This window comes from Tamandua tetradactyla, chromosome 21 (genome assembly GCF_023851605.1).
Source record: "Tamandua tetradactyla isolate mTamTet1 chromosome 21, mTamTet1.pri, whole genome shotgun sequence".
NCBI classification, from domain to species: domain Eukaryota; kingdom Metazoa; phylum Chordata; class Mammalia; order Pilosa; family Myrmecophagidae; genus Tamandua; species Tamandua tetradactyla.
The window spans coordinates 31,981,778-32,103,673 of NC_135347.1; the positions used below are offsets into that span (position 1 = coordinate 31,981,778).

General features: G+C 37.1%; 1 long non-coding RNA gene and 2 pseudogenes across 2 annotated transcripts; 1 reads left to right on the forward strand and 2 right to left on the reverse strand.

The window, feature by feature from the left end:
• Window positions 1-42,800: 42,800 nt before the first annotated feature.
• LOC143665326 (uncharacterized) lies at window positions 42,801-119,628 on the reverse strand. Of its 2 annotated transcripts, none has more exons than XR_013166877.1 (4): window positions 119,567-119,628; window positions 109,406-109,597; window positions 86,856-87,289; window positions 42,801-43,207 (listed from the first exon to the last, which is right to left on the reverse strand). It is a non-coding gene; the product is annotated as an uncharacterized LOC143665326 (long non-coding RNA). The 2 variants fall into 2 exon arrangements; XR_013166878.1 differs by lacking the exon at window positions 119,567-119,628 and adding an exon at window positions 110,865-111,036.
• LOC143665851 (U2 spliceosomal RNA) lies at window positions 75,267-75,425 on the forward strand (annotated as a pseudogene).
• On the reverse strand, window positions 94,073-95,978 carry LOC143665765 (eIF5-mimic protein 2 pseudogene; annotated as a pseudogene).
• Window positions 119,629-121,896: the final 2,268 nt, after the last annotated feature.

A 121,896-nucleotide genomic window follows, 5' to 3' on the forward strand; every position in this document is an offset into this window, starting at 1 on the left:
GGAGCAAGAAATAATCTATCACTCAACTGATTTTGCTGTACTGTCTAGAGAAACTATTCTCTTAGATTATTATTCCATTCATATATAACACATTAAAGAATCACCAAAAGAATTCTAAATCTAAGCATGTGTCTGTTGAAGAAGGGACTATCACAGTCTGTTCAGAATTCACATTCTTTTTTTCCATAAACTTACATATGTCCTGGAGTAGGACTGATGAAAGGAAGGCTGATCAGTTAACAGTAGGTTTTAATAAATACAATTCACTTGCTAGATTACTATTTTATAAAACATGTATAATTTATGGACCTGCCTCAAAGAGCATATGACCTCAAAGAGCATATGACTTTTCAAAGGAAACCAGCAGAATACAGCATGTACAGAATTGTAAGTACGTGTTACATTTAGTATCAGATCAGATAAAATTATGAAGTATGCAATATATGTCATCTCCCTTGTTTTTTCCATTTTGATATTTAGCCTCTCCTCAATATCAATACCAATTTTCTTTAAAGACTCTTTCCCTTAGGAGAAAAATTATATCTATAAATCCTAATACCTGTGCATAAGTTTGTTCCAAGTAACATTCTTGAAAGGAATACTCACATTTTAATGAAGATTTGGGAAAAAAAGAGCACAAAGGAATGAAACTGTCATAATAGTATGGTAGGATTGAGCTCCTGTTTGAGGAAAGTATTTAAGAATTTAAGCTAATCTGATCCTTACTGGATTTTCTAAGTAACTTTATATAAGAAATCAACTAACTATAATCTTCACACAGCCTGACCTGTCTGTATTAACCAATAACGTTTGCATCTGCTATTTATTACATAGCTTCAAGTAGAATACTTCCCTGAGAATAAAGCCTTTCCCATCAACTAGCCTTTGAAAATACCACCAAAGACAAACTACTACTCAGGTTGATGTCCCTTTGTCTAAATAATTAGGTTCTTAGAATTCTAATTCATAACAGTAGCTTGGACAACTATAAAATACAGTTGAGAAATATATCTATTTTATTGAACCCAGTCCTTGACAATGCCACTCAGACTCAAATCTTAATCCACCCACTTGTCCCAGCTGGCAGCTAGGATACAAGTAAAACAAATGTATACATAAATAAATAAATAAGTAGTGACATGTTCATTTCTTTCAATCCAAAGGCTCATCAAAGGTTGGTGAAAACTTGATGCAATGGCATTATAAGCTTTCTATGCATAAAATCTTAATCAAGAAAAACATGGTGTTCCAAGTTTTTTGTCACATAAAACTGTAATTTATTATTTCTCACATTTCTGTGAGTTGGCTGGAACAGCCAGACAGCTTTTGCATCGGATCTCTCATTTGTTGCATTCAGAAAGGACCTGGGACTAAAGTAACCTAAAGTCTCTGTTGTACTGAATGTCCTTTTTGGCTCATTCATATGGCTAACAATTGCTACTAGATGTAGGCTGAGAGCTCAGCTGAAGCTGTTAGCCAGAAATGACACACATGGCCTCTATATGTCACTTAGGCTTTTCATAGTATGATGGCTTCATTACAAGAGAAAATGTTGCAAGGGACCAGAAATGGCAATTGTCAATCTTAAGGCATAGCCCCTCAAAATGGCATGGCATCATCCGTGCCATGTTCTGTTGTCAGAGCTGTCACAGAGCCTACCCCGCTTTAAGGGGAGGAGCTATAGACTTCACTTCTCCATGAAGAAGTTCCGAAGGACTTGTGAAAAACTTTGAGCTGTCAAACATGTTCACTCATTCACTGGAAATGTAAAGAACAGCAGAGAGATTGTTTAAACTCCTTTTTTTTTTAGCAATTACTAGATAATCAAACCAAAAGACACATATTTTAGAAAAAGAAATTGTCTCTAAATGACTTCAAATGAAGTTCATCTGGCCCCTCAGGAATTACAAAAGTCTGTTTATGATTATTACTTTGTAAGTTATGGAGCTCTCTTCAACAGAAGCAAGCACCTTGATAATTAAAGTGAGATTCTAAGGTAACAATAAAAACAAAAATATAAGAGCTTAATGGTTAAAGTAACAAGATTCCAAATTGTAAAGAAAGAAAAAGTGAATGAGTCTTTCATAAAAGGGCAACAAAGATAAATTTTAATTAATGTATCAGATACTAGTTGTTCTTCCTTCAAAATAAATTTTACATAGAAAGATAAAAATTTCCCCAAAGATATTCCAATTAAACACAAAACATTTGTAAACAAAATGGCACTGTGGTAGAGACAGGCTACTTGTCAATCCCATTTTCTCTTTCTGGGTGTTTTACTTTTCTAGCTGCTAAAACACATACCACACAATGGGTTGGTTTAATAAATGGGAGTTTATTGGTTCACAATTATGAGGCTGGAAGTCTAAAATCTAGGAATAAGCAAGACAATGCTTTCTCCTTAAAGACTGTGGCATTCCAGGGTTTGGCTGCTGGTGATCCTTGGTGCTTGGTTTTTCCGTCACATGGCAATGTATGTGAAAGCATCTTCTTCTTTCTCTTCTGGTTCATTGGCTTCCAGTTTTTGGCTGATCCCTGTGGCCTGTCATTCTGTGTCCAATTTCCTTTACTTACAAGGACTTCAGCCATATTACATTAAGGCCCATTCTTTTTTGGCTTGAGCACACCTTAATAACATCTTCAAAGGTCCTATTTGCCAATGGATTCACACCCAAAGAACTGGAATTGGGACCTGACGCTGCTTTTTGTAGGGGACATGAACCAATCCCCAACACTAGGCTTCAGAAAGACTACACGTATCCCCACTTCTCGTGCAGTTAGTTTGGGACTATATGATTTGTTTCTGACCAATAGAATGTGTGCAGAACTGATGTACACCACTTCCAGAATGACCAATAAAACTACCTTTATGAATCTGCATGCTTTCTCTCTTTGCTTTTTAGCTAAGCAAATGGGGGAGATTCAGTGGAGTACTTACAAAAGTCTCTAAGGGTCAACAGACACATGTTACCTTCTGGTAGAAATTTTCCCTGACTACATTTGACATAGGCAAGGAAGAGGATCCTTTGTTGTATTAAGAAATTTGCTTGTTACAGTCACTAGTATTAGATACACTGATTAATATAGGAAGTATCTCATCCCCATCCTAAAAGAGACAGTGTAACCATCTTCTTTGGAAGGTTTTATATATTTTAGAATCTCAAAATTGACAAACCCCATGATGTCATCTCCTAACCTAGTCCTCTTATGCCAGTGACTACGCAATACCACCTGTGAATAAAACACTTATAAACACCTGATCATAGCAGCTCAGAGAAATATACATTGTAGAAAGCAGGAAATGTTGCCATGACGACAAGATCCTAATTCCATTTCAAAAGGATCACCAACTCCTGTATGAAAAATAAACTTCTCTTCCAAGCAAGGTTTTAAAAATGCTACATAGAGGAAAGAAAGTATTGAATACCTCACTCCAAATAACTGGTTCTATCCTTAGATATCAACTGCGACCAATAATAAAAGCCACTTTGGCTTCTTCACATGTCCCTAAAATGTGAGTGCCAATAACAGAATTAAACTTCCAGATAACATATCATTTCCTCTGTCAGGGAATAAAGTAGCTTTTGCTCGAATGGTAACAATCATGAAAGCTGAGTAGTCTCCTCAAAATGAAATGCTTTGATCTAATAAACTAACCCTAAGAATAAATCTTCAATCCTAAAAGTCTTCATGCTTTAAGTAACTACTTGCACACTCTTCGAGATTATGTACTACCAAATTCTTTGAGAACGTGTGATAGTAGTATTATAGATATAAATCCTTTTAGAATTGTAAATAGCCCTATAGACCAGTTAGTTCAAATTCTTCATATTATAAATTAGGAAATTGAAATTCAGTAATAGTGATCCAACCAAAGCCACAAGTATAATTAGTACTATTTTGTACTACTATAAAAAAGTATTTTCATACTATTACATTGTTAATATTATTTTCATACTGAACAGTATTTTCTATTAAAATAAATGAAGTACCAAAACTTTCAGCAATTACTTTAGAATGCTTGCATGATTTACAATGTAATATCTAGGAATTTTTTTAATCTTTTGCCAAGATTATATTTCAGCATGTTTTTAAAGTATAGATTTTCAACTATAAGGAGTTTACCAAAGGATAAATTGGTCTCATTGAACTGTTTCAAATTTTCCCTGTTCCATACTAGTTTTGAAAAATTGATACTGTACGACTTCATCAAACTTTTAATTGTAAAAAGTTATCTTAAATAATGAGAAAAGCCTATTATTATATATCTAATTATAAATATGGCATGATTTTGCACATACAGATTTATTATTCCAGTTGTGTACATTAGCTGAGTAACCCAACATTAAAATCATACTCTAATGAATAGATAAGGATGAGACTTAATTAAACTATTGAAGTACCTGGAATATAATTTATGTATCTATTTCATAAATAGCAATTACATTAATGTTATGTTAATAATGCTTCTAAACTGGCTGAAAACAATTAGTTTACCTAATTGGGTAGACATATCATTGAAATCTTACTTATTATTAATTTTCTTTGCAAACTTCTTTTCCTTGAAAACACAAAGGTAAATTTCAGTTAAGCCCCTACTCAAATTAATGCACATTCATAATTAATGAAATTCAAAATAAGATATTTCTATATTAATAATAACCTTTCATTTAAATGACAAGGAAAAACTTGTGTGGGGGAGTATATTTCTTCCTAACTTTCTAAAATGCAAAAAATAGGGAAGTTTAAAGAGTTTTATAAAAAAATGAGTTCTTCTCCATGAGCCTTTGTCAACACTAATTGATTTTTTAGTTTCAGTATTGCAAAATAATCAATTTAGAAAATACAGTAGCTCTATTAATATTCTGCCTCAAATAATTCTCCATATATTATAAATAAGTACAAAAGGGCAAGACTACAGAGAGAGGTAAACATATGAGCTAATGATTTATGTTTCCCATTTTTTGTTACAAAAAAGACCTTTGATTTCTAGAATTTTCATTTCCTCTGTAATTGTTTACCTACCTTATCTCACAGCCCCAAATAGTCATGTCAGAAAAGAAATCCTCCTTCTACCCCCATCCCCATCAAATAGGCTAAAAAGGAGATCCAGTGTCACTATTGACCATATATTAGGGACAAGAACTGAAAAAGAACAGAAGCAATGAGTTAAAGATACCTACCAGTCAGCTCAACCCCTATTCCAGCTAATCTAATTTGATGCTTACTTAATAAATGTCCCCTTTAATTTAAACTTTTTTCCATCTGGGCAAAGTTTTTTTTCCATCTTGGCACTGGAAAGATTCTATCATTCCCATTTTTTTTTCACAAAATAGAAATAAGTACCCAAAAAGGGAAAATAATTTGGGGGGTAGGGAGTTGGGAGGGAGAAGATGTGCCTATTGTCCCATTATCAAGAACACAGTACAGTCTCTTTGTTCATATATATATGTCTGTGTTGGATTACTGATAATATGAAATTAAAATAATGAAATAATAATCTAGACTAGAGCCTGGCCCAAGACATTTGTGTTTATTTCAGTATAAAAGTTCTTAACACAACCATAAAATTGTGTAAACCCATTTGGTTTTTTAATGGATTTTGCTTTGTTTTGTTTCAAAATTATGTTCCTTACTCAAAATGTAATGTGAACCAGCAATAAAATATTAAAATAAAAATTTAACACTCAAACCTCATTTTAAACTTTAATTCCATTTTTAATACAACTAAGATCTCAAGTTTTCACACCAGCAGCCTTACTTTTCTTTTTAGAGTATCAAAACTTCACCCTAGATCCAATTCTGTCTTTATCAGTTTAATGGCCTTGGGAGAAAAATAGTCTGTTAGCTGTCCCTCTGACCTCCTTCTCCCTTCAACTCTTCTTTCCCAAAACTTAATTTTAGCATATCAATGTTTCTTTACATTAAAGAAGCACTCCTGATTGAAGTTATTGGATGTGCAGGATTGAAAACTAGTGAGGTAAGAAAGGATTGAGGGATTGTGAGTCACTCATCACCTAGGAAGTAAATGAAAGTAAATAATTGCAAGATGGTTCTAAATATATGAAAACAAACTGTTGTATTCCTTGAGTGTGATAGATTGCATTTTCAACCAGAAAAAAAAAAGATATTAGTGCTTCCAAACTCACCTCTTACTACTAAGTTCAGAATTACCATTAATATTCAGTTCTGGGTGTCTTGCAACATTTAGATAAATGCAGAAGGAGATTTAAGGAACTCGGGACGTATTCTGGTCAAAGTTTAGTTCATGTGTTTCCAAGGTCAGTTCCTTGGGGACACTGCTCAACTCTCCTGGCCTCTCCCAGCCCTTAAAGAAGAATGGTAGATTGTGCACTGCAATAGATGTCCCTTCTGTAAAGAAATGCAGAAAACCATCTCTGACTGTTTAGCAATGACAGCCTCGGGTTTGATCCAGAACTGGATAGTCCAATTTATAACACTTGAGGTTAGTAAGTAGAAGCTGAATTTCTTTTTAATCCATATTTTAAGATATTTGTTGCTGCTTAAAGAGAGAAAAACGAAAGCAGTAAAATCCAATGCCCTTGACTTTATCAAGCCATAGAAAAACATCAAACCAGATTAGGATAGCAACTGAAGAACTGAAGAAGAGTCCTCCCAATGTGAATCATGAAAATGACAGCTTCATTTCCCACATGGAGAGAATTTAAGAACTCATATGAGTATAATTACAAAATAATATGTCAGAGATTCTTAATCTAATGAAATATTATTTTAAGAGTTTTATAATAGAGTTGGATATACTGCAAGAACTAATTTATTTATAAAACAAACATTTTTGTGAATTTCTGTATAACTCTTTGCAATATATTATATAGGAATTTCACTTTATTTTTCACTTAGTCGACAAACATTTTTAGAGAAAATTATTCCTATTTGAGGTCTAAATGTGGCTCAGCTTTATTGGGATGCTTCAAATAAATAGAAAAACATAAAGAACTTTATGAGAACAAAACAAGATGTACAGATTAATTTTAAGATTACCTGAAAAGCATTTTAATGCCCTGAAAAGATGCTGTGCTATATATGAGCAACATTTGAATTAATAAATATTGCACATACCTCAACCATCTTTACATAAAACAAAAGCCTGCATAACTAACCCTGAATAACTCCATGCATATTTATGTCTGTTATATCATTGTGTAAATGGAAATAAGTAATTCAAATCATTTTTTTAGCAAAGAGAATATCTGAAAACCTGCATTTTAGAAAGAATATGGCCAGTCATGTTCAAGTAGATTATAAACGACAGTAGCATTCCTATTGGTTATTATCTCCATCAATATAGGTTTTTCTCACTCAGTCCAACTTTTCTTTTCATTTTTGTTCTAGTGTTTCTATGTTACTATTTTTTTTTATCTATTATACAACCTGGCACCAAGAAAAGACTGATTTGTTGCATATATGAGACATTCCTTAGGAGATTCCCAGATGTAAATCAAGGGTCCTTTGAAGAGGGCTTATTTTTGGCAATCAATTGGGCTGGGGGTTAAGCCATAAGAACTTTAATGCAAAAATAAAATACAACTGTAATTTTCATATTTTGATATATTAATTGATAATTCAGTCCATTCTTGCTGGCTAACTTATGGAAGGATTTAAGATAAAGGAGTACATCTCCAAACATGTTTACTTGCTGTAAAAGCTACCATGAATTCAATTAAGTGCCACCCACTCTTTCCTTGCAGAAACTTAAAAAAAAAAAAAAATCCTTACAAGGCTTCTTGGTTTTAGTAGATCTTAGAGTCTCCTAGGTTAACCTTTAACAAAGGCCAAGAATCTTCCCCATGTTCCCATAACTGACTTATCTCTCTTTGACTTCTAAAGATGGAGAAATCAAGCACTCATTCTCAAGACATCTAGGAGCCACCTAAAAAAGACAGGGTACAGGGTACATCAGAAAAAAAAGGAAAAGAAAAGAAAACTTAAGTATGCAACCTCAGCACAAATTAAAAAGAATGAGAAGCACTTATATGAAATAATTCATATGCAAATTTATAGACTCAGAAATTAGGTACAGGTTATCAGGGGGCTGGAGTGGGGTTGGGGGTGGGTAGTTGATGCTTAATTGGTACAGGGGTTCCTTTTGGGGCTGGAGGAAAAATGTACTAATGGGTGAAGCCGATGGGAGTGGAACAGTGTGAACAAAAATGTACACCACTGAATTGGATATTTGAAAGTGATAATACGGGAAGTTCTATCTATATATTGTACCACAATAAAAATCTTGAGAAAAAAACAGCATAAAACTGTACAACACAAACAGTGAATCCTAATGTAAACTATGGACTATAGTTAATAATGTAGTTATAATAATATTGGCATTATTATAAAACCTATTGTAAACGAAGTTGCCACACTAAGGCAAATGTTAGCCGTAGGAAAAACTGTTTTTGTGAGGAGGCAGTATATGGGAATTTGTACTTTCTGCATGTTTTTCTTTACACCTACAATTGCTCTAATTTAATTAATTAATTAATTAAACTATATGTAGGGTGGGCCACAGTGGCTCAGCAGGCAGAGTTCTCGCCTGCCAAGCCAGAGACCTAGGTTTGATTCCAAGTGCCTGCCCATGCAAATAAATAAATAAAATAAACACATAAACAAACAGAATAAGAAAACAGTTGCCTAGAAATGCCTACCTCTATTCTTTCACTCTGAGATCATTGATCATAATTTCACTCCTTAGAATCTTTCCTTCTTTACCAGACTTCCACCTTAATAATGCTTCTTGGCCATAAGATTATAACTACTCAGTCTGCCTAATGTACATGTCTGCATCAGCACATTTAGTTATACCCTTTCATCTGCCACCCCTGACACATGTCCTCCACAAGTACGGGCACACCTGTAAAGTATTAGATTGATTAAGAAACTAGGAACCTGAGAAACTGAGCCTGGCCTATTGTCTTGAAATTTGATTTTCTTTTTCTGGCAAATAATGTTTTTTTTTGTATCTTGCATGCATTACCACTAACCCTAACACAGCACCAGGAAACTAGTAAGCTCTGTCAAGAGAGATGCCCACATTTTTCCGGTGGTAATCCTACTGATTGTTTCTTTTTAACAGATTTTATAGTCATATCTCATTGTAAAGAGAAAAAGAAATAGGAACGAGGAGGCCTGGAAACTCAAAAAGCATAATCTAATAATTTCAGATCTTAATAATCTTCATTAGTTATTTCTACTTCTGATAGCATAATTCCTCTCTAAAATTCATTTTTACTGGACAAACATAGAATATTCCAAATTTTAGCCTAGAGCAGTTTCCTATAGGAATCTTTCTATTTCATTTTTCTCCTGGAAGTAAAACAATACTTCAAAATGTGTAAAGATTAAATCTAAAAAGATCAAAAATGATATACACATATAATGGTCCGGTCTTTTCCTCAATATTCTCCCATTTTAACTACTGATTTTTTCTGAAAACCATTCATTTTAAAAAGATATAACTAGCACTGTTACTCCTTTGTTTTCTTTAATCTGCATAAGACCTTCCGACCATTATTCATTGTTGTATACATTCATCGAGTTTTTCGTTTAAAATATTATTTTCCATTAATAGCGTAAGCCTATAGGCCTTCATTGTGGTTAGTTATCTGAAAGTCAGCAAATAAGCCCCTAAAACCAGTTGATTATCTGTTAGGGAGAGAAGTTTTCAAATAAATAAGAATTTATAAACTATGGAGCTGAGGACCTCTGCTGGCAGATTTGTGAAATTTTTTACACCATTTAATAATACTAACAAGAGAAGGTGGTTTTCTATTTAATACAAAGGACTGCCTTTCACTTACAATTGTTTGACTTCCTAAAATACTGCTTATTGATCATTCCACATTTTTATCAATTTTAGTCTTTTATTTCCACAACATTTGCTTTATTTTTTTAAAAAAAATCATAAAAGTTGACTATTGGATGAAAGCATTATTTTTAATATTGTTTATATTTTAAAGCAAATTAAATCTGTTCATGAATAATACTCTAGTTTGTATTTACATGGAAGTTACATATAGATATAGGTATAGACATAGATGTAGTTATAAATATAGCTATAGAAAGATATAGATATAGATTATGAATGTAGAGATATATCTTCATGATACATAACATGAAACTTAATTTTAAAATCAAATAAAATTTTTATAACATATTCACAAAAAATATTTCTCATTTTCCAACAACTAGAGTGGTTTCATATGTAATATATACTTAAATCACCTTGGAGGACAAGTTTTCTCTGTATATCCAAAATACTTTTTTTAATTAGAGAAGTGTAGCTTTACAGGACAATCATACATAAAATACAGGATTCCCACACACCACATCATCTCAACAATGTGCATTGGTTTGGATCATTTGTTAAAATTGATGATATCCCATTTTTATAATTGTACTATCATTTAAAGTCCGTGATTTAACTTAGGGCTTACTGTGTAGTAAATGTCCATGGATTTATTTAAATTTTTTATTGTTACCATATATGCAATCTAACATTTCCCCTTGTAATCATATTCAGATGTATATTTCAGTGTTGTTAATTGCATTTGTAATGCTGTGCTACCATCACCACCATTCATTACCTAAATATTTCCATCATTCCAAACAGGAATTCTGTACATTTTAAGACTTAAATTCCCGTTCCTTATCCCTACCCAATCCCCTGGAAACTTATGTTCTAGATTCTGACTCTATGAGTTTGCTTATTCTAATTGTTTCAAAACAGTGAGGTCATACAATATTTGTCCTTTCATGTCTGGCTTATTTCACTCAACATGATGTCTTCAAAGTTATCCATGCTGGTGCATGTATCAGGACTTATTTCTTTTTATGGCTGATTATTATTCCAATGTCTGTATATAAGACATTTTGTTTATCTGTTCATCAATTAATGGACACTTGGGTTGCTTCCAACTTTTGGTAATTGTGAATAATGCTACTATAAACATTGGTGGGTAAATATCTGTTGAAGTCTCTGCTTTCAAAATTTGGGGGATGTAAATTAGTAGTGGGGTTGCTGAAATCACTAGTTGTTCTTTACTTAGCTTTCTGAGGAATCGCCAAACTATCTCCCACGACGCCTCCACCATTTTACATGGCCACCAGCAATGGATGAGTGTTCCTATCGCTCTGCATGCTCTCCAGACCTTGCTATTTTCTGTTTTTATAATAGCAACCACTCTAATGGATGTCACATTGTGATTTTAATTTGGATTTCCCTCATGGCTAATGATGTTGAGCATCTTTTCATGTGCTTTCTGGCCATACGTATGTCTTCTTAGATGGCTTTAGCTTTTGGGGGCCCCTTGTCCTTCCATGTAAATTTGATGATTGCTTTCTTCATTTCTGCAAAGAAGGTTGTTTGAATTTATATTCGGATTGCACTGAATCTAGAGATTGTTTTGGGTAGTATCGACATCTTAATGGTATTTATTCTTCCAACTCATGTACACAAAATATCCTTCCATTTATTTAGGTCTTCTTTGATTTTTTTTTTTTAGCAATGTTTTGTAGTTTTCTGTGTTCAAGTCTTTTTAATTGCTATTGTGAATGGAGTTTTTTCTTTCTTGGTTTCTTCTTCCAACTGTTCATTGCTTGTGTATAGAAAAACTATGATTTGGGGTGTTGATTTTGTGCCCTGCCACTTTGCTGAATTCATTTATTAGTTCTAGGAGCTTTATTGTGGATTTTTCAGGATTTTCTGCATATAGGATCATATCACCTGCAAATAGGGAAAGTTTCTTCCTTTCTAATAAGTATGACTTTGATCTCCTTTTCTTGCGTAATTTCTCTTGCTAGAATTTCCAAAAAATGGTCAATAACAGTGGTGACAATGGGCATCCTTGTCTTGTTCCTCTTCTTAGAGGAAATGATTTCAGTCTTTCATCATTAAGTAGACTGTTAGCTGTGAAACTTTCATATACACACTTTATCATGTTGAGGACATTTCCTTCTATTCCAGTGTTCTAAGTGTTTTAACATAAAGTGATCTGAGTTTTGTCAAATGCCTTTTCTGCATCAATTGAAATGATCATGTGGTTTTTATCCTTCATTCTTTTGATGTGGTGTATTACATTAATTGACTTTCTTATGTTGAACCATTCTTGTATACCATGGATAAGTTCCACTTGATCATGATGTAGAATTATTTTAATATACTATTGTATTCACTTGCTAACTTTGTGTTGAGGATATTTGCATCTGTATTCATAAGAGATATTGTCTGTAATTTTCTTTTCTTGTGGTATCTTTACCCAGCTTTGGTATGAAGGTGGTGTTGGCCTCCTAGTATTAGTTAGGGAGTGTTCCCTGCTCTTTGATTTTGGGGAAGGGTTTGAGGAAAATTGAAATTGTCTTCTTGAAATGTTTGTTAAAATTTCCTTTCAAAGCCATCAGGTACTGAGGTGTTCTCTGCTGAAGGTTTTTTTTTTATTACTGACTCAATCTCTTTACTAATGATTGGCTTATGGAGATGTTCTATTTCTTCTTTATTCAATATAGGTTGTTTGTGTTTTTAAGAATCCATCCATTTCATCTATCTTAGCTAATTTATCAGCATATAGTTGTTCGAAGTATCTTTGTATAGTCCTTTTTATTTCAGACAAGTTGGTAGTAATGCCCCAATTTTTATATCTGATTTCATTATTTGTATTCTCTCTCTTTTTTTCTAAAAGTTGATGGCCTAGTTTGCTAGCTGCTGAAATGCAATATAGCAGAAATGGAACAGCTTTTAAAAAGGAGAATTTAATAAGTTGCAAGTTTACAGTTCTAAGGCCACAAAAATGTCCCAATTTAAAAAAGTCTATAGAAATGTCTAATCTACGGCATCCAGGGAACGATACCTTGGTTCAAGAGGGTCAATATATCTCAGTGGCCATCTAAGGACTCCATTTCCTGATCTCCTTTGCAGTTTAGATAAAATTTCCTTTATCTGTTTATTGCATGTTCTGGGGAGGATCCAAAGTCACTGCTAGATTTCTGTGATTTCTTAAGTGATGGAGTTTTCATGGTAACTTCTGGTTTTAAATTTCTGCTCTTGTTGGGTCTCAATCACAGTATCTGTTCTCTTCCTTCTGCTTTGTGCTCAATGCAAGGAATCAATAACCTTTTCTCTTTTTTTCACTCAAACTATTTTTACAATAAAGTGGTATGTTAGGCATCCCTGCTCTTAAATATCTTTTGGCTATCCTTACATCCAGACTTTCTCACTGGCCACCTTTGCTTTGGACTCTCACCGCCCCACAAATCTTCCTCTGATTCTGACCTACTGGACACTTAGACATTTCACTAGGGTGGATAGCCCCTGTATTTTTGTTAGATTTATCTTCCATCTTCTGACATGAAAATGCCTTACCAGTAAGTCTGGAGTAGTTGCTACTTCTTGCTCATTAGGTCCAATCAACATGATATCATCAATATAATGGACCAGTGTGATGTCTTGTGGGAGGGAGAAATGATCAAGGTCCCTGTGGACAAGACTATGACATAGGGTTGGAGAGTTGCTATACCCCTGAGGTAGGACGGTGAAAGTATATTGCTGACCTTGCCAGCTGAAAGCAAGTTGTTTCTGGTGGTCCTTACTAACAGCTATTGAGAAAAAAACATTTACCAGATCAATAGCTGCATACCAGGTATCAGGGGATGAATTGATTTGCTCAAGCAATGATACCACATCTGAAAAACAGCTGCGATTGGAGTTACCACCTGGTTGAGCATACGATAATCCACTGTCATCCTCCATGACCCATCTATTTTCTGCACAGGCCAAATAGGAGAGTTGAATGGGGATGTGGTGGAAATCACCACCCCTGCATTCTTCAAGTCATTAAGAGTGGCAATAATCTCTGCAATTCTTCCAGGAATCTGATATTTCTTCTGAGTTACTATTTTTCTAGGTAAGGGCAGTTCTAGTGGCTTCCACCTGGCCTTTCTCACCATAATAGCCCTCATTGCATGAGTCAGAGAGCCAATGTGGGGATTTTGCCAGTTGCTCAGTATGTCTATGCCAATTATACATTCTGGAACTGGAGAAATAACTACAGAATGGATCCAGTGGCCCACTGGACCCACTGTGAGATGGACCTGAGCTAAAACTCCACTGATCACCTGGCCTCCATAAGCCCCCACTCTGACTGGTGGACTAGAGTGACATTTTGGGTCCCCCGGAATTAATACCAGTTCTGAACCAGTGTCTAATAATCCCCAAAATATCTGATCATTTCCTTTTCCCCAATGCACAGTTACCCTGGTAAAAGGCTGTCAGTCTCCTTGGGGAAGGTTTGGAGGAAGAGTAACAGTATAAATTTGTGGCAGTGTAACAGGGTTCTCCCCCAAAGGGACCTGGCCTCCCCTTGCTCTAGGTCTTTAAACTGCCCAAGTCTGGAAATTAAGGGGCTGTGACTCTGTGTTTTTGTAATTAAGGCTAGACTTCTGTTCACTTGATCTAGAACTCTTTAGTTTATACAGCTCAAACAAGAATTTCGTAGACTGCTTATCTATTGTATTTCTAAGTATCCCATGATTTACTAGCCAATACCACAAATTTCTGTGAGCACTTTATTCTGGTTTTACTCTGACTTTACTGGCTACTTCTTGTTTTCCTTGTGACTCCTAATTTACCCACTCATAAAATATTTAATATAGCCAGTGTAGTAGTTAAGTTCAGTTGTCAACTTGGCCAGGTGAAGGTGCCTAGTTCTGTTGCTGTGGACATGAGACAATGGCATATGAGCCTCATCTGTTGCTGACTACATCTGCAGTTGGCTAAGAGGTGTGCCTGCTGCAATGAATGATGTTTGAGTTAATTGGCTGTTGCTTAAATGAGAGAGCTCAACATAGCACAGCCAAAGCAGCTCAGCATACCTCATCTCAGCACTTGCAGCTCAGCCTGGGCCTTTGGAGATGCAGAAAGGAATCACCCTGGGTTAAGATGTTGGAACCCAGAGGCCTGGAGAGAAGGCCAGCAGAGATCACCCTGTGCCTTCCCATGTAAGAAAGAATCTCAGTTTAAAGTTAGCTACCTTTCCTCTGAAGAACTATATGTTAACTAAATAAGTCCCCTTTTATTGAAATCCATCTCTGGTGTGTTGCATTCCAGCAGCTAACAAACTAAAGCAACCAGTTTCACTTTTTTCACATTTGAACTGGGTTCCACAGAATATTTACCAAGATAGAACATATTATGAGTCATAAAACAAATATGTGAATTTTAAAGGAACCAAATCATTTGAAATGTGTTCTCTGAACACAATGGAATTCAATTAGAAGTCAATGACAGAAGTATATCGAGAAAATCCCCCAAACATTTGGAGGCAAAATAAGATACTTCTAAATAACTCAGATCAAAGTATAAACCAAAGGGAAATTATGCAGTATCTTGAACTGAATGTAAACAAAAATATGATAGATCAAAATTCGTGGGTTGCAGCTGTTGCCAATATAAAACACCATCTGTCTCAGGTTATATTTTATTTGACTTATGTTTATTAATTTAGTATCTGGAATATAAGCATTATGAGGCTGTCAATCTCATCTTGCTCTCCATTGTAGTCCCAGTTCCTAGCATAATGGCCAGTCCCAATTAAAGGCTCATATATTTGATAAAGGAATGAATTCCACCACTCAGAGTAAAGTACTACTAAAATTTTAGTTTATATTCTTCCATAATCTTCCAGACATTTTATCTGATTTTAGCCAAGTTCTCTGCTACCTTGTAACAAGCTTCCAATAACAATTTCCCCCAGTTTCCAATAACACATGCATCATTTCCTCCTAAAGCCTCATTGAAAGTATTCTTAATATGAATATTTCTACTGAAAGTCTCTTAAAAGCAATTTACGCTTTTTCTTTCAAGAATGTTAAAGTATTTCCAGCCTCTACCCATTACCCAATTCCAAAGCCATTTCCACATTTTTCAGTGTTTGTCATAGCAGCACCCCACCCTACTTTCCAGTACCAAAAGCTGTCTTAGTTCCCATGCTGCTATTACAAATAACACGAAGAGGGCTGGTTTAACAACAGGAATTTATTGACTCATAGTTTCAGAGACTAGAAGACTTGCTTCCTCACAAGGTCGATAGTGTTCTGGCTGACCAGCAGTACTTGGCTTCCTCGGCTTTCCTGTCCTATGAACATGTCCTCTCGTTTCTCTTCCAGGCTCATTGTCTTCTAGTTTGCAGCTTTTCCCCATGTTTTTCTCTGAATGTGTCCGAATTTATTCTGCTTATAAAAGACTCCAATAATCCGGTTAAGACTCTTCCTCATTCTGTTAGGCCACACCTTAACTAAAATCAACATCTTCAAGAGATTCTATTTACAATGGGTTGATATTCACAGGAATGCAGTTTAAGAGCATGTGTTTTGAAGAGTACATAATTCAACCTACCACGCAAATATAAACATATTTATATTGTTTTTTTACAAAAAGGAATAATACTAATAAGTACATCAGTTTATAGGCTGCATTTTCCTGGTTAGCAACATGAAGGTATTTTAGTGTGAATAAATACAGAAATACATCAAATATTAGTGGCTACATAGTATAGTATTTGTGCTGGTTTGAAACTGTTATGTACCCCAGAAAAGCCATGTTCTTCTTCTGTCTCTTTTATTTATACATATATATAAATGCAGTCCATGCATGATGTACAGCCAATGGCTCACAATATCATCACATAACTCTGTATTTCATCACCATGATCATTTCTCAGAACATTACATCACTACAGAAAAAGAAATAAAAAAAAAAAACTTATACATCCCATATCCCTTATCCCTCCATCTCATTTGACCTTTGTATTTCCATCTACCCAATTAATTTTACCCCTTATCTCTCTATTATTTATTTACTTTTTATCCATTTTTTTTTTTACTCATCTGTCCAAACCCTGAATAAAAGGAGCATCAGACACAAGGTGTTCACAATCCCACAGTCACATTGCAAATGTTATATCTTTTTACAATCATCTTTAAGAATCAAGACTACTGGAATACAGCTCAACAGTTTCAGGTACTTCCCCCAGTCACTCCAATACAGCATAAAATAAAAGGTGAAATCTATATAATGCATAGGAATAACCTCCAAGATAACCTCTCCACTCTGTTTGAAGTCTCTCAACGACTGAAACTTTATTTTGTCTCATTTCTCTCTTCCCCCTTTTGGTCAAAAAGTCTTTCTCAATCCCTTGATTCCAGGTCCTGGCTCATCCCAGGAATCCTGTCCCACATTGCCAGGGAGATTTATACGCCTTGGAATCATGGCTCCTGTAGGAGGGAAGGCAGTGTGTTCAACTGCCAAGTTGGCTTAGAAAACCATGTTCTCTTAATCCTAAATCCAGTCTTCTGGGGGTAGCCATGTTCTTTTAATCCTTATCCAATATTGTAGGGTAGGACTTCTTAACTAAGTTGTTTCCATGGAGATGTGACACACCCAATTGCAGGTATGAACTTTTGATTAGATGGAGATACGACTCAGCCCATTCTAAGTGGGTCTTGATTCATTTACTAGAGTCTTTAAAAGAGCTGATAGAGATACAGATATTTAGAGATTGAAAGGAAAAGTACAGCTGTTAAACAAGAACTCACAGAAATAGCCAGAACCCAAAGACAAGAAACGTCGAGTCCTGCAAGACACTAAGTTCAGTAAGAAACCCAGAGTTTTGCCCCAGAACAGCTAAGTGAGGTCCCATAGATGCTTACAGAGGAAACCACTGAAATCAGAAACTGGAAGCAATAAAACTGGGAACAAGAATAAGCAGATGCCAGCCACATGCCTTCCCATGTGACAGACATCAGCCTTTCTTCAAAATCAAGGTATGTTTATCTGGATGCCTTAGTTTGGACATTTTGGGGATTTTAGAAGTGTAAACTTGTAACTTATAAAGGCTGATCCATTTCTGGTATATTGCATTCTGGCAGCTTTAACAAACTAAAACAGTATTATATTACTTTATCTTGATCCAGTTAAAAAATTTCGACTAAAGGACATTTAGATATTTCTTATTTTTGTACTGAATAAAAGACACCCTAATTCATACACAGTACACTTATCTGACTACTAACAACAAATTTCCAAGGAAATCAGATGCTGTGACACCAACAAAAAATTATGAGTCATACCAGGAAAAGTAAAGATATATCTCAGTCAAAGGAACAAACTAACACTTAAAATGAGATCCAGGAGTTGAAACAGCTAATTAATATTCAATCAAACATGCTAAATCAAGTGAAAACTCAAATCAAGGAGTTGAGAGAAGATATGGCAAAAAAATATGAAAGATATAAAAAGGTATTGGGTAACCATAAAGAAGAACTTGAAAGCTTGAAAAACACAAATGGCAGAACTTATGCAAATGAAAGTCACAATAAAACACATTAAAAACACAATGGAGACTTACAACAGCAGATTTGAAGAAGCAGAAAAAAGGATTAGGGAACTAGAGGACAGAGCCTCTGAAATCCTACATACTAAAGAAAAGATGGGGAAAAGAATGGAAAAATATGAGCAGGGCCTCAGGGAATTAAATGACAATACAAAGTACATGAATATGTATGTTATTGGTGTCCTCAAAGGAGAAGAAAAGGGAAAGGAGACAGAAAAAATAATGAATGAAATAATCACTGAAAATTTCCCATCTCATATGAAAGAAAAAAAATTGCAGAACCAAGACATGCAGCATACCCCAAACAGAACAGATCTGAAAAATCTACCCCAAGACATTTACTAATCAGATTATCAAATGTCAAAGACAAAGTGAAAATTCTAGAAGTGGCAAGAGGAAAGTAGTCCATCACATACAAGGAAGCTCAACAAGACCATAGGTGGATTTCTCAGCAGAAACATGGAGGTAAGAAGGCAGTGGTATGATATATTTAAGATTCTGAAAGAGAACAATTTCAAACCAAGAATTCTATACATGGAAAAACTGTCCTTAAAAGATAAGAGAGAGTTTGAAATACTTTTAGATAATCACCAAGAAAGTTTGGGATTAAGAAACTGGCTCTACAAGATATACTAAAGGGAGCACTACAGGCAGACAGGAAAAAGCGCTCTGGAGAACAGTATAAAAATGAAGACTATCAATAAAGGAAAAAAATTAGATATGGCATTGTGATTGTTAGGTTGTGGTGTCAGCTTGGCCAAATGATTATGCCTAGTTGTCTGGTCAGGCAAGCTCTGAACTGACCATTGTTGCAAGGATATTTCATGGCTGATTAATAAACCAGAAGGCTGGTGTATTAAATAATCAGTCTGTTGATTGCATCTATGACTGATTATATCTGTGATCAACTAAGGCATGTCTCCCCCAATGAGATAATCCAGTCAGTTGAATTCTTTTAAGGAAGAAGAGAGACTGTTTCACTGCTTCTTCAGCCAGTGAGCCTCTCCTCTGGAGTTCATCCAGACCCTTCATTGGACCCACCATCTTCAGCCTGCCCTACAGATTTTGGCATTTTTCTATTCTCCTGGTTGCATAGGACACTTTTTCAATCTCCTACTTACAGATCTCTTCTATTGGTTCTGTTTTTTTTAGCGAACCATTACTAACACAGCTTAGTACCAGAAGTGGTTCTTGAGAAACAGAATCTTAAAAATGAATTTTTACAATTGGTCTTTCACTCTGACTTGACTCAGAGGCACTAACGATTCTGTTTCCAATAATCAAGATGGCACTGATAGTCCATGGGGTGAGTTGGCAAAAGATATGCTCAAAATATCACCATTAAATCTGCTTATTCTGCCTCACTTATATGAGGCAGGGATCTGGGTGATAACGTTGTTTACACCTTTATGGAATTTTGTGACATTAAGAGGTATAATGATAATGGCTAGTTTTTGTTAGAGATGCTGGATATAGTGATGAGGGAAAAGAATGAGCTGCAGGCTTCAAATTTGCATCTTGAGTGCTATATGAATGATGTGAAAGTTTGCATGTGACCCTGAAAGAAAATCTTATTTCCTATCATCACAGATTTGAGATGTCTTAAAAATGGACACAATGCCTCATTATGCAAATAGCACATTTACAACGCAAACTATAATCTCAAACTGCCAGGGTGTCTACTATTCAGGTAAGGGCTTTGATTGGAAAAGAACAGGATCCTGAAACATGTGGTGAAGTTATATGGCTTGATAATGATGGTGATAGGGAGAGGAGATCCCTGGAATCTGCTGAGCCTTTGCTAGACAGACCTGTAATGGACTGCCCTGAGAGCTTCCCAACCACCAGCCTGCCTTGAAGAAACAACTTCCCAGCCTCTAGTCTCCTCAGAGGAGTCTGCCATACAACCTCCACCTAATGAAATAAACCCTTCACTGACTGCTAACCATGTAATTACCTCCCCCGGGAACATGGCCCTCACCCCTCTGTCTGCAGCGACTAATCATGTTTCACCAGATGAAACTACAATGGAATGCCCTGAAGTAATTGGCTTGAATGACACTTCTATTTCTTTCATTGACCCACCCCCACCACCGCTCTTTTCTTCAAGGCTTATAACCAGACTAAAGTCCCAAAAGTTGCCAAAAGGTGAGGTACAAAGTGTGATACATGAGGAGGTATGCTATACTCCAAAAGAACTGCATGAGCTTTCCAATCTATATAGACAGAAATCAGGGGAATATGTGTGGGAATGGATATTAAGGGTATGGGATAATGGTGGAAAGAATATAAAGTTGGATCAAGCTGAGTTTATTGATAAGCAGAGATTGTGCATTCAATGTGGTAGCTAGAGGTCTTAGAAAGAGCATTAACAGTTTGTTTGGATGGTTGGCTGAAACATGGATTAAAAGGTGACTGATATTGCCTGAGGTTGAAATGCCAGAACTGCCTTCATATAAGGTAGATGAGGGGATCCAGAGGCATAGAGACATGGGAATGTTAGAGTGGATTTATCATGAAAGACTTGCCCACACACCCTGGGAATGTCCAGAGGCCACATCTTTCCCAGAACCTTGAGAAACAAATTCATAAAATGAGCTCCATCATCCCTGAAGAGCTCTGTAGTGCTGCTTTTCTGTAGGTCAGATATTACTGTGGAAACTTCTGTCACTTAGCTAGAGACCTTAAACACAAAGATGATCAGATCCCAAGTTGGAAGAAGCCAAGTAGTGACAGTTAATCCCCATAGACAAAGTGGGTAGGGCCATCATAACAGACAGCAGAGTCAAAGCAGCAGTCAAAACAAATTGACTTGCAGAGACTTGTGGTATTGGTTATTATATCATGAGCTACCTGAAAGTAAAATAGATGGGCAGTCCACTAAAATTTTTTTGAGCTGTATAAGTTTAGGAAATCTAGGTCAAGTGAACAGAAGTCTAATTTGAATTGCAAAACAGAGAGTCATAGCCCCTTAATCAATTACCAGACTTGAGACAGTTTACAGACCCAGAACTCCTCAAATGAAGGGAAAGCCAGGTATCTTTGGGGAAGGAATCTTTTGCACTGCTCAAAATTTACACTGTTAACCTTCCTCCAAGCATTCCCCAAGGATTCCTCCACATCCCCATTCAACTCTCCTATTTAGCCTGTACAGGAAACAGATGGGACATAGAGGATGACAGTGGATTATCATAACCTCAGCCAGGTGGTGACTCTAATTGCAGCTACTATTTCAGATGTGATATCATTGCATGAGCAAACCAACACATTGCCTGGTTCCTGGTATGCAGCTGTTGATCTGGTAAATGCTTTTTTCTCAATAGCTATGAGTAAGCACCAGAAATGCTTTATATTCAGTTAACAAGGCCAGCAATATACCTCCACTGTCCTAACTCAGAGGTTCATCAACTCTCCAGCCCTATGTCACAATCTTGTTTGCTAGAGATTTTGATCATGTTTCCCTCTACAAGACATCACACTGGTCAATTATGTTGATGATATCATGTTGATTGAACCTAGGAGCAAGAAGTAGCAACTACTCTAGACTTATTGGTAAGGCATTTTTAGATTAAGGGATGGAGATAAATCCAACAAAAATACAGGGGCCTTCCACATCAGTGAAATTTTTGGTGTCCAGTGGTGTGGGGCCTGTCAAGATATCCCTTCTAAGGTGAAAGATAAGCTGCTGCATCTGGCCCTTCCTATGACAATGCCTAGTTGGCCTCTTTGGATTTTGGAGAAAACATATTCACCATTTAGGTATACTACTTCAGCCCATTTACTGAGGGACCAGAAAGCTGCTAGTTTTTAGTGGGTACCTGAACACGAGGAGGTTCTGTGATAGGTCCAGGCTGCTGTGAAAGTGTTCTGTCACTTGGGTCATATGATCCATCAGATCTAATGGTGCTGGAAGTGTCAGTGGTAAATAAGGATGCTGTTTGGAGCTGTTGGCAGGTCCCTAACAGGGAATCACTGTGCTGACCCTTAGGGTTTTGGAATAAAACTCTACCATGCACTCTCCTTTTGAGAAACAGCTTTTAGCCTTCATCTTGGCCTTAAAAGAGACTGACTGCCTAACCATGGGCCACCAAGTTACCATGACACCTGAGTTGCCTATCATGAGCTGGGTATTGTTTGACTCACCAAGTCATAAAGTCAGGCATGCATAGCAGGACTCCATCATAAAACAGAAATGGTATATATGAGATAGAGTTCAAGCAAGTCCTGAAGACACGAGTTGCATGAAGAAGTAGCCCAAATTTCCATGACCCTCCACTCCTGTCACATTGCCTTCTCTTTACCAGACCAGAGCTATGGCCTCTTGGGGAGTTACTTAAAGTCAGTTGATTAAGGAAGACAAAACCCAGGCCTTGTTTACAGATGGTTCTCCATGACATTCAAGAACCACCAGAAAGTGGACAGCTGCACCACTACAATCCCATTCTGGGATGTCCTTAAAGGAAAGTAGTGAGGGAAATCCTCCCGGTGAGCAGAACTTCGAGTAGTACAGCTGGTTGTTCATTTTGCTTGGAATGAGAACTGGCTAGAGGTGCATTTGTATACTGACTCACGGGCTGATGCTAACGGTTTGGCTAGATGATCAGAGACTTGGAAGGAGCATGATTGGAAAATTGGTGACATAGAAGTCTGCAGAAGATGTATATGGATAGACCTTCTTGGGTGGGCAAAGAACTTGAAAATATTTGTTTCCCATGTGAATGCTCACCAGAGGGTGACTTCAGCAGAGAAAGTTTTTAATAATCCAGTGGATAAGATGATCCATCTATGGATACAAGTCATACTCCTTCCTCAGTCACTCCTGTCATTGCCCAATGGGCTCATGAAAAAAGTAGGCATGGTGGTAGGGATGGAGATTTTGCATGGGCTCAGAAACATGAACTTCCACTCACCAAGGCCAACCTGGTTACGGCCATTGCTGAGGGCCCAGTCTGCCAGCAGCAGAGACCCATACTCGGTCCCCAATATGACATAATTCTCTGATGTGATCAGCCTACTACCTGGTGGCAGTTGATTATATTGGATCAGATTCATCGTGGAAGGGGCATCAATTTGTTCTAACTGAAACAAACAGTTTTTGTATTCCCTGTACACAGTGCTTTTGCAAAAACTACCATATGAGAACTTACAGAATGCCTTATCCACCATCATGGTATTCCACAAATCATTGCTTTTGATCAAGGATCCCACTTCACAGCAAATGAAGTGCAGGAATGGGTGCATGCTGATGGAATTCTCTGGTCTCACCATGTTCCCCATGATCCAGAGGCAGCTGGGTTGATAGAATGTTAGAATGACCTTTTGAAGACCCAATTATTGTGCCAACTAAGTCACAATACCTTTCAGGGCTGGAGCAATGTTCTCCAGGAGGCTATGTATGCTCCGAATCAGTGTTCAATCTAAGATGCTGTTTCTCCCATAGCCAGGATCCATGGGTCCAGGAATTAAGGGGTGGAAATGGGATTGGCACCACTCACTGTCACACCTAGTGATCCACATAACTTAGGCTCTGCTGGTCTACAGATCTTAGCTCCAAAAGGAGGAGTGCTCCTTCCAGGGGACACAACAATGATTCCATTGAACTGGAAATAAGATTACCATCTGGCCATTTTAGGCTTCTCATGCCACTGAATCAACAGGCACAAAGGGAAATTACTGTTCTATCTGGGGTGATTGATTCTGACTATCAAGGGAAATAGGACTGTAGCTACACAATGAGGGTAATGAAAAGTTTTCCTAGAATACAGGAGATCCCCTAGAGTGTCTCTTAGTATTACTATGCCCTGTGATTAAAGCCAATGGAAAACTGTAACAGCCCAATCCAAGCAGAACTACCAATTGTCCAGAAACTTCAGGAAGAAGCGCTGGGTCACCCCTCCTGGCAAAGAACCACAGCCACCAGAAGTGCTTGCTGAAGGTAAAGGGCACATGGTATGGATAGTAGAAGAAGGTAGTGATAAATATGAACCATGACCATGTGAACAGTTACAGAAAAAAAGACTGTGATTGCATGAATATTTATTCCTTGTTTTGTTATGAGTATGTTTGCATTAGTACATAGCAAATATCTTGTTTTTCTTTTATCAAATGACATAAGTTGTATTGTCCATGCTATAGTATTTAAGTCCTAGGATATGAAGTTTAAGACTGATGTTACCTAAGGACGTGCACCCTATTCTGAAGAGTTATAGTGCATTTCCAACTGTACACAGGACAGTTGAGTATTGTTAGGTGAAACACAAGTCTGTTATTTTGTTCCATTTGGAAATTAAACATGTTCAAGGTGATGTTTATAGCCACCAAGTTGACAAGGGGTGGACAGTGATGGTTAGGTTCTGGTGACAACTTGGCCAAATGATTATGCCCAATTATCTGGTCAGGCAAGCACTGGACAGACCATTGTTGCAAAGATATTTCATGGCTGGTTGATTAACTGGAAAACTGGTATATTAAATCAGCAGCAGTTCATTATATATATGGCTGATTACATCTCTGATCAACTAAGGCATTTCTCCCACAATGAACTAGTCCAGTCAGTGGAAGGCACTTAAGGAAGAAGAGAGACTCTTTCACTGCTTCTTCAACTAGCAAGCCTCTCCTGTGGAATCCATGCAAGCTTTTCATTAGAGCCACCAACTTCATAGCCTGCTTTATGGATTTGGGGACTCTTCCATTCTCACAGCTGTGCAAGACACCTTTATAAATCTCATATATGCAGATCTCCTGGGTTAATTCAGTTTCTCTAGAGAACCTTGACTACCACAGACATATAAATTCCAAAAAGCAAAAGGTAGAAGAAATTACTGCCTTTACAGTAATAATATTAAATGTTAATGAACTAAACACCCCAATTAAAAAACAGGACCCAACTATATGCTGTCTAAAAGAGACTCACTTTAGATACAAGAACCAAAGCAGATTGAAAGTGAAACTTGGAGAGCTTGGTGGGACAATATGGTGACTTAATGAGGTGTGGAATTTAGTTTGTCCTCCAGAACAGCTAGTAAATGGCCTGAAAGAGTACAGTACAACTGCTAGGGCTATATCGGTGGCATGACATGCAGCATATACCAGTGTGGACCAAGTGAACCAACTGACACCCTACAAAGAACTGTAAGTTCCCCCAAGCTGTGGAGTCCAGTGGCCCTCTACCATGGGCACAGCAGGGTGGTTCGGGTAAAGGGAACAAATTTTACTAGTACCAAGGGCCTAGCTCAACCAAGCTCCAATTGCAGAATTAATTAACAACTTTTTGCAACTGAAAATCAGCCCCCAGCACAGATAAACCTGGAATAAGCACTAAAAGAACTAGAAGTTTTTGCCTTGGCAGAGAGAGGGTGGGGCTGCCAAAAAAAAAAGAAAAAGAAAAGAAACAAGGCTTTTTGAGTCTGACAGCACAAAATACTGGAAAATGGCTGGACCCCAAGAAAAGGATGCAAATAGAGCCTGGAGAAAGAGTCACATACCAATTTAAGCGCTTGATTAACAAACCTGAGAAGCAGGGGTCATGCTGTGAGATGGCTTTTTGTGTGTGTAGGGTTTTCTGTTTGTTTGCTCTTAAAGAGATCATGCTTCGAGTAGAGATATGAATGAAGCTGATCTGGATTGCACTAAGGTAAATGAGAATACAGCTTAAAAGATGATGTCATCCATACTTTAGAACTTCAATTTCTGTGTGAGTCTAAAGGGGGAGATGTTTATTTGGTGCAAAATTTATATTTTGTGTAGTACATTTCCTAATTTAACTTTATGGTCAGTTTAGTTGAACACCATAAGTACGTGGAATCTTGAAATAGGGTGTGAGATTTTGTTGGTTTCTCCAGGATAGTGTGATGCCCTGACATATCCCAGAATAATGTGGGCAATAAATAAGAAAGTATTTGCAATGTCCCCTTGGGGGACTGGGGAGAAAAGAGATAATATTCAACTTCCCCATTTGGAGAATTTCTGATATTCTCACAGGCAAAAGGGAGAGCCAAATCAATAGGCCGAGCCCTCAATCTTGGGGTTTGCCTGTATGAAATTTATACCTGCAAAGGGTAGGCTAAACCTGCTTTCAATTAGGCCTAAAAGTCACCCCCAAATAACTTTTTTGTTGTTCAAATGTGGTCTCTCTCTCTAAACCAACTCAGCAGGTAAAATCACTGCCCTCCCTCCTACATTGGACATGACTCCCAGGGGTATAACCCCCCCTGGCAACATGGGACAGAACTCCCAGGATGAGCCAGGACCTGGCATCATGGGACTGAGAAAGCCTTCTTGAGCAAAAGCGGGAAGAGAGAAATGAGATAAAATAAAGTTTCAATGGCTGAGACATTTCAAACAGAGTCAAGAGGTTGTCCTGGAGGTATTCTTATGCATTATATAGATCTTTCTTTTTAGTTTATGATGAGTTGGAGTGGGTGGAAGGAAGTACTTGAAACTATATTCTAGTAGCTTTGAGTGTGGAAGATGATTGTATAAAGTTGTAACTTTTACAATGTGATTGTGTGATTGTGAAAACCTTGTGTCTTATGCTCCTTCTATCCAGGGGATGGAAAGATAAGCAAAAAAAATTGGATAAAAATAAATAAATAATAAGGGAACAAAGGGTATAATAAACTGGGTAGAAGGAAATACTAGTGGTCAATGGGAGGGAGGGATAAAGGGCATGGGATGTATGTGTTTTTCTTTTTTCTTTTTATTTCTTTTTCTGGAGTGATACAGATGTTCTAAAAGTAAACATAGTGATGAATACACAACTGTGTGATGATATTATGAGCCACTAATTGTAGACCATGTATAGACTGGATGTGTGTGACGATTTCTCAAAAAAAACATTGAAAAAAAAAACTTACGGGATACAGCAAAGGCGGTGCTGAGAGGGAGCTTTATTGTGCCAAATGCCTTTGTTAAAAAAAGAAAAGAAAGCAAAAATCAAAGAATTAACTATTCAACTGGAGAAACTAGAGAAGGAACAGAAAACTAATACCAAAGCAAACAGAAATAAATATATAGAATGATTAGAGCAGAAATAAAAGAAATTGAGAACATGATAACAATAGAATTAAAAAACCATAGATTTGGTCTTTGAGAAAATCATTAAAACTGATGGGCCTTTAGCTAAGTGGACAAAAAAAGAGAGAGGAGGGATGCAAATAAACAAAGCAAGAAGTGGAAGAGGTGATATAACTACTGGCCCTGCAGAAATAAAGGAGATAATTAGATAATACTATGAGAAACTTTATGCTAATAATCTAGACAACATAGATGAAATGGACAACCACCTAGAAAAGCATGAGCAACCAACATAACTTAAGAAGAAATAGATGACCCTAGTAAACCAATCCCAAGTACAGAGATTGAATCAGTCATCAAGAAGCTCCCAAAAAGAAAGTTATAGGACCATATGGCTTCATGTGAATTCTACCAAGCATTCAAGAAAGAATTAGTACCAATCCTGCTCAAACTCTTCAAAAAAATTGAAGAGGATGGAAAAGTACCTAACTAATTCCATGACACCAACATCACCCTATTATCAAAGCCAGAGAAAGATACTACAAGAAATGAAAATTACAGATCAATCTTGTTAATAAAAATAGATGCATAGGGACACCCAAATCAATAGGTCATGTCTTCAATTATGAGGCTTACTCTTGTGAAGCTTATGTAGGTAGTGGAGAAGCTTAGACTACCTATAGGCATGCCTAAGGGTTACTTCTGGAGGACCTCTTTTGTTGTTTAGATGTGGCCTCAGTCTCTCTAAGCCCAACTCTGCAAGTGAAATCACTGCCCTCCCTCCTACATGGTATATGACATCCAGAGGTGAAAGTCTCCCTGGTGACATGGGAGATGGTTCTCAAGGATGAGTCTAGACCTGGCACTGTGGGATCAACAATTCCATCCTGACCAAAATGGAAGAAAAAGTGTAATTAGTAAAGTATCAGTAGCAGTGAGAGTTCAAATAGAGTCGAGAGGTTACTTATGCAAAGTCTTATGCAAACTTTAAACCTTGCTATCTATCATAACCTGTCAACCCCCAACCAGGACCATCCCAGCCAATCCTAAAGAACACCTAGGGCAATATATAAGATTCCACAAGGGTTCCATTCACTAGAATAACTTGCCAGAAACCTCCAACCTCCAGAGGGGTCCCTCATCCAGATAAGTCCTGAAACCTAGCCCAGCCACTCCAGAACATCAGATAGTTCCATATCCTTACCCAATATTAGACCCTTCCAATATGAAAAATTTAGAATGGCCAAAGTCTAAACACCCCTAAAGAGAGGGATGTAAAGATCAAAGGTGATGGTGGAGTTATTCAGGGAAGATAGGATTTAACAAATGAATATGAATGCTGAATTATTAAATTGATATCTCTTTTAGTCCCCAATATGTTAGAGCAGCTAGAAGTAAAAACCCAAAATTGTGAAGTTGGAACCCATGTCAAGCTCTGAAATATGTTCTACAACTAATTGTGGTGCTGTGATTTGAAATTATATACAATTGGGTAGTATTGTGCTGTCCATTTCTGAGTTTTTATATCCAGTCCCGTTGTACAGTCTGTATCCCTTCATCTCCAATTATCCCTTCTCTTTTTTTTTTTTTTAATTAACAGAAAAAAGAAATTAACCCAACATTTAGAGATCATACCATTCTACACATGCAATCATTAATTCTTAACATCATCACATAGATGCATGATCATCCTTTCTTAGTACATTTGCATTGGTTTAGAAGAACTAGCAACATAACCGAAAAAGATATAGAATGTTAATATAGAGAAAAAAATAAAAGTAATAATAGTAAAATCAAAACAAAACAACACAAAACAAAACAAAAACCTATAGCTCAGATGCAGCTTCATTCAGTGTTTTAACATGATTACTTTACAATTAGGTATTATCGTGCTGTCCATTTTTGAGTTTTTGTATCTAGTCCTGTTGCACAGTCTGTATCCCTTCAGCTTCAATTACCCATTGTCTTACCCTGTTTCTAACTCCTGCTGAACTCTGTTACCAATGACATATTTCAAGTTTATTCTCGAATGTCCGTTCACATCAGTGGGACCATACAGTATTTGTCCTTTAGTTTTTGGCTGGATTCACTCAGCATAATATTCTCTAGGTCCATCCATGTTATTACATGGTTCATAAGTTTATCTTGTCTTAAAGCTGCATAATATTCCATCGTATGTATATACCACAGTTTGTTTAGCCACTCTTCTGTTGATGGAGATTTTGGCTGTTTCCATCTCTTTGCAATTGTAAATAATGCTGCTATAAACATTGGTGTGCAAATGTCCGTTTGTGTCTTTGCCCTTAAGTCCTTTGAGTAGATACCTAGCAATGGTATTGCTGGGTCGTATGGCAATTCTATATTCAGCTTTTTGAGGAACCGCCAAACTGCCTTCCACAGTGGTTGCACCCTTTGACATTCCCACCAACAGTGGATAAGTGTGCCTCTTTCTCTGCATCCTCTCCAGCACTTGTCATTTTCTGTTTTGTTGATAATGGCCATTCTGGTGGGTGTGAGATGATATCTCATTGTGGTTTTGATTTGCATTTCTCTAATGGCCAGGGACATTGAGCACCTCTTCATGTGCCTCTTGGCCATCCGTATTTCCTCTTCTGAGAGGTGTCTGTTTAAGTCTTTTTCCCATTTTGTAATTGGGTTGGCTGTCTTTTTGTTGTTGAGATGAACAATCTCTTTATAAATTCTGGATACTAGACCTTTATCTGATATATCATTTCCAAATATTGTCTCCCATTGTGAAGGCTGTCTTTCTACTTTCTTGATGAAGTTCTTTGATGCACAAAAGTGTTTAATTTTGAGGAGTTCCCATTTATTTATTTCCTTCTTCAGTGCTCTTGCTTTAGGTTTAAGGTCCATAAAACCGCCTCCAGTTGTAAGATCCATAAGATATCTCCCAACATTTTCCTCTAACTGTTTTATGGTCTTAGACCTAATGTTTAGATCTTTGATCCATTTTGAGTTAACTTTTGTATAGGGTGTGAGAGATGGGTCTTCTTTCATTCTTTTGCATATGGATATCCAGTTCTCTAGGCACCATTTATTGAAGAGACTGCTCTGTCCCAGGTGAGTTGGCTTGACTGCCTTATCAAAGATCAAATGTCCATAGATGAGAGGGTCTATATCTGAGCACTCTATTCGATTCCATTGGTCGATATATCTATCTTTATGCCAATACCATGCTGTTTTGACCACTGTGGCTTCATAATATGCCTTAAAGTCAGGCAGCGCGAGACCTCCAGCTTCGTTTTTTTTCCTCAAGATGTTTTTAGCAATTCGGGGCACCCTGCCCTTCCAGATAAATTTGCTTATTGGTTTTTCTATTTCTGAAAAATAAGTTGTTGGGATTTTGATTGGTATTGCATTGAATCTGTAAATCAATTTAGGTAGGATTGACATCTTAACTATATTTAGTCTTCCAATCCATGAACACGGTATGCCCTTCCATCTATTTAGGTCTTCTGTGATTTCTTTTAGCAGTTTTTTGTAGTTTTCTTTATACAGGTTTTTTGTCTCTTTAGTTAAATTTATTCCTAGGTATTTTATTCTTTTAGTTGCAATTGTAAATGGGATTCGTTTCTTGATTTCCCCCTCAGCTTGTTCATTACTAGTGTATAGAAATGCTACAGATTTTTGAATGTTGATCTTGTAACCTGCTACTTTGCTGTACTCATTTATTAGCTCTAGTAGTTTTGTTGTGGATTTTTCCGGGTTTTCGACGTATAGTATCATATCGTCTGCAAACAGTGATAGTTTTACTTCTTCCTTTCCAATTTTGATGCCTTGTATTTCTTTTTCTTGTCTAATTGCTCTGGCTAGAACCTCCAACACAATGTTGAATAATAGTGGTGATAGTGGACATCCTTGTCTTGTTCCTGATCTTAGGGGGAAAGTTTTCAATTTTTCCCCATTGAGGATGATATTAGCTGTGGGTTTTTCATATATTCCCTCTATCATTTTAAGGAAGTTCCCTTGTATTCCTATCTTTTGAAGTGTTTTCAACAGGAAAGGATGTTGAATCTTGTCGAATGCCTTCTCTGCATCAATTGAGATGATCATGTGATTTTTCTGCTTTGATTTGTTGATATGGTGTATTACATTAATTGATTTTCTTATGTTGAACCATCCTTGCATACCTGGGATGAATCCTACTTGGTCATGATGTATAATTCTTTTAATGTGTTGTTGGATACGATTTGCTAGAATTTTATTGAGGATTTTTGCATCTGTATTCATTAGAGAGATTGGTCTGTAGTTTTCTTTTTTTGTAATATCTTTGCCTGGTTTTGGTATGAGGGTGATGTTGGCTTCATAGAATGAATTAGGTAGTTTTCCCTCCACTTCGATTTTTTTGAAGAGTTTGAAGAGAATTGGTACTAATTCTTTCTGGAACGTTTGGTAGAATTCACATGTGAAGCCATCTGGTCCTGGACTTTTCTTTTTAGGAAGCTTTTGAATGACTAATTCAATTTCTTTACTTGTGATTGGTTTGTTGAGGTCATCTATGTCTTCTTGAGTCAAAGTTGGTTGTTCATGTCTTTCCAGGAACCCGTCCATTTCCTCTAAATTGTTGTATTTATTAGCGTAAAGTTGTTCATAGTATCCTGTTATTACCTCCTTTATTTCTGTGAGGTCAGTAGTTATGTCTCCTCTTCCATTTCTGATCTTATTTATTTGCATCCTCTCTCTTCTTCTTTTTGTCAATCTTGCTAAGGGCCCATCAATCTTATTGATTTTCTCATGGAACCAACTTCTGGCCTTATTGATTTTCTCTATTGTTTTCATGTTTTCAATTTCATTTATTTCTACTCTAATCTTTGTTATTTCTTTCCTTTTGCTTGCTTTGGGGTTAGCTTGCTGTTCTTTCTCCAGTTCTTCCAAATGGATAGTTAATTCCTGAATTTTTGCCTTTTCTTCTTTTCTGATATAGGCATTTAGAGCAATAAATTTCCCTCTTAGCACTGCCTTTGCTGCGTCCCATAAGTTTTGATATGTTGTGTTTCATTTTCATTTGCCTCGAGGTATTTGCTAATTTCTCTTGCAATTTCTTCTTTGACCCAGTCGTTGTTTAGGAGTGTGTTGTTGAGCCTCCACGTATTTGTGAATTTTTTGGCACTCTGCCTATTATTGATTTCCAACATCATTCCTTTATGGTCCGAGAAAGTGTTGTGTAAGATTTCAATCTTTTTAAATTTGTTGAGACTTGCTTTGTGACCCAGCATATGGTCTATCTTTGAGAATGATCCATGAGCACTTGAGAAAAAGGTGTATCCTGCTGTTGTGGGATGTAATGTCCTATAAATGTCTATTAAGTCTAGTTCATTTATAGTAATATTCAGATTCTCTATTTCTTTGTTGATCCTCTGTCTAGATGTTCTGTCCCTTGATGAGAGTGGTGAGTTGAAGTCTCCAACTATTATGGAGACTTCAATAATATGAGTCTATTTCCCTTTTCAGTGTTTGCAGTATATTCCTCACGTATTTTGGGGCATTCTGATTCGGTGCGTAAATATTTATGATTGTTATGTCTTCTTGTTTAATTGTTCCTTTTATTAGTATATAGTGTCCTTCTTTGTCTCTTTTAACTGTTTTACATTTGAAGTCTAATTTGTTGGATATTAGTATAGCCACTCCTGCTCTTTTCTGGTTGTTATTTGCATGAAATATCTTTTCCCAACCTTTCACTTTCAACCTATGTTTATCTTTGGGTCTAAGATGTGTTTCCTGTAGACAGCATATCAAAGGATCCTGTTTTTTAATCCATTCTGCCAATCTATGTCTTTTGATTGGGGAATTCAGTCCATTGACATTTAGTGTTATTACTGTTTGGATAATATTTTCCTCTAACATTTTGCCTTTTGTATTATATATATCATATCTGATTTTCCTTCTTTCTACACTCTTTTCCATATCTCTCTCTTCTGTCTTTTTGTATCTGACTCTAGTGCTCCCTTTCCTATTTCTTGCAGAGCTGGTCTCTTGGTCACAAATTCTTTCAGTGACTTTTTGTCTGAGAATGTTTTAATTTCTCCCTCATTTTTGAAGGACAATTTTGCTGGATATAGGAGTCTTGGTTGGCAGTTTTTCTCTTTTAGTATTTTAAATATATCATCCCACTGTCTTCTAGCTTCCATGGTTTCTGCTGAGAAATCTACACAAAGTCTTATTGGGTTTCCCTTGTATGTAATGGATTGTTTTTCTCTTGCTGCTTTCAAGATCTTCTCTTTCTCTTTGACCTCTGACATTCTAACTAGTAAGTGTCTTGGAGAACGCCTATTTGGGTCTAATCTCTTTGGGGTGCGCTGCACTTCTTGGATCTGTAATTTTAGGTCTTTCATAAGAGTTGGGAAATTTTCAGTGATAATTTCTTCCATTAGTTTTTCTCCTCCTTTTCCCTTCTCTTCTCCTTCTGGGACACCCACAACACGTATATTTGTGCGGTTCATATTGTCCTTGAGTTCCCTGATACCCTGTTCAAATTTTTCCATTCTTTTCCCTATAGTTTCTGTTTCTTTTTGGAATTCAGATGTTCCATCCTCCAAATCACTAATTCTATCTTCTGTCTCTTTAAATCTATCATTGTAGCTATCCATTATTTTTTCTATGTTTGCTACTTTATCCTTCACTTCCATAAGTTCTGCGATTTGTTTTTTCAGTTTTTCTATTTCTTCTTTATGTTCAGCCCATGTCCTCTTCATGTCCTCCCTCAATTTATCGATTTCATTTTTGAAGAGGTTTTCCATTTCTGTTCGTATATTCAGCATTAGTTGTCTCAGCTCTTGTGTCTCATTTGAGCTATTGGTTTGTTCCTTTGACTGAGCCATATTCTCAATCTTTTGAGCGTGGACAGTTATCTTCTACTGCTGGCATCTGGGCATTTATTCAGATTTCTCTTGGTGTTGGACCCAGCAAGGTTGTACTATTTTTCTGTGAAATCTCTGGGTTCTGTTTTTCTTATCCTGCCCAGTAGGTGGCGCTCGTGGCACACGTTTGTCTGCGGGTCCCACCAGTAAAAGGTGCTGTGGGACCTTAAACTTTGGAAAACTCTCGCCGTCCTGGGGGTTCGCTAGCCAAAGCGGCTTGAGCCGGCCCGCGGTCCGAACGCAGGGAGGGTGTCCGAACGGAGGGAGGGTTGCTGGTCGCCGCAGCCAGGGAAAGAGCCCGTCCAAATTTCCTAGTCGGCCCTGGGCAACAAGCGTGGCGGGAGGGCGCCAGCGGCAGCGGCCCGCCCGAGAGAGTGCACGTTCCCCGGGAGTCACGGGGTCACCGTTCTCCGCGGCCTGGGGGTTTCCGATCCAATTCTCTCAGTTGGTCCGGGGGCTGCGCGTGGTGTGGGCGCCAGTCGCCTTGGTTTCAGGGGACCACCTCTCCAATTCTCCCAGCCGGCCCGGGAAGGGGGAAGGGAGTAACTCCGGCCGCTTGCCACCCCGCGGTAAGGCCCGCGCGCCTCGGCGATCTCACCCGAGCTGCATTTTTTTGTATATATGTAATTTTTCACCAAAAAAAAGAAGAAAAAAGTCAACTGCGATGAGAAAAACATATTTAAATCCTTTAAGCTTCCTATATTCTGGAGCAGCTAGAAGGAAAATATGAAAGGATCATAGGATAGCCCATGACAAACTCTGGGATCTGTCTTGTAACTACTTGTCAAAGAGTGTTTTGAAAACTATAGTTTTTTTATTTCTTTGCTTTGTATATATGTTACACTATATAATAAGAACATTAAAAAAATTTAAAAGAAGTAACTAATACAAAAAAAAGATGCAAAAGTCCTCAACAAAATATGCACAAATCCTATCCAGCAGAATATTAAAGGAATTATATATCATGATCAAGTGGTATTTATTGCAAGTATGCAACACTGGCTCAACACAAGAAAATAAAATAATGTAATACACCATATCTAAATCAAAGTGAAAAATCTCACAATTATCACAATTGATACAGAAAAAGCATTCGACAAAATTCAACCTCCTTTCTTGATGAAAGCACTTCAAAGGATAGGAATAGAAGGGAACTTTCTCAACATGATAAAGGGAATGTATGAAAAATCTACAGCTAACATCATACTCAATAAGACTGAAAGCTCTCCCTCTAAGGTAAGGGACAAAAAGGGATGCCCACTGTCACCATTGTCATTCAACATTGTCCTGGAAGTTCTAGCTATAACAATTAAACAAGAAAAAGAAATAATAGGCATCTAAATTGGAAAGAAAGAAGAAAAATTTTCATTATTTGCAGATGCCATGTTACTATATGTTGAAAATTTCAAAAAATCTACAGCAAAGCTACTAGAGGTATTACATGAGTATAGCAAAGTGGCAGGGTACAAGATTAACACCCAAAAGTCAGTAGTATTTCTATACACTAGTGATGAACAATTCGAGAAGGAAATCAAGAAAAAAAATCCTATTTATAATAGCAGCCAAAAGAACCAAATATTTAGGAATAAATTTAACCAAGGTCACGAAAAACTTATACACAGAACCTACAAGAATTTGCTAAAAGAAACCAAAGAAGACCTAAATAAATGAAAGGACATAACATAGTCATGGATTGGAAGATTAAATATAGTTCAGACATCAATTCTACCCAAATTTATTTGTAGATGAAATGGGAAATTTTAGGTTGTATATATGTTACCAGAATAAAAAATTTAAAAAACCAAACAAACAAAAAAATGAATAAATTCTTACAGGCACAATGGCTGGCTTAAAGGTATGCACATGTAAAGTTTGATACAAATGTCAAACTGAGAAATGGTACACAAATCCCATAGCATATAAACTATAACAGGTATTATATTTTAAAAATAAAACACATATCTTGATATTAGAATAGAGTATATACTATTAATTGTATATCTATAATATTTATAAGTTGTCCTTTCTACTCAAATAGAAATGTCACCATATTTCTTGTGGCTCCTTAGTAAACCATTAGCAAAATATTGGTAACAAGTGTGCATTATGTATTATTTGCATAATATTTACAAACAAACTCTTAGTATTTACTAACCATTAATGAATAAAACCACAGTAACAGTTATGACTAATTGCTGAGTAGAATGAATTTGATCAAGCACCTATTTTTCAAATGCCTTGAAACTTAAGCAGACTTCTTGATATAGGAAATAATTACCCAGGGAGAATGAAGCCATTCTTTCCCCTTTCCTAAGTCCTTTTGTAACTATTTCCATATCCAGTCAATTAAAGGTCTTAAGAACAATAACTGACATTTTCAGAGAGGAAGAAATTGTGCTTCAAGAGTGCAATATAAATTCCTACTTGAATCTCCAGCCTAACAGCCTGACCTATAAATTTTGAACTTTGCAGTCTCCACAATCACATAAGCCAATTCTCTAAAATAAATAGTAGATACATGATAAATATTTAGACTGATTAGATATAGATAGATAATAGATGGATAGAGGATAGAAAGATAAAGAAAAAAGGAAAGAAGGAGGGTTGGAGGGAGGGAGGGAGGGAGGGAAGGAGGGAAGGAGGGAAGGAAGGGAGGAAGGGAGGAAGGGAAAAAGAGAGAAAGAGAGAAAGAAAAGAACCTATTGGTTTGTGTTACTGAATAACCCTGACTAATACAATTGTAGAATTGCCAAGGAAGCAAATACTAATACTTGTGTAATTTCTGCCTGGCAGAGAAAAATTATGTAAGTTACAAATTTACTAAATTCCTAGACTAATTCCCAGCACTTGACCCTACTATAATCTTCACAGTCTCACAAGGAGACAAGTAGGAATATTATGAATGAAGGAACTAGGGCAACAGAGATTTAATAGTTGGTGATAAAATTAGCAGAAAACTCCACTATACTTAGAATTTTCCACTTCATACTTTAGCCATCAAATCACTGGCCCTTGAATAAGAAAATACTATGAATTTATGTTCCTGGCTAGTTAGAGATACTTTGTGACGGGATTTAAAGTAGAACATTATATCTCAGATTTATTTTAGGCCCATAAAAAATAGGTAGCAACCAGTCTCACATTCCAAAGGAAGATTTGAGATTATAAAATCAGGACTTGAAAATGAAGTACCTGAGAAATCATTTTGTTCACCCACCCCAAACTTGGCCACGCACCCACTTTAGCTAATCTGCCACCTCCAAGCCGATAAAAGAGATTGAAGAGGCAAGATGAGGGAAGGTGAAGGTTTGAAGAGTGTTATGGAGTGGGAGATTGCTCTGTACATATTACCACCATCACAAAACCTGTGGAAAGGGGCATCACTGACCTAATCAGAAGAAGATATATTTCTTCTGATTCACACATCATAAATCTGCCTTGCAGCTGACTACAACTGGGCAATGCTTCTGGGGTGATGTCAAGAGACTGCTGTATTGGCTATGGCTTGTCGAAGAAAAGGATTCCTGGACTAGATGTGGTCCTGGCACAAGGGACTACAGTCCTGGGTGTTGTCCTGCCTAAGATGATAGCCTGTATACATGAGCTAACTGAAGCATGGAGTGAATTTCTAAATCCCTAACAGTGGAAGGAATAGCTATTCATCAGCCAAAAAGTGTATTCATCTGCATCTGGGGAATGTAGGCACAGGATTTCCAATGATAGAGGGAGGGATAATATTCTTCAAAGAGCACACAAAAGTATTTTTGGAAGAAAAAATCAGTCTTATACATCTGCAATGTCCAGAAGGAGACCAATACAATAGGGTGCAAGCAAGTAGTGTCAATAAATGTATCTGTCCTCCCTACACCTGTTTTAACTTTGGAGAAGCAAGTGTCAGGCATGGTGGAGGAACAGTAGAACTCTGTGGGGAAACAAAAATGAAACCAAGTCCCTCTTTCCACAACTGGTAGTCCAACCTAGTAAAGAGAAGTTTCTTCTACTGCAATGAAGTTGAAGATTCTATTTCATGAAACCAGACATTTTAATTATTGACCTGAGACTCTCTAAAAGATGAGAAAGACCTAAAAGTAACCTAAAGAGTTATGAGATTGGCTCTAATTTCATACATGGGGCAAAAAGAGAATTATCCCAGAGAAAAGATTTCAAAGAATAATGGGAAATGAAAATAAAGTTGCTTTATGATTACACACTGTATTCTGCTTTTTCAATATATTTATTGTACACTAAGCCAAAAGAAATATTTTTCTTATACAAAATAGAATAGGGCCTATAAAATACAAGGCATCAAATCATAGTCTGTCAAATAGCAACGGAATATTCACAACATGAAAATGAGAATGCTTGCATAGTTCTTCAATTAAAAAGCCATTGTTTAAATAACAGACTTTACCATGTAAAGATCAATTGGTCAAAAGGAATTGATTAAGCCCCTTCCATGTGACCAGTTCTCATTCTCCATCCCACAGAGGGAGTTAAATTCTGATTTAAAAGGCATTAAAATACTTATAAGTCCTTATGCCAAATGAAAGTATGATATGGATTTTATATTTTTTAAAAAGTAATAGAAGAGGTTAATAAGTGTTTTTTATTTTAAAAAATTTAATTTTCAAAATGTGTTTTATTATTCATGTAAAGCTTGGCTTTGTTTGAATTGGACAGGTGCTTACCTCTGAAAATAAAAAAGATATTTGATGCCAGAAAATTCTGAAAAAGAGCTAGCAGTAAAGATATCAAAGCTTATCTATTCAAAAATCAACAGGTAGCCCAAATCTATTTAAAATGCATAATTATTTTAGTTTGCTAATGCTGCCAGAATGAAATATATCAGAAATGGATGAGCTCTTATAAAGGGGATTTATTAAGTTACAAGTTTACAGTTCTAAGGCCATAAAAATGTCCAAACTAAGGCATCCAGATAAAGATACCTTGACTCTGAAGAAGGACCGAATAGCATTCAAGATTTTTCTGTGAGCTGGGAAGGCACATAGCTGACATCTGAAGTCCTTGCTCCTGGTTCACTGCTTTGTGATTTTTATCCTAGTAACTTCCTCTCTAAGCTTCTTTGGGCCCTCAGTTACCTTCTTGGGGCAAAACTCTGGGTTCTGTCTTGCTTAGCATCTCATGGGAAGGTGCGTGTCAATGTCTGTTAGCCTCTTCTCCTGACTTTTGGTTTCAAATAGCTCTCACAGATCCTGTGGGCCCTTGCAGCATTTTCCTCTGCATCACCAAATGTCTGTGTCTGAACTTTTCCCTCTGAGAGCTCTTAAAGACTCCAATAAACTAATTAAGACCAACCTTGAATGGGTGAAGTCAGATCTTCATCTAATCAAAAGGTAACACCCACAATTGAGTGTGTCACATTTCCATGGAAACAATCTAATCAAGAAGTCCTGCCTTACAATATCGGTCAGGATTAAAATAACATGGCTGTTCCCATAAAAACTAGATTAGGATTAAAAATACATGGCTTTTCTGGAGTACATAAGAGTTTCAAACTAACACAGTTATATAACCAAAAGAAAGCAGCACCACAAATATTTAAAAAAAAAACAGAGACTGCTAACAATATATGACTCTTTGAATCTCTAAAATATAAACATTTTTCATATATTCTTATGTATAGAAGTGTTTAATACATAATAAGAAATGGACTTTTTAAATAATTTGCTTAAATTCTCATTATAAAAAATATTTTAATGAAAATAAAATTAATCTTGCTTACTCACAATACATCTCAGATCATATTTTCTGCTAAATTATTTTTATCTCCAAAAGAAATTTTTTAAATGCTAAAAGAGAAACTTAAATAATAAAAATCATGTAGACACATTTCTAATCCTTTTCAAAATGAGTATTCAAAAAGAAACGAAGGAAAATAGAGAAAGGAATGGGAAAAAGGGGAAGAGGAAGTTGAGAAAAACTTTAAATGAATAAATAAACTAAGCAATAATAATCAAGTGGTTGCAATTTCAATAAAAGCAGAAAATGTTATGATTTAGAGATTACCTCTAAAGTTGGGTCAATGAAACTCACTCACTAGATTTTACCGACACTATTGGTGGGAGGGAGATTTCTATGCTGTGTTGTTACTAAAATGGGAGGATATAAGCCTGGATCTACTGGTAGCCATTTTTCCAAAGGAGAGGAAAGGCAGGTTGAGAATAAACACACAGGAAAGCAAAGATGAAGGCTCTGGAGAGAAAGATTCTTGACAACAATTTCGACCCCTTGGATTCATGAGCACCTGTAGAATGTAGCCATGCAACTTTCAATTATGTGAACCACCAAAGCTCCTTTTTTTGCCTAAGCTAAATTGCATTATTTTTTACTAACACTTGCAAATGAAAGTGTTCTGATGAATGCAATTCAAAAGTGAAGTTAATTCTACACAAATAGTTATAAAATTGAAGCAGATTAGTTGAGCATTAATATGGTAGGCTGAATAGTGGCTCCAGAGAGGTTCATGTCCTAATCCCTGGAACCTGTAAGAGAATAGTTTGCAGATGTGATTTAAGATAAGGATGGTGAGATGAGAAGATTATCCTGAATTATTAGATGGGCCCAAAGTAATCACAGTGTCCTTTTCAGTAAGAAGCGAGAGTCTTCTGATTCAGAGAGAGAGAATGCCACGTAAACCTGGAAGCAGAGATTATTGTAATGTTCACTGAAGATGCAGGAACAGGTCATGTTCTCTGCCTCTAGAAGGTGGAAGACAGATTCTCCTCTACTGCCACCAGAAGGAATAAACCCTCTAAACACCTTACGTTCGTCCAATAAAACTGATTTTTAATTTCTGGCCTCCAAAACTGTAAGAAATTTGTGTTAGTTTAGGTCACCAAGTTTCTGTAACACAATCATAGGAAACTAATAAAATTGGACATCATGTGGAAGCATTCTGTGTATTTTTATATACTGTACATGCATAAGAGTATTATCCTTCTAGCAAAGCTAAAAATAGATTTTGGGTATGCTGAATTAAGAAATAGAAATTTATCCTATATCAAATCAGCAAGATAGAAGAAGAAATTCCAAGTCTTTAAAAATTTATATAATTTAAAAGACCATTTTATGGAATTTTCAGGTTCTCTTCACCACACTGTTTCTTCATTCAGATAGAAGACAAAACTCAGTAACTATGAAGTACAGTGAATTACAGTAGAAAAACTAAAGTGATCAGGCTTCAAGTAGAGATATGAATGAAGCTGATCTGGATAGAACTAAGATAGGTCAGAATACAGAGTAAAGGATGATATCATCCATATTTTAAAACTTCAATTTCTGTGTGAGATGTTTATTTGGTGCAAAATTTATATTTTGAGTAGTGCAATTCCTAATTTCACTTGTATGGTCAGTTTAGTTGAACACCATAAGTACATGAAATCTTGAATAGGACGTGAGACCTTGTTGGTTTGTCCAGATTAGTGTGATGCCCTGATGTATCCCAGAGTAATTTGGGCAGTGAATAAAAATTACTTGCAAAGTCCCCTTGGGTGACTGGGGAAAAGAGAAGAAATGTTCAACTTCCACATTTGGAGAATTTCTGATATTCTCACAAGCAGTGGGGACAGCCAAATCAATAGGCTGAGTCCTCGATCTTGGGGTTCACCCCCATGACACTTATTCCTGCAAAAGATAAGCTAAGGCTACTTAAAATTAGGCCTAACAGTCATCTTCCAGAGAATCTCTTTAGTTGCTCAGATGTGGCTTCTCTCTCTAAGCCAACTTGGCAGGTGAACTCACTACCCTCCCTTCTACGTGGGACATGACTCCCAGGGGTATAAATCTCCCTAGCAACACAGGACAGAAATCCTGGGATGAGCCAAGACCTGGCATTAAGGGATTGAGAAAGCCTTCTTGACCAAAGGTGGGAAGAGAGAAATAAAACAGAATAAAGTTTCAATGGCTGAGAAATTTCGGAGTTGAGAGGTTACCCTGAAGATTATTCCTATGCATGCATTATATTAATATCCCTTTTTAGTTTGTGGTGTATTGGACTGGGTGAAAGGAAGTACTTGAAATTGTTGAGCTGTATTTCAGTAGCCTTGAGTAAGATGATTACATAAAGATGCAATTTTACAATGTGACTGTGCGATTGTGAAAACCTTGAGCTGATGTTCCTTTTACCCAGGGTATGGACAGATGATTTAAAAAATGAATAAATAAATAATAGGATGAACGAAGGGTGAAATAAATTGTGTAGATTGAAATTCTAGTGATCAATGAAAGGGAGGGATAGGTGTATGGCATGTATGAGATTTTCTTTTTATTTCTTTTTCTGGAGTAATGCAAATGTTCTAAAAATTGATCATGGTGATGAACACACAACTATGTGATGATATTGTAAGCCACTGATTGTCCACCATGTATGGAATATATGCGTGTGAAGATTTCTCAATAAAAATATTTTTAAAAAAGAAAGAAAAGCCATTTACCTGTTAAAAGTAGAAAGAGAAAAATTCCATGTATTAAAACATTGGGTAATTAGGGGATATAGTGGTAAATGTGAGCTATAATTTTAATTGTCAATTAAGAAATTGCAGTAGGCACAATTTTCTTTTCCTGTACAGCACATTTTGAAGCTTTGCTCATTCAAGACTGTTTAACTGACACCTGAACTTAATTTTGCACTGCCTTTATCTGCTTAGTCAATTGTTCCCACAATTACATTGTTCTAGCAAACTTCTCTAGGTTTGGAAGGGAATAAAAAGCAAGAAGTAAATCTTCCAGCTAATGTTAAAGAAAATACTGTGCTTTCCATTCACACAATCTGTTCATATATTCTTAGTGGGACTATCTCCTTGAACACATCCTTCTTTGGTTTTTCCTTTATGAAGCCATCCATCACGTCTGAAGTGGTTGTACAGAAGAAGAGGCCTAAAAATAGAACAAAGAGAAGTTGAGTAAGAAGAGACCTCTCTTCAACCCATCATGAATTAATGATGTCTTTAAATATTTAAATGCTGCAATGTCTAATTTTAAAAAGGACAAACATAATGTTGAGTATACTATTACAGCGTAATTTAGAATATTTCTGCTTGCTACAAGGAAATGGAACAGAAATGAGTCATCAATAAAACTTCCCTGGACAGTTTTTAAGCTGCCTGGTTCATTCCAATCATCTCCCAGAGCATGTCTAAATTCTAAAACGGCAATCAAGATTACTGGTAAGCATTTGTTGTTGCTACCATCTTCATTTCAGCTAGGACAAATGTATATTACCTTTACTGTATTTTTAAAGTTCTTTTCAGTTCTGGACAGCAGAAAGCATGTCATTACACATATTCTCCACGGTATCTAGAATATGGTGGTTGTTAAACAAATAAATACATTTAAGTCAATGGATTAAAATTAGAATACATTAACTAGGGTCTCATAATAAATATGCAGAAAACATTTTTCTAATTCAATCACACTTATAAAATAATTTTATTATTAAATTTGTTGTAGGTTACTTTATTGTACTTTATTTTCATACCATGTTGCTAGTCAGACCCATGACTTATGTGATGGTGAGTAACTGAGCAGGAATGTCATTGCAATTATAAGTTCCTGTGGGAAAAATGCAATCTGTTTATAATGCATTTTCCAGAAATGAATTAGAACAAGTGAAGATTGTCCTGTGATTTTATTTTATAAATTCATATGCCTACTAAACTAAATTTTACCCTATTGGAATAATTGGCTTCAATTTCAGAGTTAAGGATTGCTGATATAATAGAATTTAAATTGTGGCTATGTTTGCTAATATTTTCTTAATTGTAGGTTTGATAGCTACAAAATATAAGTAGTTGAAATTTGCATCAAGGCCAACAGAATCTTGTTTTCTCTCAGCTGCTTGTCTTTTATATCTGAAAATAAAGCAAAAATAAAGCAAAAACTCTTGGTAATTCTTTAACAGCCTCTGAAGTTAGTCTTCAAATGCAATTCAAACAAACTGGGGGAAATGGACAATGGATATAAATTATAATGTGTACACATGGAAAATTCTATGAGGGAATTTTGCTTTAAAAATCAATACATGGTATAAATGTGGGTCTAGGCGGTACACATGTGAATACTTAAGTTAGATATAGATGAAACCTTAAAATAAATATGTTGCAAACACATTTGATAAATGTAATGGTATTTTGGAGTTTTGAATAAGCTGCCCTCTTGTAATTATAGGACCAGCTCAAATAATATCTTCTGAAATATGCTATAATATGCTTTTGTTAAGTGACTATTAGTCATCTGGATAAGTAACACCCTGAAATAACAATTGTAACTGTTACACTTAATGAGTCTGGATAGTCTATTAAAAACCTTTCTGAGAAAAAAAATACATATAACTAATGCAAAAAAATTGTAGTTAGTATGACATTTTGGAAAACTGGAAAGGGAAAAAATTCATTTGTCTTCAGTTTAGTCTTTTTAGGTGAATGAGTTTCCAGGCCAATCACATTATTAGTTCACTGGTCTACTTATTACACACATTCTGATTTTAGAGATGGCTCTATGATATTACTTTATTTTTCAGGCATTATGGTTATTTAACTTTCTGATATTAATTTGATTTCACAAAGAAGTGTTTGTCACTGATAAAAACAAAATTGGTAGACCATTATGCATGTGTATTCCCAACAATTTCCTATCTTGATATTTTATTTTAAATCAATTAATTTGCAAGATTAATAAAACCCTTACATTAGAATATATCTGTCCTCCAAAGCCTGATTATTCCTGATGCACTCACAAAATGAAGATCCTCGGTACAAAAGCTGGAGAGCATACCTGAGATTCAAAGTGTGCTTACATACAATACATGTTCCATATGATCTTTATGAAACACAGCACTTCAATCAGTTAGTCCTTCTCTTCTCACCTTCTATCCCTGACTCCCATCTTTGCTCCTTCCTTGGCAACATGACTACATTTCATATTTTTCCATATTATGCATTCTTTAGGGTACAGATGGTAAGCATATTTTAATCTCAATTTCTGATTCTAATTCATTGGTACTGGCTGTTTTACTCATTATGCTGAGATTAACCAGTGTGGACCATTTGCTAGGAATGATCTGTCTGCCATGGGTGAGGGAGAGAGCAGTGGCTGAAAGAAAAAAAAGTCATGCATTTCCCACCCCTGCTCCAGATTTTAAAATAGGAATGCTTTTAAAATGTGCATGGAAAATAATGTTGCAGGATAAATTCTTGAGATAATAATTTCTGTCTTATTCTCACTGCTGTGTGAGACTCTCAGAAGAAACACAAATGTAATTGTTCCCTTTTCAAGACCGGTAAAAAATAGGGTCCTTTGCCTCAGGGGCTTCTTATCAGTTTTCTGTTGCTTTCAGAAACAGAAACAGAAGTTGGATGTCACCAAAGGAACAACTGTCTTTTAAACTTTTTCAAATGCCAGGTGCATAGCCATCTTATCACTCATTGACCTTAACAGTTCAGTTGTAAGACACATACCCAGGAAATACATTTGTGGTTATATATATGCTGTTTCCTTTCTCCAGGCATATAAATTTCTAGTCCTCTGCAATGGAAATCTACTGCTTTTTGCCTGCCTTTCATTCCACTTCTGGTCTCAGCAGCCCAGTTTTCCTTTGGAAAACCTTCCTTAACCTGTTCTCAGTCCTTGTGATTTGATTGGAGCTGCTCATTCTTGTCCTTAATATGGATTGAGATGGATTTTCCTTCACTTGAAATGAAAAAATCCCTGATTAATATACCCAGGCCTTAGTTTTGTTCCATTTATCTAATGTACTTATTGGTAGGATAGACACTGGTGAAATAAAAAATCAATTGTTGAAATCTCAGTTTATTAAGACAACAAAGACTTATTGGCCATCACAGGCCAATCCTAATTGGGCTGCCCACATTTACCTTATAGATATATCATCTGAGCACATTGTTTCCAAGGTTCTCGCAATGAGGGAAGGGAGAGAAGGAGGAGACTTGTTGGATCCTCAGTGGCCTGAATGAAAGATGACACAGGTCACCGGTGCTCACAGCGCACTGGCAAATGTGGTCACTTGGCATCAACCTAACTGCAAGGAAGGCTGGGACATGTAGGGAACACATCCATGCTCATTGAGAAGTCCTTACCTCTGCCACAGATCAAATGCCCTTACTTCTCATTTTCTTCCCACAGTATTAATGTGGAAATAAATATCTCTGCTGTTCTGGGAGATTATAGTTCTGTCCAACTTTTCATCATATTCTATGTATCTTATCCCATACCAGGAAGCTTAATGTTTTAACATTATGAAAATGTTTCTCTGGTCATTAGGATGTTAATTCATTTCTGAAACATAAGCTAAACTCAAGTACTATATTTTTACTGCTTCCATTTATGTATTCATTGATTCATTCAGTTAATATTTTTGAGCACCTAATAGAAGCCAGGCATGCCAAAGGTCACTTCTTGATAGTAGATACCTACATCTTTACACTGAGGAAGAATAAATAACTTTGGTTAGATATAAATAATAGTGTTTTAGCAAAGCATCCTGAAGCTTAGAGGCTGAAAATAAAACAACTATCTCTCATGGTTGTTGTGGGACAGGAATTCTGGACAAGCTTAATTGGGTGGTTCAATCTCAGGGTGACTATGAATTGTACAGTCGGAGGTCAGCTGTGCTACAGTGACCAAAAGACTTGACTAGGGTTGCAGGAACCACTCCAAGGAGGCTCCCTCATATAGCTGGCAAGTTGGTGCTGGCTGTTGGTGGGAGACCTCTGTTCCTCTCCACATATGCCTCCCTGTGGTGGTTTGAAGCTGTATGTACCCAGAAAGACATGTTCTTAAACTAAACCCATTCCCATGGGTGTAGACCCCATGTAAGTAGGACCTTTTAATAAGGCCACTTCATTAAGATGTGACCCACCTCATTCAGGATAGGTCTTAATCCTCTTACTGGAGTCTTTTATAAACAAAATGAAGAGAGAGAGCACCATGGAAGCTGAAAGCAACAAAACCCAGAAGAGAAGGGAAAGAACAGCAGACACTACTATGTACCATGTGGCAGAGGAGCCAAGAATTGCCAGTAGCTAGTCTTCAGGAAGAAAGCATTACCTTGATAATGCCTTGATTTGAACATTCTCACAGCTTCAAAGCTGTAGGCTAATAAATTCCCACTGTATACACCAATGCATTTCATGGAATCTGCTTTGAGCAGCCTAGGAAATTAAAACACTCCCCAAAGGGCAGCCTGGGTGCCCACACAGCTGGCTTCTGCCAGAACAAGAGACCCAGGAGATGAAGGCAGATTCTGAAATACTTTGACAACCTAGACTTGGGAAGTGACACACTGTCACTTTTATTTTATTCTATTGTTCACACAGACCAATCCCGAATCAGTGTAAGAGGAGACTGTTCAATGGCACAGATATTAGGAGGCATGGATCAATGAGGACCATCTTGGAAGCTGGCTACCACCAAAACATATACCAATATTTTGCTTGAAACAGCTTTTGTCTAGAGATTCAGCTCGTTCACCCTGTTGTATATAAGACTCTACAGACCTTATTTGGGTCTTACTAGATCATGAGCTGAGGTTTTAGTTAAATTTAGTGTGGGCTTACAACCTTTGCCTTAGGGAAAAGCAATATATGGGACAAACACTTCTTTCCTCATTGGATCAAAAATTCCCTGGGGAGTTTCAACTGGAGGCTGAGGACATCCCTCCTGCCCACCTCCCCACACACACACATCAGTATTTTCACCCTCAATCCTCACCACACTAGCTTGCGATCATGACTTCTCACGCAAACAAGTTCCTTTAGTCACAGAAGTAGTAGAGGTAATATCTAAGTATTATTGGGGTATTACATTTAATAGGAAAATTTTTTAAGTTATGTAAAATTAACTTATTTCTGTATCTTGATATCCTTGAAATTTTCATCTTATTGCAATTTAAAAATTCAGAATATTCATAGTCAGAGAAGATTTTAAATAATAACAGAACAGAATTTCAAAAATTTTATTAAAATGGGTTCAAAATTGAGATGTGGCTCAGTGGTAGAATGCTCACCTTCCATGAGGGAGACCTGAGTTTGATTCCCAGACCATGCACCTAAAACATAAAAACCAAAATTGAAATGTGGCAAAGAAGGTCAAGGGAGCTCTTGGGAAGACTCTAATAAGATGAAAAATATGATTATTTTTTATCACATTTTTATGGGTGTAACCAGTTTGGGCAGAATAATGCCTGCAGTTTAGCTCCAGTTATTGAATTAATCAATTCTGACAATGAGCCAGTGAAATATTAGTACCTGTTGTCATGAAAGATTAGATGGAAAAATACCTTGGGTAAAAGTATAAATTTTATATAAACTTGAGGAATTATTGTCAGTTTTCTCCTCTCAATTCTACTGACCTTCTTCTAAATCCATTTACATCTGTATCCTAATCTATGGGTTGAGAATCTATTCAAGTTCAATATAAAGTCAGATGTTTCAGTCAATAATGCTATAGAGATTTATATAAAAAGATGCTCACAATAAATTGCTTAAAAATCCTGAGTTAATTGACCAAAGAAATGTTTACACTTTTTCAAAATTAAATAATCAGTGTTTCAGTACTTAAAGGAAAAATTGGGAGCACAGTCGGGGCCTTAATGATCCAATTAATGGCAAATTATAATGAAATTTCTATAAAATTGTTTTCAACATCCCAGCATACCACTATATTCAGTACCATTGTCTTTATTTTCAGAAGTGTTAATCATTGAACTAATTAAAGATGATCAAAACAGAACTCATAACCAACCACCTTTTTCTCAGACTTTATGATGAAGGTTTGTGTAGCTTTTGGATTGAAACCAGGAAAAAAAATTCCTTTGTTAGAAAAATTACCTTTTTTCGATTTTTTTTTTTAGACTAAACATAAAAGGAAAAGGCCGTGATATGGAAAATGACTAATTGTTTTAGCATTAAAAATCCCAACCTTCAGAAGACAATAACAGAACCATAACCAACTAGTCTAAACTGACAAAGCAAATCGACTTCAGTTTATGTCAACTGTCAAAAACATTTCAGTTAAAAGCAAACATACAGTAGTAAGTTATTAATATGGCTATAATAATTAATCCTGTCTACTCTAAACTCAAATGATCAACTCTTCAGAATTTTCTTCAACATTCATAGCAGGCAAGCATTTCACCTGACATTATTAAATCATACATAGGAAACTTACAATGACACTAATTGTGCTATGTTATATTAAACTATACCAGACTGAGTATTCTTGTTGATTTTTTAAAATGTAAAACATATTCCAAAGTTTCATACTATTTTTTGGACTTACATAGAAGAAAAACTTACATAGTATGTATTAGTTGTCGATAGTCATGTAGCAAATTGTCCCAAACTTACCTCAGGAAAACATTTGTTATCTCACTGTTTCTGTGAGCACATCCACATGTAGCTTAGCTGGGTCCTCTGGCTCTGCATGGCTCAAGAGGCTCCTCTCGTAAGGCTTCAGCTGAGATGTCAGCTGAGTCTGCAGCCACAGTTAGAACATGACTGGTGGCGGATTAAGGTTCTTAAGGGCTATTGAATAGAGAGCCCCACTTCCTCCCCGGCTGTTGGCAGGATGCTACTCTCAGTTCTTACCCCTGTAGGCTCTCCTCTCCATAGCCTAGCTCCCAACATGACAGCTGGCTTCATCAGAGCAAATGAGAACAGCCAGAAAGAGATAAACTGTCTGCAGGCAAGATGGTAATCACAGGCTTTCATAACCTAATCTTGAGGGACATCCTATCTCTTTTGCCTATTTTATTTGTTAGAAGAAAATCACTAGATCCAGCTCACACACAAAAAATGAGAGAATTACATATTACAGTTTACAGATTAGAGTGTCTGAAAGGTGTGAATACCAGGGTGCAAATGCAAGGAGATATCATTAGAGTTTTTACAGAAAACATCTACCACATGGTGCTACTACTTATATATTATAGGAGTATAAGTATTTTTACAGGGATGCTAACAGAATAATTTGATATATTACCCTAATAAAATGTTATAAATCAGTGCCTTCTTCAGGTTATTTGGGTAATATATAAATACATTTTAAATAAAAAGATCCTCATGTATTCCTAGAGTTAACAAACTATTTTCATTTTAATATTACATAAATTCAACAAATACAAAACTAAACAGTCTTCTTAGATGATTAGCGGTTACACAACTATATAACTAAACCAAATTTGTAAATTAAATATAAAACAAGCTATAAGATTAATAATTAGTTACCTTCCCCATTTACAGAATTTCTGATATTCTTGTGAGCAGTGCGGACAACAAAACCCTCAATCTTGGGGTTTGCCCCTATGAAACTAATTCCTGCAAAGGATAGGCTAAGTCTACTTAAAATTGTGCCTAAGAGTCACCCCCAGGGAACCTCTTTTGTTGCTCAGAACTACCCTCTCTCTCTACGCCAACTCAGCAGGTGAAATTACCTCCCCCCTGCATGAGACATGACACCCAGGAGTATAAATCTCCCTGGAAACATTGGGACAGAAATTCCAAGATGAGCCTGAATCCAACATCAAGGGACTGAGAAAGGCTTCTTGACCAAAGGGAGGAAGAGAGAAATGAGATAAAATAAATTTCAGTGGCTGAGAGATTTTAAACAGAGTCAAGAGGTTATCCTAGAGATTATTCTTATATAGGATGTAGACATCCCCTTTTAGTTTATGGTGTATTGGAGTGGCTGAAGGAAAGACCTGAAACTTGTGCTGTGTTCCAGCAGCCTTGATTCTTGAAGATGATTATCTAAAGATATAATTTCTACAATGTGACTGTGGGATTGTGAAAACTTTATGTCTAATGCTCCTTTTATCCAGGGTATGGACAGATGAGCAAAGAAACATGAATAAAAAAATAATGGGTGGGGAGACAAAGAGTAAAATAAATTGGGAAAATGGAAATATAAGAGAGGGAGGTATAAGGTGTAGGTATGTATGAGGTTTTTTTTTTCCCTCATTTCTTTTTCCTGAGTGATGCAAATGTTCTTAAAAAAATGATCATGGTTATAAGTACACAATTATATGATGATATTGTGAGCCATTGATTGTACACCATGTATGAACACTATGTGTGTGAAGATTTATCAATAAAAATATTTTTTAAAGAAAATAATTAGTCACATTAATTTTATGTGGTATATGATGTTGCTTTGTTGAATTTAAATGGCAATTCTTGGGGTTCATAGTAGCAGATTATTTGCAAGTTTTGTACTTTGTTTATGGTGGGGTGGACAGAGCTAAAGGTGGTCCCACTATAACAACCCCTGGTGTTTAAATCCTTGTATAATCCCTCCTCTTGAATGAAGATGGGACTTCTGACTTTCTCCTAAACAGTAAAATATGACAAAGGTGATGGGAAATTACTCCTGTGAATACAACATTACATTTTCTTGCTAGAGACTCTTTCTCTCTCCACTGCTGGTTTTGAACAAGCAAGCTGCCATAAATCCTATACCAACAAGTAAATTGCTTCTGCTAACAATCTAAATGAGCTTAGAAGCAGATTCTTCCCAATGAAACCTCCAGGAGATAACTCAGTCAAATCTTTTCTTTGATTGCAGCCTTATATAAACCTAAGAAGAGGATCTGATTAAGACATGCTCTGGAGAGAGGTGATGCAAGATGGCAACTTAGTGAGCTATAGAATTTAGTTTGTCTTCTAGAGCAGCTAGTTAAAAGCCAGGCATGGTACAGAACAACTTCTGGGGGAACATCAATGAATGGACATACAGAATATAGCAGTCTATACCAGATGGAACATCTGAGACCCCACACAGAACTGTAAGTCCCCTAAGCTGCAGAGATCAGTGCCCCTCCCTCAAAGGCATGGCTGGTTGGTTCCTCAAGGGGAAGGGAAACAGACTTTACTAGCAGCAAGGCATAGCTCAACCAAGCTACAATTGCAAAATTAATTAACAAATATTGACATCTAAAAATAGGACCCCAGCACAGAGAAAATGGAATAAGCACTAAAGGTACTATTTTTTGCCCTGGCAGAGAGTGGGTGGGGTTGATGGGGGAAAAAAGCAGAGTAATTTTAGTTGGATAGTGCAAAATACTGGAAAAGGGCTGGACCTCAAGAAAAGGGGTCACATAGAGCCTTAAGATACAGAGCCATGTACCAACTTAAGCTCTTGATTGACAAACCCAAGGAGCAGGGATCCTGCTCTGAAAATGCCTTTTTTGTTTTTCTTTTTTTTTCTTTTTTTCTGCTCCTTAAGAGCTCATTAGATAGAACTGGAAGCCCTCTCAGCCTCCAGAACTGCCCAAGACAAAGGCAAAATTAAGCTTATCTAAGAGAAAAAGTAACTAGTCAGCTGAAAAGAGTTAATCCCTAAAGGAGGTGTCTTCCCCAAGGGAAAGGTGGGGCCCCGCTCAAGTAGAATCCCTCCTTCAAAGAATTCAGGCCACAGGAAAACTGAAGCAATTAAAGCCATCATATTACCTCACCTCTGTCTCTACCATACCCCCAGCAGGGAGAGTCTGCTGAAGTTAAAGGCACTGTATTGCTTTATGCTGGTGGGAAGCCATGGGCAGATGAATGCCAAATGCTGGGCAGGGCAGGAAAAGCACAGAGGTCTAGAGGCTTCATGGGAAAGTCTGCCAACCTGCTGTACCTCACCCTCAGGGAAAACTGCTGCTGGCTACAATTTCCTCCTGAGACATGGGCCTGTCTGGTCAGGAAAAATCTGATTGGGGTCTATAATATCTGAGGAGACCCTGCTCAAAAAAACAAAAGGCTCTATATAGGCAAGAAAATAAACAGTAAAACAAGATCTGAAAAATTCTGATCAGTTAAACGGAACCTATGCTAGAAGACTAGAATATGTTGAATGTCAAACAACATGTAGAGGGCAAAACCATCCAGCAGGAATATCCTAGGTAAAAGAGTTAAAACAGGGCGGGCCGCGGTGGCTCAGCGGGCAAAGTGCTTGCCTGCTATGCCGGAGGACCTCGGTTCGATTCCCGGCCCCAGCCCATGTAACGAAAACGGAGAAACAAAATACAATAAAACAAGAAAATGTTTAAAAGATGTTTCCCTTTCTTCCTCTCTTCCTTCCTTCTATCCTTCCTTCCTTCTCTCTGTCTTTCCTTTAAAAAAAAAAAAAAGAGTTAAAACAACCTCCAGAATAAACTAATTAAGGAAATCAAATGCCTAGACACCAACAAAAAATAATGAATCATACTAGGAAAATCAAAGATATGGCCCAGTCAAAGAAACAAACTAACATTTCTAATGAGATACAGGAGTTGAAGCAACTAATTCAGGATGCTTGAACTGATGTGGAAAATCTCATTAGAAGCCAAATCAATGAGTTGAGGGAGAATATAGTGAAGACATTGAGTAAAAAAGAACTCAAAAATTTGAAAAAACAAATTACAGAACTTATGGGAATAAAAGGCACAATAGGAGAGGTGAAAAACAATGGAACCTATAAAAATAGATTTGAAGAAGAAGAAGAAAAAATAGTGAACTAGAGGACTGGACATCTGAAATCTAATGAATATATAGGGAAAAGAATGGAAAAGCATGAGCAGAGACTCAGGGAACTGAATGACGGCACGAAGCACATGAATATATGTGTTGTGGGTGTTCCAGAAGGACAAGAGAAGGGAAAAGGAAGAGAAAGACTAAGGCAAGAAATAATCATTGAAAAATTTCCCACCTCTTATGAAAACATAAAATTACACATCCAAGATGTGCAGCATACCCCAAACAGAATAGATCCAAATAGACATACTCCAAGACACTTACCAATCAAATTGTCAAATGTCAAAGAGAAAGACAGAATTTTGAAAGCAGTAAGAGAAAAAGAAATCCATCACACACAAGGGAAACCTAATATGACTATGTGTGGATTTATCAGCAGAAACCATGGAGGCAAGAAGGCAGTGGTATGATATATTGAAGATTCTAAAAAGAAAAACTGCCAACCAAGAATCCTATATCCAGCAAAACTGTCCTTCAAAAATGAGGGAGATTAAAATATTTTCAGAGAAACAATCACTGAGAGAATAATTCACTAAAAGACTGGCTCTGCAGGAAATATTAAAGGGAGCAATACAGGCAGATAGGAAAAGGCAGGAGAGAGAAGTATGGAGAAGAGTGTAGAAATGAAGACTCAGTAAAGGTAAAAAGAGAAAAAAAAAGAGATATGACATATAAAATCCAAAAGACAAAATGGTACAAGAAAGTACCATTAATGGATTAAACTCCCCAATCAAAAGACATAGATTGGCAGAATGGATTAAAAAATAGGGCCCATCTATATGCTGTCTACAGGAGACTCATTTTGAACCCAAGGACAAAAATGGGCTGAAAATGAAAGGTTGGGAAAAGATATTTCATGCAAAAAACAATCAGGAAGGAGTAGGAGTAGCTATTGACTAATATCCAACAAATTAGGCTACAAATGTAAAGCAAAAGAAACAAAGAAGGACACTATATATTAATAAAAGGAACAGTTCATCAAGAAAGCATAACAATCAAATATTTATGCACTGAGGCAGAGTGCTTCAATGTACATAAGGCGAACACTGACAACACTGAAGGGAGAAATAGAAATCTCTTGCATAATAGTTGGAGACTTCAATTCCCTGCTTTCATCAATGGATAGAACATCTAGACAGAGGATCAGTAAACAGTGAATTTGAATGATATGATAAATGAACTAGACTTAACAGATATTTACAGAACATTACACACCACAACAGCAGGATACATATTTCACTCAAGTGCTCATGGATCATTCTCAAGAATAGACCATATGCTGGGTCACAAAGCAAGTCCTAAAAAATTTCAAAAGATTGAAATCATAGAAAACACTTTCTTAGATCATAATGCAATGAAGTTGGAAATCAATAACAGGCAGAGAGCCAGAATTTTTACAAATATATAAAGGCTAAACAGCACACGCTTAAACAACCAGAGGGTCAAGGAATAAATTACAAGAGAAATCATCACATATCATGAGCAAATGAAAATGTAAACACAACATATCAAAATTTATGGGATGCAGCAAAGGTAGTGCTAAGAGGGAAGTATTGCCTTAAATGCCTATATTAAAAAAGAAGAAAGAGCAAAAATCAAGGAATTAACTGTTCACTTGGAAGAATTAGAGAGAGGACAGAAAATTAACCCCAAAGCAAACAAAAGGAAATAAATACCAAAAATTAGAGCATAAATAAATGAAATTGAGAACATGAAAACAATTGATAAAATCAACACAATCAGAAGTTGGTTCTTTGAGAAAATTAGTAAAATCTATGGCCCCTTAGCTAGGTTGGCAAAAAGAAAAAGAGAGAGAGAGAGAGATGCAAATAAATAAAATCAGAAATAGAAAAGGAGACATAACCACTGTCCCTGCAGAAATTAAAGAGGTAATGAATGGACACTATGAGAAACTATATGCCAATAGACAATGTAGATGAAATGGACAACTATCTAGAAAGGCATGAACAATCAACATGATTTGAGAAGAAATAGATGACCTCAACAAACCAATCACAAATAAAGAGATTGAATCAGTCATCAAGAAGCTCCTAAAAAAGAAAAGTACAGGACTAGATGGCTTCACATGTGAATTCTACCAAGCATTCAGGAAACAATTAGTACCAATTGTGCTCAAGCTCTTCAAAAAAATTGAAGATGAGGGAAAACTACCTAACTCATTTCATGAAGCCAATACCACCCTAACACCCAAGCCAGACAAAGATACTACAAGAAAAGAAAATTACAGACGAATCTCTCTAATGAATACAAATGCAAAAAAAAAAAAACCCTCAAAATAAAATACTGACAAATTGAATCCAACAGTAGAGAAAAACATTTATACGTCATGACCAAGTGAGATTTATTCCAGATATCAAGGATAGTTCAACATAAGAAAATAAATTAATGTAATATACTATGTCAACAAATCAAAGTAGAAAAACCAAATGACCCCTTGATTGATGCAGAAAAGGCCATTTAATAAAGTTCAACATCCTTTCTCGATGAAGACACTTCAAAGAATAAAAATAAAAGGGAACTTCCTCAACATGATAAAGGGAATATTTGAAAAACCCACAGCTAGCATCATCCTCAATGGAGAAAGACTGAAACTTCCCCTTTAAGATCAGGAACAAGACAAGGATGCCCACTGTCACCATTGCTATTCAACATTGGGCTGGAAGTTCTAGTCAGAGCAATTAGACAAGAAAAAGAATTAAAAGGCATCCAAATTTGAAAGGAAGAAGTAAAACTCTCACTGTTTGCAGATGACATGAAATTATACATTGAAAATCCCAAAAAATTGACAGCAAAGCTACTAGAGCTAATAAATGAGTACAGCAAAGTGGCAGGCTACAGGATCAACACCAAAAAAATAAATAGTGTTTTCTATACACTAGTAATGCACAATAAGAACCAAAAGAATCAAATATTTAAGAATAAATTTCATTAAGGACACAAAAGACCTAAATACACAGAAAACTATAAGAAATTGCTTTTTAAAAAAATCATGGAATACCTAAATAAATAAATGAGAGGACATATTGTGTTCATGGATTGGAAGACTCAATATAGTTAAGATTTCAATTCTACCAAAATTGATTCATAGATTAAATACAATACCAATTAAAATCCCAACAATTTTACTTTGCAGAAATAGAAAAACCAATAACCAAATTTATTTGGAAGGAAGTGTGCCTTGAATAGCTAAAAATATCTTGAGAAAGAAAAATGAAAGGGAGAACTGACACTACCCAACTTTAAAATATGTTACAAAGCTACCTTAGTCAAAACAGCATGGTACTGGTATAAAGATATATATACAGACCAAAGGAATCAAATAGGGTGTTAAGAAATAGACCCTCTCATCTATGGACAATGGATTTTTGATGAGGCAGTCAAGCCAATCCACCAAGGACAGAGCAGCCACTATAATAAATGGTGCTTGGAGAACTGTATATCCATATGCAAAAGAGTGAAAGAGGATCCATATCTCACACCTTATATAAAAATTAACTCAAAATAGAGCAAAGACCTAAAAATTAAACCAAAGACCATAAAACTTTTAGAAGAAAATATAGGGAGATTTCTTATAAATCTTTTAATAGGAGGTGTTTTCCTAGACCTTACACCCAAAGCATGAGCATTGAAAAGAGAAATAGATAAATGGGAACTCCTCAAAGTTAAACATTTTTGTGCATCAAAGACTTTGTCAAGAAAGTAAAAAACAGCCTATGCAATGGGAGACAATATTTGGAACCCCATATCAGATAAGTATTTAATATCCAGAATATATAAAGACATTCTTCAACTCAACAGCAAAAAGACAAATGACCTAATTTTTTTTCAAATAACCCAATTTTAAAATGGGAAAAAGAGGCGGGCCATGGTGGCTCAGCAGGCAAGAACGCTTACCTGCCATGCCAGAGGACCCAGGTTCAATTCCCGGCGCCTGCCCATGTTAAAAAAAAAAAAAAAATGGGAAAAAGACATGAACAGACATTTCTCAGAAAATGAAATACAAATGGCTAAAAGGCACATGAAAAGATGCTCAAATGCACTGCCTATTAGAAAAATGCAAATTAAAACCACAATGAGATATCATCTGATACCCACTAGAATACCCATTATCAAAAAAACAAAAATGACAAATGCTGGAGAGGATGTGGAGAAAGAGGTACATTTATTCACTGTTGGTGGGAATGTAAAATGTTACAACTGCTCTGGAAGGCAGTTTTGCAGTTCCTCGGGAAGCTTAATATAGAATTGCCATATGATCCAGCAATCCCATTACTAGGTATATATTCAGAGGACCTGAGGGCAAGGACACAAATGAATATTTGCACACCAATGATTTTTGCAGCATTATTTATGATTGCCAAGAGAAGGAAACAGTCCAAATGTTCATCAGCAGATGAATGGCTAAACAAGCCGTGATATATATATGTATATATATGATGGAATATTGCACAGCTGTAAGACAGAATAAAGTCATTAAGCATGTAACAACATGGATGAAACTTGAGGGCATTTTTCTGAATTAAATTAGCCAGAAACAAAAGGACAAATACTGTATGGTCTCACTAATATGAAGTAGCATTAATGAGTGAATTTTGAGAATTGGAGTTAAGAACACAGGTGATCGAGAGGTAGAAATAGGGTAGAGATTGGGCAATTGGTGTGAAGGAATACAGATTGTGCAACAGGACTGACTGTAAAAATTCAGAAATGGATAACACAATACTACCTGATCTAAGTATACTGAATGAAGTTGAATCTGAGTATGACTGAGAGAGAAGGGCTGGAAGCACATATGAAACCAGAAGGAAAGATAAATACTGAGATGGTATAATTTAGGAATGCCTAGAGTGGATAATGATAGCAATTAAATGTACAAATAAAAAAAATATTTTTGTAAGAGGGAGAACAAATGAATGTCAACATTGCCCAGTGCTGAAAATAGATGTTATATAGGGGAAAAAGTACAATCAGTGCAAACTAGGGTCTACAGTCAACAGGTGGGGAGCGTGGAGGAGGGGTATGGATTCTTTGTGGAAGAAAAGGAAATGTCTTCATATAGATTATGGTGGTGAAGTCATGTCTATACACTTAGTTTGGATTGTATGATGTGTGAATAAAACTGTTTTAAAATGAACAGAGAAAAAGTGCCAGAGAAAATGTGGAGAAAGAGATGTTTCACTGTTGGTAGGGAAACTGAGAGGTATGGTCCCTTGGAGGGCAGTGTGGTGGTTCCACAGGAGGCTAGGCATGTGGTTGACATATGATCTTGAAATCCATTTTCTCAGTATATACCTGGAGGAACTGAATGTGAGGACCTGAATGGACATTTGCATACTGGTGTTTCTGGAGGCAGTGTTCCCAATCCACGATGGATGGAGGTCTCCTAAAGGAACAATGACTGAGGAATGGAAGGGGAAACTATGGTACATAAATATAATGGACTTCTAGTGAGAAGGAATGAAGTAGTGAGGTGTGCAACTAGGTGTATGAACCTCAAGGATTTATGTTGAATGAAATGTCAGGAACAAAAAGACAAATATCATCATGCCTAAATCATATGGACTAACTATAATATAAAAACTTGGTGAACTGAAGTCAAGAACATGGGTTATCGGGTTGGGACTTGTTATAAAGGGTCCTAGATTGTAAGCTTTTAGAACAGTCACATAGATTCATGAGTAGTAACTGTTATTTCTAAATTCTGAGATACTGAGCTATTTGTTTATAACCTGGTCATTCCCAGGAACTTCAAGTATTTATGTGACAACTGAGATTCAGAGTTAGAGATCTGAAGCTAAGAAGGTCAGCAGTACCCCATACAGAAACTATTTTAAAGGTTGAAAATGTGATCAGACTTTGAGTAGAGATACGAATGAAGCTGATCTGGATAGGACTATGGTAAATTAGCACACAGGATAAAGGATGATGTGATACATATTTTAAAACTTCAAATTCTGTGTGATACCAAAAGGAGAGATATTTGTTTGGTGCAAAACTATATTTTGAGTAGTACATTTCCTATTTTAACTTGTATGGTCAGTTTAAGTACATGGAATCTTGAGTAGGGTGTGAGATCTTGTTGGTATGTACAGGTTAGTGTGATGCCCTAATATATGCCAGAGTAATTTGGTTAGTGAATGAAGTATTTGCAAGGTCCCCTTTGGGGGCTGGGGAGAAAAAAGAAAATATTCAACTTTCCTATTGGGAGAATTTCTGATATTATCATAAGCAGTAGGGACAACCAAATCAACAGGCCAAGCCCTCAGTCTTGGGTTTGCCCCTATGAAACTTATTCCTGCAAAGCATAGGCTAAGCCTACTTAATATTAGGCCTAAGAATCACCCCTGCAGAACCTCTTTTGTTGTTCAGATGTGGCCTCTCTCTCTAAGCCAACTTGGCAACTAACTGCCCTCCCCGCATGTGGGACATAACTCCCAGTGTAAATCTCCCTGGCAACATCAACATGGGACAGAAATGCTGGGATGAGTCAGGACCCAGCATCAAGGGATTAAGAAAGCATTCTTGCCCAACAAGGGGAAGAGGGAAATGAGGCAAAATAAATTTCAGTAGCTGAGAGATTTCAGAGTCAAGATATTATCCTGGAGGTTATTCTTATGCATTGTATAGATAACACTTTCTGGTTTGTGGTGTATTTGGAGAGACTGGAGGGAAATACCTGAAACTGTGGAGCTGTGTTCCAGTACCCTTGAAACTTGAAGATGATTGTATAGAGCTATAACTTTTATAATGTGACTGTGTGATTATGAAAACCTTGTGTCTGTGCTCCTTTTATCCAGGGTATAGATAGGTGAGGAAAAAAATATGGATAAAAGTAAATAAGTAATAAGGGGGACAAATGGGTAAATAAATTGGGTAGATGGAACTACTAAAGGTCAAAGAGAGGGAGGGGTAAGGGGTACAGTATGTATGAGTTTTTCTTTTTTCTTTTTTTTTTCCGGGATGATGCAAATGTTCTAAAAAATTATCATTGTGATGAATACACAACTATGTGATGATATTGTGAGCCACTGATTGTACACAATGTGTGAAATGTATGCGTGTGAAGAGTTATCAATAAAAATATTTTTTAAAAAGACACACTCTGACTTCTGAGCCACAGAAACAATGAGATTTTAAAAATGTGAGTTTTGTTAAGCAACTAAATTTGTGGTAATCTGTTATATAGTGATTGATACATAATACAATGTTCAGCGATTTTTTTTTCCTTTTAGCAGTTTTATTGAGATATATTCACATATACAGCCCACCTAATGAGTACAGTGATTTACAGTCCTATCCCATAGTCGTGCATTCCTCAGTACAATTTTAGAACATTTTCATTATTCAAAAAGAAAAAAAAAACCCAACACATCCCTCATTCCTTATTCCTCCCCTATTATTTGCCCTTAGTATTGGTGTGGTATATTTGTAAGTTCAGGATTTTGGCCTTTGATTTTTTTTGTATGCTATATGGTGGGGTCACATTTCATTCTTTTTCCATGTAAATATCCCATTATTGCAGCACCATTTGTTGAATTTTTTTGTTTGTTTTTCGCTTGTTTTGGGATGTGCATGAGCCGGGAATCAAACCCAGGTCTCCTGCATTTCAGGTGAAAATTCTACCACTGAACTACCCATGCACCCCGGCCTTTGACTTTTAACCTGACAGGCTTGGGTAGATATTGGTACCATTACAGTATGTTGAAAGCAAGGAGGAAAAGCAGGTTTCAGTGGTAAGCAGGATAGATATAAGGGTTAGAAGCAGTGAGCTGCTTTGAACCTGTCTGGGCCATCCAGATGGAAATATGTAGTTGGATATTTGACTCTGAAACTCATAATCCCCATCATTGTTAAGATCTTGGAATCTATCCTTCCAAACGCTTTCTAATAGGCATATTAGTGTTTTGTTTTGTTTTCTCAGCTTTTTTATAATATAACACATATACAAGCAAAAAAAGAAAAAAGCAGTAATTTTCAAAGCACTCTTCAACAAGTAGTTACAGGTCAGTGATTTTTTTTGAATCACGATGTTCTCTTCCTTGACTTATCATTACTGTCATTATTTTTAATAATAGATTTCTTTTACACCATCAATCAGTTTTTGATAGGTCAATCAATTCCTTGTGGCCAACATTCAATACTAGAATTTTTTTTTAATTCTATTTAACTAAAAATAGAATTTGCATACTTACTGTTACTGTTAGTGCTAAAGAATGCTGCAAGTTGGAATGTGAATTAAAGATTTTTACAATATGGCTTTATATAATATTAATTGGGTGCTACCAGGTGCCATATGAAGACTTAATTTTCCAACCACTTTTCACAATTTAAACCACTCTAAAAACTTAATTCATACAGTAATCATAATAGCCTTTCATGGGTAAAATATGTCATAAACATAAATGTATAGAAATCATGTGTTCATTCTCAGTTATAAATGTTCAACTAGATGATTCAGAATATACTTATATTTTCTTATATTAAATTTTTATATTATTTTGTTGAAAAGCACAAAATACAAAAGTTCTCTCTGAGTTCTGGGAAATGGTGGAATAGGATAAGTTGAATTCACCCCTGCTCTAAGAACAGCTAGAGAAGGGATGGGAGGGTGACTGAGATGGTAATTCCAGAGTGTGAATGACCTGGGAGTGTCTTCTACACCACATAGGGAGGCCCTGGTTGCAAAAGCTGAGGAGCTGAAAAGCAAAGAACCAGAGGCTGTCTGGCAGTGCAAACAGCCTAATGCAGAAGCCCAGAGCCCTCAGGAGTGCATGGACAGGGAGACAGGGACTAAGAAGTAAGCCAAGCCACTCCTCGAATGTGTTACCCTCACCAGCACAGCCACCCCACACACAGACCCGTGACCCAACCCACACCCCACACTTCTGAATCCTGTCACCCACCCACCTCCCTGAGCTCCAAGCACCCCCACCCCACCAAACCCCCATATGCATACCCACCCCAAATCCCTACCCCAAGCATGCATACACCTGCCCCAGCCCAACCCACCTGTCCTGCACAAGTGTAGCCTCACTTCAACCCTCCCAAGCCCTATCTTCCCATCCCTGTCAGCGGCAGCGGTTGCCACCACATAAAGGCTGCAGGTACTTACTTCCATAACCAGGCTACACCTGCCCCAGTCCACACAGTCATGTAACCCAACCCCAACCCCCCTAAGCTCTGCACATGTGTTCATCAGTTTATGGTCCCCCCAGATCTGTGCATGCTTACAGCCCCTAGACATGCTCCCCAGCTCTGGGCAAGCACTGACACATCAGCCCCCAGCCCACACTGGCACAACACTGACCTGCTGCCCTGAGCTCAGTGCACAAGCACAAAGGATCCCACACCCTAGACCAGTGCATGCCAGGGCCCCATCCCTAGACCTATGCACCCATACAGCCACATTCTTCCTGCTGCTGGGCTCCCACACCCACAGGCACTGGGTAGCATCCACAACCTGTGCCTATACCTGCACTGCAACACATCACCACATTGTTGTGCCCTGCTCCACACCCTGCATCCTGCTCTACATTCATCCCACAAATATAAAGCTCTAGACTACTGAAGGAAATTAACTTCCAAAGTAAACCAATCAAGAAATTTACATACCATGAAGACAACAAATGATCACTAAGCATATCATGAGGCAGACAGATATAGCCCAGCCTAATGATCAAATTAAACATCAGAGGAGACACAGACATTGGAACAATTAATTAAAGATGTTCATGTAACTCTACTAAATAAAATAAATGTGATGGCTAATGACATAAAGGGGATCAAGAAGATATTAGAACATAAAGAGGAATTTGAAAGAATAAATAGAAAAATAGCAGATATCACAGAGAATAAAGATGCTTTAGACCAAATAAAAAACATATTAGAGACATACAATAGCAGATTTGAAGAGGCAGAAGAAAGAATAAGCAAACTAGAGGACAGAACAACTGATTTCAAGCGCTGAAAACAGAAAATGGCAAAAAAGATGCAAAATCTTGAATTGGATCTCAGGAAAATAATAGACAGAAGAAAGAGCACAAATACAAGAATCATTGGTGTCGCAGAATAAGAGAAGAGTAAATGGTTAGGAGTATTAGTTGAGGATATAACAGGGGAAAACTTCCCAACACTTATGAAGGACAGAAATGTGCAAGTCAAAGAAGCTCAACATACTCCAAATAGAATAAGTCAAAACAAACCTTCCCCAAAACACATACTAATCAGTCATTCAAATGTTGACAAGAAGCAGAAAATCCTGAAAGCTCCAAGAGAAAAACAATCTACTACATACAAGGTAACCAACCACATAAGACTGAGTTCAGATGACTCAACTGGCACTATGGAGGCGAGAAGGAAGAGGTATGAAATATTTAAAATCCTGAAAGAGAAAGGCTTCCAGCCAAGAATTCTGAACCTGGCCAAATTTCCTATGAAACTGAGGGGAACACCAATCCTGCTCAAACTTTTCCAAAAATTTGAGGAAAAAGGAACACTACCTAACTCATTTTATGACACTAATATCATTTTAATTACAAAACCAGATAAAGATGCTAAGAGAGGAAAACTACAGGCCAATCTCCCGAATGAACATTGTGGTAGTTAGATTCAGTTGTCAACTTGGCCAGGTGAAAGCACCTAGTTCTGTTGCTGTGGACATGAGCCAATGATGTGAATCTCATCTGTTGCTCATTACATCTGCAGTCAGTGAAGAGGCGAAGTCAGCGAAGACATCCAAACAAAAAAGGATGTTTGATTTAATTGGCTGGTGCTTAAATGAGAGAGGTCAATATAGCACAGCCCAAGCAGTTCAGCATACCTCATCTCAGCACTCGCAGCTCAGCCCAGGCCTTTGGAGAGGCAGAAAGAAATCACCCCGGGGAAAGTTGTTGGAACCCAGAGGCCTGGAGAGAAAGCCAGCAGAGATCACCCTGTGCCTTCCCATGTAAGAAAGAACCTCAGTTGAAAGTTAACTGCCTTTCCTCTGAAGAACTAATGAAATAAATCCCCTTTTATTAAAAGCCAATCTGTGTCTGGTGCATTGCATTCCGGCAGCTAGCAAACTAGAACAAACATAGATGCAAAAATTCTCCACAAAATACTAACAAATTGAATGCAACAACACATTAAAAGAATTATACACGACAACCAAGTGGGTTTATACCAGGAATGCAAGGATAATTCAACACAAGAAAATCAATTAATGTAATACAGTATATTAACAAATCAAAAGGGAAAAATCACATGATCATCTCGATTGGTGCTGAAAAAGCATTTGACAAAATTCAACATCCCTTTTCTGATAAAAACACTCCAAAAGATAGGAATCAAATGTAACTTCCTCAATATGATAAAGAATAAATCCTAATAGACCTACTGTGAAACACATACTAAACAGAAGATCAAATACAAAAGATAAGAGAGAATCCTGAATGCAGCAAGAGAGAAGTAATTTATCACATACAAGGGAATCACTGTTAGGGTAAATGCCAATTTCTCATCAAAAATCATTAACCTAGCCTTAAATTGAGAATTTTTTTCTCTTCTTGACTTTGATCATTTCTGTATAGCACACTAGCTGGCTTAAGCTGTAAAGAACCAGAAGCAAAATGTAATGCCCATGTCATGGTCAGGTTCATTTATCAACTTGGCCAAGTTGTGGTACCTGTTTGTTTGGTTGGGCAAGTGCTGGTCTATCTGCTTCAATGAGGACATTTCATAGAATTAGATCATGAGCATGTCAGCTGCATCCACAGCTGATTCCATTTGTAATCAGCCAAAAGGGTGTGTCTTCTGTAATGAGTGATGCTTAATCTAATCACAGGAAGCCTTTTAAGTAGGATTCAGAAGAGACAGGCTCTCTCCCTGCTTTGGCTTGTGATCCTCTCCGGTGGAGTTCATCCAGAGCCTCCATCGGAGTCGTCAACTTTGCAGCCTGCCCTGCGGATTTTGGACTCTGCGTTCCTGCGGTCACGTGAGACACTTATAAATTTTATATTTGTGAGTGTTCCCTGTTGATTCTGTTTCTCTAGAGAACCCTAACTAATACAGCCCACTCCACCCCCACCCCCAAAATGTAATGCCCCACCTGGCTACTTTTGAGACTAGTATTTTCCAAGAAAAATAGTAATAATAATAATAATAACTAATGGTGATCTAATGTTTATTATATGCTAGGTATTGTGAAAAATACTTTGCATATATTATTTCAATTAATACACACAATTCTCCAATTCCATTATTTTCTCAATTAATACAGTGATGAAATTTAAGCTTAAAGAGGTTAAACAGTAACTAAATTCTGAGGGAAAGCCAAACCTGGTTCAATCCCAGAGCCTGGGCTTTTTGCCACTTTATTCTATTGCCTATTCAAAGCTATTTCCTATCCCCAAAGACCTCGGAGCCAAATAAATCAGCAGTCACTTGATGGTTCTATTAGAAAGCAAAAATCTGAGAGGACATGGTGGCCACAGTCTATTGAACAAGTGTTGTTTATAATCCTAGTTTTCCACTATTGTAATATGTTCCTTGGCTTAATAACTTTGTAAATGAAATGGAAAATGGACAGACTGGTTCCACAATTTTCCCCTTAGATTAATTATACTAGTGAGCAGCAAGGGATATAGCAACACTCTGGAAATTGTGACAGTGAGTGTATATGTGTGCACACTCACAAGGGCATATACCTGTTTCAGGGAAAAAGATCTATGACTTTGATCAGATTATCAAGCAGGTGTATACATCCCAAATTTAAGATTGTGTCAAAGATCACTTTCAATTGCAGTAATCTATGCTTTTTCCATTTTGAGTCACAGTTCTTCCCTATTTTAACATCCATCTACTATATACAGATACAACTTGTTTTCCTTCTAAAATGTATAGTCTTTGAAGGGAAAAGAAGTGGAAAATGATTTTGGATTTGAAACCTCATGCCTGAAAAGTTCTCTTGTGTATGTTTGTATTTTATCTAACAATAGCATCTGCTCTCTGAATCTTTAAACAAATGCGTTGGGTTTGAAAATATATGCTCATTTTCCCATCAGTATAACTCACAGGTGAACATGCACTCCCTTTGTACAGCTAAAGAAGTTCCGGTCACAGGCAAATGAGCATAAACCAATCATTCCCATTCTAATTTACATATTCACTGTACCAATTTGTTGCAGTTAGAAAATATGATTTTTTTTTTTTAGTAATGTTTAAGCAACTGTTATAGCCCAGTGTGGAAACTAAAATTTTTATTAGAGTAAAGGTCCCTATGATCTGAGAAGAAATATTTTGTTAGGTATTTTTTAGTTAGGCAGTTAGGACAAGACTTTTCACACATTCTCAGAGAATCCTTTAAATAAATACATAATCCAAAGTAATTCAACACTTAAGGCAGGATTTGTGAAGCATATAAGCATTCCCTGAGGATTCTAAGAAATACCTAGGGAGGAGATTATAAATTATGGGACTTGACTGCATTTGTTGAGTCTTAAAAGGAGAGGAGGAGTCTTACTTGAAGAGCAAAAATACGATAACAAACAGGATGTCCTTGGAAATGTCTAATAACTGATTCTCCAGGAGGGGTAAAGCAATCTGATTGGTAATGTTTGCTAATTTCTGAAAGACTGTTTCTGGGACAGAAAGAGAGAAAATCAACTCAGACTGAAAAGCAGCCCTGATATTTATCAGGCTAGAAAGATGGACACATAAGGTCAGTTGCAAAATTAACAGGACACAGTTTCTTCCCAGGTTTGTGACTGTAAAATGTCAAAATGACCCCCACTTTGAGTGATTACTGCTCTTACCAATGACACTCAGGATACCCTTCGTTCTTCCCAACTGCATGCCCAGTTGCTAAACTTCCCTCTCTTTGTGATAAAACCTGATCCCTAGTTAATCACTTTTCCTAATCCTGTCTCAGAAACAGCAACCAAACTTTATGGGCCACCTCATTCCCTGAGACGCTCTTTAGAATCCCCTATCCAACCCTAAAAACTCTCCTCCCTCTTGTCCAGAGTGTCATTGCACAGTTCGTGCACTCCTTCACTGTGAGTAAATTCCTCAGCACAACTTGTTTGTGCCACACTTGCTAATGTCCCATTCACTAAAGCAAGTTATATGACCAAGGTCAGAGTCCAGGTGGAAGGAAACTATGCAAGGGCATTCACACTGAGAGGTGTAGTTCTTTGAGAACCACACATGCAACAGCCTACCACAGATTCCTATGCATATTCATGTTTAAACCTCTTTCAAAATCCGTAAGATGCCAGGTAACTGATTTTATAGAGGGAGTCCTATGAATAATGCAAGCAGAATTGGTACTGACTAAAAGATCCTGTGAGTCTGATTCTCTATAGCATATGTGCATGGTTATATCATATGAGAGTTTAGAAATAATAGCACGTCATTTTAATGAACTGGGGAAAAGTGAATAAATCATGATCCCTTAAGTACCAATTTCAATCTACCTCTTTATGAACCAAAAGAAAAAGTGTCACAGATTATAATAACCATTCATCTAACAACACACATATAATATCATCATCATTAGGGTTGCCATTATAACAATTACATCTTTATTAACAATTTCTCCCTGAAATTTCCATTTGAAAGCCAAAGAGTAATTTCATTTTGAAATCAGCTCCCACAGTGAATGGCTCAACTACATATTTTGTTTCTTAAGTCATCCTCCCCTGAAAAAGCTGGCCTGTATCAATTTTTTCTTGCTCCATTCCTAGGCCCCTTTGGGAATAGAACAGAAAAAAGCATGTCAAAAAAACAAGATGTATTATTTTATGTTTACCATAATCATAAACAAGATTCAATTACATGGCTCAAAACAGTCATTGCAAATTTCTGTAGTTTCTTATCCATGTGTAGTTCCTATATTCACAGTAAAAACATTTAGAGTTAATTATGAAATTTTTCATACATTAATCCCAGTAGCATAAAAATACATTACTAAATTTACATCTGTAAATGACTGTATTAGTTAGGGTTCTCTAGAAAACCAGATCCAACTGGAGAGATCTATAATTATGAGATTTATAAAAGGATCTCATGCAACCGTGGGGATGTAAGAGTCCAAGATCTGTAGGGCAGGCCATGAACTGGCAGCTCCAATGAAGGTCCTCAACAAACTCTCAGGAGACACTAGTTGGCTGAATCAGAAAGAGAAATTGTCTCTTCTGAATCCTCCTCAAAAGCCTTCCAGTAATTAGATTAAGCATCACTCATTGTAGAAGACTCCCCTTCCTTAGCTGACTGCAGACGGAATCAGCCATGGAGGCAGCCAACATCCTCATCATTTAATGAAATGTTCTCACAGCAACAGATAGGCCAGTGTTTGCTTGGCCAGATAATTGGCCACCTGGCCAAGGTGACACATTAACCTGACCATCACAATCTACCCATGTCAACATGGCAGCTATGCATATCACCTTAAACCTTACTTAATCTCTAAATAGGAAACAATAATAGACACATTTTTGCCTCACCTAACAATACTCAATTGTTCTGTGTACAACCGGAAATGTATTAAATCTCTCCAGAATAGGGTGCAAGTCCTTGGGTAATATTCACTCTTAATCTTCATATCTTACAACTTAAATACTATAACATGAACAGAACAATTATGTCATATGATAAAGGGCATACAATAGAGAGGAAAACAAAGATTTGTTTCATGCATCAATACAAATATTCTCATAAAAAAGCAAGGAAGAAATATATCATTACCGTCCTCATTTCTGTAACAGGTCACATGGTTATAGTTGATATTCATCACTATCTTCTCCCATGACCCATCTCATGTTACTTTTACCCTCAGCAAGGACCTCAGCTAGCCATGGTTCTTTGCCTGGTGGGGTGATCCAAACCTTCATTTCTGAAGTTTCTAAGCCATTGGTAGTCCTGACTGGATTGAGTTGTTGCAGTTTTTCATTTATTTTACTTACAGGGCATGGTAGTACTAAGAGATGCTCTAAGGGCTCTCTTCTATTCCAGGAAAACTCTTCTTTACCTCTGTTGAATAGTTGCAGTCCTATTTCCTTCTGATAGTTCAGGTCAATCACCCCAGCCAGTAAAGTAATCCCCTTTTTAGCTTCTTGATCCAGAGGCACGAGTAGCCCAAAGTGACCAGGTGGTAGTCTTAGATTCCAGTTCAATGGAATCACTGTTGTTTCTCCTGGTGGAAGCACTCCCTCTTGTGAAACTAAAACCTGTAGACCAGCAGAGCTCAAAGTCACAGGAACAGGAAGCAAAAATTTTCCTAGTGGATCACTAGGGACAATAGTGAGGGCTGCCACTCCTATTTCCACCCCTTGATTCCTGGACCCATGAATCCTGACTATGGGAGAAACAGCATCATAGATTGGACACTGATTTAGAGTATACACAGACTCCTGAAGAACATGGTCCCAACCCTGCAAGGTATTGCCACCTAGTTGGCACCACAATTGAGTTTTCAAAAGGCCAATCCACCGTTCTATCAACCCAGCTGCCTCTGGATGATGGAGAACACGGTAAGACCAGAGAATTCCATGAGCATGTGCCCATTCTGCATTTCATTTGCTGTGAAGTGGGTTCCTTAATCAGAAGCAATGCTGTGTGGAATACCATGATAGTGGATAAGACATCCACTTTTCCATGGATGGTATTTTTGGCAGAAGAATTGTGTGGAGGGAAAGCAAACCCATATCCAGAATATGTGTATATTCCAGTTAGAAGAAATCAGTGCCCCTTTCATGATGGAAGTGGTTCAATATAATTAACCTGCCAACATATAACTGGGTGGCCACCTCAGGGGTGGTGCCATAACAAGGACTGAGTGTGGGTCTCTGCTGCTGGTAGATTGGGCACTCAGCAGTGGCTGTAGCCAGATTAGCCTTTGTGAGTGGAAGTCCATGTTGCTGAGCCCATGCATAACCTCCATCCTTACCACCATAACCACTTTGTTCATGAGCTCATTGGACAATGACAAGAGTTGCTGGGGAAAGAGGCTGACTTGTATCCACAGAATGGGTCATTTTATCCATTTGATTATTAAAACATTACTCTGCTGAAGTCACCCTCTGGTGCATATTCACATGGAAACAAACATCTTCATGTTTTTTGCCCACTCAAAAATGTCTATCCATATACCTCTTCCCCAGACCTCTTTGCCACCAATCTTCCAGTCATGTTCCTTCCAAGTCCCTGACCATCCAGCCAAACCATTAGCAACTGCCCGTGAGTTACTCTACAAATGCACTTCTGGCCAGTTCTCCTTCTAAGCTAAATAAACAACCAAGTGCACTGCTCGAAATTCTACTCATTGGGAGGATCTCCCCTCACTACTGTCCTTCAGGGACATCTCAGAAAGGGGCTGCAGTAGTGCAGCTGTCCACTTTTGGGAGGTATTTGCATATCATGCAGAACCATCTGTAAACTAGGCCTGAGTTTTAGCTTCTCACTGTAAGGAACTCCCTAAGACTCATAGCTCTAGGCTCAGAAAGAGAAGACAGTGTGATGGGCATTTGGGCCACTTCCTCATGTAACTTACTTGTGCCTTCAGAACCTGCTCTGGCCCTATCTCTAATATACCATTTCCATTTTATGATGGAGTGCTGCTATGTATGCTCAACTTTATGGCTTAGTGGGTCAGACAACATCCAGCTCATGATAGGCAATTCGGGTCTCGAAGTGTTCAGTCTCTACTTAGGCCCAGTAGCAAGCCAAAAACTATTTCTCAGAAGAAAAGTAGTTATATGCAGCAGATGGCTAAGGCTTTGCTCCAAAATCCTAAAGGTCTGTGTTGTGATTCTTCTATACGGGCCTGCCAAAGCTCCAGACAGTATCTCTATTTGCCAGACACCATTGGATCTGGTGGATCATATGACCCGAGTAGCAGAGCAGCTTGTACAGTAGCCTGGAGCTGTCACAGAGCCTCCTCTTGTTTAGGTTCCCACTCAAAACTAGCTGCTTTTCTGATCACTCAGTCAATAGGCCAGAGCAGCACACCCAAATGAGGAATGCAGTGTTGCTAAAATCCAAAGAGAGCAACTAGGGATTGTGCCTCTTTTTTGGTTGTAGGACAAGTCAGATTCAACAATTTATCCTTCACCTTAGAAGGGATATCTTGACATGCCCCACACCACTGGACACTCAGAAATTTCACTGAAGGTGGAAGGCCCCTGCATGTTTATTGGATTTATCTCCCATTCTATGACATGCAAATGGCTTACCAATAAGTCTAGAATAGTGGCTACTTCTTGTGCACTAGGTCCAATCAACATGATACCATTAATATAATGGACCAGTGTGATGTCCTATGGGAGGGAGAAATGATCAAGGTTCCTGTGAACAAGATTATGACATTGGGTTTGTGCTGGTTTGAAAGTATTATGTACCCTAGAAAATCCATATTTTAATCTTGATCCATTTTGTGGAGGTAAGAGTTTCTTTTAATTCTTTTTTAGTACTGTAGATTGAACCCTTGATTAGATTATCTCCACAGAGATGTGGCACATCCAATTGCAGGTATTACTTTTGATTAGAGAGAAATGTGACTCCACCCATTTCAGATGGGTCTTGATTAGTTTACTGGAATCCTTTAAAAGAAGAAACATTTTGAGAGATCCTGGAGAGAAAGCTAGGAGATGTCACAATGTTGTCATGTACCTTTGCAGTTGAGAGAAACCCTGAAAGTCATCAGCCTTCTTGAACCAAGATATCTTTCCCTGGATGCCTTAGATTGGACATTTCTATAGCCTTACTTTAATTTAGACATTATCACAGACTTAAAACTGTAAACTTGCAACTTAATCAATTCCCCCTTTTAAAAGTCATTCTGCTTCTGAAATATTTCCTTCTGGCAGCGAGCAAACTAGAACAGGGCTAGAGAGTTGATATACCCTGAGGTAGGAGAGTGAAAGTATATTGCTGGCTTTGCCAGCTGTAAAGAAACTGTTTCTGGTGGTCCTTTCTAACAGCTAATGAGAAAAATCACTTGCCAGATCACTAGCTGCATACCAGGTACCAGGTGATGTGTTGATTTGCTCAAGCAATGATACCACATCCAGAACAGCAGCTGCAATTGGAGTCACCACCTGGTTGAGTTTGTAATAATCCACTGTCATCCTCCAAACCCATCTGTTTTCTGCATGAGCCAAATAGAACAGTTGAATGGGGATATAGTGGAATCACCACCCCTGCATCCTTCAAGCCCTTAAAAGTGGCACTAATCTTTGCAATACCACCAGGAATACAGTATTGCTCCTGGTTTACTATTTTGCTGGGTAGAGGCAGTTCAGTGGCTTTCATTTGGCCTTTTCTACCATAATAGCTCCCAATCCATGAGTTAGAGAGCCAATGTGGGGGTTCTGCCATTGCTCAGTATGTCTATTACAATTATGCTTTCTAGAACTAGGAAAATAGCTACAGAATGGGTTTAGGGACCCACTGGACCCCCTGTCAGATGGACCTGAGCTAAAACTCCATCAATCACCTGACCTTCATAAGACCCCACTCTGACTGGTGGACCAAAGTGACGTTTTGAATCTTCTGGAATTAATGTCACTTTTGAACCAGTGTCTAATAATCCCCCAAATATCTGATCATTTTTTTCCCCAGTGCACAGTTACTCTGGTAAAAGGCTATGGGTCTCCTTGGGGAAGGCTTGGAGGAAGATTAACAGAGTATAGATTTGTGGCAGTGTAACAGGTTCCTTCCCCAAACGGACCTGGCCTTCCCCTCATCCAAGGGGCTCTAGGTTTGTAAACTGTCTCAAGTCTGGAAATTGATTAAGGAGCCATGACTTCTGTTTTTGTAATTTGTTAGACTTCTGTTCTCTAGACCTAGAACTCTTCTGCTTAAACAGCTCAAACAAGAATGTAGCAGACTGACTGCTATTGTACTTCTAGGTAACCCAGGATCTACTAGCCAAAACCACAAGTCTCCGTGGGTCAGATTATTTTGACTCCGGCTTTGAGTCTGCTGCCCATTATGATAGCCATGCCCACCTCATCTTTGGTGTTTAAGTGCTACCACCTGGCTTCCAACAACTCAGGATCTGATCATCCCCATTATGTTTAAGGATTCCAGTTCAGTGTGTGCAGTTCCCACAGTAATATCTGACCTACAGAGAAGAGCTGAAGAGCTCTTCAGGATAATGGAGCTAGTCTCAAAAATGTATTTCTCACAGTTCTGTTCACAGATGTGTCCTCTGTACATTCCTGGGGTGTGTGAGCATGCCTTCCATGATAAATCCACTCTAACAATCCAATCTGTATACTTTTAGATCCCCTCATCTATATTTACCAGGGCAGTTCTGGTGTTTTAACCTCAGGTAATGTCAACCACTTATTTCTTTTTAAATATTTTTATTTAAGAAAACAAACAATACACTTAGAACCACCAAAAATGAATATCTTAGTTAGCTTAACTACAGATGTATTTAAATAAAGTACCCACATAATCATTATAAAACCTGTGTTTGTGCAGTAAGTTTCATAAACCAATTTAAAATAAAGGCAACAAGGAAAAACTCTACAAATTCAGATAGCAAAGTTATTAAATTCTAAATATTAAACATTAACTTAAATACCATTTGATCAGCTGTCAAAACTGTGAATGTTCTCAAAATATCAAGAAGAAAGTTATTACAAATATCTACATTGCTATAGAAATGACCTATGTTACTGAACATTTTCCTGATTTCAGGAAAATATGAACATATAAATATTTTTACAAATAACATATGAAAATCTTAACCACCTAACATGGATACCTTAATTAGCTTATCGATAGGCATATTTAAATAAAATATCTAAGTAATCATTATATAGCCTGTTTGTACAATATGTTTCATAAAATAATTAAAAACTAAAGCAAGGAAAGTAAAAATCTATAGACACAGATATCAGTGTTTCTTGGATTCTAAATATTAAATATTATCTTAAATACCATTTGATTAACTATCAAAACTGTGTGTAATTTCAAAATATCGGTAAAAAGTTACTACAAGTATCGACTTTGCTATAGTAGTGAGCTATGTTACCAAACATTATATGATTTTCTATGTCAGGAATTTATTTTATCTAATATTACTATAGCTGCCTATATATTTTTTTACCTTTTTGTTGTAAAATATAACATATATACAAAGAAAAGAAAAAAAGCAATAATTTTCCAAGCACACTTTAACAAGCAGCTACAGAATATGTTTCAGTGTTTGTCATGGGCTCCCATTCCCTCATCTCAGATTTTTCTTTCTAGCTGCTCCAAAACACCAGAGGCTTTACCAGAGTCATAATAATGGAATCATACAGTATCTGTCTTTTGTGTCTGACTTATATCACTTAACATTGCATCCTAAAGATTCTTCCATGCTGTCACGTTTTGGGACATCATTTTGTCTAAATGTCACATAATATGCCATCGCTTCCTGGCCTTTTGGCTATGATCAAGTGTAGTATCTCTTCTTATCAGTTGAATATTGTCAGCCACCTTTTGATCCATGTTTCGGTCAGCCGCCCAAACAAACTGTTAATGCCCTTTCTAATCCCTTGAGCTATAACATTTAATGCAGAATCTCTGCTCAGTGGGCCCATATCCATAAATTCAGCCTGATCCAGCTTTATATTCCTTCCACATTTATCCCACCCCCTTAAAATCCATTCCCATACATATTCTGGTTTCTGTCTATACAAATTGGAAAATTCATGCAGTTCTTTTGTACCTCCTCATGGGTGACACTTTGTACCTCACCCTGTTGGGACTTTAGTCTAGTTATAAGTCTGGAAGAAGAAAGGGGTGGTGTGGGTGGATCATGAAAAGAATTAGAACTGCCTTTTAAGTCCATTATCTCAAGGCATTCTCTTGCAGTTCCATATGGTGAGACAGGATTTATCACTCCAGGCAGAGGAGCAAGGGCTGTTTCCCCATAGGAGGTAGTTTATATACCGCGAAGACACTGAAGGGCTTAATCTCTTCAGGTGAAGGCTGGATGCCCAACTCCTCAGGACTGACTGGAGGTAGGGAAGCCGTTTCCTCAGGGCAGGCTGGAAGTGGGGCAGCTATGTCCTCTGGGCAAACCATTACAGGTTAATCTAGAAAAGACTCAGCACAATCTAGGGTTTCAGTGTCTCCCTAATCTAATTCTTGTTAGATTGATAACAAGAATTATCAATCCATCTGTCACCATCCCATTTTTTAGGACCCTACTCCTTTCCTATCAGTGCCCCTGGTTTAACAGCAGACATCCTTCAAGGTTGAGATTTCAGTTTACATTGTAAAGTTGCTATTCTAATAATGAGACTCTGGGTCTGATTTTCAGAGATCTCAGTTCTGTGACTATAGGAAGATTTTCCTTCAGGACATTCATAGAAACTTTTACATCTTTCATAAGTGCTTAAGTTGCGAATTTGAAGCCTTCAGCTCATCTCTTTCCCGCATCATTGTATCCAGCATATCAAACAACAATCACTCAACATCATTATACCTCTTAATTCCACAAAAGTCCATAACAGTGTCAAAAACACTCTCACCTCTGCCTCTTATAAACATACAATCAGCAAAATCCAATGGTAATACTTTGAGTATCTCTTTTGCCAACTCACCCCATGAACTGTCAGCACCATCCTGATTATGGGAAACAGAGCTATTAGTGCTCTGAGTCTAGTCAGAGTACAAAAACAATGTAAAAACCCATTTTTAAGATTCTGTTTCTCAAGAACCACTCCCAATACCAAGAGGTATTAGTAATTAAGGTTGTCTAGAGAAACGGAACCTACAGGAAAGATCTGTAAATACAAGACTTATAACAGTGACTCACTCAACCGTGGGGATGTAAAAGTACAAGAATTGTAGGGCAGGCCACAAGGTGGCAGTTCCAATGAAGGTCCTCAAAAAAACTCTCATGAGAGTTGGTTGGCTGAAGCAGAAAGAGGAATTGTCTCTTCTAAATCCTCCTCAAAAGCCTTCCAATGATTAAATTAAGCATCACTATTACAGAAGACATTCCCCTTAGCTAAATGCAGATGTAATCAGTCATGGATGCTGCTAAGGTGCTTGTGATTTAAGTTCATGAAATGTCCTCACAGTAACAGATAGGCCAGTGCTTCTTTGACTAGATAACTGGCCACTATCACCTGTCCAAGTTGGCACCTGAACCTGACCACCACAGTGATTCTTTAAAATTTTATTTTAAAGTAAGAAAAGATAGGTTTGTCAAAGCACTATGGTAACCAGAGGCTTAAGATTCAGGACCTCTTATTTACCCAAACCTTTAAAGGCTATATTCACATAATCACATTTTTGTAAAACTTAAAAAATTAAGAGATTTTGTCTCCATTCACTTAGGATCCTATCTCTTTCCACTCTGAATTCCCCCTCCATCACACTTTTCCCCATCTTTGGAATTGCTGTGGGCATTTTGTAAATCTGTTAAGGAAAAATTGAGAGAGTATGCATTTAGTTTCGGTTTTATGGGATTTATTTATGTGACTGACAACAGCTTCAATGTATAGATAAGTCATTGCCAGCCATCTTACAATAGACATGGCTTTCAGAAATACATCTTCCCCATAAATACTATGCATACTCACCCATTGTGGTGATGTGAGGACACAGGCCAGAGTTCCCTTCTCTCTAAGAATGTATCTCACAATGTCTGACATGGAAGACTGTAGGTAGTGGAGGAGTAACGTGGTTTGAAATGTGTGTAGGAAATTGTCTTTCTCTTCTAAGGAGGCAATCAAAGAATATACACAAAAAAATGTAACGAGGGGACAATAATGTACAGGTTTATCAGGCAATTGGTTAATAAAAAGAGTGTGTTATCTTTCTGGATTTTGTTATATATATGGTATATGTTTGTTTTTAAAATTTTGTAAATGTGTGATTCTTTTTCTTATTCTAAATAACTATTCACTCATGCTTCAGTTTGCTAAAGTTGCTGGAATATAATATATCAGAAATGGGCTGGCTTTTACAATAGGAATTTATTAACTTACAATTTACATTTCTTAGGCCATGAAAATGTACAATCCAAGGCATTAACAGGATTTTGAAGACAGGCTGTTGGCATCAGGGATACCTCTGTCACATGGAAAGGGACATGGTCAGCATCTGCTGGACCTTCTCTCCCAGGTTTAGTTGCTTTCAGCTTCTGGCTTCAGTGGTTTCCTTGCTGAGCTTCTCTGGGCCCTCTCTTAGCTTCTCTAGCTCTCGTCTCTATGAGTTTCTCTCAATTTCATCTCCTAGCTTTTCTGAGGTCTCTGGGTGTCTTTTGCCACTTTAAAAAGACTGCAGCAGGGGATTAAGAGCCACCTTGAATAGGGTGGGTCACATCTCAATTGAAACAATCTAATCAAAAGGTCCCACCTATAATAGTGGGTCTGCACCCACTGGGATGAATTAAAAGAAAATGGCCTTTTTCTGGGGTACACAACAGTTTCAAACTACCACAACTCTCATACCTAAACTTTTATTAGAACTTTTGTGACCTCTTTCTTAAAGAAAACTCCCCCAAACTGTACCAGCAAAGCCTGGGTCTGCTCCTGATGGTAACAGTAGTAGGTTGAGTTATGTGCCCTCACAAACATATGTGCTTAATCTTAATTCACATCCCTGTGGTTGTGAACCCATTGGTAAATAGCACCTCTGAATTTGTTATGCTTAGTTAAGGGGTGATGAACTGAACCAGGTAGTCCTTAATCTGAATTACTGAAGACTTAATAAAGACAAAGCCTCCGGAAGGGGCCAGAATCCAGAAGATCCAGGAAACCAGAAGAACAGAGAGAAAGGAGAGGACATTGCCATGTAACGTGAAACTCAAGGACCCACAAGGATTACCAGCAGCCAGCATCAGAAGGCTATAGTCCTCCTGGAGAAAGCAACCTTGCTGGTGTATTGATTTTGGATTTTTTCTAGCCTCAAAACATGAGTCAATAAATTCTTATTGCTTAAGCCAAAACTGATTTTTGACTTTTGTGATAGCAGCTCAGGCAAACCAATATCGAATAATTGTTGATATTATACAGTCTTCTATTTGGGGGTAGAGATTTTGAATGATCATAAAATCATGTTGAGTAAATTCTTTTCTTGTTCTTAGAGATTTCTATTCTTTTTCACTTAACTCATGGAGACTGATTCATTCGTCTATAAAATGTAACTTTATTTTCTTACTTTCACCTTCAACTTTAACAGGTAGGATTTTAGATGAATGTCAACCAGAGAAAGATCATTAATCCTTATTGGCTAAAGAACACATAGTGAATGTGGGGACTCAGTATTGTTACATTTCTAAGTCATGGCATGAAAATATATATGCCATATTCTATGCATTTGTAAGGAGGGTGGATTCTATGAACTTGAGTGTCAAAATTAACAAAAGAAGGGACCCTGTAAAGCAACCATGCTTGCTTCTCTTTATGAGCCAAATAAGATGTCAGAAGAACCAAAAAAGGGCTTGACTCCAAATACAGGTGTTTTGGCCAGGTACTGAGGATGGGACAGTCCCAAGGAAGCAGAGAAAAAAAATAGACTTCTGTGAATTGAATTTCTTCCAATCCCCTACAGGAGTCAAGAGAAACAAAAAGATCACAACAGTACGGACCAAGACCCCTTATGGTTCTAATGTTTTATGACTCACTGTGATGTTTTAAATGAGAGTTAGAGGAGAAGAAGAAGGAAATATTGAAATAAAAAGATATAATAACTTCTCATTAGGTGTTTCAGTGACATGTACTTTTACCTCAAAGAGCCTGTTAAAAAAAATCATCATCTGAAAAAGACAGCTCTGAGGCAAAAGGTTATTTTGCTAAAGCTGACAGAATGCAATATACCAGAAATGGATTGACTTTTTCAAGGGGATTTATTAGGTTACAATTCACAGTTCTAAGGCCATGAAAATGCCCAAATTAAGGCATCAACAAGAAGATACCTTCACTCAAGAAAGGCTGATCACATCCGGGTTTTCTCCTTCACGTGGGAAGGTTCACGATGATGTCTGCTGGCCCTTCTCTCTTGGGTTGGTTTCAAAACTGCTCTCTTGGGTCCTGTGTGTCTTTCCTTAACATCTCCTGAGGAGTTCTGTCTCTAAGCGCATGCTCTCTGTGTCAGTTCTCTAAGCAACTGTGCTTTCTCCAAAATGTCTCCCTTACAAAGGATTCCAGTAAGTGCATTAAGACCCACCTTGAATGGGTGGGGTCACAGCTCCATGGAAACAACCTAATGAAAAGTTCCTACCCGACAACAGGTCAGTCCCCACAAGATTAGATTAGAAAATCATGGCTTTTGGGGGCACATAACACTTTCAAGCCAGCAAAGGGGTTTTAAAATCTGACCATTAATAGATCTCATTCATAGCTCAGACTAGTTGATTCTCTAAACAATGTTTCAAAGAACTACTTATAAAGTGACTTTTAACAAGTGCTGACAGACAAGAAACGCAACATAATTTCCACTTTATGACCCCAAACTTTAACATTTTGAAAATAAAGCTCTTGGAGGAGTCCTTAAATAGATTTCATTAGATGACATGTCATATTTAGCACCTTAGCAACATCCCATTGCTATGTAGAACTTAGCTATCACTTCAAGTTCTGATATTCTTGTTGAGAGATTTATGAGCCTTTGAGTTCAGATTTCTTCCAACAAGCATCACTCTTTCCATGCTACTGTTTGGTTTAATATGAAACAGTGGGCTCATATTGTCTTTCAAACCTAGCTTCCAATCATCATTTTGTCCTGCTAGTCTCCAGCTTGACTATCTCTGCTGGCCTAGTAAAGATCTGCACATTTCCTTTCTCCTACGTTTTACTTACTCTCTAGCTTATATATGCTATGTCTTTGCTCTAATTGAAATCTAATACCTGATTCAAAGATCAGATCAAGTCTTAATCCCTTTATAAATGAAATGCATAGAAGAGAGCATTACAGTAGTATTAGAGCATTCAAAATATGTAGCAGTGGTTTCCAAACCATCATCTTGCAAAACACTGGTTTCCCTCAAGCTGATCTGAAATATTCAAACAACAAAAATTTTAACAATGGAAATCTTTCCCTAATCTGCATATTAAAATATATAATTAGTAAATAACATCTTTGATGCTTAAGAATTTCTTTTAAGCATTCAAAATAAAATTTAGGGCTGGTTAGTACCCACCAGAAGACAAAGTAAATAAATTAGTGGCCATAAATGAATATTTATGAAAATTGAAAAAAAATTATTCATTTTGTCATCTGGTGGCTACTAACCAGCCCTAAATTTTACTTTATTTTTGTTGAAGTCCTACTCTTCAGTACCTCAGAATGTGACCTTTTCAGAAATAGGGTCATTACAGATGGAATTAGGACACTTAAAATGAGGTAACACTGGAGTAGGGTGGGTCCTTAATCCAATAGGACATATCCTTATACAAAGAGGAAATTTGGACACAGAAAGGCAGAAGGAGGAATGCCAGATGACGGCTGAGGCAGAGAATGCCATGGAATGCCAGTAAACCACCGCCAGAAGCCAGAAGAGAGGCATAAAACAGATTCTTCCTTACAGACTTAGAGGAAAGGACAATCTTGCCAAAACCTTGGTTTTGGTATCCTAAACTTCAGAACTATTAGACAAATTTCTACTGTTTTAAGCCACCCAGTTTGTGGTGCTTTGTTGTAGCAGTTCTAAGAAATGAAGGCAATATGATATAATTAAATATATAATATATACAGTGTTTTGCAAAGAAAACAATGATTGTTTGGTTTACTCTGCCATCTACAAATGTGAAAACTGCTGTTCTGTTGCATACAGTGTGGTATTTACCTTTCTTCACCTTTGTTCTCTTCTGATTTCACACAGGTACTTCAGCAATATAATAGGAAGGGACTATAAAAATACATCTACAAATTTTGGGTATCAGCTATCCCTTGAAAGAAATCTATCCCTTGAAAGAAATAGATCAATACCTAGTGGAAGACATTAGCCATCTGTAGAAACAGGCAACCGTAAGAAACGTTTTGTATGGTTGGGTGGGTTTTGAAAACATCAAAGCACGATCAGGACTATAAGATGTAGCCACAAAACTGAAAGAAAACTAAATAGCATTAATTTTGCCAAGGATATGTTAACTTGAGTAACAAAACAAATGTACGGTGAACCTCATGGAAATGTATTAAAAGATAAATTCAATAGCAAGCACTGACTGGCATCTATTCTGGTCTCCAGAGAATGTCTCAAATATGGTGTAGAGATTTTCAGTAGGCTCATGAAAATATCTTTCCAAGATTTTCTGATTCTATTTGTCTGATTCAATGTTCATCAGATACTGTCCTGCTTTCCAGGTAGCTGTCCCTCAGGAAGGCAGTGCCGTGATTAACATATGAACATTCTGTTCACTTGAAAGGAATATTCCCCAATGTAAATCAACACATCAACATTCTAATTATCCATTAGCTCCTTTGAGGCTAATGGATAATTAGAATGTTAGAAGGAATAAGTTGATAATGTTACTAGCTCAAAGTGAACCAACAAATTGAGTTTCTTTATCTGAAAGTTTAGTATTAACCCTGAGCCCTAACATCTCCACCAAACTATCATCACTGCATGAAACCATGCAGAGACCATCAGGCTTCCAACTCAGTGATCTCTCAGCACAGAAATGCAACATGCATTTTTTGTTTATTCAATTGCGAGTTCTTGAAATGCAAGGAGTATGACTTCTACTTGTTTTTGTATCCTCCATATCACTTGTCACATTATCACAGATGCTTAATAAATATTATGACATGATTATTTCTGCCATTAAATGGCAAACTCCAATGTTAGACTATCAGTCTTCACCTCATCTCCCTTATACCAATTCATGTCTTCCCAGCACTTAGCTCCTAATCTCTTGATTAGAAGCAAAAATGTAATTGGAGATGAACATTTTTTTTGTTTGGGTAGTTTTTTATTTTGTTCCCCAATTTATCCAGTATCTCTCTCACACCAATTACTGAATAAAAAGCAACAAAATGGTAACCTCACCCACCTCTTTTCTGGCAAGTAGATCTCTGGAAAACCAAGGTGTAATGGCTGAGAATAAGAATAACTGCAACAACAACTTTAATAATAATAATTGCTCTTTATTAGAGATTTAGTTCATTATCAGGCATGTGCTAAGCACTTTGCATGGATCATCGTGCTTAATCTTCTTTATATATCTCTGAGGTAGCTACTGGAACTGGACGTGTTTCCTATAAACCCTGAAAAGTGGATCTGACATGGAAGAGAGAACTGAGCTATTGCAGAGGTCTTGCAGTTGGGAACAGAAGAAATAGCAATCTTGATGACTAAATGCCAGAGAGACAAGAGGGTATCACAGCTGATGCCACCACGGATATATGTTGCTTTCCCCAGTCTTACCTTAACAGTGTTCAGTGTTATGTATAGGGGTGTGTGCCAGTTTGAAAGGATTGTGTGCCCCAGAAAATCCTGATCCATCTTGTGGAGGGATTTCTTTTAATCCCTATTCAGCACTATAGGTTGGCAACTTGATTAGATTATCTCCACAGAGATGTGACTCAACCAATTATGGGTATTAACCTTTGATTAGATGGAAATGTGACTCCAGCCATTCCAAGTGAGTCTTGATTAGTTTACTGGAATCCTTTAGAGGAGGAAACATTTTGGAAAATGCGAGAGAGCCACAAGAACCACAAGAGCCCATGCAGCCAGAGACCTGTGGAGATGAAGAAGGAAAACACATCCAGGGTTGCTGCATGAAACAGGAAGCCAGGAGAGAAAGCTAGCAGATGTTACCATGCACACCATGTGCCTTTCCCGTTGAGAGAAAAACCCTGAACTTTATTGGCTTTTCCTCAGTGAAGGTAACCTCTTATTGGTACCTTAATTTGGACATTTTTATAGACTTGTTTTAACTGGGACATTCTCACAGCCTTAGAACTGTAAACCAGCAACTTAATTAATTCCCCCTTTTAAAAGCCATTCTGTTTCTGATATATTGCATTCTAGCAGCTAGCAAACTAGAACAGGGAGTAATAAACTTGGAATTGAAGGATTTGAAAATCCCTGCAATAGATAGATCAGGCATTCATAAGAGAAGTTTCAGTTATAGAAAAATAAGTCTGTATTTTCCTCCACAGGTGAGCTTGTAGACCTAAGTAACAATAGCACCTCTAATAATCAGGGGAGGAAAAAACTGAGTCAGACAGACTCAGATACCTGTCTAAGATCATACAGATATTAAGTGGTAGAGTCTAGATTTGAAGTCACAGAGTCTAAAACCAGAGTTTGGACTACTGAGTACTGGATATATAGAAATTTTTCAAATGCAATGAAAGTCATCTTTCTTTTTAAAAGTAACCTGTATCTGGATCCTTTCTTCCTGAATTTATGTCCTTTCTGTATATTCCTGGGTCACCAAGAAAAGATAGAAATGTATTTGGGTCATAGTACTTGGGCAATTTCATTATCCTCTTGAAACTAAAGGTCTAAATCATTATCATCTTATAGAGATATAATGCAAGTCACATATAATTTCTAATTTTCTAGCAGCCAGATTTTAAAAGGTAAAATGAAATAATTGATTTTAATAAATAATTCTTTTAAATATATATATTACATTTATCGTTTCAACATGTAATCAATATTTTAAAATTTTAAATGACTTATTTTACATTTTTTCTCAAACTACATCTTCAAAATCTGGTGTGCATTTTATACTTAGACCACATCTCCATTCTGATTACCCACATTTCCCATATTCAATAAGCACATGTGGCTAGTAGCTACTATACTGAGCTGTGCTGTTCAACATAGAAGATGGAATGATGATTCAAACCCATCTGAAAGGACACCTGAGATGGTCTCCTGCCTTTTCCACAATCTTACCTTTCTATGAAAAATCTCAGACTTTTTTGGAGTCAAGCTTGGCATTTCCTTTTTTGTTTGTGTGGCATTTTCTTTTAAAAAGAAAATTTTTATTTTGGTGTTTCTTTCCTCATTTTTATTAACAGCTTTATTAAAGTGCAACTGATAAACAAATCCTTAATTTTACCAAGAACTAGAAGTTGTTCGAGCTTTTATAGCATGCCTGGTAGTATCTTAGCTTTTATTTGATCCTCTCAGTCTCATAACTTTTGAGGTAAATGCTACCAGTATCATTCATTCATTTTCCTCATACATTTTATGTATGAGGAAACTGAGGCTTAGAGGATTGACCTAACGTGTCCAAGGTAATTTAGCTGGAAAGTGGGGGTCTCTCAATTTAAAACTATCTCCACTTAGCAATACTGTCTACATGGCTACCTAACTGTAAATATCAGAAGAGTCCAGGTTTATATTATTGGTACAGAAAATGCTAGAGACATAGAGCTGGAGGTGGAAAAAGAAGGGAACCAAATATCAGGGCCTAATCTTCCTCAAGATTACACCTACTTACCTACATAGGCATTCGTTTGGCTATTCAGTCTTCTGTGACCTGGGTATTTGTAGACAAAGTGCTTTAAAATAACTATGTATAATGTTTGCTAAATATACCACAAGGTCCACGTCCTTTATAAAAGAGAGGAGTATGCAACCATCTAATTTTCAGTATTTTGCTCTTATGATATTTTCAAGAACTTTCGAAACTCATAGTTTCCATAAGAGCTGTTCCCTAAAGAGCAACTGCTGGAATATTTTAGAAGCGCGAGGACTACTAGCATTTTCCCTCCAAAGATGTTCCTTTCCCCGATCTGCCCCGACCAACTACCGCCTTCTGCCCAATCCCAGCCTAAGTTGCATTCCTTCTAAACTGAGACATGCCTCAGCCTATCTGGACAACAGATGAATCAGAGCCACAAAGAATCTGTTTAAGGAAAAGAGCCTGGAGGCAAAAAATAAAGAGAAGTGAGGTCTGCTTTTCCACCTAATAAAAATGTCCTGGGTAAGGAGTGGGAGGAGCAACGTTGTGTGTGGCTCAGCTTGTTCTTACGCCCTCCTTCCCTCTGAGAGAGAGAGAGAGAGAGAGAGAGAGAGAGAGAGAGAGAGAGAGAGAGAAAGAAGGAAAGAAAGAAGAGAAGGAAGGAAGGAAGGAAGAAGGAAGGAAAGAAGGAAAGAAAGCAAGAAAGAGAAAGGAAGGAAGGAAGGAAGGAAGGAAGGAAGGAAGGAAGGAAGGAAGGAAGGAAGGAAGGAAGGAAGGAAGGAAGGAAGGAAAGAAAGAAAAAAGAGAAGGAAGGAAGAAGGAAGGAAAGGAAAGAAGGAAAGAGCAAGAAAGCAAGAAAGAGAAAGGAAGGAAGGAAGGACGGAAGGAAGGAAGGACGGAAGGAAGGAAGGAAGGAAGGAAAGAAGGAAAGAAGGAAGGAAAGAAGGAAAGAAAGTTAGTTTAGCTCATAGGTCTCAGCCACACTGGGCACCCACATCAGTGCTGCTTTCAAATTAGAGACTATCATACAGGAGAAGGAGTTTTTCTCGCTTGGAGGTGAAGCCAGCACAGATCTGAGAAATCATAGTACACACGAAGCTTCGGCACAGTTAGGGCTGAGCATATCAGCGGTGCCCAAGATATTAACGGTCACAGAGCAAAGGCCAAAGGCCAGCGGGCCCCGCGGGCGTGGGCGGGACAGGGCCCTGTGCTCATGGCCACGCAGACAGACAGACAGCGCCTGGCAGCCTGCAGGGCGCCACAGAGCGGGGCGAGAAGGAAGGGAAATGACTGCCTGGGTGGCGGCTGGGGCGATGGAGGGTGCGCACTTCCGGGGATTTACTGAAACTCCCAGAAATAGTTGGGAGGAAGATACCTGGAGGCAGCAGACTCTCTAAGCCTCAGACATCGCCAGCACCGTGCCAACCGCACTCCCGTTACTCCGACCCCAGCTCGGCCCTCAGGAGCACGTTCCGCGGGAGGGGCTGCGCGTCCCAGGGACGGCTGAGCCCACCAGGGCGCCTACAGCCTACACCCCGCCCCCGCCCCAGCTATCCTAACTCACGTCTCACCGCCGCCCCGCACGAGCCAGCCAAATGACCGGCTTGTTCCTGCCACATTCTCTCTCACCTCAAAGCCTTCCCACGTGCCGTCCTACGGGAAACATTTTCCACCTGTCATCTCGGTCACTCGTACCCATCCTTTTGAATTCACTGTGCCCTCCTGGAGTAGGACAGGTTCTCCTCACGTGCACGCCCCTTCAAAGGGCGTGTCGGATTAGTTGTCATTATGAAATCATTCGTCTTCCCAGCTGGGCGCTCCCGGATTCTAAGCTCTGTGAGAGTAGGATGGGCATCTGTTGTTTGCCACTCTCTGGGCACCACCCAGCAGGTAGCTTCTTGCATGGCAGGTGCTCAACCAATGTCTGCCCGATGAGTGGCAGTCCTGACCGCAGGCCGACGGCCGGCCCGCTGGGGCCGGCTTCCTGATAACGGTGAGCCCTGACCCTGAACAGGGGAGGAGAAAGGCTCCATGGAATGCTGTCCTCTGGTCAAGTCCGAAATCTGGAAGGAAGGATACAGAGAGGCTTGGTATCTTGATAGTAATTATTAACGATTTAAGTGAGAAAAACATGATCCCATCTAACAAATCAACAATAGGAATTAAACTATTTCATTTACAGTGTTTTATTATCACTAAGGTATCAAGTTTGGTTTAATAGCAATTTCTGTTAGTTCTTCAATCCATTGACTGAGCAAGAAGTGCATCACACTGTTTGAAAATTCAAATGATTTTGCATAAATAAATGGAAAGATGATTTGTTTTCTTAGATTTCTCTGACTACAACTGAGTGGCCAGTAAGCTAGCACCACAAACATTTCTCCACAAGAGGGCACCAGAAACTGGCATTCCTAATAAAAACGCACACAGCAATAGTGAAGAGTGCTCTGAGTTTGATGGCAAAGTTAGAGGGCAAAATCCTGTTGTATAAAAGCCAGAGGCAGATATATCCAATTCACAAACTTGTTCACATTTCTGCTAGTGCTGAAATAGTATTGAAATCTCCATAGTGATCCAGGATGTTAATATGTTAAATTACAACATCTGAGCAAAGGAGATAGTAGGATCATTCTACATTAAATTGTCTTGCTGAATACAGAGGTTTCTTGTTTTTCTTTTTTTTTAATGAATTAATTTTAATAGGCTTTTTCTACTTAAAAGGGAACTCAGGATTGGTATTTCAATTATTAGAATTGTTGGTGCATGTCCTCTTAACAATGGCCAAATTATTATCTTGAAACAAAGGTAACTACAGTGTTATAAATCACTAATTTGCTAAGTAATGCCAGTTTTAAGGATCTGGTTTTGAAATAAATCTGTAATCGAGAATACAATGGGCAGGTTTTAGGATCATCTATTATCAAAAGAGCAAGGAAATAGTTCTAAAAATGGGGGAGGGATAAAAGAATTATATCAAATAACAGCAGAAATGGTTTTAAATAAAAACATTAACAGAAGGAAAGAAGGAAGGAGGGAGGGAGGGAGGAAGGAAAGATCAATGGTACTGAGGAAATAAAAGCCCAGATATTATCAATAGGAAAATGTAAAGCTAATGATTCTTGTAACAGGTACACACAGTACATCTCTTTTTTCAGGCACAACGGATTATTCAGTCACTCAAATACTCTCAAAGAGTATTTAGTTATTCTTACATGTAAATAGTAACAGTATTAAGAGTTCTATTTTTTCATTGTACCCTATATTCCTCTTTTCAGTACTTAAAATTGTCACCTGAACATCACACCCTTCGTTGTAGAAGGATGGAGTAGTATAGTACACAGTCCTAAAGTATTATAAGCTGGTGAAGCAGCCTCACAAAACCCAAAAGAACAGACAAATATCTCAGGTTAGAGCAGTGTGTTCAGACTCTACAGAATCCACAGAGTAGTGGAAACTTGGAGTGGATTTTCTTTTTAGTTCATCTCCCAGTATATTAGTTATTTATTGCTGCATAACCTACTTACCCCAACAAGTAGTGACTTAAAACAACAAACATTTATTATTGCACATTTCTTAGGGTTGGGAATTCAGGAACTCAGCTGGTGGTTCTGGCTCTGGGTCTCACTAGGGTTGCTGTCAGCCCAGGCTGCAGTCATCTGGTAGCTCTCTTGGGCTGAAGGATCCCCTTCAAAGATGGCTCACTCACATGGCTGTAGAAAGGAGGCCTCAGGTCCTCACATACGGACCTCTCCATAAGGCTGCATGGGGGTCCTCACTCATGACATCTGGCTTTCCCCAGAGTAAGTGGTCCCAGAGAACAAGACAGATGCCACATGTTTTCTATGGCTTAGCCTAGGAATACATACTCCATCATTTCTACAATATCCTATTGGTTACATGGGTCGGTCCTATTCGTTGTCGGGATAGACTCCATAAGGACATGAAACACAGGGAGACTTGAACCACTGAGGGCCTTCATGAAAGCTGGCTACCACCCCAGCTCCTTTAGTGGTCTCCAGGCTGCAGTTCTAGATATTCACAGCACCTCCACTTGGCCAACATAGACATGGGCAGAAATATATCTTTGTCAGGGGCCCTTTTCCATCTTCGTCCTCCAATGCCCTCTAAATTCCTCTTTTAATCCCATTTCTTCTCACTAGCCTATTGCTGGGTCTCTCATTGCTCAGCTCCTTCGTGTTCCATTGCCAAGTCATTCCAGAGACTTTCAGTTGCAGAGGGCATGGGAGGAAAGGGCAAGGCATCTCCACTGAGGTCAGTCTTTCAGATTCTCAGTATAAAGGCCGTTAGCTCCTTCATACTGCCAAGAGTGACACCTTTTAGTATATCTCCCACACTTGATATTATGGTGAAAACTGTCTGTCTCCTCCTGGAGTCAAATTTAAAAGACCTTGTTTTCTTGGTCTCCCAAGAAATGAGCCAGGTTCCAGATAGGGTGGGGGTAGAGGAAGGAGAAAGAAGTAGGAAAAAGAAAGAATCCATACTGACACATAACATTTGCAATCAATAAATCACTTGCAAATTATTCCTTTCATATATATCTTGACCTATATATATATGTATATGTGTATATATATATATATATATATATAAGCCCCCTCCTCCAATGCAGACACTGTCTTTCTGTTCACTGCTAAAATTCCTACCATAATGTATGGCACTTAGTAGTTATTCAGTAATCATCTGACAAATGGATCAGTAGGCAGTCACCTCAATGATATCATGGGAGAGACTCCTAAAAATGTCTCTCATGATAATTGAAGTCATGAAGATCCAGAAAGCTGTTAAAGATATAACTAAGTTATATGATACATAATATATTAATGTCAATACATTTACCTCTAAATTAGTTAGTGTATATGTTCACTTTTTGTTGTGTATTTATAATGCATTGCAGCCTAAAAATAAATCAAAACTTTGTTCTCAACAAAATAATTTATTGAGTACTCATGCTATGAATGAAATAATTTTAAATTACATCTATTATACTTCTGGTGGGTGTGCTTTAATAGCATGGTTTTCCAAGGGATGCAGCCTCCATTTAAATTTACAGCTCAATGCAGAGGCCCAGCATCCAGAGTACCAGAAATTACCGCATCACACTCCCTACATCAGCCAGTATTCAAAGAGAATAGAGGCCTGAGTGCTTTACTACCCTGTGCACAGTTTTTGTAATATTCCACCCAACCCAAGATCCACCAACAGAAATAGTTCACTTAAAAGGATGGGTCATTCTGAGTCCTAACCAAGAACAGATGACATTCAAACTGAGTAATTCAGGGAGGATTTATTTCAAAAAGAACAGTATAAAAAAGAGAACTAACAATATACCTGCCAAGTAGAGTGCAATTGGAATGAAAAGAGAACTACAAATAGTCCCAGAGAAAAGAATAATACCTAGTAACAATAAACACGGTCAAAATATCCAGTAACAACAACAACTATTGAATAAATGCTTTATATAAACTCATGTAATCCTCACAACCACTCTTATATAATCTTCATAACAGAAAGTTATAGACATGGCCATTATTGGCCTTTTATGAATGAGGAAACTGAGATGCTACAAAGTTATAACCAAGTTCATAAGGCTACTGTATGGTAAATGATTTAACCCCAAATATCTAATTCCAGAGTTAGTATTCTTAACCATTGCACTACCACTCATCACACCTCCCCACCTGGCACTGGAAGAGCCAGAGGCACCACAGTAAGTGGGGAAAAGTTCAAGAGGATTTGAAGTAAGAAGACTGAACACTTAACACTTCCACACCCCACACACATCACGGATTCCCCAAGCCAAGATTAAGGATGAGCCTAAAGAAAAGAAACTAAATCAGAGGCAATATTAAAAATTTTGACATGTGGAAATTACTGGAAAGCTACAAGATCTGTTCAAAATTCTATTAAAAACTGGGAAAGAGAAAGCATAAAGTTCAGGTATGACATGTAGTCATATACCAACTGAATCCAGAGCATTCAATAAACGTTTCACTTTTTATAGCTTGAGACTGACAAAGTTGTGTTGGTAGCTCCTTCATGCAGATCAGAATAAACTCACCAAGGTGTGGCCAAGATGACTTTTAGTCACAGCTTGTCAAAAGGAAGGAACTTGGGAAGCCATCTATCTTTCATCCTTGCAACAGCCAAAGTCAAAACCAACAATGAAAAATGATTGGACATGAAATGTAAATAAAATAGAAAGAGAAGAGGATTAATTACTAAAGAAGTTTTTGAAGAGTATTTGAAGCTTAATAATGATCTAATAATGCAAAAGAATAAACAAATGGAATACACATTTGCATGTCTTTTCAAAAATTCACAGCTTCCAAAATTCTGTTTTCTCTAAGTTGATTCATCTTTTCACTTTAATATTGATCTGAGATAAATTGATTAAAACAGTCAAAATAACAAATCTTGAAAGATATATAGAAACATATTTTAATTAAAAAAACCATAATAACTTAGAAAAGTTCAAAATATGTTGGGCAAAGGACCTTTCTCTCTCCTCAATCCCCAGATATGTTATTCTTGAAAATGAAACAGATTTTCCAAAGACATCTTCCTTCCTAGCATATTACAAATTAAAACTCTCAACAGTTATTAGGAGAAAAAAAATCTGTCAGAAAAGTTGATATGTTGGATCAAATTACTTTTACCTAAGAACCTACTCATTAAGATGAGTCAGCACTTTTTGATTGAGTACATGATTTCCTAGGACATTTCACATTTAACAGTGGTCTCAAGAAAGAAAACTTGGTAGAAAACCGAAATTCTCTGTAGTTTTGAAAAGTTTACTTACTTGGGGGAAGAGTTTATCTGTAGATGAGGAAAAGAAGCATAAGCACCTGAAATAATTTCAAGGAGCTGAAGCTCTCTATAGCAACTTAGTGGGTCTGCAATTGGGCTCATAGAGAGTGCCAATCTAATAACCACCATGCTGCTTCCTTCCTGACTTAGGATTTTCAAACTGTATAAACTTTCCCGAAATAAATTATATCACCAGTTTCCCATTTTTAACTGAGTGAAAAACTAAAGGGTGAGAAAATCTAGCTTTTTGACCTACCAATAATAAAGGTCTGGACCATGCTTCCAGAAATTCTGATTTGCAGTTGGTCTTGGGTGAGCACTCGATATCAGTCAGTATTTTTAAAAGTCTGCCTAGGTTGAGAATCACTGCATTCATTCATCAATTTTTACTAATGTGGCTCATTATTCCTTTGCTAACAACACCTTCATTCCAAATCACAAAGTGAGATGGAAATAAACCTTCAGTTAAACTTACAATCAGAGTCTGTCTTGTATGATCCAACATTCCTGCAAATCTACCACCATACTGTTTCCTAACTGGTCACTGTAGTTTCCTAACATAGTACATATCTTTATTGGGAATCAAATTATTCATAAATTAATCCTAAATGGAATTTAAAAGCTACCATGAAACATAGTAGGTGCCCAGAAACTAAGCATTTGTTGAGCCTTTGTTAAAACTGAAATTAGAGTTGTTTCTACTTCAAATGACCTTCATTACAAATTTATCTAGTATTCATTGGAATGGCATTTTTGTAATGAAATGCGTATTCATATTTATTTCTGCAAATATTACATTTTAATTTGCCATTGGTTGAAAGTGGTTGTACATCAGTTGCCTTGTTTGTATTAGAGATTAGCCCTCTTGTGCTTTCAGAAGCTCTGAGGCTGGTATAATCAGGATGTCTATTGTCTCATTTTACCACCCTAGATTCTCACTTAGTGAGAATATATAAAATGGCACGACAATAGTCAAGACAGACATGGAAATCAAGTAGGAAAAATCATTTTTCATTTTTTAAATAAAAGGGTGGTTTTCAATCAGCAAGTCCTCTCAGCCTTTTATTCAACTACCAATATTAAAATTAAATATCACTGTTGATGCTTCTTATTCAAGATGAATAACACCTATTATTTAACTAGCATTTATATTACCACTCATACATTTCTCATTCCCGTGGCAAACCTATAAAGCAGAACATCTCTGTTTTATACACTGGCAAGCTGAGACCCAAAAATGTGTAATGATTTTTTTTCACTGTTAAACAGCAAAATTTTGTCAAAGGTCAGACCAAATTCCCAGATTTCCAATTGTTACTTCACATCTAATATAAATGTTAACATATCCATCAAATGCAGGGTTATCACTCTCAACAAATAATCAAGCAACAAGTATTCATTATTTTCTAGCACTATATCATCAGGACCCACAGGGATACAAAAGAGTAACAAAGCATGATCTGTTGGAATTCACAGCCTGATTGGATCAAGCTAAATTAACTATCAAATTTCAGTTAACATTACATTTTGAATTGTTTTTTTTAAAAATTAGCATTTTCAAGAACTATAAGAAATTCAAGCAGAAAAGAAAGAATGGAGAAATACTACTGAAGTAATGGCCCAGTTTCTTCCACAAATGAAAAGCAAGAAAAAGAAAAAAGAAGCAAAGGCAATGATAGATTAAAGTCCTTAAGAGAAATACCAACCAAATTTAATGTGAGGATCTTGTTTACATCCTAATGTGAACAAACCTCTTGGCAGAATGTGAAGACTGGCTGGGCATTTAATGATAGTAAGGAATCACTGTCCATTATTTTGAAGAGTCGTAACTATATTTTAGGCACATTTTTTAATAGTTCTCAATTTTAGAGATGAAATTAAAAGGTTAGCAACCAGTTAATAATAGTTAAATATTTAGTGAGCATTTCATATGTCCCAAGGACTGGGCTAAGTACATTATACATACATATGTATTTTTACAACTCCTGTTTGCTCTACTGAGGTTGTAGTTTCAAAATTTAGTGACCTTCTTCAGCTTCAGACTCAGATTTTTCTTCAGCATTTTTGAGCCACTCTACAAACTTTTTCATTTGCTCATGCAAGACACTTTTCCCCTGTGCTGGTTTGAAATGATGTATGTACCCTAGAAAAGCCATATTTTAATCCTAATCCCATTTTGTAAAGGCAGCCATTTCTTCTAATCCTTATTCAGCGTTGTATGTTTGAAACTGTAATTAGATCATCTCCCTGGAGGTGTGATTTAATCAAGAGTGGTTGTTAAACTGGATTAGGTGGAGGTGTGTCTCCACCCATTCGGGTGGGTCTTGCTTAATTTCTGAAGTCCTATAAAAGAGGAAATATTTTGGAGAATGAGATTCTGAGAGAGCAGAGAATGACATAGCCACAAGAAGCAGAGTCCATCAGGGAGCGACCTTTGGAAATGAAGAAGGAAAATGCCTCCAAGGGAGTTTTGTGAAGGGAAGCCAGGAGAGAAATCTAGCAGATGATGCCATGTTTGCCATATGCCTCTCCAGATGAGAGAGAAACCCTGACCCTGTTTGCCATGTACCTTCTCACTTGAGAGAGAGACCCTGAGCTTCATCGGCCATTTTGAACCAAGGTATCTTTCCCTGGATGCCTTTGATTGGACATTTCTACAGACTTGTTTTAATTGGGACATTTCCACTTAAAAACTAAAAACTGTTAACTTGCAACTTATTAAATTCCCCTTTTTAAAAGCCTTCCATTTCTGGTATATTGCATTCCAGCAGCTAGCAAACTAGAACATCCCCTTTGCAACATGTACATCTTTATACCACTTCAGAATGGGCTATTCAGCCAGGACTTCAGCTTTATAAAAAAGCACCACTATTTTCTGAAAGGCTTTCAAGAAATGGTTGTTGTCATAACAATACTCCTGAATCTTCAGTAACAGAGTCAGCTCAGACTGACCTTGAGTCGTAAAGGCGGCAAGCAGAGGGCTGTATTGCTTCAAGTACTTGATGGCTTGCTCTGCTACAAGCTCCTCCTTTTTGTTCCATTCCACAGTGCTCATTACACTTGAACAGACTATTCCAATGACAACTGGTTTTTCATCTCCTCCTTGACATATAAAATGGTATCCTTAAATGGATCACCATGTGACACCTGTTCTTGAAGTTCTTTCTGGAGCTCCTATGGTTTGCTGATTCTGAACATACTCTGAAAGATCTTTCAAGCCCGCCTCAGTAAAATACTTTGTGAAGTGTTGGATGCTTTGCTTATTGGCAAGAAAAAGTTCCATCCGTCTGTTATCCATGCTGACTTTCCCAAGAGTTGCAGCTATTGCATTGAGGTCTTTTTCATTTATCCATGCTTTAAAGAGCTTTATACCAAAGCTGCTGAAACTCCTTCCTTAACCAAATACTCATTATAAAGGCTATTAAGAATAGATGTATTAAGTGTCCCATTAGCCAGAAGAATACCAGAAAACATAGCCAGCTTGTTCCTTTCCAACTCTGAAAAACCCTTTAAGAACAATAGCAGCTTTTTAACTTCATCTTCAAAACCCTTCTCCACGTATTTGTAGCACCTGATTAACTTGTTTAAAAACCTGAGCAAATGTTTGTAGGGTCTCTAGGTTTTCTTGTGCTGAGAACACACAGACATTTGTACGCATCATGCCATCTGCCAGTGTACCACCTGGAGCCAGCATTCCACTGGCCACCAGAATGTCAGAGTGTTTCTGCACTTCGGCAATAATCAAATTTTGTTCCAGAAGCATCAAGAAACTTTGCTACTGCTTCCAAATCAGTACCAGTTTCAGTTAAGCTTTGAATAATACAGTTCTGAAACTGAGTAGGGTCAAACCTCTCTTTCATCTCTTTTCTTAATTTTGAAACGTTGGCCTGATAGCATTGTCTTTTGCTGCTTTTGATTATTCATTTATACCTAAATTTAAGGCAACATAGAAAGAGCCATAAATTCCCAATGTGTCGGCAACTGCGGTGGTGTTTCCTCTGCCTACACATATTTTCTCATTTAAAAATTATGACACTAAAAAAATAAATATATAATAATAAAATTTTTTTAAAAATCATAACACTAAACACTGGGTTGCATTTTATAAATGAGAAACTGATCATCAGATTCCTTAAGGATGACACCCAAAATCAAAGATCTAGCAAACGTCTAAGCTAGTATTTGAATCTAGGTCTGTCTGATGACAAAGCTCATGCCTTAGTCACTGCCTGCAGTTGTTTTTTTTCTATCTGCTGCAGAGCTTTAAAGTTTGCTTTTAAAGGTAGGAGACATAAGGAACTTTTGTGATTTTCTTTCTGAAACCTGAACAATCAAAACTTTTACTGCTACCAAGAATATAAGAAATGTCTCACAAAGAGCAACTCAGATTTTCTTTTGATTGTCACTGTAAGGAATTTGAAGAATTTCTTAGGGGAGGTAGAAACATTGTTCTTCTTCCAAATTGGTTCTATAAATTCAGCAAGTGAGTGAACACATTCAAGAACAAGGGATATGGCAGAACAGGCATGTAAATCACTTCAACTTCAAAATACTTTTTGCTCTCTAAATCCTTTTGATCGTTAAGCCAGCAGTAAGTGGATGTCTAAGTTAGAACACTTTGAGAAATATTTTCCAGAAAGTTTGTAAGAAATAGTGCTTCTCTGAATTGAATCAATTTTTTCCAATAATTTGTTGTAAGTTAGTTGAGTCTATGCTCCATGAAGATAGCCTTTTGTTATTAATTTATTGAATCCTTTACAATGTCATTGAAAATAAGTGGCTATGATAAATTTTGGAAGAAAAGAGGTAGGGTCAGAGAAATGATACTTAGAGATATAGAAGCAGCAATATCTTTCAGATGAACATATTTATCCTAATATCTCTCCCATGTAAAGGAGTGTGGGCTAGCATTAATACATTTTAAAATTTTGTAAGAGGAAGATCTATTGCATTATCTCCTATCCATCCTCCTCTCAACATTTATACCAGAGAAGGTTCTATTTCATACAGCAATGCTGTGCATATGCAGTACTTTACCTTTGTAAAATATGTGCAGGAAAAGGCAAAGTAAAAAAGATCTAGAAGTATATTATATCCATCTGGTCATCTGTCCTAGCTGTTGGCTCTTATCTCCATCTCTGGCAAAAGATGGTTACAAGTAAATTATCGGGTATGAAAAAGTGCTTCTCTTCTTAGTACTTTCCTCAAATAATAAAAGTTTAGACCTGCTATCAAAGAGTCATAGGAATTTAGACTTGGAAATTATTTTAGAAATAATCTAGCCAACTCTCTTGTTTTACTTAAAAGGAAAATAAACTCAAGGAAGCCAAATAATTTAGGTAAAGTAATGAAAATTCTGGGAATAGCCAGTTAATGAAAGTTCTGGAAATAGAAAAAATTTTCTTCCTCCCCAGGGCCATTTTGGTGATTAAACATATTGGGAAATTATACTTAAATCTTCAGGGTAACAATGTGCATTTTAGCTCACTCCTGCTTCATGACATAAACAATACCCAATGGAACGAAAGATTTCAACATTTCATTTATGTCACAAGAATAATCCAGCTCTGGAACAAACATATTTTTCTCCATTTCAAAGTGAAAACATTAGTGACATATATAGAAAATATTTTGAAAGGACTATAAAGAAGTGACAGCTTCAATAAGAGGTGGCACATTTCAAGTCATTCAATAAAAAATGGCAAGCATTTGACATTGTATGCATTTTTAACCATTTTTTCACCAGGAAAAATTTTTAAGAAAGCCCTATAATTTAACATTTCTGAACAATATTGGGAATTCATCTGAAAAATCTCTGTGGCATTTTGATTTTTTAACCTCTGGCTAGATTCAGAATTCTGAAGTTATATTAAATTATACATCTAATTTAAAAACCTGTAAGAAATTATCTCATAGAATCGTCAACTCTAACAAAGTGGTGTTGAGCACAATGTTGCAGAGAAGGTTATATATACCATGAAGCAAATACTGATGTAAGGACCATTATTACCAAATCCAGTATTAGTCTTTGAAACTTAAGAGGGAAAAATTTTCTTAAAAAGACAGAATTTATCATGGTATATAAAAATAATAATTTTTTAGAAGTCTTATCCTAAAGAAATTAAACAGACTATTAATTATTTCAAATTACTAAATCATTCATATCTGTAGGAGATGCATTGGGAAGAAAGCAAGGCAGTAACAAATGTAAGCTTAAATCTTCTAAGATGTGAAATCAAGAAGAATTAAAATGAAATTGATGAATTTTATTATGGCCAAAACCAAGAAGAGCTGAACTGAAGGGATTCCCTCTGGCCTAATTTGGGACAGTTTGACGTCAAGATTATAATAATGCTAATGAATTATAATGCATTGAAAAATATTCCACAAAGCTATAGTATCAAAGAGGAGAGAGAGGAAGAGGGAGAGAAAGTTGAAAGTAAAACCTAGTTTGGTGAACTATTAACAATTAGTAAATCTAAGTAAGAGATATGCAAGAATTCATTGTACTACTAACTTTACTATCATTGTGAAATTTTTCAAACTAAAATGTTGAGAGAGAACAATCTCTTCCCCCATCCCAATATATATAGCAGGAAGAAAAAAGGATACCATCAGTGTCTCAATTTACCAGCTGCTGAAACAAATACCATACAATGGGTTGGCTTCAACAGTGGGAATTTATTGGCTCATAGTTTCAGAGGACAGAAGTCTTGCTTCCTTCCATGGTTGTGTCTTCTGGTTCACCAGTAATCTAGGGATTCTTTGGCTTTTCTGTCACGTGGCCAGGAATCTGATGATGGCTTGTACTTTCCCTTCCCCTTTCTGTTGACTTCCAGCATCTGGCTGCTCCTCATGGCTTCGCTTTCTGTATCCAATTTCCTTTGCTTATAAGCACTTCAACCATGTTAGATTAAGACCCATCCTCACTCAGTTTGGGAATACCTTATTACCACCTTCAAAGATCCTATTTATAAATGGGTTCACACCATATAGGACCAGGGTTTGAGACATGAATATGCCATTTGTGGGGGTCATGATTCAATCCTCAACAATCAGTCATCTTTAAATATGATACAACCAGAGATATTACTATAAAAATGATATTTGAGTTTTGGTAACAAATTCAAATCTAAGCCACTAAAAGTGATCTAGGTAAAAGCTCGGGGTAAGTCTAAAAGAGTGGATTAAGGTCATGACTCTGAAGTTTAAACCCAATCAATTTTATTGATATTAACTCTTTGTGAAAAAAAAGAAAGAAAGAAAAAGGAAAATATAGACAAGAGGATAATGGTCTGTTTGTTATCTAAGAAAAGGGAATTCAGAAAGTCTAATTTGGTGCCAGGTCTCCGGCACTCTCTAGAGGTTAGAATAGTCTGACTAACCTGTAAGTTTTTATTACTGTAGTCACTTAGTTTATCACTTACCAACTATGGTGGCCCAGGGCATTAAATCATCTAGTTCCCTGCTCTTTAAGACCCTTCTCGAGACTTAGGTGGGTGAAAGGAAAGAAAGAAAATGTTGATTAATAGATACGTCCTGCCCATTTGGCAGATACATCTCTTTTGATATTCTGATTGATTCATAGGTAACCTGTATACTAAGTATACATGGTTAAATGTCTCTAGGTAGTTACATAAAATTGTGTTTCAGACCTTCAAATCTGGTAACAGAATCTAAGACATGATCATAATATCACAGTAAGGCTTTCAACTGAGGATTAATTTTACCGAATAACCAACCTTCCCCAGATAACATCCCTAGCTCTAAAAATATTGTTCTCTATTCATTTTTGGAGAGCAAGAATGGGATTCAAACAGAAAGAAAAAATGTAGTTGCATTTAAATGGGATGAACGGGAATTAAGAAGGTTTTATATATCCAAAATTTTAATTTCATTAATTCAAGTAACCAATATTATTGAGCACCCACTCTTTGCTAAGCATTGTAATAAGTAAACAGTGGTGATACTGAAATTGGTGGGTCTTGCCCCTGTGCTTGAAATATGAAGGGGAGGTGAAGTACTGTTTACATAAATACAAAGGCAGAATTTCACAAATGTAGGAAGTCCTAAAGTAAAATGTTAGGATTTAAGAGATAAACTGAATCTCCTCCAGGCTAAATTAAAACGGCTATTAATTAGAGAAGACTTCATACGGAAGAGTTTTCAATAGGCTCTCAAAGATTTAGACAAATGGAGATAGGAATAAAGTCCATTCTGAATGTGGGAGATAAGAGACAGAAGACCTATCACTGAGGAAAGGCAAAAAAAAAAAAAAAGAAAGAAAGAAAAAGGAAAAACAGCAATGAGTCCAGCCAATACTGGAAGAGCGACCACTGAGCACTAACCAGTCCCTTGCACAAAGAGATATCAGGATGTTTCTTCAAAATATTGCTTTGATTTTATTGCAAAATATTTCTGAAGTGATCTTGACATTTAGTGATAATACCGGTCAACAAAAACAAATTGGTGTTAGAGGATAGGAAACGGATGATCTTTCAGTATTATGAATACCTTCAGGAAAGGAAATAGAACATTGCCTCATTTTCCTTGTGGTGGCCCATGGTCTAGGCCCCTCCTAAATGGGAATGAAGCCCCAAGCACCTAACAGCCTGTTTGACTAGGACAAAGGTCAAGAAAGAAAACAACCTCCCTGAAAGAAAAAAGAATGTTATCATGAGGTAAAGGGATGGGAGCAGGACAGGACTAATTGTATCTTAGTACATTCATCTTAGTAAAACATCAGGTCTTAAGACCCATTAATGAGTACACTAAAGGCCTGGTGTCGTCATACTATATGGAATGTCCTTGTTCTAAAATCACAGACATATTGTCCCTTGCATTTCTGCCCCTCTATGGAGCACTGTCTCTCTGGACCGCCGCCACGGGAGTCTCTCTCCTATTCATTAGTCCTAATAAATCTATATCTGTTTCTGTGCCTGGTGTGTTTTTCGGTCTCACAGTGGAACTGACTTGTGCTTTGCATGAACTCACTTTGGGCCCACACATTCCTATAGAAGGAAATATAGAAGACTATAGTAAAGAGATGTGATCTCAACAAGACGAATTTTCCAACTCTCATCTGCTTTGCTTTAGAGCATTCTTAATCCCTTCAGAATTGGGCAAGTTGAAATGAATTCATTCAACAAATTTTATTGTTTTCATTATGTGTGAGGCTTTGCTCTGTGGGTTAGGTGTTAGTCCCTGTCCTCAAAAATATTTTGTTAAATTGTCCTTTGTTTATTTTTAAATTTTGCAACATAGACAATGGGGTAATTATCTTTCACAGGGGCCCTACCTCCTGAACCACACTCTGTGTTCATGTTTTACACGGGCCTAAATAGTGTATCAGATTATTTCAGTTTTCAGCACAACACCAAAAGGCAAACTATTAGGAACCCAAAGGACAAATCCAGGTACTGTGAAAAATAAGGCAGTCTTGCCACCTAACTAAAATTTTCTGGGAATGAATTTTCAGGAGCCACATGTGCTAGGTGCTTGGCATTTCTCCTTGTACAAATATTGGCCATGTAAATTATTTCTGGCACTACTATATGGGATCTTCCTGGATACCCAAGGAGAGTGTCAGTGGTGATAGAATGGGAAGTAATAGGATATCAGAATTGGAATATGACCAGTTTGTGGGCATCAGTTCAGCACCAAATAAGTCTTATTAATTAAATAATCAGAACACAACAGAAATTTTGGAACACCATGGGGATACCCAGTAAATAAATTAGAGCGAATGAATTGAGTACGTCCTTATAAAGATATGAGTAAGAGCAGTATTACCATATTTTCAGATACTAAAGGGATTTAAAATAACAACAGGAAACAAGTTAGAAATGCAATACACCATAATAATTGTTCCCAGATCACCATGTTGGCACAAGCACAATGAGATTTGTTTGAAAAATTAAAAAAATATGCATTATACAGCTGTCATTTGGGGTAGGGTTAATTAGAGTTCTAAGACAGAAAACTGCACAGTAAATTACATACAAATTTTAAAGGAGAGGGAAGAATTAACATTTATTACACCTTTCAAGAAAAAATTGTGGTCCAGAATGATCAAATAGCACCAACTGATGAAGGAAAAATCTCCTTAACAGAAGAAAGACAGCTAACAATTAAAAATAACTGATAGAAATTTAACCATTTGACAAGCCCTAGTGAGATTATTGTCAAGTCTTATCAACTGGTGTTAAAGTATTAAGCAAACAGGGGCTGGTGAACTGGAAATTCATATAGTTCCAGTAAAAAAATTTTGGTCACAAAAGAGGAAGCATAGCTTTACAATGAAAGAATCAGTCTTTCACTCCCTTAATTCCACAGCCAATTTTAGCATCACAACTGGTGGGACAGCCAGAGACATTTGACTTCCGATACGATGCAAAGTAAAGTATACCACATTACCTATGATTTTAGCTGTGGCAAAAATATTTAATTTGACTTTAATAAAGCCTTTAGACTTTACTCCTAGATTACAAAGATTACTGGAGATAAAACGTCATAAGAAAATGCTCAGAAAGGATTAGATTTACTAGGTCAACTGGGAAACTACAACAAGTCAAAGTGTCATCACAGAAGGTACTGTTGAGACTCAAGAACTTAACAAGACGTGTCTGGATTGGATATTGGTTCAGATAGACCATCAGCAAAGGGACATTTTGAGAAACGTAAATTATATGATATTAATGAAGTATTCATTTTGTAGGTGTGATAATGTCATTTTGGCTATTAAGATTTTTGTTTTTAAAGAAGCATATTGATGCATTAGGGTAGAATGTTATATTATTTTACTTAAAATACACCACCATACAGCATGTGATTATCTGTGCACATTAGCTTTACTGTACAAAATACCTGAACAGTATTTTGCCTGGGGTAGTCAGTTAGCATGTGGAAGACTCTTCAAAAGCATTCAGAGTAGCTGCTTCTAGTTTCAATTATCTCTCTCTCCAGTAACCAAAGTATTTATTTACCAACATAATAGATGTCAGAAAATATTTTTGCATTGGTTAAATGACTGGTGCTCAATGTATGAGGAATGGCTAGAAATATTTTGCAGTCATACTGGTCCTTGCAGGAAGAGAGTATAATATCCAATAGTTAAGTCACCCATATGAAAGTTTTTCAAATTTTTTTGACCATTACCTATAATATAACATATATTTACAATTACAACTCATACATACCACACACACACACACACACACAAAATAAAGTTTCAAAATTAAATGGTCAACTTTTTGACCATTCCCTATAATATAACATATATTCACAACCCAGCTTGTACATACCACACACACAAACACTAAACTAAAATAAAGTTTCACATCACCCTCCTTATGTGAGATATACCCTGATAATTTTACTTTTTTTTTTTTTAAAGCTGGTCATGACCAATTAAATTGATTTCAGAACCCACTAAGGAATTATGACCCAGAATCTGGAACAAACAAATACACACCCTTCAGGAGGATACCCTACGACTAAGGTTCTGATCAGTCTTGTGCACAGATCTTACAGAGGTTTCTGTTTCTTAACTCTGACTAAAAAATAAGAATTCTGCTGCTAGAATATTATTTCATTTGCCTTGAGTAAACATTTGACGCAAGATGCTTGTCAGTGGATCCAAAAAGACAAGGAACTGGGCTTCAATGAGAGTACATGCAGGTGGTATGACTATTTCAGTGTTTGTATGCTAAAAAATGTTGAGTTTCAAACTTCAGTTTGAGGCTTGGTTTAAGTATTTCATTGTAAAATGTCATCTTGTACATAGGTTGTGGGAAGGGAGACTTACAGTGTTCACCTACCTCTAACTATTAGAAATCATTAACTACCTACCTACCAAAGGAAACAGATTGTGAATGAGCAATGTAGCTCTGTCAGTTTGAAACAAGGTCTAATGGACTGCAATAGAGAGTTAACTTCTGACATCCATAAGTGTGAACACCGTGCTGAGCACAAAAACAAGGGTTGTATGCACAGGCAATTGTTCTCAAGTAATATACATTATGCAAAGACAAAACTTAAGACCATAAAAATTCAGCTTTTGTCCAATATAATTAGACAGAAAACAGTTAATTGTTGTTTTATTTAATTTTTATACAAAAGTAGCATTAGATATCTATTTTCATTTCAAAATTTAGCACTTAGTTTAACTAATTTAATTCCCGATTCCTTGCCTTTTTATTTTACCTATAAGTACATTACATTCCCTGAAATAGATTCTTATTATCTTTTTAACATTTAAGGGTATTTATGTTAGTTCTTTGAAGATAATCATAAAATATATTAAACTTGTAATTCTCACCAAAGTGAAATAACAAAGGATGTTTTATAGGACTTTGGGTTCCATCTTATTAATTGATCATAAATCACTGCTTGCCATTTATATGCTAATTCTGGATAAGGCCAAGAAAAAAATTCTCAGATCCTTTGTTCAAAAAAGCATTCCTGGGGGTGGGCCATGGTGGCTCAGCAGGCAGAGTTCTCACCTACCATGCCAGAGACCAGGTTCGATTCCCAGTGCCTGCTCAAGCGAAAAAAAAAACATACCTGGAACGGAATCTTCTTAAAGATAACTCCCAGCTTTGTGGATCCTTAAAAGGGGCAAAGATTCTGCTTAATGATAGATCGTTCAGGACTTGGAACTATTGCAGAGCAAGCAAGATATTTTAAAATATGAAATGTCAGATGTCAAATCTTTCTGGTCAAATGATGACTTGTTTTAACCTCTCTAGTCACAATTTGTTAGCACTATGGCTTTCAATATTTTCTACTATTAACCCTTTATTCTTGAAGTTGTTCATAAAAGTAAATTACACATATTTTATGTTATTTTAATCTGTAGCTAATTACATGGTATTTAATTACAGATTCCCCACTTTATGTAATAGGCCTATTCCTGAAAAATTGTGCGAACACCAAATATTTGTGAAGTATATATTTTAACTTCAGCAGGGATCCTTACTTAAAATAATGGTATCTAAGCTGCACAAGGAAAAAAATCCTTATGTGATAGGAAAAATCAATTACTCTTAATTTTACATGCTTTTAGATATTAACTTTATGTGTGAAGATTTTCAAGTGTACCTGGACTTTCTATTGAAATGAGGTGAGATAATTTCTAAAGCTCATTGTTATAGCTAAAGAAAAGGAAATTAAAATTATTGGTATTTCTTAGATGACTTATGGGTCAAATATACAAGAAGAAATTTATTTCTTCTTATGCATTTGCAAAGTTAGGATTGATAAGGCCGGTTGAAGAAAGGTTGATATATTTCCTCCAAAGCAATATCACACAATATAACAGCCACTCATGTTGCTTCCTCCAGTGAAGGGTGGTGCTTTGAGATGTGACCTTGTAGCTGAACTTTTCTTCAGGGTTAAGAAAGTATTGAAGTAGCTCTTGGGCCAACTGTTCCTTTTCTATTAAAAGAGTTTTCTTCCCCCCACAGAATAAGCTGTAATTACTAACTATTGCAGGAACATTTAGGGAAAAGTAATAAATATGAAGCCCTATTTCAAGAAACACAGAAAAGTGGGTAAAACAGGGGTCTAAATCTCTCTGGCAATGTGGGACATGACTCCCAGAATGAGCTGGGACCCAGTATCATGGGACTGAGAAAGCCTTCTTGATCAAAGGGGGGAAGAGAGAAATGACACAAAATAAAGTTTCAGTGGCTAAGAGATTTCAGAATAGAGAGGTTATCCTGGAGGTCATTCTTATACATTATGTAGATACCCCTTTTTAGTTTATGGTACACTGGAGTGGCTGGAGGGAAGTACCTGAAACTGTTGAGCTGTGTTCCAGTAGCCTCGATTCTTGAAGACGATTGTATAAAGATATAATGTTGATCATGTGACTGTGTGATTGTGAAAACCTTGTGTCTGATGCTCCGTTTATCCAAGATATGGATAGATAAGTTAAAAAATAAGGATAAATAATAAATAAATAATATCGGGAGATAAGAGATAAAATAAATTGAGTAGATGGAAACACTAGTGATCAATGAGGGGGAGGGGTAAGAGGTATGGGACGTATAAGATTTTCCTTTTTTTAATTTCTTTTTCTGGAGTGATGTAAATATTCTAAAAATGATCATGGTGATGAATACACAACTACGTGATGATATTGTAAGCTACTGAGTGTATACTTTGGATGGACTCTATGTGAGTGAAGTTATCTCAATGAAAATATACAATTTTAAGTGGGTAAAATCCAAGAGCATCCAGTTTTAAGGTAGTTAGTGGAATTTCTCCATCCTGAACCATTTTTTTTTAGATCCTTCTCCTTCCCACCTTAATCTACTTTTTTACTCAAAGACTGCTTGGGGAGGGGCGGTGGCGCAGCTGATGGTGATAATTGTTCTGTTGCCTAAACTGTGCAGGAAAATCATGTATATTTAACTGGTCTATAATCTTCAGTAACCTCAAGTCCCCACCCAATATTTGCCTTAAAAAAAAAATCTTACACCTTAGAGAGAGTTTCCACTCCTGATTGAGTCCTGTCCACTTAGAAATCATGAAAAGAACATAGATGATAAGTTTATAAACATAATTGTCCCTATTTTCTAATTAATAGGGAATTTTCCTTAACAATAGAGTAAGCACTCTATTCCTAGGTGTTTGTTATTAATTCAGTACTTTATTCTCACTGAATGGTTTTGGATTTCCATAGAAAAGGCAGGTCTTAAAAGGTCCAAATATTTCTTTTTTTCTTTAATGGGGTATGTATGTGTCCACGCATGCTATCTTCAAAGAAGATTAAGAAGACAGTGCTTATTTACATTTTTATCATAGTATTTTTAATTTTAAAATTCACACACTTCTAATAGAAACCAAATAAAATCACTCTTTACTCCAAGATCCGAAGATAATCTGTAATAAAATTGCATTGTATATTGTGCCAGTTTGAAAGGATTTCTGTACCCTAGAAAAGCCATGTTTTAATCCTCATCAGTCTTGTGGGAGCAACTGTTCTTCTAATCCCTGTTCAATAGCACAGGTTGGAGACTTGATTAGGCTATCTCCCCGGAGATGTGGCTCACCCAATTGTGGGTTTTAACTTTTGAATAAAGGGAGATGTGACGCCACCCATTCCAGGTGGGTCTTGATGACTTTACGGGAATCCTTTAAAAGAAGAAGCATTTTGGAAAACGCTTGAGCTTCTGAGAGAGCAGAGAGTGATGACACAATGACGAGAGCCGATGCAGAGAGCCCACCTGGCCAGAAACCTTTAGAGATGAAGGAACGCGTCCCCAGGGGAGCTTTATGAAACAGGAAGCCTGGAGAGAAAGCTTGCAGACATTGCCATGTTCGCCATGTGCCTTTCCAGTTGAGAGAAACCTTGAACTTCATTGGCCTTTTTGAGTGAAGGTAACCTATGGTTGGTGCCTTAATTTGGACATTTTTATAAACTTGCTTTAATTGGGGCATTTTCTTGTCCTTAGAACTGTAGACTAGCATCTTCTTACATTCCCCTTTTTAAAAGCCTATCCATTTCTGGTATACAGCATTCCGGCAGCTAGCAAACTAGAACATATATCTTTCCGATGTTTTGGATATAGTTTTTACTTAATTTGTTTTTATTTTACAAAAAAGTCCATATTATGAATATATTTTCCAACTAGCAATATATTAACATTTTTCCATATCAAAACTATTCTCCATCGTGATTTTAATGGAACCATAGCACTCAGGGTGGTTTAAGTGGTTGTACAGTGTTAATCCTATGCCATGCTCCAGGGGTAAGGCAACAGAAAATCCACAACAGAAAATACATTCAGCTTTTTGTTCATCTTTACATATCAAAGCAACTTTTTTCAAATGCCTATTATTTGCCTCTTATGTTCTGGCAAAAATAAAAAGTTAAACAACGAGTGGTTAGACCATTTGGAAGATAGATAAGTCACTCAAATATTCTTTTTCCATGTGCTGAGTACCATCACAGAGATAGGCCGAGGATAGTACAGGAGCCCAGAGAAGGGGCATCTAAATCAGAATGGAGGTCACCTGTTAAGGGATACTAATTAAAATTCTGAAAGGCAAGAGGATAGGGTATTGCAGAACAAAGAAATGACATAAGCAAGAGTACACATGAGAAACATTAAGAATATTCACTAAAACTGGCTAGGTCACAAGAATCTGTAGGGAAATTTATTAAACAAACAGATTCCCAAGCCCTCCCCTTGGAGATTCCAATTCATTAAATTTAGGAACAGGCCAAGAGCTGCATGTTTAACAATGCCTGTAAGAAAGTATTATCTAGCCAGTTTATAAAATAGTTCTCATCCCTTCAACTGGAAAACTGGTTGTTTTAAGGGATTCAGGCAATGAAGTGTTCATCAGTGTGGCTTGGAAAGTGGCCAAATAAAGACAGAACTTGTGAGTGAAGCTTTGAAGTTTACCCTGAAAGATAGAGGACTGTATCTGATCAGATTTGCAGATCAGATTTGCATTTTTGAAAGATCACTGTGTGAAAAAATGGAGTGTGATATGGATGGAAAGCTGGTCTCGAGGAGACTAATGTGGCAATCTAGGTGAGAAATTATGAAGACCTTAATCAAAAGAGTGGTTATGGGTTTAGGAAAGAGGAGAACAAGAAATTTAGAAAGTAGATGCCACAGTGTTTAGTGACTGAATGGATGTTAGGCATGAGTATGAGTGGCCTATTGAGAATTCCTATGATATTAGATTGTAAGACCGCTTAGAAGATGTGCTATCAACCAAAATACGGCATTCAGGTAGAAAAGCAGGTTTGGGGGTAAAGAAGAAAATTCACTTCTAAATACACTAATTTAACAGGATATTAAAGTGTAGAATTCAGTCCAAAAATAAAGAGAAAGATCTGACAGAAAGTATAGCTTGTGACACGCAGTAGAAGTAGAAGCCATGTATCAGTCAGTAACAGAGAAGAAAAGAAGTGCAGTATAGAACCAATGGGGAAGCAAACACTTAATGTTTAAGCAGAGAAAAAGAAATGCACTAAGAAAGAATGTCATTTTTTTATTATTAATGGAGAAAACCATGTCACAGAAATCGAAGAACAGAAAAGAGAAAATGTCACCTGCTCCAGAAAAATCAAGCAAAAAAGGGCAAAAATTCACTGAAACGAGCCATATGGAAGTCAATGGTGAACATACCAAGAAACTTTTCAGTAGAACTCTAAAATCAAAAGCTATATTATAGTAAGTTGGCAAGAAAACAAAAGGATGAAGGGAGGGAAATGGGAGAAATAAATGAATATTATTAATTTAAGAAGCCTGACCTATTAGTTTCTCAGCTGCTAAAACAAATACCATACAATGGGCTGTCTTAACAAGAAGAATTTATTGGCTCACAGTTTCAGAGGCCAGAAGGCTTGCTTCGTCTTGGTATTGGTATGTTCTGGCCAGCCAGCAATCTCTGGTGTTACAGGTTTATTGTCACATGACAATGCACATGGTGATGTCTTCTTTCTCCTCCAGGTTCCACTGACTTCCAGCTTCTGGCTGCTCACTGTGGCTTCTTCCCTCTGTGTCCATTTCCTTCACCTATAAGAACATCAGCCATATTAGATTAAGAACTACCTTTATTCAGTTTGGGCACACCTAAACTAATAACATCTTCAAGGGTCCTATTTACAAATGGGCTCACATCTACAGTAGTAGAGGTTGGGACCTGCCTTTGTGGAGAACATGGTTCAATCCCCAACACTTGACTACAAGAAAAGTAGGAAAGTAAGATGTTGTGAGTGAGGTCAAGGGAAATGTAATAGATAACTATTTTTATCTTCCCAGAGTCCATTATCTGCTATGATAACAGTTCTCAGATTCCTTTGGGATTGTGTCCTTCTCTACACATGTTTCTGGTAAACTAGGCCAATTGAACGTCCTTTCTAGGAGCTGAATGTGGAGCAAGAGGTGACTCACAGAAAAGGAAGGTGGTTGAACCAGAAAAGGTCCACAGCTTCATTTTCTATGTTCCCAAACTTTCTGCCCTCAGAAAGTATGGTCACTTTTCTTCTAAGAAATTGATTCATACCAGCATCTTTTCATGAATGCCATTTTTCCCATAGGTTATTCTGAGTGGCTTTCATTCACTTGTTGTTAGAGCCCCCAAGCTGCTAAGATAGCCCTGCTTTTCGTTTTCGTTTTTGATGAGATAAATCATCGTTCTGTTTATTTTTTGACATAGAGAAGAAGGGGGAGGCTATTGATAAAACAGAGCCCCCAGTAGATAGGAAGGGATGGAATCCAAGCTATAGATTAAGGAATGAGCCTCGAATTGGGGACCCCTTCCATTAGAAGAGTGAGTACAGATGTCAGCAAGTTTACAAGTACAAAGCAAGGGAAAATGCAGTTCTCATCTCATAGCCTTGGCCTTTCTCTTTGAAATGGACAGAATCATCATCTGCTGAGAGTAATAAAAGTTGATGGTGGGGAGGGGTTTTGAGGAGAAAGGGAAGAGCTTGGAATAGCCACACTAGTTTGATCAGAAACATGTTGACCATAACTGAGGACCCAGCCTAAGTCAGAAAGCAATGAAATGTAATCACATCAATTTTCAAAATTGTGTAGTTATTTTCCAGAAACTCTCAGCTGCTCAGTTCTAGGGTCAGAGAAACAGAACGGGTGGATTGAGAGTAGAAAGTAATGTTGAAAGCATGATTTAAGTGATGGAGACCAGTGTCTGGTGCTGTACAGGGGAGAACATGAAGACAGAAGGAGCTGATTGATTAGGAGAAAATGGAGGACTCAAAGCACATGAGGTCATGAGGTCAAAGAGCAAGCACAGTTCAAATAAGGACAAGGAAGTTACCAGAAACAAACGGTGGAGAGAAGCAGATGTCTTGCCTAAACATGAAGCCTGAATCTGGGTCTCTCTGCTAACTGAAGATTCACTTTCATCCATCATCAGGCTGCTCTATCATTCTTTCTTGGAATAGGACGTGATTTGTTTTTCTGCAACTTTCACTCGAAGGCTGGATGGCCACTTGGTGGGGCTCTTTCAGAGAGAATGTCAGCCTGTTGGTTGAAAATTAAGACCACCTGCAAAACTGGGCTTCTCTGCATAGAAATTATGCAGTTTAGTTTAGTCTAGTCCACTAAGTGATAGACATCGAGAAATACTGTTTCCCACAGAACAATAACATGTCTTCGGGAAATCTGAGCAGCTCGATTTTGGAAGTTCTTTGATTTTAACACTTACTGTTCCCTATACTACCAGGTTAATCTTTATCCTTTTCTACTAGTCTTTCACTGCCAGAGAAATTATCTTTAACAGAGGATGACAAAAAGTAATGTAATTAAGACATTGCTTTTTAAGGCCTACCCTATCAATAACACCCTCAATCTATTTTACTTCACAGATTAAAAAAAAAAATCTGTCTCTTGCTAGGTACCACCCGTCTTTACTGCTGACTATGAAACAATGATCTGATGCTTAAATTACAACCTACCTTTTATTCTTTTATTCTGTAGCAACCATGTATTAAAAGTGTAAGGCCAGTAATTACCTGTGATGAGAGTGGAATTATCTGCTATGATTTCCTGTTCAGTTTTACTTCGAAAGACTTAGCTTGTTAGCTTTAGCTGACTTTGAGAGTCTGGACTGTTCCGCTGCTATAGCTTTATATGCTCCAACCTTTGGAAGATTCTCCAAAAGTGCCTTTATCTCCACAAAGAGAGAGTGTGGCTGAATTGCTGAGATTTATCACCATAACCAACAAGACAACTCAAACCACATGGTTTCATTACATAGTGTTAGTAGTTTCATCTCTGTTTATGACCTATAGCATGCACTTTCTTCCAATGTAGAGTGAGAATAAAGGAAGAAATATAGTTAGTAAAATATCCTAGAAGCAAAATTCTTGTGACACTCCTCACAAATGACAGCCAGTGTTGGATAATTATTCGACTGGAAAACTCACTTGCAAGATATGTTGATATGTTGCAGAGAGAATTCCTACCTGGGGCAGAAGGTTGAATGACATAAACTCTATGGTCGCTTCCAGCCCTAAGAGTTTATGTTCAAAATATCAATCTAATTAAATCAGAGTGCTTGTCAACAATCCAAGGTCAAGAGTTTGCTGCAGCCTTATTATCTTAAGGGTGATGTGACAGGATATAACATAACACCATCAGTGAAAAAAGAAAGCAAGCGTCATACCTGAATGATTACAGAAGCAGAGAAGAGAAGCTTATTACACAAAATATGAGGTTTATACTGCCATCATCTGAGAACATATTAAAATTATATTATCTCATCCCAGATTTCTATTCAATTCTCATAGCCAAAGACAACTGCTGCACCCCCTTTTTAAAAGGAAAGGGAACTGATTACGGAGATTTAAAAATTTGATCTGTGAAAGAGAGTTCAGCAAGTAATTCCCAGTCTTCCTGACGCTTAGGCCAGAGAATTTTCCAATTTTCAAAACCTTGCATTCCTCATACCTATCAAGGGTCTGCATTGATTTCATCAGCATCCCCAATTATTTACTGGGTGCTTAATCATGATGCTGCTTTCTTCTTAGAAATACACACATACAAAAAAGCAGACAATGCCAGATTTTCCACTGAGGAAGAATAAATAACAGTCTCATGTTTTCTCCGTTCTATTTTCTTTTGAAAAAGAGAATGAGTTGCCTACCAGAGAGAAATAAACAAGGACAAATTAAAAATAATTGGTGGAAGGAAAAAGCAAAGTTGAAGGACAGGATGTGAGAAAGAGATGTGTGCACATAAGCAGAGCATGTTTACCAAGCACTTTTTATTCTCTTGCAATGCCCTCAGGGACTGCAAATTGGAAGGCGCTGCTTGGTAGGGGAAGTGGGCAGGGAAAAAACATGGGACTAGAGAGATGTGTCCATGGCATAGTCAGAGGCTCAATGGAGTGGCATTAATCTAGAAGAGGGTGTGCCTGTGTTGGAGTATGAGAAGGAAGGTCTGGTCAAGTCAGCACCTAAGGAAGATGCATCATTCTATTTGCACTGCTGTATTCTGTCACCTCCTCTACCCACTATATCTGTTAACGTGTGGGCACAATTTAAAAAGGAAAACATGAGATAAGGACTTATGTGCAGGGGATTATTTTGGCAAATGATCCCAGGGATCAGGAGTGGAGAGATTAGGGACAGTAAAACAAGGAAGGAAGGAAAGCATCTTAAGAAGGTATTCTGAAGTTGGCCATGACCATAGACAACTAGGACTTGCTCCTATTGGGACCTTTGGAAGAGCCATGTAAAAAAGCCTCATAAGTGTGCGTCCAAGGGATAGAAAAGGGTAGCAGTTACCCACTGGTGTCTGTCATCCATTAGTCAAAAGTTACTCCATGAGCATTAACACTCTGCATACACATGATGAGGCATCCTACACTGTAGTGCAGAGCAGTAACAGGGCAGAAATTGAGAGATGCCCAGTGCAGGTGAGGGGGAGGGGTGGAAAGATCAGGATCCACACACCTGAAGGTGGTTGTCTTAGGGACAGTTGGAGTAAAGTATAGCCAAGAGGTTATGAGTTGGAGGACGCCAGTTGCCTACTGGAATTTTAACAAATCCCACCTGTGTACTTCACCCAGACTCATCCATTGTTAACATTCTACCCACATTTAACATTCTCTCTATACACACATATGTTTATGTATATAATTTTCTAAACGCTTTGAGAGTAACTTACAGACCCCATGCTAACTCTACTGGAATTTTAAAGCCCAGGGCATAGTTACAAATGGAATACTAATAACTTAATAATGAAGAAACATGATGGACATTACCAGTGATGGTGTAAACTGGCATCATGTGCCTCCTGATGTGATACACTGAGAAGAAAACATGGGACAGACTATCCCATGTGATAGTCTGTCAAAATGAACAACCTGAATCTAAGCATGAGGAAATACCAGACAAACTCAAATCAAAGTGCATTCTAAAAAATGAATGTCCTGAGATCTTAAAACCATATTAATGTCATGAAATAAAAAGTAGGACTGAGGGACCCAGCCAAATTAAAGGAGACAAATGTTATATAAAAACTAAATGCAATGCGTGATCCTCTTGGATCTTAAACCTGAAAAAAGTAATAAAAGACGCATTATTAGGAAATCTTGCAAAAAAATTTAAAAGTCTGTTGATTAAAGTACTATGTCAAAGGTAAATTTCCTGATTATCATATTTTTATTATGGTATGCAAGTGAATGTCCTTGCTCTTCAGGAAAATCATACTAAAGTATTTAGGGATAAATAAAGCATGGGGTCTGTAAGTTACTCTCAAATGGTTTAGAAAATTATGTACATAAACATACATGCATATAGAGAGAATGAAAATGTGGGTAGAATGTTAACAATGGATGAGTCTGGGTGAAGTACACAGGTGGTCTTTGTGCTAGTCTTGCAACTTTTCTGAAAGTTTGAATGTATTTCAAAATTAAAAGCTTTAAAAAATTTTCTCTCTGGATATTATGGTATTATATTAAGGGTTCAGAAGGCCCGAATTCTAGTAAAGTTTCCATTTCTCATCTGGAACCTTATAGAATTGTTATAAGGACTAAAGAAGGTAATGTATGCAAAAGAGGTTTGAGAAGTTTAAAATAACATACAATTCTACAGCGTTGTTAGCAATGAGAATCTGACGTTTGAATGATGGCTTAATAGATGAGGTGCCATGTCATCTAAGCAGTGACAGACGTATCCAGAGAAACAGGAATGTGTGGGATAAATTGAAAGAAGGAGCATCTTAGGTCATTTTCAGCTACCAACTCCCAGTCCCTAATTGATTGTCCTCAGTAGGCTTTTATTATCTATGAAACGCTGGAGTGTGCATATTACAGGAACTGCAGGGATAAATATAATGTTTCAGACCTCAAAGAATTCAGATACAAAGTACCCAGTTGTATCAGGGGAAACAACTACAAAATAGAAATCTATGATATGAACTTTTAAGAACCAGCTACTGAAACACAAATAAGAAACCAGTGAATCTGAGGTTTGAGGGCAGATATGAGAGAAAGTTTCTGACAGGAAATCATATTTGAACTGAGACTTAAAAAATGAAGAGGTCACTTCCAAAGAAGAAAAGAGCACTTCAGACAAAGAGAGGGCTGAGGAAGGTATGAAAGTAACTCACATGCTTAATCTTTTGGCACTTCTTTGCTTCCCGTGCAAAACCTTCCCATGTTATCTTTCCTAGCCTGAAACCTGTGATGCCATGGGAATCCCCTCCATTTTTATTTATTTTCTGTCACCAACACTGAAATTTTAAAATATATTCAAATACTGAGTAGCCCACTATAGTCGTGGAAAATGAACGCAACTTCCTGGAAAAGGGTATTTGTTTGTTTGTTTGTTTGTTTTGGTAAGGCTGATTTTTTTTTTCTGAAAGTTGATCCAGATCCAAGAATATGGAAATTTTTTAAATGGAGAAATAGCAACCATCTCCATACCATGCAGTTGGGATCTCTCTTGCATTGGGATCTGTGTTATTTCATATAGCATTTTGATTAATAGTAAAAAATTAGTTGATTACAAATCAGTCTAAAGCTTTTAGTAATGATGTCAATGAATAAGCATGCTGTGGAAAGGAAAAAAAAAAAAGATTTTAAAAAGCCACTAAAAATTATTTTTGGTACCCATAAGATGATTTGGTTAGTATCGAAAACAGTAAGACAAATCCTGATTTAGGACATGAGTGAAAGACAGTTCTGTGGTTAATAATTTCACTTGCAACAGCAGAGTAGAAGCCCATAGCGGATACACTCCACTGCCTCTACAGACAGGTAGAAGCGAAGTTTCAGTTTCAACTTTGCTGTCTCTTTCTCTGAAATGATTCTAGCTTCTGCTTTTGAATAAACAGTAACAGTTTCTGATCTCTGTTTCACAGCCAGAGAAGAGCAAATCGAGAGCTTGTTTTTGAGAAAGGAAATGCTGCTTAAACTACTAGCTCTGTCAGCACTTTCTAAGCAAAACTAAGGCGCACACCTTCCAATCTCTGTGGTCTGGGGTCTACATCTTTCCAAGGTGATCACTGGAATCTGGAAGCTAGAAGAATGCAAACACTGGGCATCAATAGTCCAGTCCTCTCATTTCACATTCAATTCACAGACAGGAAAACTGAAACCATAATACTACTGACTTTTTAAAAGTGAAATGAAGATGGATAAAAGGCAATGTCTGAAAAGTGCTCTACTCACATTGGAGGAATACTGTGCACTCTATAATATCATAGACTAGGAAAGGATTGTTAGAACAAACCTGTCCCAACTGTCTGCAATATACAGGCCAAGAATCAGTTGCAGGACACAGTGAATTAAGATGGGTGTTCTGGGCATTTTGTTTTGAAAAGTCACCAGAATGCAACTTGTTAGAATGATTTCAGGGTTATAGATTTTGGCAGCCAATTTATACTAAAATAGGTTTTTTTATGCATATATATATATATATACACATACACACGCGCGCACACACACACACACACACACAAATTCTTCCCTTTCTTCCCCAAAGGCATATGAGTAAGCTCTCCCTCTACTAATATATATTGTTAGTTTAGGCCATCTCTGACACTTCTGAAATATTCTATCCCTCTCAGGGCTGCTTTCAATTTGCATTTTAAATGGTACTTTACCTATGTTGAAAATAATAGCAGCTGCCAAGCAGAGGAAATAGCAAGGGATATTTTTGCAAAACTTGGGTTTCAAAAATTCCCAGGGGTAGTTTAGCTAATACACAGCCACTTGTAGGCCATATTGTTTTTTTCTCCCTTAGGGTGCAAGACCTTAATTAACAATTTTTAACTTAGTCCCACAGTGCCTCAGCTTTCTATGCCTTTTCTAGGCAAGCCAGATGGACCACTGACAAAGGGAACTCCTGAGAACTACCACCTCCTGCTCCCAAACCTCTAAGCAAGCTCCTCTCTAACTGTGCTCCTCTAAACAAATTCTCTTTCTTCTAGTTAATCCTTAAATTCTACCCAATTTGCCTAAAGTTTTAATTCTGCTAAAATGACTGTAGACCTTGCACTATTAATTATTTGCATTCTACTGTGATGAAAGGATCTGAACCATTTTGATAGATAGAGGACAGCATACGATTTCAAGAGTTATTGAACTGTTCACCAGTCACTATGCTAAAAGCTCCGGTATGGATTCTTTTTTAAAGGCACTTTTGATACATTACTTTCTTCCAAGTCATCTGTCAAGCAGACATTCTCATCTTCATTTTATAAAAGGGGAAATTGGGGTTCAGAAGTTAGGAAAAATACCCAAGTTTCACACCACCTGTAAGTGGCAGTCAAAATTTAAACATGTGTCTGTCTGTCAGACATCAAAGCTGGGGTCACAATTTTGCTTAGACCTAAAGCAGCCCATGCACATTCTTTTCTCAGATGGTAGTAGGAAGAGAGAAGATGATTGAGAACCAGACCCGTGGGAAAACCAGTTTGGGGCTATGTAGAGGGAGAGCAAGAATAAAAGTAAGTGGAATGAGAGAGGTGAAGTAAAAGGCAAAGTACATCTATCTACTCATGTAAGGATGTATGTTAAGTGACACCTTTGATAAAGGCATTGTGCTAAATTCTGGGCACTGAGAGGTAAGAGACAAAAGCCAAAAGCCTTACCCTCAGAGAGTGCTGTTGAGAGCAGAGATGGCAACTGGAAAACGTGCAGACCAAGGGCAGTTTGCAAATTAGTCACCAAATTAGTGTTGGCCTACTCAGAGGTTTTTGAACTTCATAATTAGTTGCCCACACTTTTGAAATTGTTTACAAAAAAAAAAAGAATATAGGCACATGAAACAAACATCAAAAAGGAACAAAGGATATACAGTGAAAATTAAGTAATCCTCCAATCCTGCTCCCCGACCACCCTGTTTCTCTTCACAGAAATAAGTTTACTCTCAGTTTCTTGTATTTTTTTCCAGAGATAATTTTTAAAAGTTAAAATACATATATACTTTAAAATAAAGTGTATTACAGCCTGCCAAACCCCAACCAAAACCATTTTTGCCAATCCTAAAGAACACCTAGGGCATTATATAAGATTTTGCGAAGGTTCCATGCACTAGGGTAACTTTCCAAAACCTGCAACCTCCACATGGGTCCCTGGACCAGATAAGTCCTGAAATGCAGAGGGGCCAGCCCTTCCAGAACAGTGACTAGTTTCAACCCCCTACCCCATATTATTGACAACACCTTCCAAAACGAAAACATTTGAATGTCCATAGCCCAAATGCCCCTAAAGATTGGGAGAAGAATCAGAGAAAAAGTTATAACAGAGAAGAGAGGATTTAACAAGTAAGTATGACTGCCAAATCATTATATTGGTATTTCTTTTAGGCTCCAGCACCTTGAAGCAGCTAGAAGGAAAAACCTAAAATTGTGGAATAGTAACCCATACCAAAATCTGAAATTTGTTCTATAACTACTTGTTATAATGTACTTTGAAATTTATTGCTCTTTTGTATATATGTTATATTTCACAATAAAAAATGTTTAAAAAATAAAGTGTATATATGTTCTTTAAAAAAATCAAAAGACGAAAGGTAGCTTACAATATAAACTGGTCCTATAGCTTGCTTTTCCTTACCTGACAGTGCACATTGGTACATATAGGGCCACCTTACTCTTCCTAACAGCTATGCAGGATTCCATTGTATTGATGTACTCTAATTTGTTTAACCAGTTCCCTTTTGATGGGTAACTGATATTTTACTATTAGATATTTGCCACAGTGAATACCCTTGTACACATATCATTTTACAAATGTGTCAGTATGTTTTTAGGGTAAATTCCTAGAAGTAGAATTTATGAGTTAAAGAATGTGTACATTTGTACATATTTAACCATGATAGGCGTTGCCCAAGTGCTTTCTATAGCTGAGAGCACCTCTTTCCCCACACCACACCATCAGATCTCAGCCAATCTGCAGGTATAAATAGTATCCCTCTAGTTTATATTTAAATTGCCAATGTTTTAAAAATTGGGTTCTCTCTCTTGCTCTCTCTCTCTCACACACACACACATACACACATCACAAAAAATACCTGGACCCGCATTCTCATATGGTTAACAGCTGAATAGTGACCACCCCCTGTGGACACAGCACAGATGCCCAATATTGCCCCACACAACTCCCAATGATCCCCAACACTGAACCTAAGAGTAAGTTATTCTTTACCATCTTCCAACCCAGCCTCATTTTGTAATCTATGTTACCTTCCTCATCCTGGATATTTGAGTTTTCAACTAGTCTAGAGAGAGATTAATAAGACAGAAAACAAATGAAGCAAGAAGATTTGGTAAAAGAGACAAAATAATCAGTGAATGTGGAAGTAAGGTATGGTAACAATATTTCATGAATAATAAATTTTTGGCTCTTCTGAATGAAAACCTCTCCTCCCAGAATTTTATTAATAGGTTATATATGAAAATTTAACCTAACTTGATTAACTTTATGCATCACACACAAAATTCCCAGAGTTACTTTGAGAATCTTGAGAACTACTCTGGATGTGAACCCAATCTCACAGTTACCTTGGCCCTGGTTTCCCAGAAGGCAAATGTGGTACCTTCTTCATACCCAGGAGCAGGAAGCATCACATTTCTTTATTTTCCTAAATCAAACAAAATTTAAAGTCAAGCCCACACTCAACAGGGAATAAAACCAGGTAATATTAATTGTTATGAGGCTGCAGGAGATGAAGCTCTCCCTTGGTTATTAGGAAAGCCCTAAGGATCTGATGCTGCCCTGATAACTTGGAGAAGGGCTCCTGTCTGCATTTTGGTATTCGGTAAACTTGTGAGAGCCATCCAAAGACCAGCCACCTACTCCTTTCATTTAATGATGGTCCAGGGGAAGTTTTGCTGTTACTCCCTACATGACGAGCAATTTGCACTCCCACTCATTACATGTCTGGGAAGCTGCCTAGTAGAGAATATAGGCTACATTCCTTTGTCTATCTCCAAAATGTAGCCTCAATCCTTTCTTTCTCTGGGATAATCCATTTTACATTTCCCCTAATAAAGTCAAGACAAAAGAGAAGTTTTAACTCAAGCTTTAGAAATAAATCTCTGGTCACTTCTTTCTTGTGTAAAGAAGGGTGATGGCTTCTTCTTCCTTTTACAATTTATAGTGAGAGAAAGACACCTTTTTGTTTTGATTTCCTATTAACTTCCTCTGTTACTTAAGGGGAAAAAATTTCTGCAATTTATACAATGGTTAAAACCACATATCTATGGCCAATTGATTTTTGACAAGGCTGCCAAATTCACTCACTAGAACAAGAATAGTCTCTTCAAAAAATGGTGCTGAGAAAGCTGTACATCTTCATGTGAAAAAAAATGAAATTGGACCCCTTCCTCAAACCATATACAAAAATCAATTTATAAGTTAGGTCCAGGTGTCAAATAGGCAGGTGATGGTGCCCATTTGTTCTGTAGCTGTGGGCTTACATCATCAGTCTGTTAAATTCATCTGTGGCTGATTACATCTGCAGTCGGCTAAGGAGCATACCTTCCACAATGCTGAGGCTTAAAAGGAGAGATCAGAAGAAAAACAGCTCAGTACAATTCAGCAGAGCTCAGTAGCCTAGCACATCTCAGCTCAGAGCTCAGAGCAGTTCAGACCCACACATTTGGAGATGCAGAAAGGAATTGCCCAGGGGAAAGCCATTTGAACTGTAGTAGTTAGATTAAGTTGTCAACTTGGCCAGATGAAGGCAAATATTCTAAAAAATTATCATGGTGATGAATACACAGCTGTATGATGATGTTGTGAGCCACTGATTATACACCATATATGAACTGTATGTGCACAAAGATGTGTCAATAAAAATACTTTTTAAAAAAACCTTTACTGGCCTCTAGACTCTTTTTCTACATAACTATGTATGGATATACACCAGGCCTCTTCAATGCAGATGTGTCATAATCCATTCTCTTCTGGGATTAAAATTTTCTCTTTGGAGTAAAAGACAGATTTTCTATACTCAAGTTTTAGCTGAAGGGAAGAATGGAGGGAGTAAGGGAGGATAGTTAGATTCAGGTTTGATTAAAACTTGAAAGCAGATATGAAGTTCAAAGCAAATTATCACTCACTGATTTCCTTCTTTCCATGAAAAGGCTGCCAAATAAAAACATCCGTGAATAAGTTTTCCTTTCTTATAATAAAGGGAAATGACTCCCATTGCAAAGAATAGAAAGGTTTAAGGCAGCTTTTCAACTTCTATAAGATCTCAACATTTGATCACAATTGAATATTTTTTTATTGCCTGTTATCCCCAATATTTTGTGACAATTTTAATGAATAATCTGAAATTCCTGAGACTAATAGGGAGTAAAGCATTTTTTTTCAATGCTTAGAAATATATGCAACGTTACGTTTAAAATGGTTTAATTACAATTTTAGTTGAATTTCAAAAGTCCAGTTGTGACTACTTTAGAGATAAAGTACAGAAAGTTGGAATACTGAGTTTACACCCCATATGGGATAAAGTTAAGACTATAAAAGCTAGACTGTGTCTTGTCCTTCAAATAGGAGCTTGAATCCAGAATTCAAATTTAAGAATATGATCCGGTTATGTTTTCAGTGATAAAATCTTTAAAGGGCCTTTAATGTCATGGTGAGATTTTTGCACTGATTTAATGCAAAATGGCTGCAGATAAATAATTTTTACAGAGGAGAGTTTTCCAGAAAAAAAAGGTTGTTCTTAAAATGACAATGATGTCATAATAATACCAAATGTCAAGGACAATTACTCAAGACATAGTCTGTGAAAATTATACTCATTATAGATTTTATGTGATGAGTCACCACAGTTATAGTCACTGGACAATGTCATCAGTACAAGTTTTGAATTGCCTTT